The 144,179-nt window shown below is 40.9% G+C and overlaps 4 protein-coding genes across 8 annotated transcripts; 2 read left to right on the top strand and 2 right to left on the bottom strand.

The window, feature by feature from the left end:
- Positions 1 to 28,170: 28,170 nt before the first annotated feature.
- cth (cystathionase (cystathionine gamma-lyase)) lies at positions 28,171 to 39,324 on the bottom strand. The gene is made up of 12 exons (XM_086263397.1): positions 39,065 to 39,324; positions 37,602 to 37,683; positions 37,332 to 37,427; positions 37,083 to 37,192; positions 36,653 to 36,787; positions 36,457 to 36,514; positions 35,943 to 36,020; positions 35,562 to 35,714; positions 33,245 to 33,366; positions 32,134 to 32,186; positions 30,383 to 30,521; positions 28,171 to 29,117 (listed from the first exon to the last, which is right to left on the bottom strand). The coding sequence occupies exons 1-12, from the start codon at positions 39,248 to 39,250 to the stop codon at positions 29,103 to 29,105; spliced, it is 1,227 nt and encodes a 408-aa protein (XP_086119523.1). The 5' UTR covers positions 39,251 to 39,324; the 3' UTR covers positions 28,171 to 29,102.
- A 4,392-nt stretch (positions 39,325 to 43,716) lies between these two features.
- Positions 43,717 to 69,555, top strand: LOC147313670 (ankyrin repeat domain-containing protein 13C). 2 transcript variants are annotated; one of them, XM_086263394.1, is made up of 14 exons: positions 43,717 to 44,431; positions 46,057 to 46,098; positions 52,522 to 52,626; positions 57,272 to 57,357; positions 59,386 to 59,431; positions 60,315 to 60,381; positions 61,612 to 61,756; positions 62,188 to 62,319; positions 63,197 to 63,358; positions 64,367 to 64,417; positions 66,349 to 66,428; positions 66,615 to 66,713; positions 66,898 to 66,998; positions 67,115 to 69,555. In XM_086263394.1, the coding sequence occupies exons 1-14, from the start codon at positions 44,038 to 44,040 to the stop codon at positions 67,243 to 67,245; spliced, it is 1,641 nt and encodes a 546-aa protein (XP_086119520.1). In that variant the 5' UTR covers positions 43,717 to 44,037; the 3' UTR covers positions 67,246 to 69,555. The 2 variants fall into 2 exon arrangements, with proteins under 2 accessions (XP_086119520.1, XP_086119522.1); XM_086263396.1 differs by lacking the exon at positions 64,367 to 64,417 and having other exon boundaries at positions 43,719 to 44,431.
- Positions 69,556 to 70,682: 1,127 nt separating this feature from the next.
- Positions 70,683 to 78,164, bottom strand: LOC147313669 (uncharacterized). 4 transcript variants are annotated; one of them, XM_086263390.1, is made up of 12 exons: positions 77,782 to 78,164; positions 76,596 to 76,729; positions 73,858 to 73,967; positions 73,198 to 73,287; positions 73,054 to 73,100; positions 72,832 to 72,962; positions 72,583 to 72,664; positions 72,362 to 72,475; positions 72,058 to 72,147; positions 71,809 to 71,880; positions 71,548 to 71,725; positions 70,683 to 71,465 (listed from the first exon to the last, which is right to left on the bottom strand). In XM_086263390.1, exons 1-12 carry the CDS (start codon positions 77,901 to 77,903, stop codon positions 71,262 to 71,264), a joined length of 1,374 nt encoding a protein of 457 aa, XP_086119516.1. In that variant the 5' UTR covers positions 77,904 to 78,164; the 3' UTR covers positions 70,683 to 71,261. The 4 variants fall into 4 exon arrangements, with proteins under 4 accessions (XP_086119516.1, XP_086119518.1, XP_086119519.1 ...); XM_086263392.1 differs by having other exon boundaries at positions 73,858 to 75,034; positions 76,596 to 78,163; XM_086263393.1 differs by having other exon boundaries at positions 73,858 to 74,367; positions 76,596 to 78,163.
- A 442-nt stretch (positions 78,165 to 78,606) lies between these two features.
- xxylt1 (xyloside xylosyltransferase 1) lies at positions 78,607 to 105,899 on the top strand. Its single transcript, XM_086263389.1, has 5 exons — positions 78,607 to 79,031; positions 80,459 to 81,086; positions 87,454 to 87,601; positions 94,258 to 94,390; positions 103,252 to 105,899. The coding sequence occupies exons 2-5, from the start codon at positions 80,550 to 80,552 to the stop codon at positions 103,646 to 103,648; spliced, it is 1,215 nt and encodes a 404-aa protein (XP_086119515.1). The 5' UTR covers positions 78,607 to 79,031; positions 80,459 to 80,549; the 3' UTR covers positions 103,649 to 105,899.
- The last annotated feature ends 38,280 nt before the right edge of the window (positions 105,900 to 144,179 follow it).

Genomic DNA, 144,179 nt, shown 5'->3' with positions numbered 1-144,179 from the left:
ACATGTTTGTTACACTTACATGTTTCCAATTTCAAATGTTAACACAGATGTTCAGAGTAAATACAGATTGTAGTTTTTTAAATGATGATTTCATTTAGTTTGGGGAAACAGCTCCAACTTTACCTCATGTAGAAAAAGTCATTTCCTTCTAAACCTAATAAGTGGTTTTGTCATCTAGCAAGAACTGCAATCAAGCATTTGCAATAACTAATAAAAAAGCACTTGGGACAATTGTGTTGGTGACAGCTTTTGTTATAATATCAATAATATTCATATGAATATGGGATACTGTTACATGTTTGCACAGACTTTTGTGGAATATGGAGACACTCCTGGCATTATATGAGCAAAGTGAGACTCATTTTTTAGGGTTGGTGGAGATGAGTGTGAAGATCCAAACAATCCCTGTCAGTGATGGAGAAGCTTTGATGGAAATATTTGGTAAAAAGTTCACCAGCATGAAGGAAATGAAGTTTCAAACTTTCCTTAGGAGGAGCCCAGCACGCCTGCTTAAAGAAAAGTGAGTGTGGCGATGTGGATGCTTGCAGCGACTGCTGTATAGAGGCCATCCTGCTACACATGAAACACATCAGAGTCATAATTGTTATTTTAGTCACGTGTTTGTTTATTATCCTTATTGTTTTATCTGGGACTGTTTGCAGACATCTCAGAGAGAGGAGACACCAGCATCTGAACAGAGACTCAAACCAGCAACCTGCAGCTCCCTGCTTGGCTGCTCCAGTTTTCTCCTCACTCATGTTGCCCACCAGTGATTTCTAGCTGCCCACCCACACAGCAGGCTAGAATATGCGCTGAGCCTCAGCACCCAATACTTGGACATGTTTTCTTTATTAAATAATGAACCAGACCCCAAAAGTAAACAGCTGTTATTGCTAGGCAACGGGAGCAGCATTTGGTGATGCAGCACCTGACATTCCTGACCATGTGGGCGGAGCATGCATGAAATGGAATGTTCAGTAGAACTGTGCAACACAAGCACTTAGTTCCAGCATGTTTCATTGTATCCAGACACAGCTAGAGACACATCTACAGCAGCATCTCTGTGCAGGACAAACGACAGTTGACGAAGAAACATCAAAAACTTCACTTCACTCCTCTACAAAACGTTGGCTCCTTTGTTTAAAAGGCCAAAATGAATCAGGGGAGAACGAGAAGAGGATCGGCGAGTGCTTCACCTCACAATTCAGTACAGCTGATTAACCTGCAAGAAGAACTTCAAATGATACAGGCTGAAAATTTCAAATTAAAAGAAGAGGCAGAAAAATCAAGAGGAGAAGCTAAAGATTCACAGTTTGAAACTGAAGTAGTATTGCAGGAATTACTGCATGTGGGTCTCAAACTTAAAGGAGAGAAAATGGGAAAACAACAGGCAGAAAAGGAGAATGAAAAGATGAAGAAAGAACTGTTGGAAGCTCAAAAAGCATTGGAGGAAGAGAAAAGCACAGCACAAGAAGCCAAAAATAAATATCAAACTGCAAAGAAGGAGGCAGGAAATGTGATGCAGGAATTACAGGAGGTGCAGGAAGCTTTTGGAGAGGGAAAAAGGAAAATGCAGTTGGCAACTCAAGAAGCTGCAAATGTAACAGCTGAAGCTGAAACACTAAGAAAGGAATTACTGCATGTAAAGCAACAACTTGAAGAGGAGAAAAGACGTAAAGATGAGGCAGAAAATGAGATTGAAAATTTGAAGAAAGAATTGTTGGAAGCTCAAAAAGTGTTGGAGGAAGAGAAAATGAAAATAGAGGAAGCAAAGAAAGAAATGGAAGATACAAAGAGTCACACTGAAAACATGAAGAAGGAACTGATGAAAGTGCAAGAAGAACTTGCAGAAGAGAAAATTGAGGTGAAGGTATTGAAGAAAGAAATGACGGTGACCAAGAAAGGCTGCAAAGACGCACTGAAAGAAATGCGAAAGCACAAAAAGGAAGCTAAAGAGCTCCTCAAACACAAAGGGAAACTGGCCAAACAGCAGCTGAAAGAAAAATTTAAAGATGCCGAGGAGCAGCTCAACAAAACCTTAAACGAACTGAAGGCAAAAGAAAAAGAAAAGCAAGCTGAGGACAGGAGGGGATTCTGGAGCAGACTGCTGAGAAAGAACTGACCCAGCAGCATCAATAGTTTCTTCCCCCTCTCTCCACCTTTCTTTCACCCCATCCTTCTTCTTGGGACGTTTGTTTGTTTTTTAAAAACTGAAATACACAAATAAAATTGCCATAACTTGACCTCATGTTGCCTGCTTCTTTTCTTGTGTGTCTGTGGATGTAAAACAGTAACACACTTTCTGCTCTGTGTCTTTAATTGTAAATAAATGCAATATGTTTTCATTTTAAAATGCAGTGCAAAAAACTTCTGCTCTGAATCTTTTTTTTAGCAAAAAGCTTTTTTTTGCCTGTTGTGGAAGTTTTCCATTTAAATAAAGCCTGCAGACGAGCGGTGAGCGGTAGCTAACATTCTTTAATCAAACACACAAAGAACAGACAACCAAGCTTGATGAAGTCCCTGCATGACCGCGGGACAGACGGTCAGCAGAGTCTGAGCCCAGCATGGCTCTCAGTTAAATATCTCCAGGAACAAAAGGCAGTACACAGCTGTTTCACACCTTAAGGTTCACACTCCCTTGCTGCCTCCCAGAGTCCTCAAAGAGACAAAAGACTCTTCCTGTGGAGTTTTCTGCTTCCCCCAACTTCCTTACTACACCCCCACCATTTGTCTTACTGTATGAGTGTGAGACATGTTAAAATCCAGTGGCACCAAGATATCATACAATAAAATAATGTGATTAATACATAAGTAAAAGAAATTCCTATACATGCCCCTTCCTGATTTCTTATGTTTTAACATGTTTGTTACACTTACATGTTTCCAATTTCAAATGTTAACACAGATGTTCAGAGTAAATACAGATTGTAGTTTTTTAAATGATGATTTCATTTAGTTTGGGGAAACAGCTCCAACTTTACCTCATGTAGAAAAAGTCATTTCCTTCTAAACCTAATAAGTGGTTTTGTCATCTAGCAAGAACTGCAATCAAGCATTTGCAATAACTAATAAAAAAAGCACTTGGGACAATTGTGTTGGTGACAGCTTTTGTTATAATATCAATAATATTCATATGAATATGGGATACTGTTACATGTTTGCACAGACTTTTGTGGAATATGGAGACACTCCTGGCATTATATGAGCAAAGTGAGACTCATTTTTTAGGGTTGGTGGAGATGAGTGTGAAGATCCAAACAATCCCTGTCAGTGATGGAGAAGCTTTGATGGAAATATTTGGTAAAAAGTTCACCAGCATGAAGGAAATGAAGTTTCAAACTTTCCTTAGGAGGAGCCCAGCACGCCTGCTTAAAGAAAAGTGAGTGTGGCGATGTGGATGCTTGCAGCGACTGCTGTATAGAGGCCATCCTGCTACACATGAAACACATCAGAGTCATAATTGTTATTTTAGTCACGTGTTTGTTTATTATCCTTATTGTTTTATCTGGGACTGTTTGCAGACATCTCAGAGAGAGGAGACACCAGCATCTGAACAGAGACTCAAACCAGCAACCTGCAGCTCCCTGCTTGGCTGCTCCAGTTTTCTCCTCACTCATGTTGCCCACCAGTGATTTCTAGCTGCCCACCCACACAGCAGGCTAGAATATGCGCTGAGCCTCAGCACCCAATACTTGGACATGTTTTCTTTATTAAATAATGAACCAGACCCCAAAAGTAAACAGCTGTTATTGCTAGGCAACGGGAGCAGCATTTGGTGATGCAGCACCTGACATTCCTGACCATGTGGGCGGAGCATGCATGAAATGGAATGTTTAGTAGAACTGTGCAACACAAGCACTTAGTTCCAGCATGTTTCATTGTATCCAGACACAGCTAGAGACACATCTACAGCAGCATCTCTGTGCAGGACAAACGACAGTTGACGAAGAAACATCAAAAACTTCACTTCACTCCTCTACAAAACGTTGGCTCCTTTGTTTAAAAGGCCAAAATGAATCAGGGGAGAACGAGAAGAGGATCGGCGAGTGCTTCACCTCACAATTCAGTACAGCTGATTAACCTGCAAGAAGAACTTCAAATGATACAGGCTGAAAATATCAAATTAAAAGAAGAGGCAGAAAAATCAAGAGGAGAAGCTAAAGATTCACAGTTTGAAACTGAAGTAGTATTGCAGGAATTACTGCATGTGGGTCTCAAACTTAAAGGAGAGAAAATGGGAAAACAACAGGCAGAAAAGGAGAAAGAAAAGATGAAGAAAGAACTGTTGGAAGCTCAAAAAGCATTGGAGGAAGAGAAAAGCACAGCACAAGAAGCCAAAAATAAATATCAAACTGCAAAGAAGGAGGCAGGAAATGTGATGCAGGAATTACAGGAGGTGCAGGAAGCTTTTGGAGAGGGAAAAAAGAAAATGCAGTTGGCAACTCAAGAAGCTGCAAATGTAACGGCTGAAGCTGAAACACTAAGAAAGGAGTTACTGCATGTAAAGCGACAACTTGAAGAGGAGAAAAGACGTAAAGATGAGGCAGAAAATGAGATTGAAAATTTGAAGAAAGAATTGTTGGAAGCTCAAAAAGTGTTGGAGGAAGAGAAAATGAAAATACAGGAAGCAAAGAAAGAAATGGAAGATACAAAGAGTCACACTGAAAACATGAAGAAGGAACTGATGAAAGTGCAAGAAGAACTTGCAGAAGAGAAAATTGAGGTGAAGGTATTGAAGAAAGAAATGACGGTGACCAAGAAAGACTGCAAAGACGCACTGAAAGAAATGCGAAAGCACAAAAAGGAAGCTAAAGAGCTCCTCAAACACAAAGGGAAACTGGCCAAACAGCAGCTGAAAGAAAAATTTAAAGATGCCGAGGAGCAGCTCAACAAGACCTTAAACGAACTGAAGGCAAAAGAAAAAGAAAAGCAAGCCGAGGACGGGAGGGGATTCTGGAGCAGACTGCTGAGAAAGAACTGACCCAGCAGCATCTCAATAGTTTCTTCCCCCTCTCTCCACCTTTCTTTCACCCCATCCTTCTTCTTGGGACGTTTGTTTGTTTTTTAAAAACTGAAATGCACAAATAAAATTGCCATAACTTGACCTCATGTTGCCTGCTTCTTTTCTTGTGTGTCTGTGGATGTAAAACAGTAACACACCTCCTGCTCTGTGTCTTTAATTGTAAATAAATGCAATATGTTTTCATTTTAAAATGCAGTGCCAAAAACTTCTGCTCTGAATCTTTTTTTTTAGCAAAAAGCTTTTTTTTGCCTGTTGTTGAAGTTTTCCATTTAAATAAAGCCTGCAGACGAGCGGTGAGCGGTAGCTAACATTCTTTGATCAAACACACAAAGAACAGACAACCAAGCTTGATGAAGTCCCTGCATGACCGCGGGACAGACGGTCAGCAGAGTCTGAGCCCAGCATGGCTCTCAGTTAAATATCTCCAGGAACAAAAGGCAGTACACAGCTGTTTCACACCTTAAAGATCTTAAGTTGAATGTTAATATCTATGTGCGAACGTATTTGAGGGAATTTTCTCAGATGTTTTATCATCAGCAGTTACAGTGCTGTGAAAAACTATTTGCCCTCTATCTGATTTCATTTTTGCATACTTTTGTGTTTGTGCCAACTGACAATAGATAGTGACTTAATGTATTTAAATGAACATCTTTGAACTTTCCATAATGCAAATTTTTATTTATGTTGTGACAAAGTACTTTACAAAATTTATTACAGTTCACGCTAAGGGAAAGATCCAGGAAAAACCAAATATGTCAATTCACGTGACAGTAATTTTGAAGCTGGCATTGAAACAGCTGATCGTTTTCTGTGAATTAATTACTCACAAACTAATTTTTTAAATTAGTCATGAGATCTAGTGTTCATAAAAACATATTGGCATGAACAACATGAAAGAATGGATCCACCCTGCCTCGTTCACACTGTGGGATATTTTCTTGGCGCACGTTGGGCCCTTTAGTGGCAACTGAGCATATAAACACTGCATCCTCCCTGAGCATTGCTGCTGTCCATCCCTTTATGACTCTGATGTACCCATCTTCTGATGGCTGCTTCCAGCATAATAACACACTATGTGAAAAAGTCATCTCTAACTGATTTCTAGAGCATGACAGTGAGTTCCCTGTTCTGAAATGGACTCCAGAGTCACCAGATATTAAAGCCGCAACTTTGTGATGTGCTTCACATCTTGTATCTATTTTGTATCATTTTGTATCTTCACATTTTGTATCTGCAACCGACAAATCTGCAGCAACTACGTGACGCAGTACCAAGTCAGTACTAACACAGCGTACCAAATAAAGTGACCATGAGTGTATAGCTGTGGTATTGTGGGAAAACTCAACAGGTCATTTATAACCCTGTGGCTTTGCAAACATCTAACATCACATTTAACAGACAGTTTAAAGATTCATTTGCTTATCTGTAAATATGAGAATTATTTAGCAGCACAAAAAACATTAATATGCATAAAAGCTTAACAACATGTTAGGCCCCAGGGTAAAGTCAGACTTTATTCAAATACCCACACAGGAAATCCTTTAAACAGAAGCTGTAAACTCAAAGGGGTCTGGTGTGTTTACAATACTCTAGAAGCTGCACATCATAGTGATTTTATTCAGGATTCGTAAGGTATAAATGTGACTGGAAGTCCAAACCAAACACTGCAGCTCTTAAACCAGACTCGTGGCATCTTTTAAGTGTCATTACGTTGCCACTCTTCAAATGATGAAGGAGCCTGACATGAGTAATGCTCATCTGTGTAACGCAATGTAAAAAGAGCCGTTGAATGGGACGTGGCAGGTCATTTTGTTCTTCTCAGATGTTTGCAGCAGTAATTGAAGACCGGGAATTTCTCACACGTTCAGAATGACCGCAGGCCAGGGATGAAAATTGGAAAAACAGTAACCATGAAGTTACAAGATCAGAGGCAGAAATATTACTCTGAACAAGAATATTTTCTGATATCCTGTTTTTTGTGAGAGGTTTTACTGTTTGTTTAAGTTTAAGCTTTTTGTCCTGGTTGAACTGTTGTAGTAGTTACTGCTGGTAACGTTTAACACGACTGGTCACAGAATTAATGTTCATTCCCTGCAATGTTCATTAAGGCCCATACGTTTTCGGACAGTGACACACTTTTGTAGTTTACCATGCTGGATTTTAACTCAATTGTTCAAGATTTGACTGAAGTTCATTAAAAGTATGTATAAAGTATCAAGTAAAAGTCGTGGACATCATGTTTGTTCGCTTGGATGCTCTGTCAGGGCTTCACTGCAGTCAGCTTCAGCTGCTGCATGTTTGTGGGTCTCTCTATTTGATAACTAAAAAGCTTGCTGTATTAGACTGTGATCAGGTGATTGAGGTGGCCATTGAAGAATATTGCATTTCTTTCTCTTAAGAAGTATTCGTTTTGCAGTAAGCTTTGGGCCATTAGCGATTCCCGCTGTGACAGGCTGAGCAGAGAGCATATTGCTTCATAATTGATCCTGCTATTTCTATCAGCAGTCACATCATCAATAAACAGTAGCAGCCCAGTTCCACTGAGCCATACATGCCCATGTCCTAAGGTAGCCTGCTTCATGTTTAAAATATGTTGTCATACGCTTGAGTTCATGAAGTGTGCCTTTCCTTTTTGTATGACTCTCATCGTTCTTTCAAGTTAATCTTGTTTTAATCTGGCTGAAAATATTATTTGATACACTCTTTTCTTTTTCAGACGACTCTTTCAGATGTTTTTACGTCAAAATCTAATCTGGCCTTCTTGTTCTTGAGAGTAACCAGTGGTCTGAACTTTGCTTTTAAACCCTCTGCATTTACACTCAGGAAGACGTCTCTTGAAATCCATAAATCCTCGAGAGTGTTCTTGACTTGGTTAGAAGTTGTTTTTCCTAACCATGGAAATAATACCGTCATCATCCACTTCCACCATAATAAAAAGTGAAAGTCTGCTCTTAAATCATATCATGATTGTTTGACTTGAAATCCACTAAGGTGGTATCCAAGTGTCATTGTACAATAACTGTTTACTTTGAGTGTTACATTCACTGACAACAATATTGTCTGTGACTTCTTATTAAACCCTTTTAATGTAAAGCTGTAGCAGCAGAAAATGCTTGGTTTGCATTGACAAGTGCATCATTTTTATTACTACTTTCATCACTGGGTTAAAGTCTCAGTCTATGTTATGCTGTCTGACAGCAGACTGTGTCTTTATTTATTTATATAAATATCTTTGAATTTTCCACTATAATGCATATTTGTGTTTCATGGATGTGAAATATCTGCAGCTTACAGCAAAGCCCCTGTCAGTCTGAGATGCAGCAGGCATTTGCTTTGTTTTTGCATCAAACATCCATCTGTCCTTATCCCAGCTACATGTTTTAGATCATCAAATAAAAAATTTTATTAGACAAAAAACAGAGTAAATACAAAATTCACTTTCTAAATGATGCTTTTGTTGTCTTTGTCTACATCTCAGCTTTATCACACCATTTATCATGTCATCACTGGTCTGGTCCAATCACCTTCTCCCGGCCTTCTCCAGGCCAATCAGCATTCATGACACGTACTTTTAATCTCACTGTGCATCTGTCATTCTCTATGCAGACGCCTGCGTGCAACCCACCTCCTCCCCATCACTGCTTCTCTTCACTAAGGCTCCATTCAAGCCACCTTCGTCTCTGGGGGGGTCCTGCTATAATGCCTTTCACAGCTGGGGTTCTGTTCCACTGAGACGGTCCTAACAGTCAAAAACCTATATCGAAATTCTGTTCATCAGTAAATCATGTTCATTCTTTCCAATGATCTCTGCTTTTGTCTAATGGTCTAAAACATCTAAGCTTGACAAATAGGCAAAAAAATAAATCAGGAAGAAGGCAAATTCTTTTTCATTGTATTTTATATAGAATAGGCAAACCTCTGGAAAGTTAATCTGAAGTGCCTTAAAATGCCTTGTTTCTATGGCCGACATGAGGTGACTCCTCGGGCTGTAAAAATAGCCCATTATTAAACGCTTAGAGATCGATCAGAGAGCTCACTTGATCTATGACCTCAGTATTCATTTTCCTAATGACTTTATGATTTTATTTGCTAATTTCAAGTCTCATTTAATACAAAATAGTGTTCATTTTGTTAATGATGGTCCTAGTTTATGTAAATAGGTAATTAAACAAAGTATGATGAGTCTTTTCTTCTCCTCACGTCAGGTTTTGCAAACCAAAATGGTGATGAGTGTCCCCAGCCCTCTTATAACTTCCAATACAATTTCAAGTTCTGTGATATTCGCAGAAATAGTCACATGAATCAGCCATAGTTGTATGCATCGCCAAATGAGTTGGGGGAATACAGGGTAGCGGTGAATAACTTTGTGCAGTGGTGTGGGAGGAACCATCTGCAGCTGAATATATTAAAAACCAAAGAGATGGTGCTAGATTTCCCACAAAAGGCCCCTTTCTCAGCCAGTCTTCTCAAGGGGGTTGAGACTCACGTCCTCTAAGTACCTATGGCTCCTACTCAACCACAAAATGAACACCAATCTTCGCTACTGGAAGTGGTTTTCTGCACAAAGCTGCTACAGAGTTCGGTTGGTGGTTGCTAGCAGGATTCTCTATGCAGTGGTACCAACAAGAAGAACATATACTGGCTGAATAGAATAATCAGGTTGTTGGGCTGAAGATGGACCCTGTGGAGGTCAGAGCGAGAGCAGAGAGCACGGTTCAGGTTTAAGTCAGTCATAGGGGTTACTTTCCACCCTCGGCACTCTGACTTCACAGAGAGAGAGTATATACAGCAACAGCCTGCTGTCTCAGAGCTGCTGCACAGATAGACTGAGAAAGTCTTTTGCCCCCTGGTGATTAGACTGCACAGAAACTCTGGAGGAGAGGGACGAAGCAGGGGGCGGAGGAAGTGAATGACCCGATGGACTTTAAGGATGGGATGGACAGTAATGAGTTTGTGAGCAGCTGACCACCACTGATGGATATTATAAAGTTTTATTAAATGAGTTGCTCTGTCCGTCTTTTACACACTATGTAATGTGCACCTGTAATTTTTTGTCAGTTTTAACGTGGCCAGACACATTAAAATTATTTTATCTACAAAAGTGAAAACAAAAAGGGAGACCAAGTGGCTTAAGAGACAAATATAAATCTTAGTGTTCCATATTTGGACTCTGAAGCGTTAGAATGCTTTAATGCAATGAGAAGTCTGGCTTAATGCACCCTGTGTTTTATGATCTACAGCACAAAAATGTTTATTTTGTCCCCTAACAAAGTAAATCGAAAAGCAGAACATGCTGGTAATTTATCTTACCCACATAGTGTAATGGAAAAAGCTGTGGTAAGCTCTCCTCTCTGCTCCACTTCTGCATGGTCTAGGAGTCTAAGCGGCACTGTCACAGGCAGTGAATTGATGCTGTCAAAGACTATGAGGAATGCAAATTCAGCATTAATGGTCTGTGTCTTCCATCTTTGTAAAACAGTCCTTTTTCAACATTATGCCCACAGAGCAAAGAGCTCCTTGCAGTACAGAAATTAATCAAGATCTTAAGCGTCACAAGGTTAATGTGGAAAAGACATCACATAAAACATTTGTCACGCAAGTCTTCATCCTCTAAACTGCGTTGTTTTGTATGCAGACACCGACGATGTGACAACATATCGGCTTTCATACTCACTTAGCAATTTTTGATCCTATTTCGAGCAAGTTCATCAAACCATGATGTGGAGCTTTTACTAAATAACAAGCTGAAACTACATCAGTCCAGCCATTAAAGTCATTATCAGCCACAACAGCAGTGTGTCTGTGTGTGCATATGTGTGTCATGGAAATCACCTCTAATGTCTGTATCAGGACCAGTCGACCAACATAGCCACAAAACTGTACAGTTGTGTAATAACAGTCGAAATGAAGATCAATATGCAGGCTGTAGAAGAGTTTCGTTTCTACTGATTTCAAGCTGGGCCGGGAGGCAGTACGTAGGAGTTGACCCAAATGCAGACACAAGTCGGACAGTGATAAGTTTTTAACAAACAGATATGCAAGATAACAAGACCTGTGAACATAGCAGGAGCTCTGACATGAAGGCACTGAAACAGAGTGAGATTAGATGCTGAGTGGGCAGAGCAATTACTGTGGAAAAGGTGAATACTGAGGAGAGTGGGGGGCTGTCGAGAGGGTAGGAGGGTGAGCATCCGAGAGGAGTGTGATCGACTGAGGTTTCAACCTTATGTTTCCAGGAATCCAAGAGTGACAGGCAGGTGAGAGCAGTGAGAAGCTTAGTTTCCGAGAGGCAGGTTGTGGAGCAACGCAGTGAATTTTGCTAAAGTGACCAGTGTTCAGAGTCTTGAGCTGCAGGTGAGTAAACGGCGTCGTGACTAAAACTGGAAGCACAAGGAAATCAAGGCAAGTACAGAGCATAGACATAAGTCTGGTTAGCACCAGAGGTAGCTGACGAACTGACGGAGAGTGATTTACTGCATCGGCCTTGAGTATTGCCTCACTCATTGCTGTCAATGGATGGTAGGTGAGCAGAAAAGGTGAGGAACTAAGGCTCCGCCCACAAGGTGGACATACAGGATGACAGTGGAAAAACACCAGACTCCAGATGATGCCAGTTGATGGCTTCTGTGACCTTTGTGACTAAAACATGTCATGGTTTCTCTTTTTACCTCTTTCCCTCATAATGACGACCTCTACCTTTAATAATGAGTTTTGACACCTTAGTATATATCAACAAAGATGTGGTTTGATGACCATTGGAATACTTTCCAGGCTTTTCAAGGGTAGACGTATAGGCAGAGACCACTCTCACTAACATCTGATTCAAACCCAGTCACTTTGTTCCATAAGCAGGGCTGAAATGTGACAGAAACCACTCAGTTCAGAAAAGAGCATCAAGGGTCACTTCTAGTACGCGTACGAGTTCTCAGGCATCAAACTGAACAGCACTTCAGCTCTGTCTGTTTGGTAAAGCACCCCATAACTGAAATTTTCCCTGTAAGTCCAAGTGCTCGACTTTATGTTCCTGACTCTTCACACCTGCTTCCTTTCTCCAACTCTCTGCTTGAAGTTGGGATTTAAGATTTGGGTTGCAAGCTGTGAAAAGGAAGGTTTCATAGTAGAACAACCTGGTACAGCACAACATCAGCACACCTTTCATTACTTTTTTGCACTATTTATTAGTGACAACTAATGGCAAAAACTTTATTGCTATATTTTATGTTCATATTTTATGCAAATCATTGTGTAGATTATTGGAAAGTCAGGAACTCTCATTTGTGTTCATTAAACATCAAAATGACCATAAATTATGACATCGCCAGGGGCTGCAGTTTAATTTGTTCTTATTTTGCTAAAACTCTATGAGTTTGGCAGTATTTGCTTTAGTATCAACACCCACAGTGACACCATACCCACCTCCACCTGTTCCACTGCAAAACGCAGTTGGTGGATTAATAATTTCTCCTCCGTTATTGGTTTTTCATTCAGGCTATTAACTCCTTTTTTTTTTTTTTTGCAACTGTACAGTTTAATCAAATGTTTGAGGCTGGAAGATGCTCCACATTTTGTCAAAGCCTTTTTTTTCTTGTTTTTATTTTTTCTAGCATTTGATTCAGTTTTATTCTCTTTGATGTTTTTGGTTTTTGACCCTTGTCCACTCCAACATCAAGCGTTTCAGCTCTCTTGAACATAAATCGTGTTGATGTCTTTCGTTTATGCACGCACATTTTTATGGACCAATAACCCATCAAAGGAGAGTTTGGAGGACATGAGGCCACAATAAATCTGCATCGGCCAGTGGAAGTGTGACAGGCCTGAGTGTGCGACGGCTGGTTTGTGTCTGGTCTTATCTTGTACTGCACTCATCTGCAAACACATGTTTAATTTCAGTACCAAAGCAGATTGCATCTTTTAATGCAAATGTTACTCAGATCCATTTTGTGTTAAAGTGCGACTAATTTTGAAAATCACCAGTGAAGAAAATCAACTCACTCGACTAAACGTCGGGTTTCAGACTAAAAACAGGAGGAGACTCTTGTTTTGAAAGCCAATCATTCCTTCCATGATTTAGGATTTTGGATGCTCAGAATAAGCGCTTCTCAAAAAGGGGGATTATATATACACTCAACAAAAATATAAACGCAACACCTTTGTTACTGCTCCCATTCCCCATGGGATGGACGTAGAGACCTAAAATTCATTCCAGATACACAATATAACCATCCCTCCCAAACAGTGGTCACAAATCAGTCCAAATATGTGGTAGTGGGCACATCTGCTATATTGAGATAATCCATCCCACCTCACAGGTGTGCCACATCAGGATGCTGATCTGACATCATGAGTAGTGCACAGGTGTACCTCAGACTGCCCACAACAAAAGGCCACCCTGGAATGTGCAGTTTTTTGCGCTATTGGGGGTCTGGGGACCCAGAACCGGTCAGTATCTGGTGTGACCACCATTTGCCTCATGCAGTGCAACACATCGTCGCATGGAGTCTATCAGATTGTCAATTGTGGCCTGTGGAATGTTGGTCCACTCCACTTCAATGGCTGTGCGAGGTTGTTGGATATTCGTGGGAACTGGTACACGCTGTCGTATACGCCGGTCAAGCACATCCCGAACATGCTCAATGGGTGACATGTCCGGTGAGTATGCTGGCCATGCAAGAACTGGGACATTCTCAGCTGCCATCTGCCCTGAACAATGTGAACCATGATTCATCCGTTAAGCACACACCTCTCCAACGTGCCAGACGCCATCGAATGTGAGCATTTGCCCACACAAGTCTGTTACGGCGACGAGCTGGAGTCAGGTCAAGACCCCGATGAGGACGACGGGCATGCAGTTGAGCGTCCCTGAGACGGTTTCTGACAGTTTGTGCAGAAATTGTTTGGTTGTGCAAACCAATTGTTCCAGCAGCTGTCTGGGTGGCTGGTCTCAGACGATCTTGGAGGTGAACCTGCTGGATGTGGAGGTCCTGGGCTGGTGTGGTTACACGAGGTCTGCGGTTGTGAGGCCGGTTGGATGTGCTGCCATATTCTCTGAAACGCCTGTGGAGACGGCTTATGGTTGAGAAATGAACATTCAATGCACGGGCGACAGATCTGGTTGACATTCCTGCTGTCAGCATGCCAATTGCACGCTCCCTCATTGCTTGTGGCATCTGTGGCATTTTGCTGTGAGACAAAACTGCACATTCCAGGGTGGCCTTTTGTTGTGGGCAGTCTGAGGTACACCTGTGCACTACTCATGATGTCAGATCAGCATCCTGATGTGGCACACCTGTGAGGTGGGATGGATTATCTCAATATAGCAGATGTGCCCACTACCACACATTTGGACTGATTTGTGACCACTGTTTGGGAGGGATGGTTATATTGTGTATCTGGAATGAATTTTCGGTCTCTATGTCCATCCCATGGGGAATGGGAGCAGTAACAAAGGTGTTGCGTTTATATTTTTGTTGAGTGTATAATAGTAGCAGTAATTTCTAAACAGCTGATGCATAAATACTCAAATTAAAGCTGTTCTTTCCAAAAAAAAAAGTGTCAATGTCCAAAATGACCCATCCATCAATCCCAGTTACCACAGGGCATGAGGGAGGGTACACCCTGGACAGGTTACCAGTCTGTAGCATCCAAAATGACACATATATGCAAAAATAAACAGGGTTTATCTTTTGGACTATGCTGCTTGTCGATGAAATTGTGATCTGTAGTGAAAACAGGAAGCAGGTGGGGAAAAAAACTGGAAAAGTGAAAGAAGTGCTGCAGGGGGAGAAGAATGAAGTCAGTAAAAAGCAACAGGGAATACATGTGTGAATGAGAGAGTTACAGGTGTAACAGTGAAGCTGTAAGGAGAAGGTGTGTTGAAGCTAGATAAGTTTAAATACCTGGGGTCAACCAAAGCAACAGACAAAGCACAAGAAGAGTGTGCAGACAGGGTCGAGTCTCAGGGGTGATCTGTGACAACATCCCTCTCAAGTCAGTTCTTTTATAAATGATCAGCACACTGTTCCTGAAATATGACTGGTTATTTTAGATTGCATTTATATTGACTTTTTGTGTTTATTTACAGAATGATTTATTTGATGTTTGTGTTTGTTTGGTGTTCTGTGTCTCATTCTCTCTTAATTGCCCTCTTGGAGATAAACACAGTGTTGTTGTTTTTTATTTAAATATTCATTGTTTTGTCTCTAGGTTTTCAAATCATTAAATTTCATGTGGGGTCCCAGCTGTTTTGGAAACAGTTTTGTATCTGTTTGTAAATGTGTAACATTTACTCTCATTTTCAATATTCAGTCTACTGCATCAGATGTTTAAAAGCAGTCATCTCGACTTGTCACAGCAGAAGAATCACAGTTGTTCCTTTAAACATCAACAACTACAGCAATTAAAGTCATTTTTGTCATAGTGCTTCATCTACTGTGACAAGACAACATGTCTGCTGTGAGAAAGGTCTGTGGCTCCTGCTAAATTTAAAAAAAAAAGTCTGTTCTGTGTTTGCAGAAAAGTCCACATCAGCGAAATGTCACGAAAGAACGATGCTATTAGACCTGCCCTTTTCATCCTGAAGGCTTGAATGTCAATGTGGGCTTTGGCCTAGCCTAAAATTTTAATACACATATATTTTTAAAATCATGAAGCAGAAAAAAATCAATCTTCAACTTTCCTGTGAGCTGACAGTCTGCCTCAGTAGATAGAAAAGCACACTGACACGAGTGCAAGTTTGTATTTGCAGATTTAATGTGGTATGGTACACAGGGGTTAAGAATGGGTACCAAGATACAATAAAAATCTGCATAAATATGTATATTGCTCTTTGGTGCACTCCACTGCAGAGAAGAAAACTATTATTTCAAACAATATTCCTCCATTAAGTGCTTTGAATTTCCCACTTGTTCACTTGTAGAGTGACTGAAGGACATAGTCTATGATTAACATATTTTTCCTACTCAAAAAGCCATCCCCTGGCCTTTAGAACTCTTTACAGACCCACTTTACTGCATTTACCATATTTATCCAAGATTCTTCCAGGAACACTGAACTGCAGTATTAACATGGTTATTGATAGATTTTCCAAAGGTCATGGCAAATGTGAGGCTGCTGTTTATAAATAATAATATCATACAGAAACAACTGGATTAGCATATGCGTTCCTATGATAATGAGTGTATTATTATCCAACTGTTAACATCTGGAGGTTTGACAGGTTTTTAAATTCATTATGACATTTTTCATATAATAATGAAAGTCTTCAGCATCAAGATACTGACCACCAAACTGCTGTTAATACGGTTGGTGGAAAAGAAGACCAGAGAACCTACAGGTAGTGCTGGAAATGGTGCTGAGGTTGGGATAATCTGACAATGCTGTGTAAGTGAAAACCTGGATCTAATGCACTGACCTACACTTCCTTGCTGGCTGACCAGAACATTATGTCATGACACAAAAACAGAAAATCTACAATAAAGTTTACAAAAAAGTAATGTGCAAAAGTCTTGAACCCTCTCTTATATCTTTTATAATTTGTTTCCACGGAGCCCAATGCCAGGAATCATTTCTAAAGTGCTTTTGAGCAATAGCTCTTCAGGCTTTCTGGAGTTGTTTGTTCCTTTGTTTGTTTGTTAAGCCACTTAACCCTGACCTATGAATCATTCAAGCATAAAAAAGACCAGGAACTCAAGCAGTAAACTAATGTTCCTTCTACACATAAGTACTGTGTTGTTAGCAGCCTGTCACAAAAACATATAATGTGGTTCTTTTTTTAAAAAAAACTAAATCTATGAAAAATGCCAAATATGACACATTTTGACAGGCATAAAACAATATTTTTACTCCAAGTGCCATCAGCCAAGAACATTGATATAGAAAGCTGACAAATTGCTTATAAAATTGGAGGAAACTGGATAAGTGGATAGCAGAAAAAGATGTTGCAGGCCTAAGAAAACAAAACTACCTACAGCAAGTGAACAATATCTGAGAAACAGGAAGAAAAAAAACAGTGAAGAGCTGACACAGGACCTGATCAATGCACCTGGTGCAAGCGTAAGTAAAGCAAAGCAAATAAGTCAAATTTATTTTTTAAGTGATTCTCACAGACAAACAGTCACAAAGTGCTGCACACACACACACACACACACTGAAAGAGTGAAATAAATAAGAACATTAAGGGCCACAACAGCCTATTAAAAAGACACAGTAAGACATATAAAAACTAAAATATGTTTAGTTTAAAAAATAAATAAACAATTCAATAAAAATTCTCATCAGAAACCCAGTTGGGACCAAAATGTTTTAACTGCTTTTTAAAGAATCCACAGAGTCAACTAAACACAGTGGACTATCCCACAGTCTCTGTGACTCATACTGAAGTTCAGTATACTTCAGTATGAGTCACAGCTCATATGCATCACTTTTATTTTATAATGTGCTTCATAATTAGGTCACATTAGGTCACATACCTAATTATACCTAATTTGTCATTTTTAGAAAAGTCTCAAGAGCATTTTCAGGATTTGGTTAGACTTGGACTCACAAATCATTCTGACGGTCTTATCAATCAATATTGACACAGCCACGATAAATCAGTATTTCTAAACCCTGGTCTTGCCATCGACTCCCAGACTCCCTCATAAGTCATGCTTGAGATTTCGATGCGTATGCTGTATGAGCTAGTGACAAACAAACCTCTGAATCTGTTTTGTGTCCTTAACTTATCGACGCTTCACCAAAAGAGTGCAACAGTTCCTGTTCAGTTCAGACTGAAAAGAGAGTCTGCCACTGTTTGGCATCATCAGTGTTGAGTTGGGTCACTGGGAGAATTTATTTTGTGCGCACTCTGTGACTTAAACTGCCTGAGGTTACATCTTCAGGTGCTCCATTATTAAAACACTGTTATCATCGACCTTTTGTGACAAACAGACTGAGATAAATGACAAAATCTTAGGTAACCAGCAGGTAACAACACACACGCAGAGATCGCATCCCCTGCAAGCCTTTCATCTGCAGCTCCAGATGCTATAATGGGCTCCCTCAGGAAGATATCCACCACTTTGCTTGTGGCAAAAAGTGGTACAAATCACGTCTTTAGGGATTTTATTATTTGTACATTAAAGCTCAGCATCAGGAACCTTTTCCTCTTCACAACACCATCACCCAAGGACTGAATGTTCCCCTTGAGTGCCTGAGTGTACAAGAGAAAAATCCTTTCATGATCGGGAACATCATGTGTACAAGCCTCATCCCAAGACAAATGGAAATGAAGCCACACGTGGCTCTGACGGCTCTGACAGGCATCTGACAGCTGCTCTTTGGTAACATTAGTAGTAAAAAGTAAATCAGGAAGTCTTGTGTACAGTGAATAATTAAACAACACAATGGTTTATTTTGTTCTGTTCCATTCAATTCAATCCAGTTTTATTTATGTAGTAGCAGTTCACAGTTACTGTGATTTCATTTCTTTTGTAAGGTAAAGAAAACGCCAACAATCAGAAGATCCCCAACTGGGACGCAGTGAGAGTAGAAAGAAAGAACTCCTTTTAAACTGGAAGAAGGCAAAGAAAGCGAAGGTTCATGCCACAACTGCCTGCAATCCAGTGACCACATGAAGAGGAAAAATCACCACAGCCCCAGAAACTAAAACACTTGGTACAACTTAGAAAAGTAGTAAAAAAGATGTCTTATTTTTTTGCCTGTCCCGTTTGGTTCTTTAGCCATCAGAACTGTCTGAAGGTGGATCATCACGTCCTTGCCGTATTCGTCCATTTGATCGACCTTTGTTATTATTATTTATTTATTATATTTTATTTTCAGCTGTTACAGACAGGAAAAAAAATCTCCTGGATCACCTGTTGAGAGGAGAAAAAATAAAAAAAGAGACAACGAGCAAAAGAGAGAGCAACATAATAAACACAGCAACATTGCAATAATCTGTAACTAACAGTAAATACTAAATATTGAATGATATTGTGTAGCACGCAAGAATGACAGCACACAATGTGCTTTGAGGTAACAGCCAAGAAAGGTGTAGTTTGTGTCTGTGTGCACCTGTGTGGATGAGCTCGCTTGTATTCAAAAGGTTTCTCCATGTAACGATCTGCTAGAGGGAGTAAAAATTCTTAAGCCAATCCTAAGACTATCTAATTTATGAGGTACTGGACAAAGTACATTGGAAATAAAGTCATGACTGTCCAACAATATACGGAAAAACATTAAAGAGAGATGGGAGACTGATAAGAGGAAGAAGGACTGTTTTCTTGGCAAGCATTGGAGAAAGCAGCAAACTCCCTTTGTATTGATCTTGTAGATGAATCCATGTGGGCAGCCAAGCAGAGAGCGATGATGAGTGAGTGATTCTGCATTTCAGTGTGACTGTCACCCAAAACACCTGAACTGGTGGACATGAAGGTAAATGTCTCTGAGGCCTACAGCATAATGAGAGCAAATGTCTGTGTCAACTAATCCTATCTGACCTTTGTTGTTTTAAGGGACTTTGCATTTACTGTCATGTTTTTAAGATATCCATCTACAAATCAGATGTGTTAGAGACAGAAATGTCCTGGCTAAATCTGATTTTAAGGAAATATACAGTCGGTGTTATTTGTTATGTAAGTTTTGCTGTCGGTGCCCATTTCTGTATGTCTGAGCCAAGCAAACCTTGAATAACATGTGTTTTTATGGAAGGTATCGAGATGTGCAACGCTTTGCTGTCCCCATGAACTGTGGTAAACACAAAGGTGCTGGCTGGAACCAAAAATAGTTGTTGAGAGTGATTCTGTCGAAAGATTTTCTTTCAACGAATAAACTTTTGGCTAAAGTTCAAGGTAGAAAGAACGAATTAAATAAAAAAATATTAAAAGAAATTTTTCAGCATCTCACAATATAAAGCTGTCCAATATCTAATATTAAAATTTGTTTAATGATCTAAAAAATGTAAGCGTGACAGCAAAACAACAAAATAAGAAATTAGGAAGGGGACGAATACTTTTTCGTGGCTCGTTTAAAGCTGTAGTGAAGTGAGAATAAATCTGACAGGCAGGAGAAATAAGTGAGGTAAGACTCATCCTTGAGTAGAGAGACGGATGCACTTTATTCAAACTACTTTTTCTTTTTTACAAGATGATGAATTTCTAGCAGCACAGGCAAGGACTTCTGGGAAACCAATAAAACATCACATTGAACCAGATCCAGAGAAATAAGCTGTTCTGTTCACTCAAAAACAGAACACAACACACCGCTGAGAGTGAATAATTGATAGGATACCTCCTCATGACAAGGTCAGGAGAGGGGAGAACAACTCCCTCCATCTCAGCCCACCAATGCAACCGTCTCCTCCATGTTAACACTGACAACTTATTTCCTTGCTCGGGAATGACTCTATGGGAGTAACTATTCTGTGACGTGATGTGCTCCTGCTGAACCAGGTTCTCTTTGGAGAGAAAACACAAACATCAATATAATGACGGCTCCTTATGAAAACATATAAAGTCTCAATAACCAGCAGATGGAGGGTAATTATAAAAAACCAGGCAATTTCCTGCTTGATCTATTGCCGTGTAGATGACAAGTAGTCATGCTATGCTGATATAGATTTTAGCCTCAAGTGATGTAACCCCACTCACTGACCTTGCAAGGGTAACGCCTCAGTACCAAACCACAATGTGGTAGTTTATACAAACACCTTTAGTAGCAATAACTTTAAGTAGTTATTTTCAGCATAACTTGTCATCTCTCAAGTTAATGTGGAGAAATTTTGGCCCACACTCCTTTATAGCTTTGCTTCAGTTCATTGAATTTATGGATATTTGTTTATGCATCAGTCTCACTCTCAAGGTCCAGAGGGCCTTAAGAGGGCCAGCTCTGCTCTAGGATGCCCTCTGGATGCAGCGGATGTGGTGAGTGACAGGAGAATGGTAGCTAAGCTGTCATCCCTGTTGGACAACATCTCCACCCCATGCGGGAGACTCTGACAGCACTGAGCAGTCAGACTGCACAACAAAGACTTCACAACTGACCAAACACACACATCCACACATGTGCAATAGCAATAACACTAAGTGCAATACTCTTTTTCTGACAACGTTGTATTTTACTCAGTTGTATATAGTATTTTATTCTATTCTATTCTATTGTGTACAGTTGTGCACAGCATCTTATTCTTATCCTATTCCAGTGTTTTTCTAATTTTTGCTATGTAACTTTGCACTGTCCACTTTCTGCTGTAACAAAACAAATTTGCCATGTGTGGGACTAATAGAAGTTATCTTATCTTATCTACCAGAGCATTTGAGTCAGACTGAGGTTTGTAACATTTTGAGTCTTCTCTTTTTCAGCCATTCTCTTGCAGATTTGCTCCTGCTTGTTATCCTGCTGCATGACCCAGTTTGACTTCAGCAGAGGCCTTCACAGTCAGCTGCAAGAAGCCCGGGTCCTGTGGTTGTAAAACAAGCCCAAATCATCAGCCCTCCACCACCATGCTTACAGTTGGTATGAGGTGTTTACACCGGTCTGCTCTGTCAGGTTTTCACCAAACATGTAGTCGTGCATTGTAGCCAAATGTCTCCACTTTGGTCCTGTCTGTTCAAAGAACATTGCAAAGCTGTTTATGACATTCATTCATTTCATTCATTTATTTGTTCATTTTCAGGCACAACAAATACCTATATTGAACATAAAATGCACAAAACAAAAAACAAAAATTGCCTGAAAAAGGAGTGGGACGAAGAAAACTTATTAAATCCATCTGGACATGGACTGATATTTGCAGGCTATAATTTTTGCCGTAGGTTGGTTTTCTAAAATTCACAGTCCCCCGACTGTTGGGCAGTAGAATAATTTCTTCCCCTACATCCTTCTAACCTTTAGCTGAAGAGGTCATCCTCCTACCTTTTGCAAACTGATAAGCTGACATTTGCATTCTATTTACACAGAAAGTGGGCAGTTGTTGCAAAGGGGAGAAAGAAACCACAGTGTGAACTTGTAGCTTAACTATGATATATTTCTATTTCTGTAATTTGAGCAACTGAATGCAGTGCTATTAATACCTTCCAGTAATGACTGTATTTACTGATAAGATAAAGGTCATCACATCTCGCTGCTCAATGATGGCTCAATTTTCACTCCGGTTTTATGTCTGGCCTTTCAGCTGTGACATAAATGGAAGAGTCTTGTTCAGACGAACAAATGAAATTGCTTTCATGTTTTATTCCAGTGGTTATTTCAGTTAATGAAATGTCTACTTGAGATTGCCTCTCAAAGTGAAACATTTCCTACAAACAAAATGTTGTATAAAAAATTTATAAAATGTATTTTATACAACTTCACAGAGAAAATAAATATGTTCATAGACTTGTGATCCAGCAGGGCGATGATCCCATAAACAATTTAAGCTTGGTTTTTCAAATGAAGCAGGCTAATATTAAGCATCAAGAATGACCTTCACCCCAACCTCAACCTATTGAAAATTTCTGCACTGTGCTTAAATCCAGGTTTACGCCAGGAAATTAACCAATTTAGATATAACTCTACCTATTCTGACGGGAGTGGTCAAATATCCAGACAGACAGAAGCTTGGCTACCAAAAAGGTCTCGCTGAGTGGCAGTTTGCTGAGGGACATTATATTAGGGATATATTTATACTTTTAACTAAAATGCCAAATAAATACAAACTTATGCTCTCAGTTCTTCTTTTTTAAAGATGCATGTTTCCCAATTATTCCACGTGGAGTTCAAAGAAATCAAAAAATCCCAAACTCACTATGACATCCATGCCTACGATTGAGTGCAAACTTCTGAGCACAACTGCAAAATCCTTTCATTGATAAAATGAATTAGACTATGCATGCAATCTCAGCACATGCAAACAAAACTGCTTCTGATGAAAGAACAGTTCTTGTGTTTTTCTACACTGCATCCCTACATGTTCGTGTTGAACAGCTATCTGTATTTAGATAAAGGTTTGGGCTTTTGTGTAACAGCTATGCTTACATGTTTGTTAGTTTGTGTGTATTTAAATAAAAAGAAACAAAATGTATTTACTTTTTAATAAAACGATCAATAATATTGAAGTTGGTTGTTCCTATTTAGCTTTTACAATCCGCATGAGTGAGAAATGAAGAAAATCAGTTTCTTTTAAAGAAAGAAGGCAATATACTTTAATCTGTCTGCTGCCGGCTTCTGAAATTGTCTGAGCATAACTTTATGAAGTCTGTGAACAACAGACAGAAGTTTCAGCCAAATGATGCATGCATCAGCACTATTCTGTTGACTTCCTTTCAGAATCATTTCTGCCTGTTTTTACTCAGATTGACCAGACTGTACTGCTGGTTGATTGATCCGCATTGTTTTTTTTATTGTCTTTTTATTTATTTTTCCTTAGATCTTGGCTGCAACTGCCGTTGTTGGCATAACGCACAACAACAACAACAACAGTTGCTGCAGCTTCTGGTTTTGCCACAACAGCAACGTCATTGGCATTATTTAAAATCAATACAGGAGTAATTATATTCTTTGTCTGCCAAACATAGAGGCTGAGAAATAAATGGCAACAACAAACCCTTCAGACACGTAATTATTCCTTTTCAAAGACACTGTCAATATCGCTTCAGTTTATTCTTTTAGTTGTGTTAGACCTAAAAATAAATGTAACTAAAGTCATTGTTTGTGCTATTTTAAAATGGGGATATTTAAGCTTTCCCAGAATCTATGCAAACTCACTGCAAACAATCATTCTTGTTTTCAGTGCTGAAGACTGTGTGGAAATGATTCCAATGTCCTACCCAGCTTTACTTGCCTAGAATTTGTCTTGTGTGAGACTGTTTACAGTTTCTAGTGTGAAAAATGCCAGAGCTGACTGCAGTTGTTCTCCACTAGAGCTCTTGGCTGACATTGGAAACAGATGGAGCTTCAATCAACCACAAAGCAGTTTTTACCAGCAAGCTCATTTACGCAGAGTAATTCAAATGGGCAGCACGGCAGCACGGCACATGCATCATACAAACAAACTGGTTCAGTTCAGATTTACAGTATGTCTTAATGTTAGACCAGACAGAGACCAAACAGACTGGATTCTGGTTGGCCATGTGGTCTAGAAAGTTTTTAAAGTGCATGCCAAGTGAGCCTCATCATCATTATGCACACATTAATAGGGTGATAGGCAGGTCAAAAGGCATCTGGACGTCTGGCTTAAAGCTACTACTGTGTTTTGTCTCAGCAGCAGCCTGAGCAGAACAGTGACTTGGTTGCTTTAAACCCTTCTCTAACAGCATTTTAATGACCGTGCTAACGTGTAATTAAATTCTGCTTTTCAGTCAAATAAAGTCTAATTTGAAACCAGATGCTTTTTGACTAAACACATCAGACTTATTTTGGGCATGCTAGACATAAAATTTGTTAATGTTAAATTTGAACAAAGGGTCTTTCTGTAATTCTGGAGAGGTGGCAGGTTATATTTATGTTTTGTGCAGAGTTAGACAAGCTACAGTAAGAAGAATCTAACAACAGTTGGACTCTAAATGAGACATAGCCAAGATTTCTACAAAAGATGCTATGTTTTTTGTAATGTTTGCGTGAATGCATGTCATTCTTTCTGTCTGTAAACACGATAGCTTGAAGGTTTTGAACAAATTCTGATAAAATCTTGTATGAGTGTAAAACGGGATCATTTTAACAGTCCATTAAAATTTGGCTTTCAACAAAGAAAACAAATTGAATATATACAAAATATGACAATATTCCCTTACTGCTCAGAGAGTGAGCTGCCCTGGCGAAGGTTTGTGCTCTTGGAGTGCTTCTTCTTCTATCATAAGTTTGATGTTCCAGCGCCTCTAAAACTCATGACAGCACATCTTGTTTGTAACAATTCCAAAGTGTAAGATTAACCGTTTCCATTTATATGAAGGGTTTGTGTTGGTTTGTTTCCTGGCTAACAGTAGCATGTTCCTGACATCACTTTTGACTGACAAGAAACTGAAGATCACTACTCTCCATGCTGCTGTTCATTTAATGGTCCAAGTTTAAATGGCTCAAAGGCTACTGGTTACTGGAGGTGAAAAGAATCCATCAAAGATCAGAAAATACAGAATCTTTCTAAAGAAAAATAAACACACAGTTCTTGTGTCTTTCTGCTTCTATCATTTTTTGATACCTTTCCGTAATACGCCGCTGCCCACACTGAAACACACGTATGAGCAGTGTGTAGTCAATTTCTGGGAACTGGAGTTGATATTTCAAAACAGAGCAAGCTGACATCTGAACTCCAAGTATTTTACTCTCAGATTTGTGTACACGAAAGTACTGTTGGTCAGACATGATGAAGAGCAGAGACCCTCCAGTGAAGGCAAGTAAGTGGTGCAACAGATTGAAAGCACACAATGGAAGGGTCAGAGCAGTCGTTTTTACAGTGTTTACAGTGAAGACTTTGTCCACATTTTCAGTCCCGATTTGTTTAAAATGATGACAGCACATGCTATATTTAACAGGAAATCTAATCCATTAGTCATATTTGTTAAATAAACACCAAGAGCCACACACAGAAATGTGTCTTTCCACAGTAGTCCAGGGTTGTTATTGAAGGTTAAGGTGGATGTGATAAGCAGTGCCCCAAAAAAAGGCTCTGTCTAAATGAGGGGAAATGAAGCTGAAAACCTCAGATGTGTACTTACATTTTCCATTTTAACCGCTCACTGAGTGACAGATTCAAGCCAAGTCACGGATAAAAGGGCTCAGAGCTGAATTTAAAACACTTCAGTAGCCCTTCAATTTTGATCCAAAGCCTGTTTTCCTGTCCCGTTTCCATTTTAGCCCTGAGTTCACACGGGTACAGCTAATGGGACATGCCAGGTTAAACAAGTTCTGTGAGGCTTCTGTGTGAAGATGATTGTTAAGTTAAAGATTTCAGCAAATTTGAAATACTTTGGCAGATGATTGCTGCAGAATATTCTCTTACTCAAAACAAACCTTTACAGTGTGTAAAGCTTCACCACTAGATGTCTGTAGATTAGAATCAGAATCAGAATCAGAATACTTTATTCATCCCGAGGGAAATTAGGGTTACAGCAGGCAGCACGCTAATGGCGCATGCGCACTTACAAAGGAACCTTCTGACCAACTTTACACAAACATCACATTGGGCAGACATGTCAGAAAGGTAGGCTGATAGGAAAAAACAACGAAAATACACTACATGAGGTAAGAGGAGGAGAAAAAAAACTCCACTCAGACTGAGCTCCTAGTGGGAGAACAGTTTGATAACAGAAAAAACACCTCAGCACAAAAGCACATGATTATCAATACACCATAGAAACACAAGACAAGCAACAGGGGCGGGTAAAGGGTAAGAGAGAGCCGGCGTAGACAGCGCATCCGGTCCTGCAGTGCTGGTCCAGTTGACTGCTATCTTCCCCGGTAGGGCACAAGCATCGAAGGCGTTGGAAAGGGGGAAGAATAGCCGTAACACAGTCATGATCAGGGAACGACAGTGGGAGGCTATTCCAGGGAAGTAATGCACACAAGACAAGACAAGGCTAAGCAGGGAAGATAAGGGTGAGGAGGAGAGGAGAAAAGTGCGACCGCCTTCGCTGAGAGCTAAAGAAGACTGAGTTCCGTTTTCTTGTCCCTCTCAATTCAAGTTCATAATCATAGTTAAAGCTGCTACGGCACTAACGTGTTTTTGTTAGCCGAAAGAGATCAAAAACAGTAAATATACACATTGTTCCCCATAATGGCCGAGGCTGCTCAGCATGTTTCTGCTACTTTAGACAGAAGCTAGACAGACCCCACAGTTTATCCCTGTCTGTGGGCTGTTAGTCCACCGCTTACCTCAGCTGTCAGTGACAGTGAGAAGCATCCACATTTATTTAGTCTGGTATAAAACTATGGTAAACGACTTCTCCTCTGAACAATGACAGCAATACTGCAGTGAGTTGTTGAGGATATGCTGAACTTTGCCTGTCAGTAAGGCTGCTGTTTGTGTTGCTGTTTGTGAAACACTGCTACTCTGACAGTGAATCAACTCTCATATGATGTGAGAATAATCAACTGTTAATCAGAGGGAAAGTGTTAGCTGGCAACATTAGCTAGAATAATGTTCGTTTAGACCAGCGGCCATGGACCGTTTGGTACCGGGCCGCGAGAGTTGAGGCTCACGTGTGAAATTCATGGTTTTCAGGATTTTTATCGATTTTTAGTGTTTTGTTGTTTGTTTTTAATCGTTTTTATCGTTAACTCTGTTTCCCTGGGTCTTCTCCCGTGTGTTATGAATAATTCTTCTTCTTTTTTTGGTACCGGTACTGATTTATTATGTTGTATTTATCCACGACACCTTAAAGGCAGGCCTGTAAAAATATTGTCGCACATAAACACGGTCCGTGGCGCAAAAAAGGTTGGGGACCGCAGGTTTAGACAGCTCTTGTGAGCTACCCAAAGACGGAAGAGACGTGTGTCTTACCTGCTGATAATAATTAGCTGTGACTATATTGACAAGAAATAAGCATGTTTATTTTATGCAAACTTTTTTCACACATTAGAGCCCTGACTTCAGTTCAGGAGATGACTCTTGAGGTGAGGAGGAAGAGCGTGACATTTTATTAAGAGGCAGCATTACTTTCTTCACATTTTTGTTTCTGTGGTGAGGGGGACTTAATCTCTGACGATAAAGCACAGGTACGATGCTTCATATCTCAAGTCTGAAGGTGCAGGCATGAAGTGAAATGTCCCTCCACCGCAGGCGGCCGCCTACGTATGTGGCCAGTCTCTAGCCACATACGTAAAACACAGTTGGAAAGGAGAGGTGCTTCCACCCACTGCTTTCAAATATGGTGGTTTCCACAAACCACTTCCCTATTCCTCTGTATTTTTAATGGATACATTATAGGTTCATCAGAAAGCAACAATTTGTTGGAAGATATAAACACACACACTAAATCTTTGTATCCTGATGAACATGATACATTTTTCTCCATTTAATAATTACATAAAATTACTGACTGCAGGTGTGGGTACTGATCAGTCTTTTGCAGAAGATCTGACACCTTAAGTTGGGAATTGCCCCACCGTGCACCCCCACCCCACTGCTGATGCTGAACTCACAACAAGACTTGTGCTTGTACAGCACGATGGTTGAGAGGAAGTGAGACGGGCACAGATTTGCACTTGGACTGATTTTAATGGATTTTTTCGATTACAGTAAATGATGAGCTGTGATGTGGGAGTACAGTGGGTTGCACAAATGGCGTGTGTGTTGTCACACAGATAAAACCCAAAGGAGTTCTGACATGTCTCAACCTCTTGTTTAAAAACATAAAAAGCTCTTTATCAAGCATAATTCTCAGAGATGTTCCTGTAAAAACATTCAGCCGTTTCTACACAGACCTCAACTGGAGTCACTGCTGGGAACGTCTTCACTTGTGTATACCAGACCCTCCCACGTTTACTAGCAAATATCTGGAGCTCCTCCTCTCTTAGTAACAGTTCATTTATATCAAAGTTTTGGCCAAACAAAAAGGACATGCAGCATTTTTTGTTCACCTTCTAGTTTGAGTAAAACAATTGTTCTGCATGGGAAAAAGAAATCTCTGTCCAAAACTGTGAGAGCCACTATCACTTCTAACATTTGGTCAGTAGGTGGCAGCTGAGCCTCAGATTGCAGATGATCGTGTGGAGTCTTTACCTTGCCACCTAAAGTGCCCTGAGGTAGATGACTTACGTTGTGAATTGGAAGTGCATATAAAGTAATCTAAAAATCTGCACATTGATACCATGAATCAACCTGAAGACACAGTTTCATAGCCAGGTTATTCAGAAATGTCTGTTTGACATTGTTCCAGCAGTAACTCGTGCTTCATCAATTTTAACTGAGCAGGACTTTGCCTGATTAAAGCCTTCGAAAAATCCTAATTATAACAAAGCACAGAACAAACATGAAAACAAAGTAAAACCAGCCTAAAAGTCAGCCTCCCCAAGAACAAGCTTCCCTGACAGGCGAATGTCACTGAGCTGAGGTCCCACATGTTGGAAACTCGGGTCTTTCATCCCAAATTTGACTCCTCCACCCTCAAGGATGCCATCTGAAGACATTTCACTTCTTTGGATGCTATTAAAGAGAACAGAAGATAGAGGGGGGAATTAAAATAATTTAATAAATACATAAATAAAATGTACAATCCACATCCAGCTTCTCTTTTTTTCCCCTAAGAATAAAAAGGTCACTCTCTGATGAGCTTAGACGGGATACCAAAATGACTGCGATAAAGACAAGACCAGATTAGATTAATATAGGCCAAAGACAAAACCAGTCACTAATCCAAACCCAGGATCTTACAGAAATATCACCATAAACTACATCACTAACTGACCAACTGATGTCCACAGCCAACTTTTCCTGATAAAACTCAACTGGAAATGAACCCGTCTACCCCCATCTGACCTGCCATCCTATCCAATTAAATGTTTCACAAATCAGAGGTGCCTTTTCCTGGGACCACAGACAGTCATTAGAGAGATTTGTCTCCATTTAATATCCATTTTCTTCAGATGGGCAGCAGAAGGACGCAGCAGCATTATCTGAATGCTGAGGACAGGAGGTACAGAGTGCCATGTAGGGTACAGCTAAACGAGGTCGTAACAAGATTTTAGGAAATTCAAATGCACTGCTGATGACAGCGTAGTTAGAGGATGGGAATTAGCGGTGAATCATCCCAAACCAGTGCGCTAGAGCTCGGAGTTTTAATGCAGCAGAATCATGGCCAATTTGGGTGACCGTAAATCAGAACGAGTTGTTGGTGTTTAGTTTTGCATCCATTCATAAAATACACCAGAACTCACATCCCTAAACTATCCACGCCAACCAGAACAACGATGAATCAGAGAAAAGCACATTTAATAAACTCTTTGCCACCGTGCCAGGCCAGAGACAGTCAGAGAGGTGGACGAAAACGTCAGACGTCGACACCGGCTGCCAGAGGACGAGATGCGATAAAGATGCAGATGCAGATGTCTGGACACAGTCTGCCAAGTCTGAAAGCGATGCACTACAGTGCTGCACTGCAGTGAGACAGCTTAAAACTGAGTAATGAACTTGAAAATGAATTCTGGGAACACGACAATGTTTCTGCTGAACCAACAAAGAAGTTAAAAATAACATTTGCACTGTATATACTGAGAAACAGCAAATATCCATTTGAGGAGAGGGTATCCAAAAGAGGTTTTTGGTAGAAAAAAGTGAACATTTTATTCACTAAAGCACTAGCTTGACCAACAGGTAAAGTTAACCTTCTCAGGAAGTCAACTCAAGTCTCCCGTAAACTTGATGCCACCACAACACAGAAAGAAAACAAAAACTTAATGTCTGATACTTACAGCAGCAGCCAGTGCCTGATCCAGGTCTTCGATGATGTTGGCTTCGTCTTCCAGGCCAACGGAGAGCCGGATCAGGTTGTCGCTGATGCCCAGCACATTCCTCTCATTTTCTGGCACTGATGCATGGGTCATAATCGCCCTGAACGGTATGATAGAGAAGGATTACACATGAGCAGAAAAACATGCTGAGATTCTAATGGAGAGCATAGACAGTGACTTTATAATGGACATAAAGTGTTGCAATTACACTCAACAAAAATATAAACGCAACACCTTTGTTACTGCTCCCATTCCCCATGGGATGGACGTAGAGACCTAAAATTCATTCCAGATACACAATATAACCATCCCTCCCAAACAGTGGTCACAAATCAGTCCAAATGTGTGGTAGTGGGCACATCTGCTATATTGAGATAATCCATCCCACCTCACAGGTGTGCCACATCAGGATGCTGATCTGACATCATGAGTAGTGCACAGGTGTACCTCAGACTGCCCACAACAAAAGGCCACCCTGGAATGTGCAGTTTTGTCTCACAGCAAAATGCCACAGATGCCACAAGCAATGAGGGAGCGTGCAATTGGCATGCTGACAGCAGGAATGTCAACCAGATCTGTCGCCCGTGCATTGAATGTTCATTTCTCAACCATAAGCCGTCTCCACAGGCGTTTCAGAGAATATGGCAGCACATCCAACCGGCCTCACAACCGCAGACCTCGTGTAACCACACCAGCCCAGGACCTCCACATCCAGCAGGTTCACCTCCAAGATCGTCTGAGACCAGCCACCCAGACAGCTGCTGGAACAATTGGTTTGCACAACCAAACAATTTTTGCACAAACTGTCAGAAACCGTCTCAGGGACGCTCAACTGCATGCCCGTCGTCCTCATCGGGGTCTTGACCTGACTCCAGCTCGTCGCCGTAACAGACTTGTGTGGGCAAATGCTCACATTCGATGGCGTCTGGCACGTTGGAGAGGTGTGCGCTTCACGGATGAATCATGGTTCACATTGTTCAGGGCAGATGGCAGCTGAGAATGTCCCAGTTCTTGCATGGCCAGCATACTCACCGGACATGTCACCCATTGAGCATGTTCGGGATGTGCTTGACCGGCGTATACGACAGCGCGTACCAGTTCCCACGAATATCCAACAACCTCGCACAGCCATTGAAGTGGAGTGGACCAACATTCCACAGGCCACAATTGACAATCTGATAGACTCCATGCGACGATGTGTTGCACTGCATGAGGCAAATGGTGGTCACACCAGATACTGACCGGTTCTGGGTCCCCAGACCCCCAATAGCGCAAAAAACTGCACATTCCAGGGTGGCCTTTTGTTGTGGGCAGTCTGAGGTACACCTGTGCACTACTCATGATGTCAGATCAGCATCCTGATGTGGCACACCTGTGAGGTGGGATGGATTATCTCAATATAGCAGATGTGCCCACTACCACACATTTGGACTGATTTGTGACCACTGTTTGGGAGGGATGGTTATATTGTGTATCTGGAATGAATTTTAGGTCTCTACGTCCATCCCATGGGGAATGGGAGCAGTAACAAAGGTGTTGCGTTTATATTTTTGTTGAGTGTAGTTTGAGGGAGTCTGATAGGGCTCATCTATTGGTCTCTGCTGCCCCCTTGTGGTGGTCTGTGTTAAACTGCAGCAAGCTTACAGTAAACCATTTACAGAAGAGTGTACTTTTAACACTACCAAGAATAAAAACACTACAGTGACACTTACGGGTGTTCTGCCAAACTTTCGTACCCACCGAGGCTTTCTGCAATCGCAAACATCTGAAATAAGACCACAAAGGACATGAAGATGAAGTGAAGCACGGCGTGTAATGTGTACAGGCGAGCACAAAAGTTTCAAGGGAATTACAAAAAAATGAAAAAGACAATTAGTAACCCACAACGGAAACAAGCCAAAGCAGCACTCTTCACTGTTATTTGTGGTCTGGATCATTTTCAGACATTAACAGCGAGCTTACATAGGCCTTTCATACACACAGTGAAGTCCACAATCTGTTCTCCTTGGATCATGCTGCTTCACAATGGTCCACTTGTAACAAATACTATAATAAAACTGGTCAAATTAACATGAAAACAATGTTTTTCCAGTGTGAAAAAAAATGTGATGAATTTGGCAGCAAGTATAAACTGATGTCACATGTTAATTATGGCTATTATAATGTAGCGAAATATTATCAACTTGGAAAGTTTGTAATGTGTCTTGTAGAAAAACAGCGTTTGAAAATGTCACTGTGTCTGTGTGCGTGTGTGTCCGGTCAGTGAAGGCATCTGATCCTGATACAGACTCTATGCAGTCCTATGAAAAACTAAGTACACCCCATGACTCATTAGTTATAGAACCTTTAGAAGCAACAACTTGAAGTAATCATCTTGTGCAAAATAATCGTTTGCACACAAAATTGCAGTTGGATTTATGAAACAGTCGCACTGGCCTATTTTGTTCTTACCACAGCGCGTATGTTCATCGTTCATGACCAACAGTCTTGTTTAATCTTCATACAATTTGCAACCTATCTGCACACTACCCCGTCCACATTTCTCTATATAAGGAAGTAGGTTTACCTCTAGGTGCAGCTGAGAAAGCTGTGAAAGGCAAGAAATAAGAAGAAAGTGAAAATATAGTGTCTGAGGTCCAAACAGGAAGCCAGAAGGGATAGTAGCTCGACTAAACCATTTCTTTGTAATCCCTACAAACACAGTAAGGGTGCATTTAGTTTTTCACAGCACTACATCTCATAGTTTTCCTAAAGCCCAGCAACCTGCTTATTAAATGCAAAATCAAACAGGCCAGAATAAATAAAAACTTTGAGCCAAATTACTTTGAGGTTATTGAGGAAGGTAGTAGCATGCTCAAGTTTCCCTTTAATGTTGAAGGCAATCATCCCTGGACACCCAGTACACTGTCTCTTCATCACTTCGTACTGGGGGTGAGACGGCAGGCCTGTGTCAAAAGAGGGAAGACATATCTCAAAATTTCAAATTTAATTTTAAAGAAAAAGTTGGTAACGTACAACTTAATTTAAATAAGAAAACTGACTAAATTATATTTTATAGGCAAAAGCTGTAAATAATTGGCAAAAACAGCACAATAAGATGAAAGTTAGTTATCTACCCATGAACACCAAAGTAAGTTGGAGGGAAAATGCTGATTAATCAGTTTGCTTAGTTAAAAATTAGCACAGAGGAGGGGCAAAAAATTTTATGAATGAGACACATTCAGTTGGCTACTTTCAATAGAAAATTATGTATTTATTAGAGACGGCACGATGCCACTTTTTTATGTCCGATACGATATCATAAATTTGGATATCTGCCGATACCGATATGAATCCGATATAGTGTGTTTTTCAATAAAACTGTCTTTTTAATATCTTGCTGCTTTTTGTATAAGTTCATACTCAAGTTAAAAAAAACAAAAACAAAAAAAACTAAAGCTATTCTGTTATACCTGTATGCAAAAAATACACTGCACCCAAAATATTTCATATTTCAGCAATACTGATCAATCTAATAAACTTAAACCTGCTCCATCCTCCCTATTCTGGTATTTTAAAGAGTAAGCAACCTAACTAATAGGGCTCTAAAACTCCCAGCAAAAAAAAAAAAAAAAATTTAAAAAATTTAAAAAAAAAAATAGGGACCCACCCCCCACCTCATGATGCTTAATTGACGTAATCAACTTTAATTTGATGCAGTGTGAAAAAAATGCACAGAAATAAAAAAAATTTCAAGAATAATTAAATAGATTCAACATCTTTCTTCAACAGAACTGCAGACTGCACAGATGGTACCTTCCCAAAGGAAAAAGTACTACAGCTTACTAGGGTATATTAGACTTAATAGTTATACTATTAGACTTCTATACATTTTACATCAGATTAAAACTTTGGGTGTAAGATTTGGATAATTATTTATTAAAAGCTAGACATTTAAAATGAGAATAAGAAAGAAAAGTATGTCTTTGTGCCCCCTTTTCCCTGTTCTTGCCCTATCGGCCCCCCTGGCTAAACTTTGCTAGATCCGCCCCTGCACAGTTACCAGCCGTCAGCTACGTAGAAAAAGATCCTGGTGTAGAAAGTAATATTAAATAAGTTCTAACAACAGCTGATCAAGCTTAAACGTGCTGCTGTTGTTCAGCCGCTGGTTTCCTCTTTCTGGTGCAAAGTGGGCCAAAAACAAACAAGAGAGATGGACTTGCGACAGAAAAGCTGATCAGCTGATCATTGATCAGTTTCATGATTGAAGTAGCAGCAGGAGAGGGAGGAAGAGAGAGAGAAGAGGCCATCGCTCCATAAATCGGTTGTTAAGCTTAACGCGGGAATGCTTTACAAACATTCAGAGATGAACTTACACACTTGCTTTACTTCTCTCTGGGATCACTTCCTCGGAGATGAAATGCTGGATTGCTAGCGAGGCTACAAATACACACAGCCGCTCTATCACGTGACCACATTGCTGCGACGCGCTACGGTTATGAGCAGAGTTACGCCATGTCGCAAGTTTTGAGGTGCTTTTTTTGATATTTAATGGATCGATGACATTTTTTATTTCTCTCCGATATCCGATCCAGTAATTTACGTCAGTATCAGACCGATACCGATACGTAATATCAGATCGGTCCATCTCTAGTATTTATTTATTTACTTATTATGTAGAAATAGAGGGCAACACAAGGCAGGGAGTGCGTTTTTCTAGAAAACAAAAAAAAAGAAAAAAAAGAAGCGTGCCACGGGTCACCGCTCAGCAACGTGAACTCAAGTGACCGACAGTGACAATGGTTTAAAGAACAATGGTTCTTTGGATCAATGTTGTCGACTAAATAACTGGCAAACAAAGCATAAAGAGATGAAACCAGGAAAGGTCAGACTTTTATAGTTTAACTGTAAGACCACCAGAGTTGTGAAAAAAAAGACAGTGTTTCAATGGGGAAGGTCACCATTGGTCAGTGTGACCTCAAATGACCTAAAAAGACAATGTACAACAAACTGTGCAACTTGGGTTTTGCAGGCTCCTCCAAATAAGCTTAAAGCTAAATCAGCAAGAGTTTCCTTGTAAAGATTGAGATTGGAGATAATGACAGGCATGTTTTGACAAGTCTGTGGTATGTGTGATTTTAAAATGTTTACAGCAAATCACCTGGGTAGAGGACGCGCTCCACCCTCGGATCAGCCTCCAGAAACTTGGCAACAGCCAGGGTGTTCTTAAAGTGCCGCTCCATCCTCAGGTGAAGGGTCTTCAATCCACGGTTACACAGGAAACAGTCAAAAGGAGACGGCACACTACCCAGTGCTGACGCAGAGGCGGGATCACATGAAGAAAAGGAAAATCCAAAGAGGTTACAAACAAAGCCTCCCAAAATCCAGATCAACAAATACTTTCCTACTGAAGAGAATTTAAACTGGTCAGAACTTGAGCCTCCAAATACAATGTGTGGCATGGAGGCATATAAAGAGGTTTATTGTACATTTCCATAAAAAAATTTAAAAAACACTTGATGCACTCTTTGTATTTAATCACCATTTTGCAGGAACTTCAGTCGCTCGTACAGATCCTCCCTGTTCATGGAGACGAGTCCCATCACCACATCGCTGTGGCCTGCCAAACAGATTATACAACAATAAAGAGAAGTCCAAAACACAGAGTTTATACTGGAGTTGACTTTGTTGCTCTTCTGTGTTTGAGCTTGTGCGTCTTTGCTATGTGATGATGGTGGGGCAAAACTAACTGGGTGAGCATCAAATTCAAACACCTTGACAAAAGTTCTAACTTCACTGGTGATCCCTGCATGTGTTTCTCTGTTTTAATCGTAGAGACAGGCAACGTGAGCATTTTAGCAATGCTTTACAATTATTATTCATTTAAGCTTAAGATCTTATTTCACCCATTTCAGACTTACTTTGGTACATTTTGGAGACATTTTAGGACTAAAGTAATTAATCCCTTCTAGCGTGCAACAGATCATGTGACTAAGCTCACAAAATGTTTGCATCGACTTCTAATGCAAATGTTAGGTTAGTAAAATCGAACCTACCATTCATGTATTTGGTGGCTGAGTACATGCAGATATCAGCTCCCAAAGCCAAGGGGCGCTAAAGGTGCACAAGAGAAACAAGAGTAAATCATTTCCTGAATTATTCCAGGATGAACTGGAATTTGATTGCAGGAGGTTATCGAACTGTTGTTACACAATCAACAGCGCACAAAATGCACCGTGGGTCAAGTTTCACCTGGAAATAGGCCGACATGAAGGTGTTGTCCACGACCACCACTATGTCTTTGTTGTGCTCGTGGACCAAGTCGGAGCAGGCCTTGATGTCCACCACCTTCATCATGGGGTTGGTGGGTGTTTCAATCCACACCAGCTACGTGAGCAAAGAGATGACGTATAAGTCAAACCAAACATGGGGGCGGAGGGAGGGGTGGGTGTAACTTCCAGAAGAGAAATCACTCGAACTGCTGATTCACAATGACCGTTTCAGTTAGCTTAAAGACACGCCCTATTAAGCAACATACTAGTCAAACCAGACACTGGTACAACAGCATGTGTTTATTTTGCAGATAAAATGGAAACATCTCCTAAAAGGTGCACCCAAACACAAACAAACAAACAACACATGTTCTGAAATCTTCTGAAGTGTAATTTTTGCTTTGACATACCTTAGTATTTGGCTTCAAGGCAGCCTTGAGCAATTGTGGTTTTGTGCAGTCAGCAAAAGACACATCCAGGCCGACTTCAGCTGCGATTCTTTGAAAGTAGCGGTTTGTGCCTTGTGATTAAAAAAAAAAGAATCTCTGTTAGTATCACTAAACCACATAACGCATACATAATCTAGGAAACAAGATAACGTCTCATAGCTCACAGAGTTTGTTTTACACATTTGGCCAAGTTGCAAAGTGGTTTCTCACCTCCGTACACGTCATCCATGCTGACGATTCCATCGCCTGCCTTGAGCATGTGAGTGACCGTCACTGTGGCCGCCAGTCCTGAAGCGAGAGCAAGGCCTGCAGAGGAAAAGGTGTGAGAAGTTGTCCAGAGCAGGAATTATTTTCATCATCGTGTCAGAGAAGCCTAAAATTGGAAGGCTCTGTCATTTTTGAAGCGTTAAACATTTAGTAAAACGATGTTAAAACATGTTGTTTAAATTCACTGCTGTGAAATACGGTTGGCTGACGTACAGTACTTTGCTCCGTCCAGTGCAGCTACGGCTTTTTCAAGGCAGTTCCTGGTAGGGTTTCCACTCCGGCTATACTCGAACCCCTACATCAACACAAGATTTTTACATTTCATCACCACGGTCAGCATTTATAATACTTGCTTGCACCTGTTCAGACAGTAAGGGGATGCAGTTATTTAGTGATCAGTGATGACTTGGTATGTGGCACTTTTGTTAAGTTTAAGTATTAAAAAACCCCACAGAAGTAGATATTTATTATTATTAATGTTATTATAAAATACTTTGTGTTGGATTATATATATGTTGCAGGTACATACAAGCTGTTGCTTCTGCCTACACCCTTTTTGTCTAAAACATAGTCGGGTTTTTCCTTCTTTTTCCTTGATTTTGAAAAATACGGCTTGCTTTGAAAAGATCAGAAAGATGTAAATGAAATAAAAAAATACGTTTTTAATTTTTGGAGAAAAAAAATTACCACTTCTAATGGAGGTTAAGTGGTTTGTGTGAAGAAAGCTGACCTGAGTGCAAAAACTCAAAAAAAAAAAAAAAGTTTAACTGGTAATGCATTACAAATGAGGAGTATGCAAAGTACCCATGAAGGTGATGTCCAGGTGAAAATAAGTCCAATTCATCAGCCCTCTGCGACTGTTGATATGAGGTGTTTGTATTGATATGCTTGTGTGTGCATTATTAAATTATAACATCCCCACTTTGGTGTCGTGTTCATTGTTCAAAAAGTTTTGTGGATTCTTTAAATGCCTAAGCTGTGCTGCCATGACCTTTTTACAGAGAAGAGGTTTTCTCCTGGCAGCCCTTGCAAATAAGAAAAAAAAAAAAGTTTAACTGGTAATGCATTACATATGAGGAGTCTTATAACTGTGAAACATTAAGCAATGAAAACTGACACTAGTGAACTCTGCCCTCAAGAATTTCTTTCCTGTGTAATGTCCTGCCTCTTTTTGTCAGTGTAGTGCTAGAAATCTGTCATCTGTAAGCCAATCAATGCCAGAAGCAATGAGAAGGGAAAAAACGACTTTAACAATCTGAAACATGGAGAGATAATGATGTTAAAGCGGAAACAAAACAATATTTATCTAACACAGACTCCCAGTAATGGATGGCCATGAACTGGTTATCACACGCAGGAAGGAATTACAATACAAGTCAAGCTTCATCTTTCGACTGAGGGTAGTTTCTTATTTAACAGAGTGCGCAGTCAGTCGCATGCAGTGGGTTAAAAACACTTGAATTCACAGATTTTACGTTAACTTTACTTACCTAAAGAGACATTCTTATTCATGCTAAAAATAATACAAGACACGCCTCCATACAGAGCTAAAACATAATAATAGTATAAGAATAACCTAAAAATATACAAACACTTAGAAACCATCGGGCTTCGTATCGTCCATAACACTGGAACGAGTCTGATCCTAACCTGGCCTAAAGTAACGGGATACTTACAGCGTGCTTTCCTGGAGAGTACTGCTTGAACGTGGTAGAAAGGGAAATCGGCGGCACTACAGCCATAGATTTCCATTGCTCCGGCTCCTGACCGACGTGTATGGCATCTGTTGCAAAGGATTTATAAGCCGTGCGGAAACCGGCGAATAAATCGCTTTGTTCTTCTTTTTTGTCCGCGTTACTCATGGCAGTGCGCTCCAAAAATGACTGCTGCGGGCTGAAGATGAGTACACATTACCCGTGCCCAGTAATGGTAAAAGACATTTAATGGAGCCGTGCGCTGCGCTTGTCTCTCGGAGCCAATCAGCGCTCGACACAAACCGCGATGTGGCGCTGATTTGCTGGGGGTTAGTGGGCGTCCAGCCCACGTGGCCATGCACGTTGTTTACGCTGTTCGTCGTGATGCAACGTTTCCTGCTTTTTAAGTCAGGGTCCGCGTCTCTTTTTCCAACACGGTGCCTACGTTTTTTAACACGAATGTGCTACTGCACGTTGTTTCCTTCTGGGTTTATAATTCAGGTATTTACCCAAAGACAGTGATTTATGTTGTTTTGTAACGCAACAGAGTCAGTTTACAATAACACTGACTTGGGGGGGGGATACTCGATTTTTCAGCAGCCGCAATAAAAGTTCTTGTGTTGGTGGCACAATTCACAGAATCTGGTGCATTTTTTTATCCAATCATATTATTATTATCGCTATTTTGTTTTCTTCTTTAAAAACATTTTTGTGTCTGAAGCTGTGTTTCCAGGAGTGAACCACAGGGGGAGGAAGTGCTCTGTAATGACTTTGAACGAGAACAGTCCGCTTTGCTTTATTGTGTGCAGTTTTCTTCAGTTTGTTGAGCAAATTCACACAAGCGCGTGGAGTTAGTGTGATCTCAAAGTGAAAACAACATCAGATAAATATAGGAACATTTCTGGCTATTTGTTTTTTCTGTCATGGAAACAACAAATTGAATCTTTCTATCAGAACTACATTATCTTTGTTGGTGTAGTCACAACATTTTGGTGTCAGTGAGACAGTGGTAACACGATAGAGGTGGTTTTGATGCAGATTTAAGTATTTGTTGTTGTTTTTCATGAATACGTTTATGTATAGTAATGATTTAGCACGTAGACAGTGGGTGTGCTCTGGTATGGAACGATCTGTGGAAAATCAGAGGACTCCGTGCAGTCCTGTGATTTAGTAGCATAAAGAAGAACCTTTTGCAGCAGTAACTTGAAGTAATCGTTTTCCGTGTGACTTTATCAGTCTCTCACATTGTTGTGGAGGAATTTTGTTCCACTCCTCTTTACAGTGTTGCTTCACTTCATTGAGTTCTGTGTGCACTTGTTTGTGCACAGTTCCTGATACAGTATTTAGTCAGCTTGAGGTCTGACTTTGGGCCCTTGAACCACCTTGATTCTTTTTTTTTTCCTGCTATTCGGCTGTAGATTTTCTGCTGTGCTTGGGATTGTGAGGGACTCATATTTGACTCTAGAATACTTTGGTTTACAAAGAAGTTCATGGTCGATGCAATGAATGCAAATTACCCATGAAGGTGAAAATAAGTCCAATTCATCAGCCCTCTGCGACTGTTGATATGAGGTGTTTGTCCTGATATGCTTGTGTGTGCATTATTAAATTATAACATCCCCACTTTGGTGTCGTGTTCATTGTTCAAAAAGTTTTGTGGATTCTTTAAATGTCTAAGCTGTGCTGCCATGACCTTTTTACAGAGAAGAGGTTTTCTCCTGGCAGCCCTTGCAAATACGAAAACCAACAGGCTCAACTGCAACAACCCCCCCCCCCCCCCCCCCCCCCCCCAATTAAATAAATAAATAAATAAATAAATAAATAATGGGAGCTGTGTGTTTCAGACAGTGTTAATGGAGCGTGTTGTTTTGTACATGTTTCAAGGATTTAGGTCTGTGGTTGAAGTGCACAGCCAGTGTTGCATGCTGACAAACTATCAACTGTTACCACCTGTGCCTATTAGGGATTAGGTCCCGGTAGTGTTTTGTGGATGGCTGCGCCCACATGTGCATTAGAACTGCTGAGGAAAGCCTTGTGCTAAAATGCATTTGTATTTTTCTTATTATCTAGTAATATTAAAGATTTTACACATGAAATTGTGAGTGCTGTAGTTCTTATTCATGAGTTAATACTTCCAAACAAGTTATATTTGTTCAGCCTTCTTCTAATTGTACTGTCACGAACTTAAACATTGAATTTGTTAACCGAAGTCTGCAGAATCTGAAGAGTAGGTTTTGGGCTTTTGGCAGTTTCTCTGAGCATTGCACAGTCTGAACTGGAAATCCACTCTTGGAAAGACTGTTGCATTGTTTTAACACAAACTGTGAAAACTTCTGCTTTTACACTTCCAGATAATCAGTAAATCAAGTCCATTTGATTAGTATCTGGCTGCTACTTACTCGCATAATTCCTGTGGAAGCAGAAAGGGTGTATTTAGTTTGAATGCACAGTCACATGAAACCTCACATGACTGTGACTACTGTAAACAAGATCTCACCTTTGTTTTAGGAAACTGTGGACATTTCATGGTTTTGCAGGTATCCAAACAAATCAAGCTGCCGCTGCTATGGCCTTTTCTTGGCAAAGTACTCACTACAGTTTGAACAGAAATTCTGTGAATAAGGGCTTAGAGACCGTCATTTTTTTTATTTTTTTTTTGCTTTTGTCTAAGTATGTTTATGACTATTTATGAAACGGAATCTGTCATATTTCTTGTATTTTAAATACCTTTCTTTTTTCCTGAAGCACTGAGTCCATCATTGTCAGAAAGAATTAATGTTCATACTTCACTCAGGCTTTTGGTCATACACTTCATTTTAAATGATAACATGAAATAGATTATAAACTAATTACTAATTAGTGGTGATAAAGAAATGCATTCACTGAGGTATCTGGGTGCAATTTTAAATACATGTTTATTTCTGTTCTTCTTAGTATAGATCTTCCACTATAGATTCATTTGAGAGTTAATATTCCTTTTTATTTATTCGAGCTATTCAATGCGGATGATCCACAGAGAGTATGATACACATAAGATTTCCATCTCCAGCTCTAAACTTTTAAAGTTTTAAAGCTGAGGTCTGTGGCTGAAATTAACACTTCCATATAAAAACATTCAGCTGATGTACTATGTGGTCATTAAAATGTAGAACTTTTATTGTCATCGATGTACATTGATGTATTTTGTAGTATGACCTTAAAAAAATTAAAGTACCTTAGCATTTTACTGAATAAAATATTTATTTATTATATTAATATTTATTTTATGTTGAATTTATTATTCAGTATATATTGCAGATCACGTGGGCAGATTACACACTGGTAAAAGACCTTAATAAAATGCAGAAGACACAGTAATACAGTATAAAAATTTAAAATCCAATAATGAGTGCAATAGGCTTCTTTTTTATGAATAACAAGCATGCTTGTAACTCTTGTAACTCTACAAATAAACAGTGCAGTGTTAAATAAAAATAACAGTTCCACAGTGTTAAATTATTACTTTACAAAATGTCCTTCATCCAAGTTTTTGTTTTCTGCAAAAACAAAAGAGAACAATATTTTAGAAAGATTTAGCATAAAGAGGTGGTAAGTACACTGTACTGTACACACAGCTTTTATGAAAATAAAAGACAAGCCCCTATGAGCAGACAGTTTTTGTTACATACATAAAAAATATATATAATTATTGTTGGGATAAACGAGAATAGACTGCGTTAGGTGCGGGGGGGTTGCTGGCTGTTTCCCATGTGTCATGTAAGTTTTAAAAAATCATAGGAAGTGTAACTCCCTTGTTGACATATTTTTGAATGCAGTGCTTTCATGCACAGTACATAATAAAAATAAAATATGTTTAGATTTTAAATAAGTTGCGACCTCCAGTTCGTCAGAATTAACAGCCTGGAAAAAGTAAAATTAAATTAAAAATCATTAAAAAAAAATTAAAGAGGAGCGAGGAAAGACTTTTCACGAGAGAATTAATTGTAGTTTTTGGGGGATTTTTTTTCTTTTTTTGAGGAATTTGGTTACTCGCGAGCAATCTGAACGCTTTCAGTTACAAGGCCAAAGCTAATGGGTAGTTGATGTGTGTGGGAGTTGGATTTCGGTGTTCGTGTAGCTATATTAGAGGTCATTTTAGATTAAAAATGTAAAATATCAAATCACTTTTATTGTCACATCACATGTGCAGGTACACTGGTACAGTACATGTGAGTGAAATTCTTGTGTGCGAGCTTCACAAGCAACAGAGGTGTGCAAAGTACAATAACATAAGAACAAGCAAATATAAGAATGGCTAAATCTGAGAATTATATGAATAAATATATGTACAATATAAGAGTGTATGCATATTACTGAATGTGTATACTAAATATGTATGTCTACGTGTGTATATATGTGTGTGTGTGTGTGTGTATACATATTTTACAAATTAAATAGAGTAAAAATAAAAAAAATATATAAAATATACAGAGGTTGGCTCTTATATGGCTCTTAAATTTGGACTCAACTCAAATACATGAGTAAAATAATAGAAAACGTGTTTATTTTACACTACTGTAGGCTGTGTTTTGATAAAATAGGAGCGGCTTCAGTGAGTGGCCGGTAATAACCTTTCGCAAACTCTCGCGATAATACGAGCCGGAAGATATCAGCCGAAGCGTTCGTACTAGTCAACTGGAGCCGCTTATGTTGTACTGCAGCCGTCGACAGTTTGGGGCGGTAGGAGGAGAGTGGACTGTTTGTTTTCATAAGAGACCGGCAGGAGGGGGGTGCTACTTTTTCGTCCTCGAGCAAACTGTGGTTTTTGTGTGTCCGTGGGAGAAGTAAGTGTTTTCATGTTGTGCAGTTTCCAGTGTTTGCGCGAAGACTTCCAACTGGCGAATCGCATCAGTTCGCCCGGAGGGTCATCGTCAGCGACGACACCCTCTGCTCCGTCAGCGTCGACCGTTTAGAAAATGACCGGAGAGAAGGTCCGCTCCCTGCGCAAGGACCACAGGCCGAGCAAAGACGAGGACTTACTGGAGCCCGACGAAGAGGCTGCGACCGGGACGTTTACAGCCTCCAGGACGAACAACAAGAGCAGAGCGAGTAAAATCTTCAGCAACCACAAGTTAATCAAGTCTTCATCCACACAACAACAACAACAACAGCAGCAGCAGAACCAACAGTCGCAGATTAATGCTAACACCAACACACTGTCAACATCCGATGTTATCGATGACAACAACAAAAACCCCATTATCCGAACTGGGCAGGACTTTCCGGTGCACGAATGTGTATTTAAGGGAGATGTCCGACGACTGTCTTCGCTCATACGGACGCAGAATATCGCCCAGAAAGACGTCCATGGTGAGTTTAACAACTGCTCATCTCAGCTGCCTTTAAAAAGCCCACAATGAACTGCCAATTTCAAGGTCCAGTGAAGCTTAGTTTTAGCTAATAGGCCATCATTCTCCGGCAGCATTAGATGTAGGCGAGGTTTCTTGTTGCCAAGGCCCAGATAACTGATGTCCAAATTGAGGAGCAGTTTAATGTCAATACCCTGTAATTTCTTCAAATTCACTTCTTTCAAGCCTGCATAAGGAAAGGTCCCAGCGGCCTTTCAGTCCACATTTCAAATTTATCACATATTCCTTGTGACATGAGTCATCTTTAAACACTGGATGATAAGTTGGTTCAGGGCCCTATGGCTAACGCATCAAGGCGTGTTGTGCGAAACTTCGGGATTCCCAGACTTGACTGCAATTCATCTGCAAGGCAAAGTCTGTTCAGATAACGCCACATTTTCCAAATCAACGCATTCTTAACTGACAGATCTACAGCGAAGGGTTGTTCCGGTTCGCATGTAAAGAAAAAAGGATGGGCTGTGCTTACTGTCAGCTCTGGAATGTGTTCTGTCCTCAAAACACTGACATGCTGTAATGAAACAACGTAGCAGAAGGGGAGGGCATTTACTCTGGTGATGCTGAAGAATCTGAACTTGTTAAGCCTTTTTGCCTTCTCGGTTGATGGTTACCTGGGCTCAGTATCTTGAATTCGTGGCTTTATTCCCATAAATTTTTAGCTTCTAGTGGATATAAGTTGAAGCTGGACCATCAAATCACTGAAGTAAGGCAGGCTTTGTTTGATATGTTTATTAACACTATTATATTTCATCCATTCACTTTGCTGTTTTGTTATGATTTTTTTTCCAGAAAACTTGTTGCTTAAAGAAATACCTTTTTAAACAATTGTTTTCCACTTGCTTGTGGGAGGGAGGAAATAGTCCCAGTGAATCCAGACAATACTTTCGTAACACTGCGTTGTTGACGAGTTAAAATGCAGCTTGTTTACAGATTAAACGTCATTTACGTCAGCTGATTTTGGATTGGTGCTTTAAAAAATATCAGTGGTTTATTTGAAACTGTCAACAGTGGTGGCTGTAAGTGAACTCAGACCTCATATACACAGAAAAAAATCTTTCTGTTGTTCATCACAGCGTCCCTTGTGATTTTTAGCTGAACCCCAGCTTTGGCACATTTCCCCATATTTACCCCACGTTGTTTTTGGATGCGTGCCTACCTCCGTCTTCCTCTGTAAGGGAGAGCCTGAAGGAGCTGGTCCTACAGTTTGGCCAGATAGTAGGTAGAGGCTTTTGCACACCTGCCACAAATATCATTTCTCTCTTGAATGATTACCATGTAACACATACATTGTGTCTGTTAGCAGGCCATGTGCCTGCCTCTGAAATGTAGCTTGCTTTGTGGTGCAGTTGGGTAGTAATCAGTGGTATTGCCATCATGGTAGGAGAAGGCACAGTGAGCACAGACTTACCATATCATTTGGAGTTTAGCAAAGGCTGCCTCCCAGATTAAACATCTAATTCACTCCAGCTGTGACAGCCCTAAAGGCAAAATGCTCTTCGAAGTCTCTCGCTTGTTTTTGTTATTCTTAAATGCAGTACACAAATTCTGTTTTTTTTCCCCTTTCTTCAGGAAACACACCGCTGCATCTTGCTGTCATGATGGGACATAAAGGTGAGTAGTGTTGAAACATTCACCTCCACGTGCTTTATTTTGGTTTCTCTCCTTGTCTCCGTCTCTGTGGCTTTTTAAACACGCCTCTCTGTAGGCCCGTGCATCTTTTGTTTGTGTGTGTTTCAGTTTATTTCCCTCCCTTTGTGTGTGCATTTGCCAGGCTAAGCACCACCAGACATTTGTCACAGATCACCACATAGATCCCAGAAGGCAAGATGCTCATGCATGAATAAAGAGGTTGTGTTAATGGATTTTCTCCTGGTCAAAATCACGATGGAACAAGAGACCTTTCCTTCTTTATCTGTTAAGAGCGGGTTTTCTTTTCTCCCCAACTTTATAGATTCACAAAGGATTATCAGATCATATTTAATCAGTGAGTACTGGATAATGATGATAGTGCAAGAATTAGGCCCCTCTCAGTAGTTAAAGTCTCATTCTGATTGATGTAACACTGCTGGCTCGAAAGACTTTAACTTTGAAGCTGGCACAGGAGGTAATTAGTTGAGATAAGCGATGTAATTTTCAGTGCCTATAATATTTGCTTAGTCTGTTATTTTTAGTTACCTGCCAGTGTCTCTCACCAAAGAGGTTACTTTGGTTTTGTGATCAGTTCGAATTGGCTTGTGAAAAAGAGGTGAACGTGTTTCAGAGGCTACAACAATGTGTATTTTCTCAGAATGTTGAACATATAACAAATTGCACATTAATGAGATCTGGGCGTCTTAGAATAACTGTGAGTTAAGAGTATATAATGAATATGTCATGATGTATCAAGGCAATGTAGGAATCTTACATGAGTTTGTTTTTAGAATGAATTGCTCTGGCTGGACTGAAAGCATCCACATAAAACATTAAAACGCTGTCCCTTCAAGACTCAATGCCTGCATTTTAATATGACAAGGAAACATCAGAACATGCTTCTGAAAAATTAATTTAGCCTTTTTTGCAGTCAGCTCCTGATCAACCATTCAGGCATAGGGTTACCCGTGCTGCACATTGTCATTTGTGGTGTTTGTCACTGAAGCACGGGTTTCGATTGATTTCACATTCGCACAGCTCAATTTCTGTCAGTGTGATGGCTCTGCCACTACCTACTGGTAATTCAGATAGCAGAGTACCGAAGTGTTGTCGTGGACGGGATGCCATGGAATTGATTTTGCTAATGAGGTTGCCTGTCTCTTGCCTGAGCTGCTGCCTGGTCCTCTAGGGATGCTCAGGCCAGACGGGCTGAAGGCTACAGCATGAGATCACAGCCTGGGTGTGGCTGGCCTGTTGGGATGCAGAGGACAAGGCTCTCTTTGTTTCTGGCTTTTCTGCATATATGTCCGCCATTGTGGTAATGACAGTTGTGCATATCAGCAGTCTACTGTCTGATCGTTTGCATGACTGGAATAGTTGCACAGGTGAAATATCTAACGTAAAAGACGAAGAAAATCCAAAGCAGAGCATAATGCAGTCCTGAAAGCTGATGTCATTGTCAGAGGAGTAAGACAGTTTGTCTGGATTCTGCTTCCTGTCATGTGCCTGGAAAGAAAACTCTTTCTTTTTTGTTTCTTTCTTTTTTTGTTTCATTTGTCTAATGGGTGTGAATGAAAGATAAAATGGTGAGATTCTAAAAATGGCTTTGAAAGATACAGTTCCAGTGAGTGTTTGACATTAGTGGGCCACCCTGGCTGGAAAAAAATACTCTAAAGTGGCACACACATGCTCATTTTAAGATTTTGATTAAAATAGTGCATTTGAGTCAAACAGGAAAAGAAAATTTCCTGTTTGACTCAAATCCACAATTGCAAATGTTGCTGAGTATGTAAATAATGGTTAAAAAAAAAAAAAGCCAGATCAACATTTAAAATGTACTCAGACTTAGTCAAAACTGTAGGGTGAAGGTAGGGAGCTTTAACAGCAATCGGATCCTGTCGACAGAAGCCCCATCTGCAGCCAGTGCACAGCAAGTAGCATTAGATAAGTGCTTTACATCACCATCCTGTTCCCTCACTCATGAGTTGAATGCGACTCAAGCAGGACGTCTGTGCAGCAGATGCACGTGCAATCAGCCCAGCAGCCCACAAGGAGTTTTCCTTTATCAGTGCTCACACAAGTGCATATTAGATCGAACAAGACAGCAAACGGTGGCTAATAACAAGCAGCCTAAATGTCATTTTATCCAGTTAGCTAACTTTGTTTATATTTAAAACACTAAATACACACACAGCAATACATTATAGCCATTTTGTATAGAAGCTATGCTGCCCAAATTGGGACAAGTGATCCCAAATTTGTCATGATTTGATCATGGTTATCTAAAATTCAATTTCATTTTATTTATATAGCGCCAAATTACCGCAGCAGTAACCTCAAGATGCTCTTATATTCCAAGGTAGAGACTGTAATACACAGAAAACAACCTCTTTTGAGCAAGTACTTGGCAACAGTGGGAAGAAGAAACGGGAAGAACCCTCCAGCAGAACCAGTAGGTTGGGAGTGATGGGAGGAAGGCAGGACAAAAACACACTGTGGAATAGATCCAGTGGAAGAGATTCACAATAACTAAGGATGAAATGCAAAATGGTGTGCGTAAGCTCGTAGTGAGTGAAGAAGAAACAGTCATCATGGAAAGCCCACAGCACCCTAGGCCTATTGCAGCATAACTAAGGGAGGATTCAGGGTCAACTGATCCAGTCCTAACTCTATGCTTTATCAAAAAAGGAAAGTTTTAAGCCTAATCTTATACCAAATATCAAATATCATACCAAATATTCTTGGACAAGATACTAACTCCGATGCATTAATCGGAGTGTGAATATTTGTGAATGTTAGAAAGCACTTGCATAGAAAAAGCATAGAAAAAAAGTGCTTGTATGAGTGGATGAATGAGGTAAGTTGCATAAAGCGCTTTGTGTGCTCAGTGTTTACCATTTGAGAGGGGCCTGCTTTTAAATATCCTAGGAACCACCAACCAAATAAACTGGCAGTCTTTGACCAAAGTGGATGATTGGGTGGGTATGGTGCTGTGAGGTTTTTAAGATAGGATGGGGCCTGATTATTCAAGACCTTGTATCTTGTGAGAAGGATTTTAAATTTGATTCTGGATTTAAGAGGGAGCCTATGAAGAGAAGTATGGGTCAAATATTCTCTCTCTTTCTAGTCTGCTGCAGCATTTTGGATCAATTGCAGGCTTTTCGGAGAGTTTCTGGACACTGATAAAAATGAATTCGGAAGTGAAAATTCTTGAATGATGGACAGAAAACAAAGCATAACTGATTTATTTGAGTAATTTAGTTAAACTACTTCTGATAACTAAATACTAATCAAAACATTATTGTATTAAAATTTAATTTGTTAGGAATCTTGTGGAAAAATCTGATGTTCAGGTCACAGAATTATCAGGTAAGATACTTTTGGAGAGAGCCAAAGGAAATAAAAAAGGGGTGGGTGTGTCTGTCTGTGTCCTTGACTCTGTAGTGACCAGTGAAAGATAAAACAGTATCTGTTTGTCTCCACCTGAGCACCATGTCCATGATAATGTGTAAATCAATATTACTTTGTTACGATAAGAAAACAGAACTCTCGGCTGTTCCAAAAGTTTGACTTGTTACTCATTCCTGAGAGAAATGCAAGTCTTTGATATCTCTGAAAGCGCCTCTGTGGATGTAGCTGCCATGTTGCTGTGTGTGTCTTTCTGAGAAAATGTTTGATGGTTGATTATGAAACTGTCCTTGAAACTAAATGGTGGCGTGCCACACACAGGCACATGCCACCTTCATCCTGACCTGCTTTTAAACCGATCCTCATTTGCTGCTGTTTGAAGCCATTTCATGTACAGCCATGGCTCAATATCATAGCTCAGTCTTTACTTAACTGTTGGTAACAACTTGAATGCGTCACAAATGCTATTATTTCACCAATAAGAGCAAACAGGAGACAAGTGCTTGAAACGGGAATTACAAATGTTTGCCTGGATGTTCAAGTTTAAACAAACACTTTAGTCAGTGGAATAGCCACGTGTCTTTGCTGTTAGTCACATTTGATACAAAAAGCCTTCATTATCTCAACATGATGTAGCTACAATTGTGCTGTGATGTCCCGCTTACCTCACAGGTAATGGAAATGTATCAGAGTCGATCTTCGAATAGCAACTGTTTGTAATTTTTATCTTAAAGTGTGAGGCGATTAACTTAGTTTCTGCATTTAATTCACATCATAAACAACTGACATAGAACTCAAGTGTTGTGTGCCTTTAAAACAAAAGTGTATCCATGATGCCACACTATACGCTTGCATCTGAAACACAAAACTCAGACCAGAAGCTTGAAGGTGTGGGGCTCAGGACACACGGCCTGGCTGTTCTCCTCGTGGTTATATAATGCATGTCTGCTAAATGTTGTCGTTATCATTACACAATCGTTGGATTTAGCAGAGGGATATATAGGTCAGAGCCTTGAGGAAATGCAAAGCTTACATCAGAAAGCATGCTCTTGTCCGTTTGTTTGCCTGTGTTGCCTCCATATCAACTTCTGTTATCAGCGACTGAGTCCCGGAGCTGGGTGACAGTTTGAACTAACATGTAAAGACTGGGCTTTGCTGTAATGTTGCATTATTCATTCACTTTTCAGCTATCTTCCTGTTACCAATGCAGCTATTTTAATTCATTCAAGCATGCGATATGAACAGTATTAGTCAATCTTTTTGAAGTGGTCAGCTTTTGGACAGCGTTCGGCATCAAGCAGAAATTTACCAAGAAAATCCATTAAAGCCAGTAATGAGCCAAGTCTTTGAAACTCTGCATCACTGGTGTGACCATAATGACTTCCCAGCGCCGCGTCTCTGTTCATCTCGATTTTCTTTGCCATGCTCCCATCTTGATGTCTGCTGTACTATACACAACTGGTGTTACTGTTAATTGCTTATGAGGAGAATGTAGCCTAACTGTTTGAACTGGTTGATGTCACATCTTGCCCTTTTTATTTCTGTAACTACACTCCTGGGAGAGACGTGCTTCTCTTTGTTGTGTGGTTAATGCGTCTAATAAGGAAGAGTTTCAGATTGTATTGCCCTCCGTCATTAAGACTTTGTGTTACCCTCTTTCTCATTAATGAAACATGGGGAGTATGTAAATCAAATTCAAATTTTATTTGTCACGTACACAGTCATACAATGTATATGGTGCATGTGGTTTTGTGATGTATTTGATAGCTGTTATTATCTATGCAAAAAAACAAGTCAGGAGGATTTGAATGAGTTCACGTGATACACCCATGACTAAAAAGACCGGTCGAGCAAATGTAACTTCTGGCTCCAACAAGCAAAGGCCCCACATATGCACTCAGCAGCGGACCATTAGCACTTAGCCCCTGCTTAGCATTTGTAGGACTGACTTTTCGGGCCAGTGCTGGGACAGAGCTGTACAGATGCCAACATTATAATGAGTGATGTCACAACAAAACTGACAGCTGAGCCGGAACAACAGGCTTCAGTTGTGGCTGGCTGTAGTTTGTTGACACGCTGCCCGGAGAGCAGAGGGATTTTATGCTGCACTTACTGCTGATCTCACCATAGAAAAGAGACGAAGCTCTTTGGCTGTTTTCCAGGTGTTAGAATTCAAGCACCGCTCGGAGGGTGACTACATAGTACCAAGGGATGTCTTTTCCTTTAGCTCAAAATTTAGTTCGTTAATTTAAAGCAATGCAGGACAAAAAAAAAAGAAAAAGGAAAGATTCCAAGTCTTGCATAAGTGTAGGTCCCATATGGCTTTTTGGTTAAAGTTCTATACACAAACTAGCCCTCTGGACACCCTGGATACATTGTGAGAAATGTGCTCTATGTAACCGATGACACCTGTACTGCAGAGTAGTCAGTTTGAAGTAAACACATCAGATAAAACTTGCAGAGCAGGAGAAGTAAAGCTGTTTAACTTTGCATCTCATTTTTGTTCGGTTCCTCTGTGGTTTGAAAATCGAACACATGACTAGAGCTGGACGCAGGGTTTTTCTTCTGTGTATTAAGCAGTCACCATAAAAAATATCAATGTAGTTTTTTTTTTTTTTAAGTTTTTATTGTTTTGTTTTCAGCATATATTGTTTTATGTGTTTGCTTCATATTAATAGGATGTAAAATGAAGATACATAAAAAAACATACCCCAAAGCACCTTTTACTTCTGTGGATTTTTATTATTAGTTACTGGAACATTAATTTCCTAATATCTATGACTATGAAGTTTGGGTGCTGTCACATTTTCAGACTATTTCTGGTCAGGAAATCATCCTTCAGCCCGTTGTCAAGTCAAGATGCCAAACTGAAATCTATTAGGTCTGTGGTACTGCTAGTGAGTCGTGTGTTAGGCACATTCCTGGTGGCTTTTTGGGTTTTCAGTTTGTCCTTCTGTTTGTCTTTTGGTGTTTAGTGATTAACTGTCCTCCTTGCAGAGTGTGCCCATCTGCTGCTGGCCCACAATGCACCAGTGAAGGTGAAGAACGCTCAGGGATGGAGCCCCCTCGCCGAGGCCATTAGCTACGGAGACCGACAGATGAGTAAGTATCTCTGACTCGCTGAGTAGCTGGCTTTGCTCAATAAAACACTCACGCAGAGGTTTGAAACTGATGTTGGTCAGTGAACTCGTTTACTAAAGCGAGGCATCAGGCTTGCACCAGTGGGAGAAGGCAAGAGAGAGAAGTTTTCATCAACAGATACAAATCAACAAACGGCTCTGCACATTCTTCCACGCGGCCGCCTCGCAGTGAGGCCACCACACCGGCCTGGCTCTTTTGTCCCTCAGAGGGGGGCATTCCTCAAGGCCCTCTGGCTTTTGTATTCCAGTGAAAAGCAATTCATTAGATATTTCCCTCAGTCCTGATAGGCTGATTATGCTCAAGCCCATATCACACGTGTTTTTGTCCCACGTTTCATAATGGCCCAAAAGTTTGTTTTGAAACAGTGAGAATGTTTTGTATTATTTCACTGTCACGAGTACCTGTGGCACTGTACAAAAAGTCACGTTAGATTTTTTGTAATGACTGAGGGAGAATGGATTGAATGACAGCTGTTACAGTTTTGCTAGTAGTGCTCAGCTAGTGAGAATTTCACCTGCAATCTATTTAGAGCTTTTGATGACAGAAACAGGAAGGCTTGAGGTTTGTTCACTGTGGTGGGGTCTGTAGCTGTGGTGAATGCATTAAAAGTATTTTACAACCCTTCACTACTGCTACAGAACTACCAGGTTAGGTGTTGATTGGCCCACTTCATTCTCAGCTATTGGAACATCTCAAGTACAGCATTCGGATTTTACATATAAGTTAATAAGTTCCAGTTAAAAAATGACTTTGCTAACCTAGTACATGTTGATACATGAATGAAAGAGCTTGCTCTTTCATTCATGTATCCACACAGCCACTTCGCACCAATGTTACGTCATAAACGGAAGCAGCTTTAAGTTCCTCCATCGACTGCTTCCTCTAATGAACTGACTCAAAGTATGTCTGTTGACTGAAACCTCTAATGAACTCTAATGACATTTCATCTTACAGCTGGCAGGTTTCTTGTGCAGGTGACCATGCAGGTACATGTTGCAGTAAGGTTTTAAAGAAAGGTGTAGCTCTCTATTCTCTGCTCAACATTCATTTCCCCCGTATGTTGTTGCGACACAGTGCGTTTGTTACCCGGGTGTGTGGCTTTCCGTTTGAACGAGGAGACAAAATGTGGCTCAGAAATAGTTTTTGTCATGTGTTTGGTTCAGAAAGAGCTATTTCAGTCCTCGCTCGCCTCTGCCACACAGCTGTGTTGTCAGCTTCAGGGACTTGTTCAAAGAGAGTTTCAGTCATATTACTGTATGTGAGGCAGGGAGCTGCTTTTTCATGTGGGTGTCAGGCAGTAATGGTCTCACTAGCCTGAATAAACAACCAGACTTGGCAAGAAAAGTTTAAGTTGAAGAAGTTTGGCTTAAGAAGATCCTTTTCTCTTTCTGTGTCTTTGTAATAAGCTTGAGTTTAGATTTTTCTCACATGTTTTCTTCCTGTATTCAAAATTTATAGAGCTATTAGGAGTCACTTATAAATATCCACGATTAAGGCATTAGAATAGATTAGAATTAGAATAACTCATGATTCATCAAGTCATACATACACAAGATCACTTCATAATAGAATTAGTGCCAACAATCAGCAGCATTCATACATACAGAATAGAAATGCATCACAGCGTCTTATTTTTCTGTATACTAATTGCTTTTGGCTGAAATAATCCCTGACTATTAAATCACCCTGAGGGCACAAGTTCAACATCAAATAATCACTAACTGGCTTTCTTGTAGATAGAATCATCGTTATCCATAAAATTCATCTTCTTATCAGTATATGTTGCAGTATATGCTATTAATGTTATGGTGTTATATGTTATAGTGCATGTGTGAATCAAAACAAGGCAGCATTCAGTAACAAATGAGGAGATTTATATTACTCCTCCAACCTGTGCAGAAGAGTCAGGGTTAGAATTCCTGTAAAAGTAAAGGCACCAACAACACTATCACCAGCATATTTGAACATTTTCAGTTGGATAATTTTTATTTCTGAATATTATTATCTTGATTGACTGACTGAATGATATTTTACATTTTGCTTTTTCGGGTGATATGTGTGGCATTAGAAGGAAGAAAAGTTGTTTTTTGTTTTTTTATTAAGGCCATAGCAAAGCAAACGAATTCTTAAATGTTATTTTCTTATTTATTAATTATAAGCTGCCATAGTTTTATTTTAGCTTGTAACTAGTGAATTTTTCTACATTTATTTGCAAACAAAGGTTTGTTTATAGCCTCACTGTAACCTCACTGACAAATTAATGTAGAGCAAAATTATTGTGCATATAAAAATATGACAGCACAGGCTGCAGGGATAAAGAACAACGGAATTCTGTTTCAGCTTGTAATTATTTGTTATGTCTAAAAATTACATTTTCCTGATATGATTCAGAGCGTTTAAATGAAACTAAATTGAATCAAGCTCCCTGCATGTGATATGTCATCTTCAGTTAACTCGGCCGTTTGAGTTAGCTTGCAAAATTTGTCGACCTCGGTGAGTTTTCGCATCCATTTAATATTCTGGCCTGTGTCATTTTGAACTTTTCCCACATTCTTGGAGACCTGCCAGCAGCAGCCCTCCACCTGCGTATCTTGTTAAATAGTTGCCCTTTGTGGTAATGTAAAAGCAAGTTTTTTGTCTTGACTCTGTCTCTTTTTATTAGTGTGGAGGTGAAACTGCTGAGATCACTCGACTAATTAGTGCCAGCAAAGTGCCCCGATCAGTATCTCGGTGAATTAGTGCCAGCGTGGAGAGTCAGTTGGGTTTAGTGTTGAAACGGCCCGCATTGGTTTCTCAGTCTGTGTTGGCTGGGTGGTCTGTGACCAGATGGTGAGATTTTACTCCCTTCCTTGTCCTGCTGCGAGGCGGTGAGGATCAGGAGGAGCCCCATCCAGAGCTTGTCTACACTCATTAGGCAGCCAGGCCACAAAGACACCCTCATCCTGTAGTTGTGTCTGTGCTGGCTGGCGCATGTGCGTTCCTGTGCTCTCATTTGGCCTAGTTTTACCGTTGAGTCCTCTGCCCCTCTGTGCTGCTGCACGGGGAGCACCAGTTAGACAATATGAACAACATGTTTGTGTATGTTGACTCGCCACGTGGACATGCAGGAGGGCACAGGAGATGGTCAGGCTGATGACTATGCCATATGGGCACTGCTGCTTTTAGTCCTATTAAAATGTAGGACGGGCGGGTTCTCAGTGGCCAAACATATCCCCCCCTTTTTTTTTTTTTCATAACTGCTTCCATGACTTAATCACTGGAATAGTTGTTGTCATTTATTCCCTTCATGGCTTCGTCAAAAGCACCACAGTTATGTTAGTGAGCAACTGATGCTCCCACTCCCTAATAAGCATCACATAACATCTAAATAGTTGTTGTAAATTTGCGTGGAACCGTTTTCTTTTGCACAAGTCTCCTGCAGCCAGTGCTGCAGAACGCTTGTTAATGTGACCCATCATGGCTAAAAGCCCCCTGTGAGCATTCCTCTCCCCTAGTTCGTTAAGGAGGTTAAAGGAGTTGCTCATTAACAGGCAGCTCTGTATCTGCCATTGCTGCTCCCTTTGAACTTCCTGGAACGGTTTGATCCCTGCAGGCTATGCATCAGGGTTGGTTGGATGATGCTGGGAGTGCCCCATTTGGCTCCAGGAAGCTGGTAAATCTCAGTAAAAATTGCTGTAGCCTGTAGCACTTTTTTTTTCATTGTTGACATGATTCGCTTAGAGAAACCGTTAAGTACACAGTATTTCCTGTACGTTTAAAAACGTCTTGCCCTAAACTTTAACCTTACCAATATTGCAGGTCTGCCCTTTGCTGTGCAGCATAAAAACAGATGGTATGATATTTTTGGGCATGAAAGAAGCACAGTATCTGTCATTCTGATCACCACCTGTAATTTTAAATAAAACTGACGATGTTCTGCAAGGCACTCAGATTGTGGGAAATCTTGAAAGATGCCCATATGGAAGTGAAGCCCAGCACCCTTAATTTTAGAAATGTTCAAGTAATCATGATTAACCTCCTAGGACCTGGCGTCCACATATGTGGACATCACATTTTGGGTTATTTAGACCAAAATACTCAATTTTGCTCTACAAGGGCCTGATATCCACTTATGAGGACATTATACTGCTACTGTTACTCAAAATTTTAAACGAATATGCTCATATGTGGCTCTTATTTTTCTTAAAAACAAAAATAAATAAAAAAAAAAAATCTGGCAATTTTTCGTTTTTACATTCATCGGGCCCCAATGTGACCAAATTTCAAAGAGAAATTAAAAATGCTGCTGTGGAAGAGTTCGGGTTAAGGACAGCCTGTCTTTCAGGGAGTGTGGAGAAAATGGTCAGATTTGCCAAAACATAGTTGTTAAACTTTTTTTTTTTTTTTTTTTTTTAAACATGGTTGATCAACTCACAGTAGAATATTTATTAAGTTTAGCAGTGGGATCGGATCCAGTAAAACAGGGTTATAAAAAATATTCATGGCAAAAAGTAATGTGCCATCCAATAACCTTAAATTAAACTTTGATATGTTTTTGTATAGAAAAAGCTGGTGTGTCACTTTTTTTCTTTTCTGTTTTTCTGCTCATCTTTCCGTGCGCTCTCAGTCACAGCGCTGCTGAGGAAGCTGAAGCAGCAGTCCAGGGAGAGCGTGGAGGACAAGAGGCCCAAACTGCTGAAAGCCCTCAAAGAGGTAACGTAGTCCTAAAGTCCTGCTAGAAGCCACTTTTGCCACTCTGCACCCAACTTTGGCAGCCTCTTTTTGTTTTGTTTTGTTTTTTGTTTTTTGGCCGCTATTTTGAAGCCTCTGCCCTGAACGAACTGAGTTGGAGCCGTAACTTTATTTTAAATACTCAATGGACTATTAAAAAAATACATTTGCTCAAATTAAGTTTTAAAAAGTCTTTTTACCTTCAAGTTATACTTCTACAGCTTCATAATGGCTAATTCCAGAGTGCTGACACCATCGATGACTCTCACCGGAGCACTAATGTCATGCTAATTAATTCAGTAAACCAATAAAACCAGCCCTTTTTTTTTTTTTTTTTAATTGTAACAAATAGATATGCCTGCCACTACACAGATGAAATTGCAGTGAGTCTCTGCTTTGCATTTGTGTCGGTTAAACCACAGGATTTTTCGAGTACCATTTCTCTCTTTTATAATGTCTCTGATAGTCCTTGCTGCTCCTGACCCTTTGATGGGATATCTTGTTTTATGGTCATCAGATCTTTTTACCTGTCAGAGTGCTCTCATTCAATTCTGTCCTGTTTCTTTTCCTTTCACTGGGATCTATTCTGCAAGCACAGCCTTAGCACATGTCAGGGGTAGACATTTGTTCAAACACAAGTAAGAGAAACAAGACACTGCAGACCGACTCAGAGAGTATTAGAAAACGTGCGCACGGGTGAATGCCTCTGAGAAGACACACACACCGAGTGCAGGCTCGGTTGCTTTATTTATAGTGAAAGTAAGTTACATAGTACTTCCTCTTTTAACAGAAAGGGGAGAGGTCAGGCATTATCTCAGCTTATCTGACCTTGCACACATACACTGAAAATAACAATGCAGAAGTATATCATGCTTATCTGACATCACTAGGGATGGGTATCGTTTAGGTTTTATCCGATACCGGTGCCAAATCGGTACTTTTGAAACGGTGCCGGTTCTCAAACGATGCTCAAACCGGTGCTTAAAGAATGGAGAACACAAAATTGGTCCAAAAACCTCTCATGGTCAGCTGTTTTTTGTAAAAAGATAACAATGTTAGCCTTTTCTGCAGCTATGGGGCGTATATGGTATCACTCTTGGCTGGAAGCAGTGCTTAAACAATGGAAAAAACACAAACTTTGTCCAAAACCTCTCATGTTTAACTGTTTTCCACTTTTTCTTTGGTCATTTTAGCCTTTTTGGCCAGGGTGAAGGGAGTATCTGCCATCAAACAAGAGGTCAGCTGTGCAGTAATGCTGAGGAAATCAAGAACATGACACGAGCAAATAAAACTCTGCGTTTTATCGTGTTTAAAGAGGTTATACCACTTCACCTGACCTTCCTCCCTCACTGTAAAAGTTTTAAAGTCTCAAGTACTTGACAGACCTTGAAGGCTGTATTTTCCCTGAAATGATGAGACCGGCGATTTTCTTGTGTCATCATCTCTCTGAGATTATAAAGCTCTGGGAAGTGATGATCCTCGGCCAGCCTGACATCATTGCTGACGTGTGGATTGAGACCACCGATCGTAGCGGTGATCCAAGCCTTACAAGATAATTAGACTGTACTGAGGTGGGGTTTGCTATGTAAAGAAGCAGAGGCTCAGTTATACTTTCATGTAAAGTGAAACGCTGGCGTGCTACTTTTATAATCTCATTAAATAAAACCAAATATGGTGTCCAAGTCTGTGGTTTAATTTATTTTTCTGTTGCATAGAGCTCGCTATGTCACTATTGTTACAGTGGGTGAATTGTTCTGTCATTATCAAAACCATTGTCCTCGTGGTGTAACTCAGTAGGAGTACTATTTATTTTTGAGTATTCTTAATAATTTATTTATTTTCAATCTGGTGGCTGTGAGGCACAGAGAGGGTAGGGAAGTTGGAGAGTGTTGAGAGACAGACTCTGACATTGTGGGTTTCCGGCCTTTTCATCAGATCTGTGGAATAATAATCAGCAGTAGAAACACGTAGCCTCACTCCTTATTGATTTTTCTTTATCTGTGTTCACAGCTCGGAGACTTTTACTTGGAGCTTCACTGGGACTTCCAAAGTTGGGGTGAGTCAAGTTTCTCTGTCTGCTCTCCTTTGACAGTTTCTCAGATTTGATCCACTGTGGAAATGAATCACATGTCATTGTTCTGAAAAACGAACACTAAGGAATCTCAGGGAGAAGAACAGACTTAGTGTTCAGGTGGTTACGGATGGATTACCGTGTATCATGAGGGACGTTGAGTGACGTCAAGCTGAAAATGACAGTGCCTGTTTGAAATGAGCCAATACGCCTTCCTTTAAAATGGATGTCTCACCTTTAATGATCTAATACATCAGGTAAAACATAACAGCGGACCTCACAGATGGAGCACGGTGTGTGGCGATAGACGAAATGCCTTCACTAGAGCTCAAGCATCAGCATTAGCTTAGCTTGCAGACCAAACCCAGGACTGTAGGCCTGGGCTGATTTCTGTGTACTCAGTGTGTCTTTGTGAATTATTGACAAGGTGAATAGGGTTATGTAATACACACGTGATGGTAACAAAATGTAAAATGGTTACATAAGGATATATTTTTGCCAGTTGAGATGGTGTAATAGTGAAAGTTATATTTTTAAGGTTTGTGTGCTCGGAGAACAACACAGACTTGTATCAGATGCACATCTTGCTTATTGACTGGTCTTTATTTTCTGTTGTTGTTTTTGTTAATGCGCAACTATTCTTCTGTACTTTGGAGCAGCAAGTAGAGTATCATGCCTTCAGTTACTTAATACGATAGGGACTGTGAGTTATTAAATATTTAGCTGTTGAACTACTTCTGGTATGTGGCACTCTAGTTTCCAGGTTTATATGCCACCAAAGCTTTGAAATCTGCAGTTTTTTTTCCTCAAATGTGCTTTCTAAATTTAGACGTTTTACACACCCTTACTGTATCTTTTCATGTTGCAGTGCCTTTGCTCTCCAGAATCCTGCCTTCAGATGCCTGCAAGATCTACAAACAAGGCATCAACATCAGGCAAGTCCTGTCAACAAATGTTCATTTAAATAGCATTCTGACATTTCAAAACTCAGTCACTTCTCAAGCTGCCTGTTAAAGTAAACCAGAAGATGTAAGCCCTGCCATATTAAACATTTCCCAGAGAAAGCCTGCTCTTCGTGCACTTTGTTGCTGGTTTATTTGTAACTGCTGCTGTACACAGCATCCACTCGTCTTTCTTTTCTCTACTTCCAGTTTCTCAGTTTTGTTAACTAGAGTGTGAAATCAGCGCCTGCAGTATGAGCAGTACGAGGAAGCCGAACAGCGATCCCTCTGTGCGCACAACTCTTCCTTCTGTTTCGCTTTAAATCACAGTCTCATAGATGAAGCTACTGTACAGTCTACTGTGCTGAGTAGCTCACTTACAAAGAGCATCAGCAGAAATTCATCACACCCTGACACATGCTGACACAGTCTCAACAGTGAATCTACAGTAGGAATATATGCCGCTGTGCTCCAGCGCCTTTCAGGCAAAAATCCAACGCTATGCAGGCTTTGAGGGCTGGCTTCCACATTTACAGCATATGCACATAGATTTTCATACATATATGACAAATCCTGCCACCCCTTTATCACGCACGTAAACCTATGCCTCTATGTTTGGGTTTATATCAGCACAGTCTATTTGAGGATTGAATTGAGTTTGTAAAAGTGTGTGTGCGCGCGCGTGTGTGTGTGCATCTTCACTCTTCCTTATGAGGTAACCTTGATGTGGAGCTTGTCATTATTCTGTGAAACCGCTCCTGGCTGTCTAATTTGGTATTCAAAATGCCCTCTTATTATGCCAGAGTTGTAGGGAGAAAAAGGGAGAGCGAGAGACGGAGCGGGTGAAAGGAAAAAAACTGTCACAGCAAGTTCATTTACATACCAGCTCCACGGTGTGTCAGGCCTATCATACCTACCCGTAGCACCTACCGCTTTGTGTGCATTCTTCTCAAGCAGATCACTTATTCTCTTTGCCGTCACGCTTTATTTCAGGACTACCCACTCTGACAACACAAAGAAAATTTTGAAAAGTGCTGTTGGACTCCCGTGGCAGTGATTACCATACACATTGTCTCCGACCTTTCAAAAGTGTAACATCGAGCACAGTTTTGTCTTCGCTCACAGTTTTGACACGGTTGTGCTGCTGGCCTGAAAAGTTAACTTGAGCTCACAATAATTCTGACTTTTGTCTCCTCTGTGTATGTTCACGATGTGTTTATGCAGACTGGATACAACCCTGATAGACTTCACTGACATGAAATGCCAGCGGGGTGACCTCAGTTTCATCTTTAACGGCAATGCTATTCCCTCAGAGTCTTTTGTTGTGCTGGATAATGAACAGAAAGTCTACCAGCGGATACACCATGAGGTGTGTGAAACCCTTGGGGCCCTTTAATTTGTGATGTCTGTTAAGAACAAAGCAGCATATTTAAAGTTTTGTCATTGACTTGAAAAATGCAGGTTTGTGATTCTACAGTGAAGACAACTAAATCTAAAGTTGTTTAGTTGTGTTTAAGTAAATTATATAACAGTGTCCCTACATATTTTGGTATTTCTTATGTCTAGCAGGAATATTTGACCTGATGACAGCACTAGACCAAAGGTCAGGGCATCTAAATGTTAACAGATGTAACCCTCTGGGAAACTACAACAGTTCAACATCTTGTGTAAACACTTCAGAAAGAGTTGGAGGAACCGACTGACATCATTGTTTCCAACACTAGGATGTGGCTGTTCAGTGTTCACTATGCATGATGCATAATGATGTGCTATATTTATTTATTTATTGTACACTTTAAGGAGTCGGAGATGGAAACAGAAGAAGAAGTGGATATTCTGATGAGCAGCGACGTGTACTCCGCCACACTGTCCACCAAATCCATCACGTTCTCTAGGGCGCAGACTGGTTGGCTGTTCAGGGAAGACAAGACGGTGGGTGTCATTTGTCAGCTTTTAGAAACTCTGCTCTAACTGTGGACCTTCAGGGACTTTTAAAAGTTTAAGACATAACGACTGTAGTCAACTTTTGAACCCAGTTCTTGTACTTTATAACTCAGTTGACTGGGATAGCTGGTGAAATTAAACTTTACTTATGGTTTCACAGATATATCAGTGTGTAACGTGACATTGATTGCAATATCTCATTTTTAGGTTGTTGTGTTTTTTTGTTTTGTTTTTGACTGTTTTCTTTAAAAAAACCGGACCTGAAAAGAACATCAGCAGCCTTTAGACCGGATCTGAAGCCTGATCGATATGAGATTTTAATACCATGTATTTGATGATCATCAGATATATGGACGGATACCAAAACCTTTTTTTTTCTTCCAGACACATGAAACATAAACAGATTTTGCTAATGTTGTTAAGTGTGTGTATTTATGAGTCCTTACTATAATAATAAGACGATGGCCTTGTTTTGCCGACGGGGAAATTTGAGCGTTCGGTGGTAAACTATTCAGTGTTAATTCATAACAAAGGTGTTTTTCTTCTTTAGCTTCATCGTTTTTATTTATTGGCAATTTCAAATTCCAGTGCCAACATATCATATTTCCTGTTGTAACCCCCACACCAGGAAGGAAAGGCAGTAAATACATCAGAGAGGCAGTGATGACCCCAGGAAGGGAGCTCAGGTGACAGGATTGGGGTTCAAAACAACACAGACAAATCTGGCAGTGTGGAGTTAGTGACTGAAATATGACAGTATTGCTTTTTGCCCTCTCAATCCTTTGTCCTTTTGACTTCTGTTTGAAAGGGAAATTGGTCAGTCTGTGGCAGGGGGGAACTTATCTAACTGTTTATTAATCTCCAGGAGCGCGTGGGAAACTTTCTGGCCGATTTCTACTCTGTGAACGGCCTGGTGCTCGAGTCCAGGAAGAGGAGAGAGCATCTGAGCGAGGAGGACATCTTGAGGAACAAAGCCATCATGGAGAGTCTGAGCAAAGGAGGGAACCTCATAGAGCAGAACTTTGAGGTGAGCATCACTGACATGAATAAAGATTTATGTGTCTTTGTTTGATAACTTCACAAACCAAAAAAACAAAAACAGTCTTCCTGTGGCTATGCCTATTTTATGTGCAGTTGAAGTCCTGTTTTGAAGCTTTAACTTTAGCATTATAGCATCACATGTCAATTCTTTAGAGCCAACCTTCAGCATATTTAGACGAGAGGTTGGATTGATAAGTTATGAGCTATGGCCAAAAAGCTGCTTAGCTATCTGCATCCATATTATTAGGCACAGAGTTATGGAGTGCTATGCAACATTCCAGTTCAAGTTTATTTATATTGCAGCAGCACACAATAACAGTCATCAAATGAACTAGTGTCCTGCTGGACAGACTGTAAAGTTAACCGCACATCAAGCCAAAACACACAAGCACTACAATCATAGTCGGGAGGTCCAGTTCAGTGACTTGAATTTGGAGACATGAAGTCTAGCAGACAGCTACCAGCTGCAGCTGCCTGTAACGGCATCCAGGCGTCCTTCAAAGTGGTCGTGCTCCCAATAATTCAAACTTTAGGTCCTGATAAGATTTAAATAGGTGAGTTAAGTACATTTTAACAAAGACCTCTCGCTTATGAAAAGGGAAGTGGAGACCAAAGGTTTGTGGTAGTAAACTGAAGTTAGCTGCTTAACATCTGAATCTGTGAAGGGTGACTCTGTTTGGGCCAGGAAATGCAGTTTTTATCACTAAACGTTTGTCACCATACTTCTTTTAACCTTTTTTATTTCTACAGGGAGATACAGTGCTGCAGGTTTGATGGGCACTGAAATGTACTTAATTTACATTTCTCTAGTTCATTTTCCCACAGGTTCTCATTCAGCAGTGAAGTTAAAGTCGTTAAATTTGTGTTACAGTTTTTTTTCTTTAACTTGGGTCAGTTTGTTCTAACATGAATCCTCGAGTGCACCTGTGTATCAAGTGCACCTGTACACCTCCAGCACTTTGTCGATAAACATTGTCTTTACTTATACCTGCAGCGTAACCACCAGTCCAATCCTGAAACTGTCCTGTCCCGCTGGAACATTGGGGTAGGACACAAGCCTCTCAGACAAAATAAACCTCACAGTACTCCTCACCCCCGTGTCCATACAAAGATAAATCCTACAGAAACGGACCCTGTCGAGCCACTTTGTATGGTTTATTGAAAAATTCCTGACTGGATCCCCACTAATGTTCCTTTTGATGTTTTTATTTGTTTGAAGACAGAATGAACAAATGCCCCTGAGCCACTCTGCATGGATTCAAATTCTACCACTGCCCCCCAGTGGTGAAAGCTACTAAGCTGTTCATCGCTCACCCACCATCCCCTCACTATAGTATGTTCGAGAGGAAGCCGTAAACACAACCACTCTGTGAACATAAAGCCTCTCGACACACAATGGACGCTCACGGCTTTTTGTTCTGTTTTTGACCGTCCTGTGTTCTGTGTTGGGCTTTGTTTCATCAAAGTGTTCTCTGTTGTCTGTCAGAACTTTGTGCTGATGTGAATTGGTGCCTGCTCTTGTTTAAAGTGGGGGGGAAAACAGTTTGAAGGGATATCATTTTTTGTTTTAGTTTTGATGTGAAAATAGTCTCGCCTCCACACCTGTGGAAAATGATACATGGGAAGTGGATGAGATAAGCAGCTGCTGTGACGCAACGGTGTTTACTACAGCAGGAGAGAACAAGTCAGTCTGTGGACGCAGGCAGAGCGTGGGAGGCTTTGGAATAGAGCTGGACACTATTGATCGCACGGATGAAAGCTAACCCCCCCCTCCCGGTGCCGTGGAATGATGGGGGAGCAGGTCCGGCATGCCAGCAGATCAAGGTCTCCACAGCCTGTGTGTACTCTGTCCTCATCACAACAATGTGCCAGGCCTGGTACACAGTGTGAGAGAGGACATAATAAGGCTGCACACCTTATGTCAGCCATCTCTTGGCACAGAGGTGTCTCGTCATCCAGAACCTGTTTTCAGATTCTTCTGCCCTAGTTGTCGTACTCAACCACAGCTTACAAAACAGAGATCGGCTGGTTTAATAGTGATTTTAAAAAAAATCTGAACTCTGGCAGAGCAGGGAGCTAATATTTAGGAATAGCAGACTGTCAAAGCACCTCGTAGTTCAGAGTCATCCAGAACAGATCGTCCAATCTTAATATGAACTGACACCGAAGAAGAACATTAAATCAAGAAGGCCAAGCGCCAAACGTTTTCCAATTTTTTGTTTTTAAAAAAAACATTATTTCTTTTGAAGAAAGTTGTCTTTGATCCTTCGTTGCTCGTGGGGAGAGTCACTCACTTCAGCTGATAAAAATGATCTGGTGAATGAATCTGATACGGCAGCGTTACAGCTGAATTTCAACAAAGCTTAACATTTGAAGGCTGTTTACTGTGCAGCTCCTGTTTATTCAGTTAAGATCACTGGTTCACACAGTTGTTATCAACCATGAACAATAACATAGAATCTAATTTCAAGGCCGGCACAACAGCATCAACAGCTCTCCTTCTCCTCCTTCTTCTTCTCTGTGACCGTTTGTGACGCTCACCCGCTGAATTAACTAAAGATTTAACATCACTGAATCAGGACTTTCTAGATTAAGTTTGGTTGATTCCCGCTTTTAGTAATTACTGATTTAGCTTTAATACTATGCTAACATTTAGCTTATTATATAAAGTTACTTTGCTGTTGTTGGATGGCTGTTAATTATGTCAGCATAAAAGTATACTGCTTAGTGATGCGCTGGGGCCCTCTAGTGGCATGTGCCGTGTATGTCATTGCTCTGCGGGGAAAAATTAAAGGTGTGTAGGTAAACACTAATGTTGATATAAAAGTAATGACAAAAAACATCTGTATGTCACAACTTAGATCAGTTTTAACATTTTTTTTGTTAGTTTCACTCACTGTTTTTAAGTGTGACCTTTCAGTATTTTACACTTTAGCCTAACCATGACCTTTTTTTAATCTCTTTTCTGACTTTTAGCCAGCAAGAAGGCAATCTCTAACCCCCCCGTCACCCAACACTATATCCTGGGAAGAATACATCACGGCTGACAATGGAAAGTAGGTGTCTGAAGTGTTTGGGAATAAATAAAGCAGGAATCTCTACGTGTGCCAAATGCAATATTCACATAGGTTGATGTTTTAGTTACTGGAAGAACACTGGTAGTTTTCCATGTCTGCATTAATGAGCTGTGAGCTCTTCCTGACTGAACTGCCTTCATCGTGGGATAAAATTTTCTGTCTCAGAGCTCCTCATCTAGGAAGAGAGCTGGTGTGCAAGGAGAGCAAGAAAAACTTCAAAGCCACAATAGCCATGAGTCAAGACTTCCCTCTGAGCATCGAATCGTAAGTCTTCATTTAAGCTGCCCTCCAGATGGTTATTAAAAAGCAGGCAGCATCATTTTCTATTGGTATTTTCAGGCTTGTTTAGTGGGGATAAAGGGGGAAATTATTCATTCATTGAGACCTAAATGCTTTAGTAAAATAGACTTTGTTTTTGTTTGTTGATTTGGGTTCTCGTGTCCCTCAGGTTACTGAATGTTCTGGAAGTGATTGCACCCTTCAAGCACTTTAATAAACTCAGGGAGTTTGTTCAGATGAAGCTCCCCCCTGGCTTTCCCGTCAAGCTCGGTAAGCAGAGTTTTATATGGTGTTGCAAACAGTAGTCTGCTGATTGATGTTCATGACTTTTTCGTGTGATGTGTTCTTCATGTCATCCATATAATTGTGCTCTCGGCTCCCCGCAGACATCCCCGTGTTTCCTACGATCACGGCCACGGTGACGTTTCAGGAGTTTCGCTACGATGAGTTTGATGAATCCATTTTTAGCATTCCCAATGATTATAAAGAAGACCCTAGCCGCTTCCCCGACCTTTAACCTCACACACTGGACACTGAACCGCAAACAAGCAACGAGGCAACATTATGCTACAGAGGGTACTTTTTGAATTTAAGAAACAAAACAAAAAACATGAGGAATAAAAACTGTGTTTTGCGACTACCCCTCGCCCGCCCCGACTCTGAATACAGACGGCGACCAGACAGCCTAACACACCTAAATTTAAATCGGAGGTAGCGGGTTGTTCGACATCTCCTCGTGTCGCAGGTTTGAACTTTACCTTTTAGATTTGATTCGATGCAGCGTCCGAGGCAGGAAGCGCAGGTGACTGTGAGAATCTCATCAGTGAAGGGGCATTGGAGTTAATATGAGAAACAACACAGCAGGTGAATTTTCTGTATATTCAGTACGAGTACGAAAAACAGCAGCTCAGCTGATGCTTTGTATTTAAGTATGTAAGTAATGTTCATAAAGGGACTGTTTTAAACTGATGTGTAGTTAAAGCACTGAGTGACTGTGAGAGACGCTGGAGAGGAATTCCACTTGAAATTGATTTTGAGATCAATTTTTCACTTTTCAAAACACTCGTGAAAAATCATCAGCCTTTTTTTAAAAAATATTTTATGATCTTACATTTATTAAATTACATATCATAATTTATGTCCTAATCTATGTTACAGGCCTGTGTAAGAACTCTATTAAAGAACACACTAGACTATTCCTATTTAATGATTAAGGATGAAATGTAAATGTCCAAAGGGGTCGAATTATTACTAAAAAAGTGTTACTTAAAAAAAAAAAAAAAAAGGATTATAACGGCCATGTTAAGTAAACAAGAAAGTGAAAGGTCTGTTATTTTAATTTGGATGTAAGTTTGAAATGCCAAGAATAAGCTTGACATTTGACTCAACGATATTCTTGGGATGTGAGGTTAATTTAATTAGTTTTTTCTTAAGGTGGCCTTTATAATCCTTTGAGAAGTTTGTTTTGTATAAAGCTGAGTACTTTTTGTAGATAAAAGTCCTTAAAAAAAATCAGTTTTCCGTAGAATTCCACTTTAACTGTGCACATTTTTAACGTGTGCGTGTGTGTGTGTGTGTGTGTGTGTGTGTGTGTGCGTGCGTGCGTGTGTGTGTGTGTGTGTGCGTGCGCGCGTGCGTGTGTGTGTGTGTGTGTGTGAGCGATGATTTTTACTGGCACAGAGTCAGTGAATATTTGAGGCACTATTTGGATCCACTACACCTACTCGCCTTCCAGCTGACTTCTTAGACTCATGTTGTGAAGCTGAATCTTTAAACCTGCATTTGAAATATTAACTTTTAATGGCGGCAGTGGTAGCGATGCTGCAGATTTTAATGGTACTGCGAAGTCTGAGCGACAGGGCAGTGTAAGTTAGGCTAACCCAGCCTTTTGTTTTTTACTTCATCAGATTGTTTTGTTGTTCTTTTTTTTTAACTGTGTAACCAACCGCACAGTTGTGCTAAAAGAGGAACTCTGGGGATTGTACAGTGAGCAGGTGTCTGGGAATCAGTAAGTACAGCATTCATGCCCCTTTTTTTTCTTACACTTAACAAAAATCAGGCATTTCCACCGCACACTATAGAAATACATGTTCAGTTATTGATTTGTCTTTTACTTTCTTTTTTTATTCCTACGTGTTTATGGGTTTCAGACATCCTCTGCAAAAAGAAGAGTTGTGTAATGTTTTTTATTTTTATGCATCATGTGACATAATTTGAGACTGTTGGTTTGTAAATGGTGGGAGTTGCTTTTTTTGTACATACTTATGTTGCTTTAACAAGAAAAAAAAAGAATCTCTTAATTGTTTTGTTGGATTTTTTTCTTTCTACTCCCTGGAGATGTGTGGAACCAATAACCTGTCAGCTGTGTGAAGAAGCTCAATATCAGTCTGTAGGAAGGAAGGAAGGAAGGGTTTAACTCTAAGGAGTCTTCGTAGGTGCTGCTATGGTTCATGAGCTCTTAATGTTGATACAGACAGCTTTCTGTGGGATGTTGCTATTGTACTGGTGGCTCAGAGTTGTTCAGCATCCTAATCATTGAAACACCGTGCTTACATATGCATATTTAGTATGATAACCAAATGCAGTTTGACTTTTCACATTCCATAGTACAGGCAGGCGCAGCTAGTGGAAGTGTGCCTCTTCACTGACATAATGCTTTACATTTATTTGATGCTCCTTCCCGAATTCAGCTGATTGGATTTGACATGTTTTCTGTAGGAAATGATTCATCCATGTCTAAATGTCAGTTGTACAGCAAAAACTGTTGTATAAGTCTGCGACACTATTTTCATATAAAATGTACCGAAATAAAAAGCCACATATCTAATGTTTGCACTCTTGTGTTTTTTCTAACTTGGTCATATTAAAACATGCGTGGCACGGATACGACACCTCATCTGGGTATCCTTTTATTCTGAGCTCGTTCTGGGGCATCCTACACTTCCTCTTCTTTTTTTCTTTTTTAACCTTTGTGGGTTTATAAGTCTTTATTTTGCGTTTTACTGGACAATGGGACAAGACATGGTTGTCAAATAGTCAATATTTCAGTTTTTGTTCAACTAAAACGGAGCTGCGATAGAAAGTTTGGTTTATAGCTTGACTGGGCAGAAAAGAGAATCCGCAGCAGCCTTTCAGAATATTTTTGTTCACGTGGTTTCTGAAACAAAGCAGAAAAAAAAAAGAGAAAAAGTTGATATATAAAGTAAAACATGACGACCTGTCCTGTACCCTTAATGGTGAGTGTTGACACCTCAGTACATATCGATAAAGATGTGGTTTGATGACCATTGGAACAGTTACCAGGTTTTTCCAAGGGTAGCTGCATAGGCAGAGACCATCCTCACTCATTTCTGATGCACATTCAGTTATTTTGTTCTATACGCAGCCTAAAACAGTCAGACACCCACCAGTTCAGGGGAAAAAAGCTTCAAGGGTTACTCTTTGTTTCAAGAGTTTAAGAATTAAATTACTTTTGACAAACAAGCACTTGCACCTGAGGTGGGAGGGGCTTATAAAGAATATGTGCAGGAGGAAGGCTTTATCTACAAATATAAATTGTGGCACCCCCACCCTCTGTACAGTTCTAACTACTGCAAAGTAAGTGGTTGAGAGAAATAAAATATATTTATTTATTACTGGCTGGCTCATGACTTCTCCACACCACTGCATGCATGCCTCTAATTTAGTACTTTTCTTTCACACACACACACACACACAATGCACTGAGCTGTTTAATTCTCAGGCAAAGTCTCTGTACATGGCAACAGTAAGCATGTATAGTTTATCCCTCAGGTTTCAGTGGAAAGAAACTCCATGAATGTAGAGATTAGGACTGAACCATAACGTGACAACACCTGAGTGAAGGTTAACAGTTGCCAGGCACCCAGAACATAACCACAGAATAAATCCCATCGTAGCAATTATTTTTCAAAATAAGGACCCTTGTGGTGCAACTTGACAGTTTACCCCAATTTTATTTGTGTCCTTTGGAAATTCTATTGCAGACAACATATTTCATTGTCACAACACATTTCAATCTACAATGTACAATAATAAAGGGTTGTAAATAGGTCAGTAGAGATGAAACAGCTGGGTGTGTTACACAGTTAAAGCAAAACGGTTCGTTTGGAAAAAATAAAACGGTGAGTGGCAAACAACGAGCAGTGTGAATGAGGACAAAGTCCTGACCAGTAAAATATTTACAGATGCTGCGTTTTTAGAGGAAAACGCTGCGTATTCTACTGTCAGAAAGACAAACAAACTCCAATGACAAAATCTTTAAAAAGTACAGCAATGACAATTTAAAACCAGGTTTCATGTTCTTCATATTTTAGTAATTGTTTCTTATATCTTTACAAAAGTTCTGCCTCCCCCTCCCCTCCGTACACCCCACTGCCCACCCTCCTTTGCAGTGTTTCTACAGTTAAGACAAAATCTGTTTAACTTGGAGCGATCAGGCACAGACATATCGTGGCCTATATTAAAAATATAAAAAGGACAGTGAAAAGACGATGCTATCTGGTTTGGACGTTTTTAGTCGCTCATCTCCATGTCTTCCTGGTGGTGATCATCTCCATTCAGTTTGGACTTTTTGGGGATTTGACCCTCAGATCTCTCCATCTCCTCCTGGCTTTTCGGGGACGAGATTGAGTCAGAGTCGCTCTTCCTCTCGTCCTCCTCCTCCTCTCCTTTTTCGCTGTCATAACCCTGCTCCTCCTCATCGTAGTCCCGAGTCACCTGTGCCGCATTTAATCACGTTAATGACGAGCAGAGTAATGCATCCAGCCACCTGTCTCTAAACAGTGCCTGCTCTACATACCTTAACATCTCCTTTCTCGCTGTCGGACTTGCGGTCCCGATCTCGTTCTTTGTCTTTGCTCTTTTTTTTCTTACTGTTGGAGCGTTCGCGTTCGTCTCTGCTGCGGTCCCTGTCCTCCCTTCTGTCTCGGTCCCTTTCCTTCTCACGGTCCTTGTCCTTCTTTTTTTCTTTCTTGTGGCTGTAAAGAGAACAAAAATATTTTTAAACTGTGGCACTCAAAATTAAATAAACTTCATTGTACATCAGATGGAGAAAGCTCACCGTCTGGGGGACGGAGACCTGGAGACCCTTCTCTTAGGGGAGCGAGAAGCACTGCGACTTCGCCTGTGTCTCCTGAGACACACAAAGGAGTAAAAATAAGTAACATTCATAAAAACATCCTCATCATTTATTCAGGACTTACTTGATTTTCTGCTGTCTATAGAAGAGTTAGAGCTTCTGGTCTTTCACACTGTAAATTGGCTCACCTGCACTTCATCATATTATCACACCGTATTCAAGACTACTCACCGATTAATGCTCCGAGACCTCCTGGCGCTGCTGTAGCTTTTGGGGGGAGTCTTGGATCTTTTCTTGGACTTCTCCTCCTTCCTCCTGTCTCTGTACGAGATGAAAGCAAACAAAAACATTACCAAACATTTTCATGCCTGAAAAGTCTCAAAACCTGGAGCTGCCCACTGCCAACGTTAAAAACTAAAGCTCAAAAATATTTTTGACAAATTTCAATTTTGAAATGATCAACCTCTGGTCTCCAAGCACACTTTGAATGAAATGAAACACAGGAGCCATTTTGCTCCTCAGGATAACAGCTGACCTAGATCTACTGCGACGGCTTCGATCCCGGGAGTAGGACCTCCTCTTCCGTGGGCTCTTGGACCTCCTCCTGCTCCTTGAATGAGACCTACGCCGAGATCTGCTCTTCGAACGTCTGCTCAAAATAAGCAGCAGCACATTTACAAACAATTAATATTCAAAAATATACTAATTATGAAACTAAAAAGGCTTCACCCGACATTGCCGTAGACGCATCTTTACCTGTGTCTTGAACGAGATCTGGTTCGTCTACGCCGTGAACGCGAACGGGAGCGGGAATGTTTGCGCTTGTCATCTTTCTTACCTGCAACAGTAAAGACAAAGTTATACATGTATTATACATTTACTTACTGCTCTCTAAACATCAATAAACAGGTAAACTGAGAAGTAATTTCCGATAACACGTAATCTATATGAAGCAAGTATTTCTGGTACAGTTATATTTGAAGCGTGCTTTGAAACCGCGCTCACTTCCTGGTTCAATAGCTGCAGAAATAAGAGACTGGGCCTCTCGGACTCTCTTCATGGCCTCTTCAATCTCCTTATTCGATGCATCAGCCTTCAGCCCTGGACTCAAGTTCAATCCAGCTGCAAGGTTCAATCTGCAAATGGCATCAATTATTTAGACACTGCTCAAATAAATATGTATGCTGACTGGACTGCACAACCCGTCTGTGTCTGCACTTTTCTTACTTGGGATCCATGGATTGCATGAGCTTCAGGAAATCTGCGGAAAGAGCCTGGAAAGAAAGGAAGACAAGGATATTACTATGATTTTAAGAACTAAGAACTTTTTTCTTGAACTTAAACGGCGCTATGAAGGTAACTGATCCTCACCTGGGGGTTCATGTTCGGTCCGGGCATTCCCATAGCAGCCATCTGCTCAATGCTAGGAGCTCCAAGACCGCCAAATGGTGTCGCTCCCATCTGAAATGTGGAGCATAGACACTAGAATATATTGTAGAGGTAAAAAGCATAGCACGCTTTATTTATGTAACGTTTTGGAGGGGGGATTTTTTTTTTAATAGGATACTTTCAGATGTACTGTTTTTGTTATTTTCAGATAATTGTGCTTTAGAAAGAAGAGGGGTGCTTGCAAATGGGCCTAAGGCTTTGTGATGGATCAGAGAAAAGTGTGTTCAGCAGGCTCCAAGCACCTGCTAGTCAAAATCTGTGGTCCAGTAGCTAAATCTGATCAAATAGTAGCATTGCTAACTCTGAACCACCAGCAGCTTGCTTAGTTTGAATGAATTACTGTGCTTTTAGACATAAATGTTACCAAATATCCCCACCAAGACGAAAAAAAGACTGCTGTGTGTTTGTTTATTGCAATAAGGGAGATTCATGCCCTTTTCCAAGTTAAATTTTGATTGACGGCTGCAGAGAAGGTAGGAGCAGTTTTAGAAAATCATCAACATCTAAAATATCTTTTTCCCCTGATCAAATAACAGTTAAATATTATTGTATGATATGTTATGTGAAAATGTAAAAACTCACAGATGCCAGAGGATTCGGTGTCGGAAGAAGGCCTCCACCGGGCATCATTCCTGCCACAGCATTGGCTGGAGCCAACAGCGACATAGCTTTAGATTCATCGGGAATGACTCCTGGAGGAAAAACCAAGAACATCTCAGTACATCTTCAAAGACGACGTCGACAACACTCAGACAAGACTTGCAGACAAGCCACCTCAGTCTAACTACACTGTAGTAAAAGAATGAAAAACAAAAATCCACTTTTTTGTCTTGTCTGTAAATCTTGATCCCTGACTTTTGTTGTTGTTGTTGTTGCTGTTTTGCTTTGTTGTGAATATGATTGTAGGATTAGCAGCTATAAGTTTCAAAGTCACAATACACACTGTGGTCAACACTGCCAAGATTTTATCACCTGTACTTGTTTTTTAAGTCATGAACCAAACGTAAGCAAGCACAGCCAGTTGTCCCGTGGGATGTGCTCTCAACTTTCATTAGATGTTTTATGAACAAGCGACTCGCGCCGGCTGCTTCGCTATAAAGCACACAAAAACATTGAGATACAGAAAACAAAGTTCATGATTTGGGTGTAGACACAAGGGTACATTTCAACATCACTTACCATTACCAATACAAAAAACAGAAAAGGCTTACTCATTTGACCTTTTCTAGCCTTTTTCTGGTGGGTTCTCTCTCTTTTTGTTTTTTTTATACAACCCCACCACAAAAAACACTTAACAACCAGGTAAAGTACTGCTAATCAAATACAGTACTGACAGGTTTTAGCCAACAGTATGTCACAAAAAATATAGTAAATAAACAATAATCTACACTGAACAATTACAGGCTATTGGCAGCAAAGGTAGTGATAAGAAAAATATTCCCAAAGCTGAAGAGAACCAAACGGTAAAAATGACAGAAAAAAAAATCTCATGAGATGATCATCCATGGCTGTGCAATCTGAAAACAGGCTATTTTTTAATCTGACATGTTTCTTTACATTATGAAGGGAGGAGAGAGGGAGGGAGGGAGAGAGGGAGAGAGAGAGAGAGAGAGAGAGGGGGGAGACATGCACCCACGCACACCCACGCACACAACAGAAAGGACACTTGAGAAACAGGATAAGGCTGCAGAAGACAAAACTGTTGGTGGCATTTTCAGCGGGGCCTGGTAAATAGGGCTGGCTGAACCAGGAAAAAGAACTGTAAAACACAACAACAAAAGAAACACCACTGTTAAACTTGAGATTCACTCAACTCGTTCAGAGTCATGTTTGGAGAGGGTCAATTAAAAAAATTAAGTTAATAAAAATGCATTTTTACGGCAACATCAAGAGGCTTAAAACCATAATTATCTCTTGTGTTAGTGAAAGTTTTGGAATGCAAATTTACAGTAATACAGTAATTTATAGTAATAACAGTAATACAAGGCTTTGGAAAATAAAGCAAGTAAATGCCGAGGGCAGTTTCTGTGCTTATTATGACCAAAAGCCAAATCAGAATTAACTGCCACAACACCCGCTGGCCAAAACTCAGATGATGGCAAACACCTTCAAAAATCTAGTCTAGCATGCACAGCTGATTAGTTCTTCTATTTGGCATGCTTTGTGCTGGTGTAGGGATGTCCCGAACATTTTCTCTTCTTTTATTGGTTTAAAGTCTGATTAGTGTTAACAAAAGGAAACAGACCCAAATTTTGATCCAGTATTCATATTTTCCCTCTAATGTAGCTGTGTGATACGTTTCCAGCTAAAGAAATTTACATTAAAAAAAAGAAAAAAAAAGTCAGTTCAGTTTGGAGACTTGTGTGCGTGTTTGAAGGGGATGGATTCAACATCCACACAGGTGTTTTCTCTTATTAGGCTGCTCAGACCAGTTTTCAGGAGCTTCACCCTGACTCTTTTCCTGGTTTTCTTGCACCTACTGGACTAGAGTTTGCGATCCAACCATCACAGCCCAACCCAAGCCGATCCTAAAAACATGATCAAATCAACCAATAACCGAAACACCTATGTGTATGTGCAGAGCATTTACTGCTATGTCACTGTGGATCTGATGGCTTTCACAGTATCTAAGACAACATTAAAACACATTGCTGCCGAATTTCAATTCGCAGAAGGTTAAAATATAAACAGAGGATCAGAAATGGTTCCGATATGTTTGGATTGCCTTGACACTATTCTACTTGCTCGGGGTATCCCTTGTTTGGTGAATGCCTACTACATGACACACATTGTATCTGAGAATATAAAAAATCCTTTCAACATGTGAGGACATTAGAGTTCCCTGCACCCTCCCAAATCCCCTAATTTGATTAAGCAGTTGTGAGGCTATTTTTTTCTTTTTTCAAAAAAGATGCCTTGAACAGAGAGAAAAAAAAGTTAATATTTTACTGCAGAACAAGAGAGAGAAGGGGCTTGCGATTGGTGCCATTATTTTTTCTAATCTCCTGATGGCATCAGAGGACCACTTTCAGCCAGCAAGGAAGGGGCTCTCTGCAAATGACTTGTCCACTATGAAAACCACAACACAAATAACAGAGAGAGAAGTTTACAGCTAGATTGTAAGACACAGACACAAATGTACATTTCCCTTTTACATACCTAGAAATGCCAAGCACTGAAAAGCTTAGCTGCTTTCTCATGGCAGTAGGAAAAACAGAAACCTCAATGTCTCTAGTGTTTGCAAGTCTAACAAATACACCTACGCATTATGACGTACGTTCAGAGATGACCACAGCCAAAGGAATAAAACAGATACCCACCTTCAGCGAAAGGGACCACGATCAAGGCTCTGTCCACGAAGACTGTGTTCGTCAGGTGTTGGGAAACTCCCACGGACTCAGCCTCAAGGAATTTTACAAAACAGACACGTGAAGTCACAGGCAAGGGAGAGTCACTGGAAGAAAATACAGATAGGTTGTGCAAAGAATACAAACAAGGGGAGACAACATGCCTTCTTCATACTCAGTCTGTGTCCACAGGGACAAGAAAGCACAGGAGTGACTCTTGTTCCCTGCATCCTCTGCATAGTACAACACAGTATCATCCAGAGGTGACACACAACCTTTTTCTTCAGCCATTTCTGATCCTGTTGCACTCCTTAGCACCACAGTATGAGGATAAAACTCAATACTGGTATAAAACTGGCGGCGATCAAACTTTCAAACAGTTACTAAATTGTTACAACTACATCTACCCGGAAAATCACCACCTTGATTATTTCATACCTGTCCAGTAGCCACGTGTAATTCAACAGAGAAAACACAACACAGAGAGAATTAAGGTAAGAAAACACTGTGCAGTGTGTACTGTAGCTCATTATTGTCCACTGTGGATCTAAACAAAGCATGCACCTAAGGAAATATTCCAATTTAGCTCAACCAGGCGTGTAACCAAATGTCCCACTGCTCATTAAGAGTCATAATTAGTTGTTCTTTTGCACTGTCGCTGGTTTAGGATGCTAATCAACAGCTCATTTTATACGAAAAGCTGCCACATAAGTCCCACTTGAAATCAAAATAATTAGGAGCAACTCTGGTGATTATTAAAATTAAGCCATTCATGCTTATTTCTCCCGTGTATATTTTTATGACTTTGTTTTCTGACGGAGAGATTACAGATAACTCGATAAACAGGATGTATAGCTGCCTACCGTGTATGTGTTAGATAACCGACTTACACAAACGATTACCAATTTTTTGATAGCTTAATCGACAAATGTGATAATCGGCAGATGCGTATGGATGAAGAATTGAAGTATTGTTAAATACATGCATATCTAATTTGAAAGAAGCAAGCGTTGCCACGTTCAATAAAGACGCGGGAGCATTAGCACTACCGTGCAGCGAGGCCTGCTCGATGCTGTAGGCCTCAGCAAGAGCCCCGCGTGAGCCGCCATAGATAGTGGAGGAGAGGATAATTTACCAGTTCATAATTCACAATACTCACTCGGGCGGGAACAGTTTGAGCTCCTCTATGGTTCCGAGGAATCCAAACAGAGTCCTCATTTGTTCGGACGTCGTACTCGGTGAAACGTTTGTCACCTGGATTACGTGCGTGTTGGAATTCATTTTCGCGAGTGCTATAGTCGAGCTAGCTATATGCTAGCAGCGTCCCCGAATCTTAAACAGAAAAGACAAAAACCGTAAACGTTCACAACTACAAAAACATCAGGCGACCACAAAAGCTAGCATCTTCCCCAAAGATAGATGGTGGCTGTTTTTTTTTGTTTTGTTTTTGGGTTTTTTTTTTCCTCCGGACAGCCCTACAATAGTGAGCACAGAACAACAATGCCACTGCCCAAACTGTCGTGAGGTTGCTTTGGATACTTCAGGTACTGTTTGTAGAATCGTACTTAAGAATTTTTCCTCCATATACAGTCGTCACAGGGTCAAAAATATATGCCGTACGTTTGATCTTTTCAAGAGATGGAGTAAAATTATATTGATCATAGTGGACTGCACTGTGTTACTAATAAAATCCTGGCACTTTGGTTTTGAAGGTGGAATCTAAGGTAGTGCACACAAATGTATTGATGCCTATCTCGAAATTAAACATTTTGAGGTAATTCTCAAAGTCTGTTGTGCTTTAATGTGATATATAAATAAACTTGACTAATGTTCTGTAAAATAAACGAAATAGTGTTTCATAAAGCTGAAACGAGAAATGCACTGGAGAGTAAATAGCTCTATTTTTTCCTACACCACATAAAGGCAACACGAGTCGGAATACGGCTGAAACCAGGTGGGTGTGTTTAAGGTTGTGTCACATGATTCTGTTGCTAGGCTGTTAGCTGGTGGCTTCTCCATCTGATGTTAGTGCAGTCTATTACCTCCTTACCCTAAACTATGCTATTATACACAAATCGTTTTCAGGCGACAGCGATTTGCGCATATACAGCGAAAATTTTAACAAGCAAACCCTGATTAATTCTCTTGATGTGTGTGCTGAAAAATCATCGCTGTAGTGGCTACTCAACGACCCACATCTAGGCACGTTGCTGGCTAGCTTAGCACCCGTTTTAGGCGGGATGTCAACAGGTTTCCGTAGTGTTAGTCTTAGTTTTATCTTTCAAAACGTGAGGAGGCAATTTAGTAAATGAGACAGAAGCTGCCACTTAAACCGAGGAGATCTCAGGACAGCTTACTCCCTGGATAAGCTGATATGGTTGAACCACAGAGATCAAGAACATGAGACAGGCAAGTGGATGCACTTCTGTGTTTTATTTTGTATCATTGGAGTTAGAGTTGGTGTTTACATTGAATATAATCACTGTTTGCCCAACAACAATATTTAATTTGATTTATTTTCTTTATGTAATGCACTGATCCAAAGAATAACATGTTAAAATCAAGACACTCGCATAGATGAGCACAGAATTACTAGCCCCTATATGAAAGATTTTGCCTTTTTAAGTATTTCCTAAGTGCTGTTAAACAGGACAAGGAATGTTTAGCAGATTTTCCAAGCACCCTAGTTTTATTTGGGATGTCTACATGATCTTACTTTAACAAACAACTACCGGGGTCAAAATTAATAGCTCCTTTGATGATAATAGTCTTTTTTTTGGTGGTAATAGTGTGTTGTAGTTTTCAACAATCGCAGCCTATTCTTCTCTTTGGTGAGTTTCTAGATTTTGATGGTCTTTTGGCATGGACTTTGGTCTTCAGTTCAACCCACAGGCTTTGTGCAGACCAGCCTGTAATGTTTACTTCGGTGCTCTAGTTTCTTCTCACCTGACACGCTTCTACTATGCATAATCTTTCTTCGGGTTATTCTTAGTACACTTCAGTCTGTCTTAAGGATATCTGTTCATCCGAAGTCAAGTTTTTCTTAATCTTCAACCATGCAGTCCAATTCCTTTGCAGGGTTCTGCTGATTTTCTTCTTTGAGAATACAATTCCCAACTTGGCTAAGTCATTCACTCGTGCCTTGGCAGTTGTTCTGGGGTCTTTAGACACATCTCTCACTTGTTCTCTTTCCAGAGTCTTTGAAACCTTTCACAGGCTGCCAGGCTTGTTCTGTACTCTGTGACTCTCTTTGAATTTTTTGATGCAACTTCTCACTTTTCTGTTTCTTCGCAGTTGAAAACACTGTGATAACTTTGTGTATCCATCTCCTGCTTTGTGGGCATAAACAATTCTTTTTCTAAATTATAAACTGATTTTGTTTGTTTTTGGCGTGATGCTTTCTCAACTGACAGCACTGTTGTGTCACATTGAAAGACAAGCCTCAGTTTGAGCATTACAAAGTTAAAGCACAGCAGTGGTTTGTGGTATGGTCAGTTTTTCAGGGGGCTAATATTATTGAAATATAATAATGCCGCCCAACACCGACTCTACTCTGGATCTTGCTGCATATCCCAGGATTGGAATAGCAGTGCTCAAGCGTCTTGAGGCGACTGTTGTTGTGATTTGGTGCTATATAATTAAAAATTAAATTAAAATGAAAAACATTCAAAGATGAATTTATAAGACCATGGAAATAAGATCTTTTAATGGCTTAGCCAGAATAGATCATCAATCTTAATGCTTCACTTAGATTTGGCTGATAGGTGATATTTAGTTTCATGGTCCACGCCAAAGCTTAAAACTAAAGCAGATGTTTGTTTTTGTTACTCTTGCAGGAGAATGTGGAAAATCTATGAAATCAAAGATCATGAAATGCTGAAAATCTTCCCACTCACGCTCCCGTTCTCATGACGCCAGCAGGGAGTTATGGGCTTCTTAAGGGTAGTAGCCAGAATCATGGGTAGGATCAGTACATTCAGGTCCTATCAGCTGGTGCTTCTCCTGGCTGCTGCACTCGCTGTTGTAGCTTTTTACTACTTTGGCTCAGAGAGACAGAATTTCTCCAGCACCACAAAGAGGATCAAGCAGACCCAGGCCAGTCACAACACCAACAGAAACGATGCAGACCTCACCGTGGACACCAGGCTCTCGCACCCGGACGAGCCAAAGGAGCAAGGATGGGAAGAGCGAGGTGTAGAAGAAGACGGCGACGCTTTGACGTCCAGGAAAGCGGACAGTGAGGCTGGTTACCAACATTACCACGTGCTAATGATGTTCACCAAAGTGGACAAGAGCCGGAGCTTGCAGGATAAATTCCGAGTGGCCATGCTGTCCATGGTAAAACACGGACACTTCTTGGAAGGAGAGGTGTTGGTTCTCCACTTTGTGAGTGACCAGGCCAGCCAAGAACTGGGCAAGAGGATGCTGCTGGAGCTTTTCCTTGACACAACGTTTAAATACGAGGTATTTCTCGACACTCACTCCAGTAAATGCCGTTAACTTATTTATTAGTGTTTCTGACCAAGTATCTATTTATTTTGACATATTAGTTTGTTAATAACAAAACAAAGGAGTAAGTGATTTATGCAGTTAAACACTTGACAGACTGTGTTCAGCTTGATTTATATTTCTAAGATATCTCTATTTCTAATGGGGAGGGGAAAATATGTTTATGTAAATTCTTCTTGTGGGTAGCAGATCCTATTTTTAGAGCCCAAAATGCTCATGATCCACACACACTTTCTGGGATGGTATTTATATTTTTGCACTGAATGAGTGAGAAGGGTTTTTTTTTTTTTTTTTTAAAGGGAGCTTCTGATAGAAATGTCTAACTTTTGTAACACCTTGACTAATCACTAAATAGAACTGGTGCGCTTCCTGTGAAGCTACTTGACCTTTTAATCAAAAATCCTTCCGTTTAAGAAACACATTGGCTGTACTTGCTATTTACAGTTGAAACACAGGGGGGCAGTGTTTTCCTGCCAAGCTGATGCCTCACACATGGGAATATCCCTCCCTTATTGTGTTCTTCCTGCCAAAAAACAGGATTATTTCCCCCCTCTTGTGCTCTTTCTGTTACATGCATATTTTACCCACTTTCTCCTGTTTTGTATTTCTCACAGAGCACACCATCATAAACTGGCTTACAAACTACAATCTCCCTTTTCAGATCTTCCTCGACAGGCAGGGCCTCCTTTCTCAGGAATGTCTCATCTTATAAAACCTCTGCTGTGGATGTTCCACTGCTCTTTTATCTTAGGCTGATCGCATTCCTGCTGGGATTGGTCAGGGATCTGCTCGGCTTGGGATCTTGGCAGTTTAGTGGCTGCAGGCTGGATCGGATCCCGTTCAAATGATTCTTTTGCAATCAGACCGTACTCAGACTTTTCTAGTGGACAAGTTTTACTATGCAGAGCTAAGTCCTCAGAGGACTGCTGCATGGATATTAGAAAAATGTTGTGTCAAAAACCCATTTTTGGTTATATTTGCTTAAAGCATTAGCAGGGACTTGGTCAGACAAGAGTTCCTCTGTGTTGGTGCGGAAATGCTAAACCTGACTTGTGGGTATTTTCTTTTCCTTTTGCATTTACTATTTCTGTCACAGTTCTATGTCCTTCTTACTGTACAGATCCAGTTTTGTGCAAAAGTCTTGAGCCACCACTCATATCTTTATATTTGGGTAGGAAAATGGGTGCACGGATTCATTGAAACATGTGCAAACACACATGGAAGTACAGCATAGAAGGGGAAAAACAATTCTAATGAGCTTCAAAGTCAGTATTTGTTCGATCTTCAAAGCAGCCTGAAATCACTTGGGTGAGTTGTCTGCCCATTTCTGTAAGTAGACTTCAGGCTTCTAAAGGACATTCAGAGTTCTTCTTTGTTCTGCTCCCTGTCAAAATGACCCCGCACTGCTTCAGTAATGTTAAGGTCTGTGCTCTGCGGAGGCCAATCGATGACTGATGTGTTTTTCTCTCCATGTTTGCTTTTATTACATTAGCAGTGTGTTGGGGATCGTTGTCACGCTGAAAACTAAAGTTGCCAATCTGAGACTTCACAGATGATTTTGAATGGTGGAGCAAAGTCTGACTGCACTTTTCTGCATTCACGATTCCATCACTTTTTGACAAGATCCCCAAAACCTTCGCTTGAAATGCAGCTCCACTGTTGTACCTCTCTCCTGACCTCCTGGTTTTCAGTCCAGTTCTTGTGTAATTTGACGTATTTCAGCCTTTTCCTCCTGTTCCTTTCATTACAGCCACCCTTCCACTGAGACTGTTTGTGATCAGGCTTTAGTAAACAGTAGATGGATCGACTAAGCACCAGATCCATCTCTCAGGTCCTGTTTCAGGTCTTTTCTGCTTTGTTTTTTTCCCTTTTAGACATGACTTTCAGATACTGTTCATCTGCTGTGCACAGATTTTCAGGCCAGCCACCTCTTCCCCAAATCTGCAATTATCTCAAACATCTCTGGCTTGCCACGTATGCTTCATGCTCCTCTCTCCCCTGGTTTCCTCTCAGTATGCTCTCACGTGAAGACGTTTCTGTACTTTCTGTACTGCAGTGCCCTCTCACCTTTAGTCTGATGTAAACACATCTTGACAGTGCTTTATGTTGTTGTTGTTGTTGTTTTTTTAATCCAAGCTACACGCTCCATACATTCAAAGTCGTTTTTTTTTTCTCATCAGTCTCATAATATCATTCCAGACCAGCAATTTAAAAAAACAAAAAAAAACCAAAACGTTTCTAGATCATGAATCATAAAACTGCCTTCTGCCGTCACCGCCACGAGTACAGCCGCTGTCTCTCCTGCTTAGAGACAGCGGCAGAAACGTATACCAGCAGTTTAGATGGGACAGAGACTCCTCGGGGTCTGACAAGGGCAGTGTTGACATCCTTGTCTGCTCATCTTGAGGCTCATTCCTGTTAATGATTTAACTTTAAGGAGCACGAGGATTAGATGAGTATGTATTTTAGGCTACATTGCTTCCCAGCAGCAGCACATTAAATGGCCCACTTGACATTTGCAGCAGAGAGACTGCAGAGTCACGCTGCCTAGAGGTTACGCACTTTACTCCCTAACCATATTTCATGGAACTCACTTGAGCAGTGTCTCATGCAGTGCTAACAGCTCACGGGAATTAAGCAGTGTTGTGATATAATTCCTGGGTTAATATCTGCGTCCTAATGGCAGTGTTTTTGTGTCAGAGCCATTGTACAATGTGTTAGTATTCTGCAGCTGATAAGAGGACATAAAAGGCAATAACAAGTCGCTCAGGAGGATCTAGGAAACACAAGATCAACTCATAACATGGATTTAATAAAACTCAAGAAGGCTTTTTGAGGTCACTGATTTCTATTTATCCTGTAAAGTTCAGGTTCAAGGACGAGGTTAATGTCTCATATTCCTGAAGTTAATGTCATACTGACAGAGACTTTTGTGTCCACATTATTAAATCCACTTTGTAAGCATCCATCCTCCATGTTTATGTTACATATGTTCATCATTTCTCTAGCTTTTCATTCAAAAACATGTTATTGCTCATTAAGTAAGCGCAAAGTCCGAATCTTTTCAAGCTCTGTGCTCTCTGAAGGGAGCGCTGCTCAAGTCAGGCCACAGAAGTCAAAAAAGGAACTTTTGCTCAGTCCTGGCACGCCTTCAAAAGCAACACGGCGGCTGCCAAACATGTCCAGCCTTTCAAGTTCACTGCTAATATTACTCGATCAACTGATATTTTAAAACATCAGAGCTCGAATGATGTGCTCGAGTTTCTCTGCTTGGTTTTTGTCGGTCAAACAAAAGTGAAAACTCTCTGGCTTTCCATTTATGTGCCACAGGTAAGATTTTATGAGTCCGAGTGTCAGAATAAACATACACAACAGTGTGAAGTTTTGGGGCTTTGAAAGTTGGAACTGGGTGTGTTGCAAAAATAACTACTGTTCATTAAACCAGGACACAGTATTTTAGTACTTTCACATAAGCCTGCACTGGGAATTGATAAGGTTTCCCTGTACCAATATAGATTACCTGGGACGTTTTATGACCTTTTTTTCTTTCCTTTTCTTCACAAATCCACCTGAACAATACATTTAACCCCTTAACTCTTTACCTCCTGAAAGCCTCTCGGCCTTCTAAGGCTACGTCCACACTAGCCCGGATAGATTTGAAAACGCTCCGCGTCCACACTGTTTTCAGTCGTTTTCAGAGTTGTGCGTTCACATTGACAGTGAGGTATTGTGGCAACACCACTAACCTCGTCAAACACCTCAGAGTAAATCATATCACAGAATATGATGAGCTTATGTGGAGGCGAACCGAAGAGGAGTGGACAGGGACAGGTGCTGATAGGGCGAGACAGACGTCTCTCACAGAGTCCTTTAGTGCTGCAGGCAGGCAACATGCTCAAATAGTGCACAACTTCAGGTTTTTTATCTCTATAGGATTATTCTGCATCATTAAGCTATAAGAGCAAGTAATGTAATCATTATGATGCCATATTATTATATTATTATTACAATTACATAATGCAGTTTATATATTGTATTATTAAATACAATGAAACATTAAGTGTTTGTACAGAGTATCGGTATCGGATCAGTATCATCGATACCACCCTGGATTTTACTTGGTATCGGATCGAAAAGGAAATCAGTGGTATTGCACATCACTAATGTGTGAAACGCAAGAAGATTCGACCTGCCTCATTTCTGTCTGCCGCTTATTTACTTTCCGGCTCTTTGAAGCGTCGCGGCAGAATGTCGAGGAAAAGCAGCGAGTTTTTAAAATGGACTAACAATGAGGTGGAGTTGTTGCTGCGAGTAACACGAAAGTACAAAGTTGCAAAAGCGAGTGAGAATTAAAGAATTTGAAGAAAAGCTATCTGGAGCACGTACAGACTGATATTAATCTTTAATAGGGCTAAACAACTGCTGTATAACGCCCTCTGCTATCTTAGTTTAATTGGTCACATGACTGCATCATGTTTTAGAAAGTCTGCGTTTTTGCTGTCCACACTGCAACGTGAAAGCACCGTTTCCAAATGTATGCGTTTTCAAGAGCGTTTTCAAAACGCTGCGTTTTCCATCAGCCAAAACACCGTCTCAGTGTGGACGGGAGGCCAAAACGGAGAGAAAACCCAGAAACTATACTAATGGACTAAAACTACGTCTTTGATGTATGCTGTGGTGTCAGAGCTCGTCTTTAAGGGTACTGGGGAGGTCATCAAATATCGTCTGTATGTTGAAAACAGTTAAACCTTTAATTCCTTTAGTGGGAAAAACACCATACAGCTCCTTTAATCTGTGACCTCAGTGAATGCTGATAGATTTAAGGTCTCAGTCAATGCTTTCATGTTGTATTCAATGTAATTGTAACTGTAAATTATGATGGGGGAGGCTTTAGGGCAGGGCTACCTTAGGATGTATTATTTATTTGCTCAGTCCTATCCTTGTTTTGCTCTGTTCAGCTTTAAAACGGCAAGTTATCGACAGATGAAATGTTCTGCCTGAAGCTTTAAGATTTCAGTTTTATTTATATCGTCAGCTCACAACAACAGTCGCCTCAAGGCTTTTTATATTGTAGGGTGAAGAGACTACAATATTAGAGAGAATAGAAAACGCCAACAATCAGGGGAGACTCTGAGCAAGCAATTGGCAACAATAGGAAGGAAAAACTCCCTTTTAACAGGAAGAAACCTCTAACGGGACATCATGGGAGAGAGCTGAAATTGCTAATTGAATCATTTAATCATTAATCATGATAAAATGCAAAAGTATAAACACAAAGAGAGAGAAAAGAGGTGAGTAAAGAAGCACTCAGTAGCTCGTTGGAAGTCCCCTAGCTTCCTAAGCCTGTTGCAGTATAACTAAGGGATGGTTCAGGGTCACCTGATGCAGTCTTAACTATATCTGCTATCAAAGAGGATCATTTTAAGTCTAATCTTGTAAGAGAGTGTTGTTTCCTAAATCCAAACTGGGAGCCTGTTTCATTTTTTTTTAAAGAGAGAAAAAAAGGACCTGATATCTGAAGTCTCTGCTTACTATTCTACTTTAAAAACCTCTATGCACGTCGTCTAACCCTGCAGTGCACAAGTCCCGGTAATTGCAACGGGTTAAGACTTCTTTTCGCCACACTGACACGTGTCTGGCCTTAACAGAAAGTAGCCCAGCCCAAATCGACTTACTTATTTTTCCTCCTGCAAGAACACTTTAATGATAATCACTACTTAGTGTATTTTTTTAAAATCCTCTTGCCCTAATCTGTAGAGATATCTACTGTACAAGATGTTGTGGGATTTGAAGCTTGCAGAGGCAGCATGAAGGGAAACTTGGGCATAAGAAGGCAGCACCTAATGGAATTTGGGTCGTGGACTGGTGCAGCTGTTTGCAGCCATCGTCTGAACTGAAATCACCAAAACGGAAAGATTTCAGCAGAACTTCCATAGTGGAGTCAGCGTTACTTCATTGGGTCATTCTAATAGGCAGGTTCTTCATTACTTTACTTCACATTAGCTCAAGTCCAGATCTTCTGCTTAGAAAATATCCCATGCACCCCTGATCCTTATCACAGTGCGTAGCTCAGCATTGCTCACTGCTTCAAGTATTTGTCATAATTTAGTCCAAATAGCTTAGTGTGCTGTAAATGGATTTCAGTATGACATAAACATTTGAGTAGACAGTTACCGACACGGTAAGCGGGGGAAGTTAAAGGTGATGAGCTCACTAAACCTGTCCAATGCAGACAGTGGCCTCAAGCTGCACCAGTTGTTGAAAACGATATTATTTTCCCAGCTTTCTTTCACGACTCAATTTTGTTCATATTTTCCTGCAGGTGGTGTTTCATGACGTCGTGGCTCTGACTCAGAAGCTCTTCCCTATTGTGGAAGCCATGCAGAAGCATTTCAGCGCTGGCTCCGGAGCCTATTACAGCGACGCCATCTTCTTTCTGTCCGTAGCTATGCATCACATCATGCCTGAAAGTAAGACGTGGAACATTTTATCCCATTTAGTCCCTTTAGTTCTTATCCTATCTGACAGCAACCGTCGCCTCAGTTATTACTTTGTTCCTTTGCTTGAGGAGAGAAATGTACATAACAGATCATGTTTCACATATAGAGCCGCAAGCTGTTGTTGACGGGTGACGATATGTCAGAAAAGTCTGCGTTAGTTCTCTGGCGTACCGAGCTTTAAATAAACTCAGTCACTCACTTCTTTAATTTGCTGGTGCGCAGCTGGAAAAAAGCAGGTTGGGCAGGTATCTCACATGCACGTGGCATGCTGCAGAGGCCCTGGGGAGTGAGGAAGGAAGGATGTGCTCTGTCATTACTGTCCATACCGGTGCCTCCTGTGTGGGTGCTGACTGTGGGCAGAGATCTCTTCTGTTGTGCACTGTTGTGGATCACTTCAATGGATGTGCAGCATGGGGCATGCAGTAGAGATCAACAATAGAGAACAGCTTACATTTTTCAAATGTTTTCAACGTTACTCCGTATTCCAGTTTAAATTTATCCTAACATGAACAAGAGGGATGAAGCTGAAGCGTGTTCAGCTTGATGGTTGGTGATGGCAGTTGTTCAGGTGAAAGCTTGAAGAGATGAGCCTTTAAGTAATTTTAAGAGACGTTGTTCATCCAACTGTCTAATTGTTAGACTGCTCAAACTTTAAAGCGAATAATTCAAATAACAAATAAAATCTCGCTGGAGATCGTGTCCTTAAAGCGCTTATTGATCAACCATGTGTTGCACGTCTGCTCTGTGTGCCCACGTGGTCACACATTTCTATTTAAAGAATGCTTTTATCTAGAAAGGGCATAATGTGGTAGTTTTGGGACAGGTGGGGGTGAGAGTATGTGATGCACAAAGCTACAGCAGGGTTGTTTTCTAGGCACCAGTCTTTGATGTAACTGTTTCTCTCATCACTGCGTGAGATAAGCAGCAGACAAAGAAGCTTCTGATTAGTGGCACAAGTGTGAAGGATGGACGTTTTGTCAGATTTGTTGCTGTTTTCAAAAGAGAATTCATGGAGGAAATTGTCAGCACTGTTACGCTTTCCTGTACACAGTCTGAATATGAAAATGTTTCATCAGCGCATATGAGAAATGCAAAATGTATTTGAGGTCCTTATGTTAATTTTTATTAATTGAGGTACAGGTTACGCCACACTGATGCTACAGTAGAGTAGCATAACATAAAGAATTCATGAGGACATCAAAACCATGTAAGTGTAGCATGCAGGTCATTAAATGTCTTGAAAACAGATCTATGTATTCTCTGTCCTTTGAGAATAGGCGAGAAATAAAATTGCACAATGGAAAGCTGTTAATTAATGACAAGGTTCCTAAACACTTGTTCTGTTTAGGGGAAAGGTGTTACGTGCTTTTGTGTCCCCTCGAGAGGTAAACGTGCTGCTACTTGAGTCTCTGCTGCGACCTCGTCTTTTGTTTTCCACACAGGGTTAAAGTGACACTGTTAATGTGCGAACCGCTTTGAAAAAGTGACAAAGATGATAACTGAATCCCAGGAAGAAGCAGCGGTTTTGTTGAAAACTGTGATTTTGAGTCACCTCTCATTTGCTTATATTTTGCTTCCAAGATGCCAGATGTCATTTTTTTCAAGTGGTCTTGAGAGATGGTTTTCCAGTTTTTCTTTGTTTTAGGCAGCAGCCTATTGCAAGAACACATCTTTTCCTCCCCATTTCTTTAGTTGAATCTATAACAATTGAAAACGATAACACAGTTTGACAGGCTTAAACTGGTATTTTTGCACCAACAAGGTAACTCCCAACGAGCTCTCAGCCAAAAACCTGGCACATCTCAGCGTGTTGTACAATGTGTCCTTAAAAAATTTGAGGAAACTGGACAAGGGGAGAATAAAAGAAGCGGCAAGCCCGAAAAACGACCTACACCAGATGAACAGTATCTGAAAGTCATGTCATTAAGAAACATGTAAAAATCTAGCAAAGACCTGACACAGGGTCACACATATCGATGACAGTTTTAGTAGGGTTAAGGTTGTGTCTGTATACCTACCTGCCAGTGAAATCACACATTTTAATGTGTGCAGGTTTTCTGATTTGTAATAATGCTGCTCAGTTTCAGTGAATTGTTTGGTGTCTTGAAGGCGTCTTAATTGAACCCAGGTGGAGCCTAGCTGGTTGTATTATCACACTGAACAACACCAGAAACTCTGTGTTCAAGTAACTGACTTGAGTATCCTCAGCACGGGTTAAGGTTTGAGTTCATCAATCTAGCTAACATGTTAACCTTATTAGCGTCATACTGGCAGAGAGTAACTTTCAGGAATTTGTTTCAAGTCTACAGTTTTGCCGTTTGCAAGCCTAAAATACTGTCACTTAGACTTAATGAAGTTTGTGAACGCAGTACAGCTGCTTTCTGTTGTCCTGTTTTTCCATTTTATTTTTATTGTTTGTGACTGTAGGACCTCGTTGTTTGGAGTAAACCGTTTATATTGAATCAGGAAACGTACTTTTGGTGGCATTTTCTAGTGAATCTTGGTAAAAGCAGAAAACTGCGTCTCATACGAATAGACTAACATCAAGGCTATTATTACAGCTTAATGAGGTTGACCCACTTTCTTACTTTAAAAATAAATAAATATATATCATGTTAGGTAACAATGTCTCTGTTGTTTTGTTGCTGTGCCTGAGTTTGACCAGATCTGACCAGAGCCTCAGGCAGGCTCTAAGCCACACTAATGACATTATTCCTGCAGTAAATAAGTGAAAGCAGCACCCACACACCTGGCCCAGATTGACCTCAACTCACATATTTTCCACATAACAATATTTTTTTGTTTAACTGTTTGGGGGGGAAAAGAGTTTTGTATTTTGATCATACGGGGATGGATTCTTTTCAAAAGATTATTTATGTAGAGAAAATTAAATTGAAATAAACAAACAATGTAGAAGTTTCCTACTATTTTTATATGAGTGCGTTTAATTTATGTTTCATATCTTAGACATAAAGATACCGTTAAAGATGCCTTCAGTCTGTTTGGAGATTAGTACATACAAGTTTAAGAAATTAATTAATTTAATAATTAAGAGAGGTTTTCAACAAAAATACAACAAATCTCGTCCTCATCTCTAAATCAAACTAAGCAAATGCACATAAAAGTTTCATTGAAGTTTTGACTTATGTGTACACTGACCGCTTTCAAACGTGAAGTACCCTATTTTTGGGGCTATAAGGCGAACTTAAAATCCTGTAATTTTCTCCAAAATCGACAGTGTGCCTTATGTATGAATTCTGGTTGTGCTTACTGACGTCGAATCGATTTTATGTGGTACACAGCGTTAAAAAATCTGTCAAAAATGTTTTGGTACGACTTTGGTGAGCTATGAAGCCGCATGGCTTAGAGGATTACGGCTACAGTAGTCAGGAGCCTCGCAGAGTCATCTGGGTCCTAAACTCCGTCACTTCAGGTCCCAAAGTCAAATCAACACTGCAGCATCACTGAGAATTAAAAACTGTCTAAATTCTTTCATCTTTAATAAAATGATCAGCGTTGCTGCTTTACCAGGTGTAACAATTAAGTTTAACATCCAGGCATCCATGAAAACAGAATTTATTAAATGTAACTGCGTTAGAAGTTAGCAGGAAGTTAGCTCGCTAGTTTCCACCTAAACATGATATAGCATGTTCTGACTGAGAGATTTCTGAAACAGTTCAAACGTACAGCTCTGCTATCATTTCCAACATAAATGAAGACAGGAAACTAAACAGCAGTGACGTTTGTAGGGTTACTGAAGTTGGGCTAGCTGGTATATAATGATGTGCTCCTCATACATGCCAACTCTCCTGATTTTTCCGGGAGAATCCCGAATTTCAGTGCCCCTCACGAAAATCTCCCGGAGCCACCATTCTCCCAAAATTTCTCCTGGTTTTCCACCCGGACAACAAAAATGAAAAACCATATCCCAGTATTCATAGCGCGGCCTAGCCAAGTCCAGTCTCCAACAATGGCGGCAGCTACTTAGTTTTAATATTACTCTTATTTCTCTTTCTGGGTCGCAAAAAAACTTTTAACATATTTTCAGGCGAGAATGTAGCTGTGTAAACTTCAAATATCTGAGCATTAATGAATCAATGGTACAGAAGTGGAGGAAGCAAGAAGAATGAGATGAGTAAAGTTTGATCTGTTTCTTTATTTCCCAAGAGCTGCCTTTGGGACCAACATGGACTTAATCCATGTTGGTTGGATAAACCATACATTTAGGTTTAGATGTAGAGGGGGAAAAAGACGATGTCAAGTTTATTTGTGTAGCACATTTAAACACATCAGATGTTGACCTAAGTGAGAACAACAATCACTATGACCATTAGGGGAGGAAAAAAGGAATTACAAATCAGCACAAGAACATAGTTTGTTTAATTAAAAGAAGGATGAAAGCATAATTATAAATAATTAAAGATAATAATAGGGCTGGGCCATATCATACCGTTCACGGTAATACCGGTATAATGTTGGGCAACGATAAGAAAATGAAATATCGCGATAGAATATGGGTAAAACGCACATGCGCAGTGCCTTTGTTTTCATACGCACATGGCGGAAAAAGCACGGCGGCAACGGAGAATGTGGAGGGCGAAAGCGGCTCGTTGAATGAAACAGATGAACCAGAACTGGTTTGTAAAAATGCTGCAGCTTCACTGGTGTGGAACTGGTTTAACTTTCATCCGTCAGATACACAACAAAGCACTATTTTTGGTAGCGCATGCTAGCGGGCCGTCGTTATTACCGTGTTGTTTGGAAAATACGGGGCATTTAAAATCAATCCTTTGATTTTTCTGGAAATCGACAGTGCCCCTTATAATTCCGTGTGCCTTATGTATGAATTCTGGTTGTGTTTACTGACCTCGAAACGATTTTATGTACACGGCGCTCGAGAATCTGTCAAATGTTTTAGTGCGACTTTGCTAAGCTACGAAGTCGCACCGCTTGATGGATTGTCGGAGCATTATGGCTATCGTAGGCGGAGCCTCGCGGAGTGATACGTACTGTGCTTCAACATAATATTACTGTATTGTGTGTGTATAAGCTCTTTTTAAGTTTTGTGGATATTATACATGGTTATGCTGAGGATATGTCGGCCAGTTTCCACTGGAAATGCCTTTTGGTTAAACTGTCAGCGAGGAATTTGCATTTGCACTGTAAAATGTTTATATAACTTTAATGCACATAAAGAACAGCTGCTTGTTTAAGTGAAAATACATTGATGTTTTTTTGGGGGGGCGGGGGTTTGCACTAATAAAGTTGTGAAGTTGTAAAGTATTTTGTCTAGTGTCAATTATGTCGTCAGTCATATCGTTATCGCAAATTTTCAAATGTATATCGTGATAAATATTTTTGGTCATATCGCCCTGCTCTAGATAATAATATACGATAATAATATAAAGACGTACAGCAATGTAGGAGCTGCAACAGGGTTCTTTGTGTTATCATTACTCAAAAATGCAAAAAGATAAATGTTGATTTGAAAACATGCAGCTCCGCTTTCACCTTTAGAGGACTTTGTGTTGAGTTATTGGTCCAACATCAAACCCACCACATTACGATGTTGTAAGAACTGAAGGCCCTCTTCCTGTTACACTCATGCTCGTTAAGCCATGTTAGTACAAACAAACAGCGCTGACCACGCAGAGATTACGCTTCCTAGCCCCTCTGTGTTGCCACAGCACATTCGGGCATTGTGATGTGCAGCTTCCTTGTTTGGAGAGCACAGAAAACAGGTTGCTGCCGCACTGCTGAGCCATCGTCTTTTCACGTCACTTGTTTTAACAGACAGAAGCACTTAAATATGTTTATGTGTGACCTAGCTGAGTTTTTCTAGTGACTTAAGCAACATTAAATAAATAAGGTCACTGTCTTTCATTGTACGACCGCATTAGTAAGACTGAGGAGACATTTAATCACCAGACATTTAAAAACGAGAATGATGTTCTGAAGTGTCCTGGATCTCAGAAAGTCGCCACATCTTTTCAGTCCATCGGCTTTAGATGTTGTTAACTCGACAGCCTGTAGGTGTTCATTGTTGACTTTACATCCGAAGTTGACACAAGTTTTCATCAGTTCATAATAACGTTGTGAGCACAGTGCCTCATTCCTTAGCATTTCCCATCCTTTCATCACTATGCCAACCAGAATAATATAGGAAGCTGAAACAATGAACTGATGAGGGCTCGAATATCCTGGTTACTGTTATTACAGGTTCTTTCCCAGACCACAAGATGCAGTGTTAAGCATTTACTCTGCATGCTACGCCACTGTGTTCACGTTTCGTCATATTCCTCTCCACATTTTCTTCTCGTGCATGTTTCTCATTTCTAGGTCAGTGCTAACATTGCACAGAGAGAGGCCAAACGAGCCACCTCGGAGCAAAACCTCTGTCAGTGTCTGCTCTTATTTCCTCTAACTCGGTATTCCTGGAAGGGCCAGTTCTCTCACTAAATGTTGTTATCCAAGCTGAATGATGTGCTAGTGGTCACGGAAATGGATCCTTCAGGGAGATTTTACTCAGAAGTACATTTTCTTGGGATCATTTTTAAAATAGACAATCTATTTCCATTATCTGTTCAACTTAGTCTCTGCATTTATCCTCTGTGTTTCCATTTCAGGTCTGACGCGCATAGTGCAGCTTGACTTGGACCTGAAGTACAGGACCAACATCAGGGACCTTTTTCAGGAGTTTCACCGGTTTCCTCCAGGAGCAGTTATAGGGATCACCAGAGAGATGCAGCCAGTATACAGGTAAGCAGTGCAGACCTACAGAGCACCTACTAGGGAAATCTGAACCTGCCAGTCGTTGGAAGCTTCAGACTGACACCAGTCTGCTGCATCTTGACATGCACATGAATAAAAGTGAGGCTCTCTGCTTTTAACTTCGGCGCTCTTGCTTTCAAGTGTTCGCTCAATACGTCAGTATAATTTCCGGCTCAGGCTAGATCAAAGGCTACCATCTGTCATGAGGAGAGACTCGACTGCTGGGCTTTGACTTTTGGCGAGAAAGCATCCTCACTTTGTTTTTAAATTGTGCCAAAGTAAAATTCAGGTGTCAGTCTGACAAAAACAAATTACACCCTCTTTCAATTCAAAGGTTTTGTATGTCTGGATGTAATAAAGAAATTCATCTGTTCCTAGCAGGTCTAAAAATGTGATAACTACAGCCTCAGATTAACAGTGGCACACAGCATATACTATATTGTGTCAGTATGTATTTAACAAAGAGCATATAAGAAGGTCATAAACGGCTAAGTGCACTTGATTAATTGAGAAGTTTTGTCAGTTTTCTGGTCTGGAGCGTTCAGGTGTGTCTTTAACACAGTGCCAGTGAGGAAAGACGTCAGCAGTGATGTTAGAGAAGCAATTGTTGCTGCTCATCAATCTGGGAAGGGTCATAAGGCCAGTTCCAAACAATTCGTCCATTATTCTACAGCGAGAATGACTATTCTCAAGTGCAAAGCATTTAACACTCCTTCCCAGGAGTGGACGTGCCAGCAAATTCACCCCGAGGTGAGACCACGATGCTCATGAAACTGCAAAAATCCCAGAGCTGCATCTCAGACTCTACAGGCCTCATTCAACATGTTAGATTAGTGTGGCTTGTTTGGATGGGTTGCAAAAGGAAAGCTTCTTCTTGCTAAAATGGGGCGACCGTGGCTCAGGGGCTTGGGAAGCACATCTGTAACCGGAAGGTCGCCGGTTCGATAGTGGCATTGCAAAGCGTTTTGGGTGCCTTGAAAAGCGCTATATAAATCCAATCCATTATTATTATTATTATTATTATTATTATTATTATTATTATTATTATTATTATTATTATTATTATTATAAAAACAACACGGCAGCACGGCGTAGGTTTGCAAAGCTGCATCTAAATGGACCACAAGACATCTGGAATAATGTCGTTTGGATAGATGAGAGTGTGAGAGGTCCCGGGTTCGAATCCCGGGCCGCACGGCTGTGACAAAAACCCAGAGGTGCATAGGAATGTTCCAAACTATTTTATTATTTTTTTATTTCATGTTAAGTTGAACCTGGCTGAAATAGTGTGTTGGGACCAAAAGAGAGCAGCGCATAAACAAATGCAGGTAAACCTCAATGAACTGAAAGGGCACCGTCAAGAGGAGTGGACCAAAACTCTTCAACAATAATGTGAGACACTGATAAAGTCATACAGAAAGCAACGAGACCCCAAACTTCCTCAGTTGTCGGAGGTGGTACAGGCGCTGCCTAGCCTTTTCGGACTGGACCTGAATGTGGGCAGACCATGTCAGATCTGAGGAGATGTGGACACATATGGATACATATCAATGTCTGTTTTATATGTGTTTTGGTCACCAGTACCACTTTCGACTGATAGTGTGACATTAACATGATTTAATCCACTGGCCTGACAAAAAGTAAGGGAAAGGGAGAGAAATAGAAAGTAGAGAGAGAAGACAGGAAGCAGGAAGTTCATCTTCATCTGCTAATTCTTCTGTCAAATGAAGTATAAAGTCCCTGAAGGTGACAAGCAACCCTTGAATTGATCGGGATCGTGCATACATACGTTTGTAAGTGGTGTAAGTGTACATACCACATTTTTAATGAAATATTAATAACCGGTTGAAACGCTGTACAAATCTCAGTCGCTCTTGTTGACCCCAGATGGATTTCAGCCTTTTTGCGCCTCACATGCATGCTCACAGTTGGTGTCTCTCACAGTTGCTAAGTGAGAAGGAACATCAGAGGTCTGGTGTCCAGACTGATTCACAGGAACCTAAACGCTGTGTGTCTTTCTCAGATACAAGCACAAATGAAAAAGTTGCAATGCAGCCTGTAACAGGAAATTAAGCAGCCTTTCTGATTGTAGTTTCAGGATTTTCATGCGAAATGAAACGCTGGGATTGTGAAATATCGACATGAGGCGAAATTCCTGCAGAATCTGAAATTAATTTGAATTTGATTTATGAAACTGCATCCTTTTCAGGGTTTTGGAAAAAGACATCTCTGTTATGTGTTTGGCAGCTATGGAAGAAATTAACTTCATTTACTGGAGACAAACACAGTTTAAGGGGAAATGCTTTGAGGGGAAATGAGGCTCTCATATCTGCAGAGACTCATATTTCACCTCTGTCGTGCCAGCATCATCCTAATGCGCTTAACTTATTTGCATCGTTTCCAAGTAGTGTTGCTAGTTTATTATTTTCATATTGTCATCTGGACTTGAAACTTGAACCTCGAGCACTTGTTGCATATCTGGTATTTATTAAGGGTGTATTGGACTTTACCTCAGCTGAACCAATCAGACCGGCTACCCAGGTCTTAACTATACCTCGATTTAAAGGTTCACGTTAATAGATTTGTTTCTAGAAGCATGTTTCACCATTCAGCAAGGCTTGGTACTAATATGTCATTTATCTTTTCTCCAACTATGAAGAAAAGACAAATTCCCCAACACTGAAATCTGAAAACTAAACCCACTGATTGACAGTCCAATGAGATACACAAGAAACAGCAGGTGAACTGAAGATAAATAACACAGTTCATAAATAATTGTTGTCACTTCACAGCGAAGATTCAGAAAACGATTTAAAAAACAAATACAAGAAAAAAATCTTTGTGGAGAAGGAAAAAGAAGCGTTTTTCACTGGGAATAAAACAATCAGTCAAACCAGCAGGGGTCCTTTTGAAAGCACCCGTATACAGAAATTCAAATGGAAATTTTTGGAGAGTTTTTACAGTGAAAAGGGCTCCACATGTGGTAACAGGCCTTTACTACGTTAGTCAAATGGTTTAGAGGTCTGGCGGACTGTCCCTAAATACTCTGTCCGATCTAAAATCTGGTTTGTTGTAAAGTTTATGAGATGATGTCAGTGTTACAAGCTGTGTTGTCAAACCTGCTGATAGAGGAATGTCCTAGATTGTGACTTTACACTTGCTCCGATTTATAAGTCAGATTTATAACTGGCTTAAAATGAGATTCTGCAAGTGGCATAACTATGAGGTCAGACTTAGAAGGCCAAGTTATGACAACTATGGTGAAAATGTTGTTTTGAGTCTCTCATGCCAGAATAATAATTGAGGATTTGGCAGGAACCACGATGAGTCACCTGTTAAGAAGTGCTCTCGTCCTGCAATTCATATTTATCTCCTGTCTCTCTCTCAGAACTGCCAGGAGTAAACAAACTGTTCATCACTCACACTCAGAATCCAGCAACACGCCAGTTTGATTCATACAGTACAAAACTCTGAGTGCCCTCGTTAGGCAGTGGAAATTTATTAAATCCTCTTGGACATGAGGATCCAGCGCTCCGATGTGGCGCTCCAGATTTAATCTCTTTCCTCCCGTCATCCTCGGCTCTGCAAACATGTTTTTAAAACACTGCCTTAAATGCTCATTATATTTTATTAACATACAAAGGCGTTAAAATAAGCAGATGTGGTAACAGATGTCTGGTCAGGTTCTCAGTCTTTTCAGCATTCCTTTATTGGCTTTCTTACCGTTGCATTTCTGAACTTTATGAATGAAAGGCTCATAGGTGCATCTATTCGAAACCTTGGATGAGTTTGAATCTCAGTGACCTCGACCTCAAGGTCAGAGTAAGTTTTCTGAAACTGTTGTGAATGCAATAACTTGAGAACAAACCAACATAGTAAGTGTGTCTGCTGGGAGGGTGATGGGTAGCTGCATTGCCATACTTATGAGGGGTTGCCAGTATTTAACGTACTCACTGGTGTCTGCACCCACAGAAGTGAAACTGAGCTGCACGCTAATAAATCTTAAAAATGGTTACTTTTAGTGGAACATATGAAGGAGAGAAGCCTTCAGTGTATACACAGTGATAGGAAAACCTGACAAATGCATGGATACATTGACGAAATACCAGCTGTTGCATAGCCTAATGAGCAAGCAAGCCTATAATTACTTTGTTTCAGAAAGGTACAAGCTTTGTGCTAATCACTGCTGCTGCTGCTGCACTACTGCATATTACTATCAAACTGACCAATCACAGTTGTTGAGGTCTGTGTTTCTGCAAAGGGTAATTATATTTCTGTGAAGATTCACATCAAGCTCTGTACACTGATTTAGTCATTGTGTGTGTGTGTGTGTGTGTGTGTGTGTGTGTGTGTGTGTGTGTGTGTGTGTGTGTGTGTGTGTGTGTGTTTACACACAGGTAAACAAGGGCCCCTGATTTTCAGGCTCTTTGTTCCTCAGCTGATTTTTTTTCCCAGTTTTCTCCAAGATAATAAAACAAACACACCAGGTCCGTTTAGACTACTTCACTGTTTTCCACTCCAGTGCAGCATCAAAACAGGACGTCACTGTGTGTGTGCTTGTGTGTTTGTGTCGATGTCTGTGTGTGTGAGATAGTGAGACTCAATGAGCCAAGTCCAGGTGGGAAGTTTCATGCAGGAGCAGCTGCTATACTGGTACAAACACGGGCAGGTGGTTTCCTGTGGGCTCTTGAAGATTGTGTGCTAATAAAACAATTAATCAAAAAGTGTTTAATTTTAGAAAGAAGCCAAATAAGGATAACAAGTCACAGGTTTGCTTTCTTTGCACTATTTTTAAACCCTTCACTAAGGTGGCTGTAGACAGGAGGTAGAGCAGGTCACCTACTGATCGGAAGGTTGGTGGTTCGGTTCCTGGCTCCTCCAGTCTGCATGTCAAGTATCCTTGGGCAAGATACTAACCCCAACTTGCTCTCCGATGCATCCATCGGAGTATGAATGTCGTTAGAAAGCACTAAGTGTAGATAAAGTGCTTGTGAGAATGGGTGTGATTTGGTGAATGAGGCATGTTGTATAGAGCGCTTTGAGTGCTCCGTGAGAGTAGAAAAGCGCTATATAAGAATCAGTCCATTTACCAATTTTTTCCAGCAATTTCTCAGGCTTTTCTTTAGACATGGCTTACACATCGTACACAGAGTGCTTGTGTATGATAAAGTACAGGAAATCTTGTCAACGTGAAGTTACAGATTAAGATTTCAAGTGCACGTGGTATTGAAGGCGACAAGTGTGATATTAATATCGTCTTCTCTGCAATGCCTGTGCATTAATCTTATCACTAACCCCTAATAACTCACGCCAACCAAAGTTAAATTCCTCTGTAGCGAATGCGTTTCTACGGCCACATTTATATGTTGTTTGTAATGCTTTGTTTGCTCTCAGGATTTGATTGATGCTTGCTTGTCATGTGTGTTGGAGAAGTGCCATCAGTGGAAAAGCAGTGTTTGTGTGTGCATGCTAATCAGTAAATCTGGTGTCTCTGTTCTTCCCAGTGGTTTACCAACACTGGGAATCCCCACTAATGTCCTCCTGTGGGCCTGGACAGGCTTATTCAGCAGCAGAATACCAAGAAATCGTATATCAACTTAAGTTTTTCCACATTAAGCTCAGTGTCTGTCTCTGCACTGACATGTGACTCACTCACTCTTGCAGTTTGTGGGGGTTAAAAGCACATTCCCCGAGCTGCAATTGATTTATCTCCTCTTTCCTTTTTAAAGGAAATTTGAAAGTGTTGACAGCGGTTAGCTTTTGCGTCACTGAAATTCTGGAGGATATTGCTGAAGCCACTGGCTGAGATCAATAGAAAATACAGAGATTCAAGTTTTTATTGTTTTTCTTTCTCTTTTTTTGTTTCGAGGATTTGTTTTTGTTCCAATTGCAGCGACAGGTCAGGACCAGTGTAATGTCAGGATGCATGATCCAAATTAAATAAGTAGCACTGACTCTGCACCCCAAAAGAAAGAAGCCTTTTATTTAATTACATTTAACCCAGACTGAGTGAACATTGGAGAAGCCTATCCGTTATCTGTTTGTCATCTCTGCATGCTGTCCTGTTAATTGGCCTCTAGCTAATGGACTTGATAATATTTAAATTTTTGAGACTTGCTATTAGCGAGGCAGAGTGCACGTCCTCTTTTCCTGTGCCGAGCAGAGAGAGGGCTCTCAGCTCACACTGCGTTTTGGTGCTAATGGACCGAGCATTATGCAGGAGAATACATCCTCCCACCAGCCACACTGAGAGCACATCCTGCCCCTGAAAAGTTCATTATTGGAAGAAATGCCCCGTGCCTCTTCCCTTGCAGCTGTCGTCGTAATGTTTTAAAACCCCGGAGACATGCTTACATAAGTGTCACAGCCACGGGCGCACACAATGAGCAGCGAGGGAATTGCTCTCTTTAAGCTTTGTGTTTTGAGGCTCCATTGTGTGATGCATCCCACATGTTTCCCCTTTTTGCTGTAAGATGATACCGAATGCTTAATATGAAATAATGACTAATGTAGCACGGACACTGAAACACTTTGTCATTGATCTTAATAAAATTAGATTTTGCATCTGGCGGTCAGCATCATCATCAAGAACAGCGAGTCTACCATGATGCCTTCATTCAGTCAACAGAATTGCCAAACGTTGTTTAACATGACGGTGTTAAATGACTTTAATCATGCTTTTTAATGACTCTATTCTAAAATTAAGCTCTTTATCATCTCTTCTATTAAAGCGTCTCTTTTGCATCCATCCTGGAATTTTAATGTGTTTTTGTGTATCCCAACTACAGACGAAAAGGGCCGGACTTTTCATTTGCACAGCCCAGACTCCCTTCTGTCGGTTAGCACATTTTTTGCAGTTATCAGAAACCAGGCTGTTTCATATTCTGAAGAAGCAGAAGCATGCATTTGGAGGGGATGGCAGCACAGACTGCCCTTGTCACCAGCTACTGCTTTTCATTCTTTCACAAGTGAGAGAGACACTTGATTTGAAAGGTTGGCAGTGAAAATTCAAGGCAGGAGAGGACGGAGGTGTGAAGAGTATGAGCCCTAATCTGAGCTAGTGAGCTTATTTGCTCACTTTGAGTGAATGTGGTGTGAGTGTGCTGGTACAAAGCCAGAGAAAGTCTTTGTGTCACAGCATGGAGAGCCATTCTCTATTATTTGCTCAGTTTTCTAACCTTCTCCAAACGTAGAGCGGAACGTTTCATTAGAGTTTAAAGGGCTTTTCTTGGGAATATGCCTTGCCAGTGCCCGGTTAGACTCCATTAACATTGCGTATCATAGATTCTAAAAGGTGCTTGGATGCTTAAAAATATTCCTCAGAGATTTTTTTTTTCTCCCACGTTGACATGATTGCATCGCACAGTTGCTGCAGATTGGTTGGCTACACGTCCATGATGCGAATTTCCTGTTCCCCCACATCCCAAAGGTACCCTGCTGGACTGAGATCTGGTGACTGTAGAGGTCATTTGAGTGCAGTGAACTCACTGTCACGTTCAAGAAACCAGTTTGAGATGTTTTGTGACATGTGGCACGTTATTCTGCTGGAAGCAGCCATCAAAAGATGCGTACGCCGCCACCACCGAATCGTTAACACTACGCAGAATGGATCTATGCTTTCATGGTGTTTGCCAGCTTCTGACCCTGCTGTCTACCCTCAGTTTCTTGTTCTTCGCTGACAGCTAAGAACAGGGAAATTTTGACTAATATTAGCTTCACATAAACTCTGGAATGCATTTTTGTCCAAAAAAAGGACTGTGTCCTGTTGCCTTATTTGTCATGTCTGTAACTAGTAAGATAGAAGTCATACATTACTGGCCATCATGATGCTGAAGAAAATGCAATTTATTGTTCTTAATGTATTTTACTCAGTGCTTACTTACTTACTTACTTACTTACTTACTTACTCCCTCAGAGCAGCAAAACAGAAAAGTAAATGTTCCCTGACTTCACCATGTTTACTCTGGATGCATCTCAGTGCACGTACATCGTGCAGTGCACGTAGACACAGTGAATGTCTTTAAAATGATAAATACTCCACAGGGGCCCCAAGTCCCCAGTCACTAACCACCACACTCTATAAAACTGTGAGGATAAGCTACAGCTGCCAAATATAGGTCAGCAATAATACGAAAGTGTGACTCAGAATCTCCTGCTCCCACAAGATTTGATCAAACTGCACACACACAGAGAAAGACAAATGCATACTGTGTGTGATTTTTATTTATTCTTTTTCATTTTTTTGCCGCTCACATGCATTTATTTATCCAAAAAGTCAGCAGAGCAGAAATTAAATGAGTGGTTAATTTTGTTTTCTGTTTCTGCGTTACTATTTCATCTACTGTAGCTTTCCTCCTCTGTGGCCCAAACTAAGAATAAGCTGTATCTGTGTGTACGTGTGCACAAGCAAGCAAGTAAGAGCACATTTCCATTCATCCTCGTCTTCAGTTGGCACGAAACATCTTCGCACCAGCTGTCAGTACACAGAAGGAGCATTTTGTACTTTCTTGAAGCAAACACTTCATCCCCACCCCCACTCCCTAAAAATAAAAATGGTACAAGCAGCAGCATAAAAATCCTGATCTCCCTAAATTTGATAGGGATGCCTAAACCACAGCAATAGTTTTCCTGACAAATGCATGAGGGAAAGAAACAAAAGGTCATGACTACTTATGTTTCTTCTTCAAATGAAGTCATCAGTTTATTCATCAGTCTGAAAAAAGGCAACTTTCCCTTACCTCCAACCCTTCATATTCAACCTAGTGTTTTGACTGTTACACACATTTTGCCCAAATGCACTTCGACATGCAGACCCATCCTTATTCTGGCACCTCTTCTTTTTTCCTCAGGCACACTTTCTGGCAGTACCGGAAGGAGAACCCTCAGACCAGAGTCGGGGAACCTCCTCCTGACGGCCTCCCGGGCTTCAACAGCGGTGTGATGTTGTTGGACCTAGGTGCTATGAGGTCCTCGGCTCTTTACAATAAGCTGTTGGAGCCCAGCAATGTGGCCAAACTAGCAGACCAGTATCGCTTTAGAGGCCACCTGGGTGATCAAGACTTCTTTACCATGATCGGAATGGAGCATCCTGAACTGTTTTACTCCTTGGCGTGTGGCTGGAACCGGCAGCTGTGCACCTGGTGGAGGGATCACGGATACGGAGACATATTTCAGTTGTATTATCGCTGCGATGGACCTGTCTATATCTATCATGGGAACTGTAACACCCCTATACCAGACGACTGAGGTTTACACTGGCTTGATACTACAACTGTTTTCATTTTATGGCAGTTCCCTTTTGTGACCGCAGTCAGATATCTTGCCCCCTGCTGGCCAAGGGGACCCCACCCCCCAACAAGATGTGGTGTTTGTGGAAGTTGTTTTAGCACAGGTCGCCATTATGAGTGAAAACAGCTCTGCATTACAGTCGTACAGAGTAGTGTATTAACAGGAGGTTGTTTTTTCCGGTACTACACACATGACATTATGATGTAATGTATACAGGTCCATGTGGGATTTGAGCCCGTCACTGCAGAAGGATTTTACTGCTCTTTCATGTTCCGCAAACGCATAAACTTGTTTGCTAGTTTGGATGTGACTTAGACCCCAGCCACACAGGCGTACAGACTGGTGTGTGGCAACCAGCGGTCGTGAGGGAGCTGTGAAGGAGTTGTGAGTGGTTGCTTGAAAAATAATTGCTAAAGCACGAGTCACACAGGCTGGGAACCTTTGGGAAAACTGTATTCCTCTCCTGGTTGGCAAAAACCTTGGAATTGCTTTGGCTGGTAGCATATTGGCCTGAGCTGCAGTGACAACATGAAAGGTGCGCCACACTTTTCCAGATTTTACTGCAGCTCTGCTAGTAGTTAGCGAGTGTTTGCAGACAGCATCATGTAAGTACGGGCAACTGTGGAAATCTGCGAGCAACCAAAGCAATCACTGTGAGGTTTTTGGTGCGTTTCCTTCTATGAAACAGAGCTCACGCAGCAAGAGCCAGCCACTTCCAGGAGTCAGCTGCCAACTCGTTGGGGAATATATGTTTCCCTAGCAACTGCATCCAATGTGGCAGACAGCTCTTGAGCAGTGCAATAATGATGTCACAGGAGAAGCATCTTTTATTTCTGTGGAGAGAAAAAATTGCAGTGTTGACGTTTGATTTAGGTTTATTGTTTATATATTTACAGTTTCAGTTTATGTGTTTAACAAACTTAAAAACAAGAGCATCAAGTACACCAAGTAGTGTACAGTATTTAACGCAGTAACTCCCAAATCACTAACTGATGTTGAAATATTAATGCAGTGAAGCAAATGCGTAGACCGACCTCGGCTCGCTTCATTCTCCGACACGTCGAGTTTTCAGTGTCCCAAGTTCAGCCTACATCACACCGTAGCAGGTGAGGGCTAATCTCTGTCAATTACTTGTATTTTTTCTTTCTTGCAACCAGAGGGATCGCTCTTCGTGGACTTTGTGGGTCAGCCACAGCTCTTTTCAAACACGTCTTTACAGGTAGAAAAGCAGAAGTGAGTGGGTGGGGGGAGACAGCAGAGAGCTGGCCACAGGGATTGGAGAGATAACGATTAACAATGACGACACTGAAGGCTGTTGTTTGTGCCCCGTGTTTGCAGTGTAGCCGAGGCCAAACAGACCCACTTCATTCAGACACGTTTCTGAAGGAGCGTTGCGGCCAAAAGCGTGACTGCGGATGCTGACCCACTTTTCAGTTTTCTTGCTGTGCTCAATGAAGTCCTGCTCAGATTCAAAGAAATGTCAACACTCGATATTAATCAGAAACTTAATGTAGCACTGAAGCACGCTGCCGAGGAGAAAACGAACCGTGGGATAAGACTATAAAAAGAATGTCTTCAGTTCTCAACACCTTATAGCTTTTTCTGTTTTACTACTAACAGAGCCAGTGGCTTTACTGGTTACATGATGATTACATTAGTTTTACTGGGATTGCCACTATCAGTGTACATCACTATCAGTTTCAGTGCATTACAGTGTTTAAAATGACATAAAATGGTTGATATTGATAATCTATCAGAAAGCATGTACAATTTTTTAAAGTACAGTCATGTACCAGAAAGGATGGATTATTAAAGGGAAGGATGAAACCATACGTTCCAGCTTGGTCTTATGGACCTCTGCCAACAGCTGTACTGTAAGTGTCATACAATACATCCATGTGATGGTTTGTGTGTGATCTAAAAACTTGTATATCAGTTTCTTGTTGGTACTCTGCTAACACATACAAACCTATTTGTGTCATCATCTAAAAAAATGTTATATGTGTATCGTCTAGAGATTCACTCACACAATTTCTGATTCCAGGTTATTTTTGTTTGTTTGTTGCCAATTCTGATTTTCTTTCTAAGAACTACACCTGACAGATTATAGAAAAATAAAGTTTTCTTTAATGCACCAATTACAGTTTGGAGTTACAGGACATGTTACTGAAACAATTGAAAATAAAATGCTTTATTGATATAAACAGAACTAATGTCAGTTTCTTAGATCATTTTGCATATAAATTTACCAACAGTGATCCTTTTTTATTTTTCACTCAACTCCACAACTTTCCTGTCACTGCTTTGGTCCTTTGCTCATACCGAGGCTCACACCAAGCTTGTGGCTAGCTCTGAGCTCTGGCTAGCTTTAGCTTTAGCCACGTTCCCTTCTTTTAATAATAATAATAATGGATACTTTATTGATCCCCATGGGGAAATTACTTGTTTTTCCTCTGCATTTGACCCATTCACTCAGTGAAGCAGTGGGCAGCCCACTAAGCAGGCGCCCGGGGAGCAGTGTGTAGGGACGGTACCTTGCTCAGGGTAGCCGTTAAGTGGATTCGAACCGCCGACCTTCCGATCATGGGGCGACCACTTTACCTACTGAGTTATCCCTGCCCCAACAATGATGTGAACAATAAACAATAAATGGTGATGTGAACGCTTTCATGGTTCTCCCCCTACCTATTTGCTTTAGTGTCTTTACTCACAGTGGAGAGCCTCCACAGTAACGACATATTAACACGTGTCTGCGAGTGTGCAAGCGACTGTTTGTCTGCACTGCTGTCCATGTGCTGAATATGCATGAAACAGACGGGGTCACTGGTCAGTTGATCGGTATTGTCGAGTGCTTATTCCTGTGTTACGTGCATCCATTGCCATGTCAGTTGTTTCTGTTGTCCTTCAAACACTCAGACTTTGTATAAAGCGTTTTAGCTCGTTTGGCTAAATGACCAATGCACTTATGCAATTGTGAGGCATCCATCATCTGTCTGTCCCTGTTTGTGAGCCTCTTTGACATCTCGTTGGCTTTTAATTAGTCATTAGTTTGTGCAGATGCAGTCAAGCAGTGACAACAAAACTTAGACAAGCAACTACACCCTGGTTAATCTGACTGAGATCATGGAGAGTGTGAATAATCTGGTGTGTATGGCATTGATGTACTAACACTATACTTACCAAAGTAACAGCTGTCTGTATTTTACACTTTAATAACCCCTCAGCAGATGATGCTAATGTCTAAAGATCAAATTTGTCTTGACGGAACCAAATGAGAAAGCTTTACATGCCCTTTTCATTTAATAAAGTCTTCCTGTGACAGCAGCAGAGTTATCAAATCTTTAAAATGTTGTTACATTGTGTGTTTCTCTTTCCTAAATAAAATGTCTTGCTGTTATTAAAATTCTTTGTCCTTATTGTTTGTGTGTGCGTGGGAGGTAAAGCTGCCAACACTTCAGTAAAAGAGGATGCGTTTACTTACGTAAAGTATAAAAATGCATACAGATCAACCTCGCTTATGTTATAACACCAGTCCATGTCTGTGCTCTTGTTTATCTGCTGCAAGCCAGGCCTGACCCATTTCTCTCACTCAAATTTGCCATCACACCCAGTTAAAGCTCCATAAGCAGAACATTTGCAAGAATGTAATGATGTTATCTTTATCATCAGTGACAGCCTTCATTCACTTGTCCTTGTAAACATCTGCAATCGTTTGAATGGTGTTTTCTTGTACAGCAGGGTGCAGCGTATTGTGGCCTGTTCCTGTTGTGTTAATGTGACAATCAGCGAGGAGATGACAGGCTCGTTTCTTTTCTGCTTTTCATAGAGTTTAATCATGACAGCAGAGATCGCAGCGATCAAATTCAAAACCTACATTTAATTGAGAAAAGTAGAAAAAAAATCAGCATAGCTTACTCTGAAACAATATCTGCTCTCTTTCAGTTTGCTGTAGGCAACAGGTTCAGGTACACCATTTTAGTTTTTTGCTTTTCAAGCAGCCAGATGTTTTCAGTTGTAGCTGTCCATGCTACATGCGCTAATACACCTCTGTTTCACCTTTTCTGGGATGGTAACAAGATAGATTTTCTCATTTTGATTAAAACCACAGGACCAGTTTTCCTTGACACCTGTATCCAGCTCGAGCACAAAGAAGGACGCGGTGTTTGTGGACCTTCAGTGTTTCTTATCTGTTGTTTTTATCTGCGCTTGATTTTTTTCCCTAAGCCTGCCGCTCACCTCTCGTCAGATGGGGAGCAGACAGCCGTCCCCCTTGAGCACTCATTTCGCCTCTTCTTCAGTCAATGTTCCACCAGCACTTGATAGGCATAATTAAAAATTCAGGCAAACGCACGTGTGTAATTAAAATTGAACACTTAAACTGCTGGCTTATGGTGACAGCTGCTGTGGTAGAAAGAGAAAAGTAATTGAAATTCAGCAGACTTTGCTGACAGTCTGTCCAATTTGAACATTCAGACCATATCGAATCAAAGATATATTGCCTTTGCTCCTTCTGAAATACATTCAGCTGACAGAAGCTCCACGTAACCCGTGTGCAAATATGTGTACATGGAGTGTTTTCACTTTAACCTGTGTGTGATTGTTTGTGTGTATGAGAGTGTAGACAGCACAACACACCAATTGGAAAAACAAATGTAGGCCAGTACCTTCCTGAGAGCTCCTCCACCTTGTCTCTCCGTCAGCTATTTTCTCTCTAGTATCTCTCCCACCCATAGACCGGGCAGGCTGCCCACTAAAAAGTTGAATAAGCGGCCTTCATCCATCTGTACAGTTTGTTCTGCACTCATTGTTGCTTTACTCAGACTCCATAAATGTCTTTAGAACTCAATATGCACGATAAAAAAAAATTTATTTTTAGTTTTTATTCTTTTTCCTGAAACTAAAGGGAAAACACACCAGCCAGCCTGGAAGAGCATTGTATTGAAATAGATACAAAGTTGCATTATGTACATGCTGTGTATGTGTGCAATATTTAACTATTGGGGACTTTAGCACAACATTTAAAACCATCCTTGCTGCAAACTGATGAGCAAACTGACAGACCTGGGACTGCCTCACTCCATCTGCCTCTGGATAAAAACCTGATCACTCCCAGAGGGTGAGAGACGGCCACTACATCTCCTCACCTCTCAGTCTCAGCTCTGACTCCCCCACAGGGCTCTGTGAGGATCCCCCTACTCTTCACCCTCCCTACTTCCCATTGCATACTCGCCCAGTCCAGCAGCAGCAGCATCAAACTTGTGGATTACACCACCGTACTGGGGCTCATCTCTGGGGTGGATGAGTAACTGTCTGGTTGGTGTAAAAGGATTACAACTTGATCCTTAACACCACCGACACCAATGAGCTGATGATTAACAGGAGGAAGGAAATTGGAATTCGGTCCATTTTCATCAGTGGGGAATGTGTGGAAAGGGTGTCAGGCTTCTGGATCTGCGATGTGCACATCAAAGGGGACCTGACCTGGAGCACAGACAGAAAGCAGGCACAGCAGAGGCTTCACTTCCTGAGGATCTCCAGGAAGAACCAACACATCTAAAAACTACTTGTGTCCTTTTACCATAGAGAGCATATTGACATACTGAAACGGTGTGTGGTTTAGCAGCTGCACAGTGGCAGAGTGGAAAATGCTGCAGATAGTCATCACCACTTCCCAGAAGACCATCAGATGCCCTCTCTCCTCTCTGCAGGAACTTTGCAGTCCCCGCTGCCTCAAAACAGCCCAGAGCATCCAACCCCAGACACCTGTTTGAACAGCTGCCCTCAGGCAAGGACAAAGAGATTTAAAAAATACTTTATCCAAAAGAAACAACTTCATTTACACTGCTCGAGCTGTGCAACTTTTTAACACAATGAATTATTTTATTGTTTCAGCTTAAATGTCTTTTATGTGTGATATAATGTGACACTTACATGTATATTTTATGGCCTTTTTTTAAAATGCATTTACTTTTAATGGGGTTGGATGAATCAGACGTTTGCACTGATTTCACTGTACATGTGAAATGACAATAAAGATGTAATTATGACACTTAACCTGTCAAATGTTCTGCTATGTCTAAAAACCAAGTTAAAATTCACTGCAAGCCAACAAGTCCAGATTATAAGACAATGTAGTGATGTTGAAAAAAGGTTTTTTTTCAATAGCATCTATCGCTTCATATTCAAAGCACAATCATGGTGAATACCTGTGTTCTAATTCATTTCACGTGTGGTTCAACAGCAGTTTGATGCACTGATGCTGTGTACGAGTGCCCACAACAGCACGTGTCTAACCTTGACATAGTCAGTCAATATGCATTAAAGTGTTTCATTCAGAGGACAGAGAAAAACAATTCAACAATTTCTAACAATAGTCAGTCCCAAGGTGAGTGTAATCAATGACAAACATTAAGTGCAGCTGTCACGTGCACATGAATCCTATGGCTTTATCCAATTTGTCACCAAACACAGGCTTACTATTTTACACTGAACTAAGCCTAAAAGGCTTTAATACCAGTGACCTAATTTGTCAGCTTTAAACAAAGTAACCTAGATCAGCACCAACATTAAATGTGTTCGTCTGGATATGTTTTATAAAGTTTAGGGTAGGTAGGTATTCCTGACAAACACACCAACAGTCAAATACCACCAGCTGGAAAATAAAAATATTGGGTGGAGTATCAGGAAACAGATTAAAGCTTCAGACAAGAACAATAGTGATAAAGGACAATGATCTGTATGCAAATGTTCGGGTCTTCTTTCCTGTCCTCCTTTCCCTCTCTATCCATTACTATTTTTCATCATGCTCCTATCTTGGCACCCAAGTTTTTGCATATGCATAGCAGTACACAAATTAACATGCACTCACACACGGCACCGCCATCTGTGGCTTTTGGAGATTGCCTTGTTTTCAGCCTCTCAGTGTCACAACAGCTGTAACTTCTAAACAAGAGGGAAGATTATGATGACAGCAGAGGATCATTTCATGAATCACAAGCGATGAAACATCAGTGCAAATGGCACGACCTGAAATTGGGCCACGGACTGTCAGCGCTGTTGACTGAGGCTGACTAGATTAGCCAAGCAACAGGTTTGAACTGTGCAGTTTTATAAAGTTTTATGCAGTAAGGTGATGAGCTATTATTCTACGTGACACTCACTGATGGAATAGATTTCCCAGGGGGGAAAAGAAGGAGATAACGCCACGCAGAGACAGAGAAAGATGTGAGACAGGAGTTATTTCAAAACTTGTTAGACTGGAAATTTTAAGCATTCCTGTAATGCCCTTGTTCATTTTTCCCCTTTTGTTTCATCATCCTTTATTTACCCAGGTGAAAAGTCTCATTGGGCTCAAACAGATACTGGATGCAAAGCCTACACGATGTGTTGCTGTTTTTTTATATTGTGAAACATCCTGCAAAACAACTTCAAGTATACTACATTTATTGTGTTCAAAGGTTGCATGAAAATACCAGGTAGTTTTAGTGCAGGCCACACTGGTTTAATAAGTTTACAGTGATTAACTGGTGCAGAGGGACTGTGTTGTTCATGATCCAGGTTGAGTTGGGTGGTGGTGTTGCTTAGATTCACTCACTGAATTCTCACATGCACGATAGCTTGTGTAACATTAGCTTACATCACGTTGAATTCAGTTGGATAAATCCACAAACAGTGAATCCAGAGCAGCAGCAGCACACAAAATCTACTAACTTATTTTTAAGTGATTCTTTTCCCCACATAGTGCCACTAGAACTGATCTTAGGGCTGAATCTCACTAGCTGAGGACATTCGATAGAATTAGAAATTTGAAATAAAGTTTGTATTCGATTGTATTAACAATAATTCAATATTATCTTTAAATGGCAGGTTATATTTGTACAGAAATACCTGGTAGAAGACACTATTTTTATACTATGAGTATGTTTCAGAGTTCACTTTCTGCTGGAGATCTGTTCCTGTTAAAAGTGAGTTCCTTCTTCCTGCTGTCACCATTGGGCCACTTGTAGGGGATTACCTGTTTGTTGCAGTTTTCTCTCTAACGTTGTTCATTCTTTACCTCACAAAATTAAGTTCTTTGAAGTAACCGTTGAACTGAATACTGAGGAGAACAGCAAACACACACAAATATGTGTGTGTGTCTTTTTATATACACTGTATTGGCAAAAGCATTAACTGAATTCAGGTGTTCCAATCACTTCCAAGGCTGCAGGTGTATAAAATCAAGCACCCAGTCATGTGTAGAGTGGGTTGCTCTCGGGAGCTCAGTGAATTCCATTGTGGTACTGTGACATGATATCAAGTGGATTGTGCCAAGTGTAAAGTTTGGTGAAGGGGGGATTATGGTGTGGAGTTGAGTTTCAGGTGCTGGGCTCAGCCCCTTAATTCCAGTGAAAGGAACTCTTAATGCTTCAGCATACCAAGACACTTTGGATGATTTCATGTTCCCAACTTTGTGGGAACAGTTTTAGGATGGCCTCTTCCTGCTCCAACATGACTGCACACCAGCACACAAAGCAAGGTCCATAAAGACATAGATGAGCAAGTCTGGTGTAGAAGAACTTGACTGGCCTGCACAGAGTTCTGATTTCAACCTGACAGAAAACCTTTGGGATGAATTTGAGTGGAGGTTATAAGCCAGTGTCTGAAGAATGGTCCAAAATTCTCATAAACACTCCTAAACCTTGTGGAAAGCCTTCCCAGAAGAGTTGAAGCTGTTGGGCCAACATCATATTAAACCAAGTTCATATGCATGTGAAGGCAGACATGCAAACTTTGGCAATATAGATTTATATAATAATAAAGTTTCTTTACTTTTCTTAGATATTTATGTTGAGTTTCATGTGAATGATTGAGTGGGAATGGGACTGATTCATTGGAGAGGTGCGTCACCAACCACGGGGAATATGGCATCTCACAATGGACAGACAGTGGGATACTTCAACCGGCTGTCTCAAGAGCTACACCTAGACACATTACAGCCATTAATACACGAGATATGGAATTACAATGCCTTCTGGAAGGATACAAACTGTGAACACTGGCCGGGAGGCTGACCCATATAATATATGACTCTGTCTAGCTGAAATTAGGTCTCTGTGTTGCCCTACTTCTCCACAGGGAGACGTGTCCACACTGACTTCTAATCTTGTATTTAACTGCAGAATCTGATTTACAGTCTGAGGTGACTCACGACTCTATCATGTTGAGATAACTGAACTTATCTTCAATGCACTGGATTCACTTAATGTCCAGTTTCTTGAACTAACTCAACAGACTGTTGGAATATTTTCTTATAAACTCATCCTTCTTAAGCATTTCTGTCCAAACAAAAAGTTATTAGACACGAAGTGCAGCAGCACTACATTAAACCAGGTATGATTCTTTCATGGAAATGACTACGTGGGTTCAGGAACACTCCAGAAATCACTGTGTATGAACACAGGTCATCAGGTCATCCACAAATGCAAGTTAAAATGCATGAATGAAAAGTAGGGGGCATCATCCAGGAACACTTTCAAAGTGGAAAACTATTCTGTGCTCGGTCGAATCAAAAATGTAATTCTTTTTGGAAAACATGGACAGTTCATCATCTGGACTAAAGAGCAGAGGGACCATCTAGCTTGTTATCATCACACAGTTCAAAAGCCTCCTCTATCTTTGCTGGTATGGGAGTGCATTAGAGCTCCAGATGATTTCACCCAGAAAAACTGCATCGGAGATCACCTGCTGCTTAAAAAAACATTTGATTTATGATTCTGAAGTGCTGGCTAAATGCAGAATTTCCACAGACACAACCAGTTATTTATGTTAGCACCGTGAATGCATCGCACAGATGAAAATAGAGGGTCTATAGGAACCTTGGTGTATCATTATTTTCTTATTACTCTATGCCAGTGGAAAAGAATGACAGGCCGCAGCACACACACTAACTTTTGATGGTAATATTTATAATTTTATCCATCAGACTTAATTACTCATTGCTGAAGGTGACAGACGCTGTTCTGGTGCATTTTAATCTATGCTGCATAGCTGTTTGTACAGACAGTCAGAGCTGTTTGACTGAAAAGGCATCAAAAGGTAAACTTGACCAATAAAGGATGGTACTGGGCAAGTTCCTTGAAAATGGTAAATATATTAATTTTGTAGTTACTCATTTACATGGTCGCCTAAGAAGACCTTTCAAAAGATCTCTGGTTTGGTCCCAGCAGGAGACACAAATCCCTTTGGAGTTGTGTCAGGAATGGCATCCAGCATAAAAAAATCTCCCAAAATCAAACACGCAGCGCAACCTGCTGTGGTAACCCCTTGTGAATAAGGGAACAGCCAAAAGTAGTTTTCTTTCTTTAGGAATTACTCACAGTTACTCACCTAACAAGGGAAAGATCTTTGGTTTTACTTCAAGAGGAGATCAAATCCCTTGGGGGTTGCATCAGCAAATGTGAAATCTGCCTCGGAGTGCTTTGAAATCGCACGGAGTGAGCTGCTGCAGTAACACCTTGTGAATATGTAGCACACATCTTGCGATTAACACACAAAACATAAAACAAGATACTATGATGGGCAGATCAGCAGTTTGCAATTAGTTCATGTGACTAAATGTCCAATTTTAAACCCTCATACGTCTCATTATAAAATGTAATTTCATTACACTAATAAAATAATGTGTTACTGCCTGACACTGATAATGAAGAATACAGTAAAGTCCTGTCCACACACATTCAGGCTTCGGCGTCAGTGGCTCATTCATTGTGGCTGGTTACATTTAATTACATGCAGTACAGCATGGCCAGTGTCACTAATGCTAATAACACACTCAGCGCCTTTACCACCCCACCCTTCAGCTTCTGTGCTGGGCTCTCACGTGCCTGATTTAACTAAGATTTAATGTTCCTAAGTGTGGTCATTTGTTTCTCAGGTTAACTGATTTCTCAGTCATGTTGAGATTCATCACAAGCTTTTTTTTCTTTTAAATCACTTAAACTGGGCTTAACATTTGCTACTGCCCTCACCTCCGTGAACTGCAGTGATTCTAGCTGTTGCAAGGTGTGGCTGCCTGATTCACTGTACTGTCAGAAAAAGCTTGTTTAAAATTAAAAATTATATTCTAATTGTATTGTTGGGAAAATAAACGAAATTCATGTTTTTATACCCAAATTTGAGTCGGCACACTAAACTTCTCTGGTGATAAAATAATATTAAACCACTAAAACAATTTTTTTCTGTTTGAGAATCCAAGTAAAAATAGTAACTTGGCATCAAAAATAAGAATAATGTATTTTACTATTTTTTCAGCAAAACAGTAAATTTATAAATTCACAGAAACGTAATATGATATCATTATATTTTGATTCAGTTCAATTCAATTTTATTTATATGGTGCCATTCGTCACCTTACAATGTGCCACATTTCCTACAGTGATAGAGAGAAAACCCCTGCAGCCCCTGTGAGCAAACACTTGGCGACAGTAGGAAAAAAACTCCCTTTTAACAGGAAGAAACCTGCAGCAGATCCAGGCTCTGTTAATGTTTTGTGTTTTTTGGTTCTTTGATTTTGTTTTTTTCATTATGTTCTAGTTTTCTTTGTCTAAAGGGTTTAAGGTATGTCATAAGTTTAGGTTCTCTAACTGGTTTATGTTCGGTTGTTTAATCCTTGCCGTTAATAATTATGTTTACCTCCCTCAGTGTCTAGCCTTGTCTTGTGTTTTGTGAATCTTCTCTCTGTTTTATTCCTCCCGTCCTTAGTGTTAAGCTTGCGCGTCTTGAGTTCAGGCTGTGTGTTTCCTGGTTCCTGTCTTATTTTGATAGTCCCAGTCCTGTGTGCAGTGTGTCTGGTTTTGTTTCTCTTGTCTCTTTGCCTCTGATTTGTCCCAGCTGTGTTTCCCTTCTGTCTCCCATTCCCTGATTGCTCCCTCTGTGTATTTAAGCCCTGTGTTTTTCTTGGTCTGTGTCATGATCTCCCTCATTTCTCACTGTCTGCCTGCTTAGTTTGTTTGTATTTTTAGTTTAGCCAGTTTTCTGTTTTGCCATCCAGCAATGAAACTGTGTTTGAGTTCACCGTCTCACCTCCATGAATCTGCATTTTTGGGTCCACCATTCCTGCCTGCACACAGTACTTGACAGGGAGGGGCAGTCATCTGCTGCTACTGGTTGTGGGGAAGAAGACAGGACACAGGAAGCATTTCAGCATTAACAATCGTGATTAAAGTGCTTGTAGATACTGGTGGATTTTAGTGCTGTCAGCGTTAATCTCGTTATAAAGAGATTAAAATGACATTAACATTAGCACATTAACGCAGCAAATCTCTGTTAACGTTAACGGGTTGACGCCATCCAATACCACGCATGGGGCGATCCGCGTTAACTTGCTAACAGAGATTTGCCGCGTTAATGCAGTTATGGCGTTAACCCTCTCAGGCTCAAATTAAGTTTTTGTTGCTAATGCACAAAAGAATACCTGCAGTGGTACTTCTGAGTAAAAAAATCTCATAAAATATGTATGTGGGGTAATCAGGTTGTTAGCTTTTACTTGTTGCAAATCTGCAACGCCTGCCTTGAGAGGGTTAACGTCATTTTAACGAGATTAACTCAGACAGCACTCGTGGATTTACTGTTAAAAAATACATAAAACTTAGTTTATTAATGATCATTTCTCTTAATTTATGACTGCCATATCAGTAGTGTTGCACTGGGTGGTGATCTAATTTGTTAAGCACTGTACTTTAGTATACTGTCATTTTTTAAGAAACGATCAACTGGAGAACGTGAGAGATTTGTGGTGATTAAAAAACATTTTCTCAGAAGACCCATTTCTTCTGTTTGTTCTGTCGTCATGATTACTCTGACTAAACAGAAAATGAATCTCCCATTAGTTTTACGATTCAAAACGTAATTACTTTAATTGTAAAATTTTTAAAAAGACCATTTATGACCTTTTGGCTCCAGCAAGGCATCAGAACACGAATGACCCACATGTTGAAACACCTTAGAAAACTGACCAACAGGGGTGACGAAGCCTGAGACAAGACCACAGAGAGCAAACACTGCATCCAGCTCTCTTTGAAAGAACAAGATAATTCTCTTATGGTTATATATCAGGTTAATCCGCCTTGTGTGTGTGTGTACTGAGAACTGCCACCTCCATAGTTTGAGCTCCTCAGGTAATTCAAAGCTTTATGTATTAGTTACATGACAGAAAATGTTGACCCCATTCTGCGACATACGTTGGTAACAGGCTTCTGGTGAGATCATAGGACGGAATTTCCGGGAGTATTTTGGGATAGCAGGGTAAAATTGGGCAGTCGGTCAGTGCTTAAAGACAGTCGCAGAACAACCTTGGTGTGCACGTAATGACTGAATAATACTGTGACTGCATAGCATTCTTAGTCACATATATAATGGAATCACTGAATTCATGCACGTACGCTCTGGCACACTTAATTACACAAGCTAGCTGAAAGGTCATGACTATGAAGCTCTTATATGTTGATGTCATTTGTCAGGCTTGATATAAAAGACAAAAACATGCCTCACACTGTAAGTAGGTCAGTGTGCTACAGAACATGCAACAGGCTAGCAGTGGAGAAGCTCCAGCAGTGATTAACAGCCAATCACTGCATGTATTAGAAAACTGGTATTGGGTCATCATTAGAAGACCATCTGTGGGGAGTTCATCACAGATCTGCTGGGCTGTTTTAATTTTATTTAAGGTCCCAGTATGCTACTGCGTAAGAAGCAAGCAGTGATTAGTCAACGTGCAGCAGCTGTGTTAATCAGCCCTCCCTGACACAGCTTCCCAAACCTTTCTGCTCCACCTGTTTTTCTGCGACTGAGCAGAAACAATCACCAGACACTGCTGTCATCGCTGTCATCGCTGTCATCGCCTCGCTTTAATGAGCTGTCTGGATCGTGTCCTGGTAAAGACGTGATTATTAACAAACCAATAAATCAATTATTGACTGAGCTAGACGGCTGATAGAAACACTCAACTTTGCGTAACTATGACAAACAGTTACGCTGTAACTTCCCTATAAGTGTGGTCTCTATTGTTTGGAACATCATTATAAGCCACCACAGGGCCATATGCTCAAAGGCTCTGCCCTGATTCCTTGGCCCAGATGGCTAGCGTCCACTGGCTCTGTCTCTGCCAAGGCAGTGTTGGTGACTCACTGGCATTTAGGGAGTCAAACCTTCTGAGGTGATAAACACGCTGTTGTTGGACTGACATCACTGACATGGAAGCATCTTAATCACAGGTTTCATATATGTGGAATGGAAGATATGAAAATGGAGTTTTGTCATGGTGTGATTTCGACTAAGTCTGAGGGTTTTCTAAAGGATTAAGAGACGTTTCTTAGAGAAACGCTTTCATTACATTTTATTATATTACTGATTCTGACACACTATCCAAAAATAACTCCAATAAGCAATGGCTTAAGTTTCACATATAAAACAGGGGCATGTACAAAATACATTAATCTTAGTTGGTGTTTTATATAAGCGAGCAGTGAGAGTATGTTGTAGGTCACAGCTTCATCTACCATAGAAATAGTAAATGTTAACGTATGGGCTGCTGAATGATCTCACATGTCGACAAATCATCTATTTTATATTCACAACCACAAAACTCACATTCATTAACCATATGAAGTCATTCATTAATGCTAACAGCAGGACTCGGAAGCTTTGGGGTGAGAAATTTCTGAGAAATTTCTCAGCAGGCATCCTTTGAAGCCCATAGTCAATTGTTATTCATCACATAGAAAGTCAGCAGCTCTGAGCTTCTAAGAGCCAGGAGGGCAGTTGCTGGAGGCTTGGGTTATGTGCAAACTTTAATCTAATGTCCACAAGTACAAATAAGGATCCTGTTTAGAATCATATATTAACACTTAAGAACAATTGTTGTAACATTGTTTCCAGCCAACAGAACGAATACGAGGAATAAATCTGTGTCTGCGAATCTATATTTATGCTGGCACGAAGAGCTCTTTGTTTACTGACATAGCCAAAGATTTATCAAAGGGGTTTCATGTAGGCTCAGTGAGAGGGGCTCTATGGCAGCTGTAACAGGTGGAGTTTTAGAGATTTGTAACATGAAGGATGTCCAGGGGACACACAGTGTTACAGGTATGAATAAATAACCCCAAAAGGAACTAGAAGCCTGATATTAAGTGATGAAGTGCAGGCGTGGCAGCCAGAGATCTCGCTGGTACCAGTGAATAGACACACCCCTGAGATTTCTATTCAAATGCAGAGAAACCTGTTCAAACCCACACATTTGGCAAGACAGGAAGAGAGAAGAAAAGAGAGAAGGCGGGGAGTTGGAATTGAAGACGTGGGGAACGTGACTAAATGTCAAATGAACATTTCTAAATGTCACAGTTAAAATGATAAAGATTAAAAATGTAAAACGTTTGTTTGGCTAAATGGATGGATGGATGGATGTGACTTAAAAACCAGCAAGCTTGAAAAATCCTAAAATGCTCCATAGATTGGGCAGCACGGTGGCACGGTGGTTAGCACTGTTGCCGCACAGCAAGAAGGTCCTGAGTTCAATTCCACCATCAGGCCGGGGTCTTTCTGTGTGGAGTTTGCATGTTCTCCCCGTGTTTGCGTGGGTTCTCTCCGGGTACTCCGGCTTCCTCCCACCGTCCAAAGACATGCAGCTTGTGGGGATAGGTTAATTGGATAATCCAAATTGCCACTAGGTGTGAATGTGTTAGTGAGTGTGAATGGTTGTCTGTCCCTATGTGTTGGCCCTGCGACAGACTGGCGACCTGTCCAGGGTGTACCCCACCTTTCGCCCTATGACAGCTGGGATAGGCTCCAGCGCCCCCGCGACCCTGAAAAGGATAAGCGGAAGCGAATGGATGGATGGATGGATTGGGAACTGGAGACCTTTGGATGTATTTTTCTTTTTCGTCTTGTCAGCTATTCTGTTTTTTCCTTGCTGCTTAATTTCTGCGACAGACTGATGAGTAAGTATTAGTTTCATCTCCAGTGAACTTAATAATATGCCATTAGTATAGTAGTATAGTGGGCAGCAAAGGAAAACTCACTGGCAAATCAAGATGTTTCAGCACAATAAAATATATTGGCAAGCTCCTCCTGGCATGCTTCTGCAACCTTCTACATCAAATCTGTGCCTTCTGCATGAATTCAACATCCTGGAATCGGTTTCCACATTCATCTGCGCACAACAGCATTACACCTGCTGAGATGTTTTGATCAGTTATATCTGCCGGTTTACCCGCATTAATCGTGCTTTGCTTCTTTGTTTTCTTTATGTATGTAAGTTTTAGAATAGAATAGAATAGAATTCACTTTATTGTCATTGCACATGTCACAGGTACAGGGCAACGAAATGCAGTTTGCATCCATCCAGAAGTGCTTTAGCCGTGATATAAATATATTACAATATATATTAGCCAATAATATAGATATGTAAGTATATTACAGAAATGGGTCTATTATGGTATGTTATAATGTACACGGTATGAAGTATGTTATGAATATTCTATAACTATAAGTATGTACAGGCTGTAGTGAGTACAAGCTATGAACAGGATATGTACAGGATATAAATATGAAAAACTACAGAAATCTGAGATATATAGTTATACAGAAATGTGAACTATGCAAGTTATAAACAGTTGTAGGATTAAAAATTATCGAATGTACAGAATGATTATTTACACAGAGCTATACAGTAGTGCAGTTAAGATAAGTGAGATATAATTCCTACAGAGGCTATATAAAGTGCTGGTGGTTGTGAGTGGTGGTTCAGTCCATGTTATTATTGTGTGTTTGAGGGTACAGTTGTCCATTGTGTGTGTGTGTGTGTGTGTGTAGGTGGTTGTGGGTGGTTGTGTGTGTGTGTATGTCCAGTCCATGAGTTTAACGTGGGTCAGATGTCAGGAGGCAGAGTTCAGGAGTCTGACAGCTGTGGGGAAGAAGCTGTTCCGGTACCTGGTGGTCTTAGTCCGGAGGCTCCTGTAGCGCCTCCCAGAGGGCAGGAGGGTGAAGAGTCCATCTGATGGGTGACTGGGGTCTTTGATGATTTTCCCAGCCCTTTTCAGACACCGCTTCCTGTAGATGTCCTTTATGGCAGGAAGTGGTGCTCCGGCAATGCGCTGGGCAGTTTTCACGACCCTCCGCAACGCCTTCCGGTCCGAGGCAGAGCAGTTCCCGTACCAGACTTTTATACAGTTGGTCAGGATGCTCTCGATGGTGCAGCGATAGAAGTTCACCAGGATGTCTGAGGACAGGTGGTTCTTCCTCAGAGTCCTCAAGAAGAAGAGGCGCTGGTGAGCCTTCTTGACCAGCTTGGAGCAGTTGGTCATCCAGGTGAGATCCTCGGAGATGTGGACTCCCAGGAACTTGAAGCTGCTCACACGCTCCACAGCCGTCCCCTTAATGTGGATGGGTGGATGTGGATCAGCATTCCTCCTGTAGTCCACGATGAGCTCCTTGGTCTTCTCGGTGTTAAGCAGCAGGTTGTTTGTGTCGCACCACTCAGCCAGACGATCCACCTCCTCCCTGTAGGCGGCCTCATCGTTGTCACTGATGAGGCCAATCACCGTGGTGTCATCTGCAAACTTAATGATGGTGTTGGAACCATCAGCAGGTCTGCAGTCGTGGGTGAAGAGGGAGTAGAGGAAAGGGCTCATCACACAGCCTTGTGGTACACCGGTGTTCATCGTGATTGTAGATGAGCAGCGGTTATCCAGCCGGACATGTTGGGGGCGGTTGGTCAGGAAGTCCAGTAACCATTTGCAGATGAGGGAACTGATGCCCAGGTCTGTCAGTTTCTTGATGAGTTGTGAGGGGTGGATTGTATTGAACGCTGAACTGAAGTCTATAAACAGCATTCTGGCGTAGGTGTTGTTGTTGTCCAGATGTGAGAGGACAGAGTGCAGTGCGATGGAGACTGCATCCTCTGTGCTCCTGTTCTGGCGGTATGCGAATTGGTGGGGGTCCAGGGTGGGGAGGAGACAGGATGTGAAGTGTGCTAGGACCAGGTGAGCACTTAGTGATGATGGGGGTGAGTGCTACTGGGCGGTAGTCATTGAGGCTAGATGGGTTGGAGTTTTTGCGTATCGGGACAATGGAGGTGGATTTGAAGCAGGCCGGTACCACAGCGTGGGCCAAGGACAGGTTGAATATGTCTGTCAGCACTCCTGCAAGCTCCCCAGAACACGCTCTGAGAACACGCCCGGAGATGCCATCAGGACCTGCAGCCTTGTGGACATTGATCCTGCTCAGCACCGCTCCTACATCGGTGGGGGAGAGAGTCAGAGGTTGGTGGTCTGGCGTCATGTCTGTTGTGGTTGTGGGGTTCCCTCGCTCAAAACGAGCATAAAAGTTGTTGAGCTCGTTGAGGAAGGAGACATCAGAGGATTTGGTGGTCCTGTAGTCTGTAATGGTCTGGAGTCCTTGCCACATGCGTCGGGGGTTGGAGTTGGAGAAGTGTTCTTCTACCTTCTTTTTGTAATGGTGTTTGGCTTTTTTGATGCCCTTCTTTAGATTAGCCCTGGCTGTACTGTAGGCGTGTGCATCTCCTGACCTAAAGGCGGTGTTGCGGGCCTTCAGGAGGAGACGAACATCCCGGTTCAGCCAAGGCTTCTGGTTGGGGTACATCGTGATCCGTTTCTGGGTGGTGACACTGTCTGTGGTTTTGGAGATGTAATCCAGTACAGATGAGGTGTACTGGTCCAGGTCTGTGTGGGTGAACCTATTCCAGTCTGTGTTTTTGAATCTGTCCTGGAGCACTGCGTCTGTCCCACCAGGAGACATGTTGGTGGAATCGTGGGAGGACTGTCTTTAAGTTGGTGTGGTTGAAGTCGCCAGCAACAATAAAAGCAGCCTCGGGGTGTTTATTCTGGTGTTTGTTAATGGCTGCAGAAAGTTCTTTCATGGCCAACCTAGCATTAGCGTCGGGGGGGATATACACCGCAGTGAGTATGATCGAAGTGAGTTCTCTGGGGAGATAATAAGGTCTGCATTTGGTCTGCATTTGACCATTAAATGTCAAATGCAATTTTCATCTACATGCTATGTTTTGTCAGAGTGTGGTTACACAATAATGTAGGTCATGTTACTCACTTAAGATTTGTATTTTCTTAAGAGAGTATTTTAATTTTAAACACCATTGCAATCTACGAGGAAAGAAAAATGGGATGAAAGACAAAGGCGAAGAGTGACATGAAAGCTGATGTAGACGGAGAGTGAAACAGTATGAAAAATAATAAAAAAGACAAGTGAGGGTATAACTAGGTGAGCAGCTGACTGATTAAATCTCTCAGGCTGAAGATAAGAAGATGCCAAATGAATGTCCGTTAGAGGAATACACTGACAGAACACACCAAGCTGTAAAAGCTACAGCATAATCACTCCTGGCATGCAGGGCGGTGTCCTGTTGACGGTGAGAAGTGTTGCCTTCCACCAGTTTGACCCAGAAAACACACGGATGCTCTTTCTATTGCAGACTACCTCCGCTCTTTGTCGTTTTAATTTCTTCTCTCAGAAGAGCCTGATGTTTAAAGAGAGGATGCAAATGCAAATCACTTCCCATGCTTTGTACGGTGCTTTAGAAAGCAGCGATGTGACGTGGAAAATACCAACGCAGCTTCAGATGTGTCATCAGTGATGCGTTCAGAACATTTTGTTCCACATCAAAGTAAAAGCTCTGAAATTAGGAGGAAGATATTTTTTTTAATTCATTGTAATTAACAAGGCTAACTGTTTGAGCTTAAGTAAGCCCAAAGCAGCTTCATTACAACTTGCTTGGACGCAGATAACCTTGCTGCGTATGATGGAAACGGCGCACATGCTGCCTGCAGTTTAAGGCAGCGGTGTTCCCTTGTGTTTGTGTGTGTGTAAGAAACGTGTGCGTGCATTAGTCTCAAACCCCAGCGTAAATGTAACCTGACATGCACGTGCTGCAGCACATTTTCCTTCACATTCCAGACACAGACTTGTTTTATACATAAAGTCATGTTCCAGCTGTGCTGTCCATCAACAGCTGTTACTTTCCTCCACAGATTTACCCCTAATGTGCGCTTCATGACGGCTCAGTAGCTCACTACTCTTAATTAATACCTGAGGTAAACTGTAGCAGAACAAGTTCCCAGAAGTTCCATTTTGCTCTTCATCACAGGGCAGAAACTTACTGTGATAAGCAGATTCATCCTTGCATCTTTTTCTGGTTTAAGACCCTGAAACACAATAATTTATTTAATTCAGTTTATTTGTCTGTCTGACTGCTTGTTAGCAGACTCGCGTCCACAGCTTTCAAGATATCATTTTCAAAATTTGTGTGATGATAGATACCAATAACAGGTCCATCTGATTTCATTTTGGTGAAAATCAGGTCAAGGTCACTCCAAATGTGAAAATCAGTAAAAACTTTATATTACCCACAATTTCTTATGGATCGTTTTCACAACAATACCCCAGGCCCAAGAAACCTTATCAAGTAATATGAAAGAACACGGAGAAAGCTGTAAAACACTCTTTTTATTTTTAGTATGATGATCTGCGACATCACAAAGAAGCCATAACAAGCTAGTGTCATAACATTTTGTTAAAAACAGGCTGACATCAGCATATTGTAAGTGTAGCCTTCGAAGGGAGTTGTCCTCTTTGAGTGATCTTGTTGTATGTTTAGCACGACTAACATAAAACCAGATATTTATTTTCCCATTCCCTTGTTTTTCTTTCCATCCTACCTTGTAGGCAGGGCCGTGCAGAGAGGTTTAAAGGGGCGGGTGCTCAAGCCCTTCTAGCCCCCCCCTCTGCACGTGCCTGCTTGTAGGTGCAAATGGGAAACAGGTTTAGTGATTTATTGAAATGTGGGAAACGGGAAACACCATCTTTATTCTTCAACACAGCCTGAACACTCTTAGCTAAACGGTTCTCCAGACTTTTTTTTTTGTAAACAGACAAGAAGTTTACAGTTTGCAAACCACATCTGTGTTGTGGGTTCAATAAAGGTTTATGATGCCACAGAGCTAATAAACATTGATGGTTTTATTCATTCATTTTAGACTTTCGGCATGGTTAACCTGTGAATGATCTGACAGTTTAATGTCCTGTTGGTCGACACTGGAAATTTGCAGCTATAGTAGTGCTAAATGCCTTCACCAGCCGATGGTGACAGGCCATATTTAGAGTTTTTTCACTGGTGATATGAGGTGTGCTGGGCGAAAAGCTGTCCAACATTAACTGTCCTGCTGCAAATATGTTGATGTCACGAGTAGTTAATACATTAGTAAGATGTTGTCTGTTGCTTTTGTAATAAAGACAATACCAGGTGTCAGTCATGCCTTTCTGAGTCTATTTTTATAGCCTGTGTTCAGTTCTAGGTTCATGCCGCTCTGTTTTTGTTCATCTGTCTTCTAAAGTCTTGCTTTTATGTGCGTGTATGGTGCTATTAGGGGATACCTTGTGATGAAAAAACATGCAGACTTTTTTGTTGTCTCTTTTTCACAGTGTGATGCTTCAAAACACTCAAACTATATTTCAGAGAGAGCAGTACAACCACCCGTGCCACCCCCATGGCAGTGCCACTTCCTCCGTCTGCCCCAGAGCAGCTGCCAGCTCAGCCCTGGCACAGTGCCCCATCCCAACACTCATCTCTGCTGTGACTTTGGCTCGAGTGACACCAGCCATGAAAACTCTGATTTACTATGCAGACATACACAAACAAATTTCCTCTGAGGCAAAAGATTTGTGTACACACCGTTTTGTTTTTAGTAATGAGATTTCTTGCTCTTTGTTGGCTACATACTGTGATTTAAATGCATTTGTATGCAGTGTGACAGTACTGGTTGAAATCTAGAAAGATGATATGTGAGAAATCTTAAACATCTTTGTCAGACACACCCCACAAACCTGTAACACAACTGCTTCAAAAACCCATAAATGTAATACACACACACACACACGCACACACGCCTCAGTAGCACTACATGACAGAATATTATCTTCATCTATTTATGGCTCTGTCTGTCTGTCTACCCATCTATGTCTGTAATAATTCACTCATATACTCCTGTATCACTGATAAATTGATATATATGAAGGCACTGTCACCGATCTGAGCTTGTTAGTTGTGCAGCACAGTGTATTCTGCTGTACACTGTGTTCTGTTCACACGGTGCGTAAAATAGGCCACAGACACCCTTCGGGCCACCTATCGGAGGCGCTGCTGTACCCTGATGGGAGCACTGTTGCTGTTCACGACACGGGACAATCTCTTTGTAGACGCACACTTTGACTGCACCATGTAATCAGCGTTTGACCGTTAGTGTGCAGTTAAAGAGCAGATTACCTGGACCACACACCCAGACTGGTGGTTCTAAGGTACTTTTAGTTTATACTGTCCTGCCCGTCACTAATTTATTAACATTAACTGTTGTTTCAGTCTGTTTACTTGCTGTTTGTTAAAGTGATGTAGGGCTTTGGATTGAGCAGATAACACTGATGATTTGAAATTGGCCAGCAAGCATGTATTATTGTATTATTTCACTAGGAGATGCACAGCATTTGCCCACAGTAAAACATCTGAAAATTTCAAAAATGGTCCCTACTTCATTTAAGTGTATGCACTTTGCTTTTTTCATGCTAGTTTTTGATTTCTACTTCTACTGAATTCTAGTCTAGTAAAGAAGTGTGTCTCTTTTCTTTGCTTACTTTTATATAGAAACCAAAGGGAAACACATCAGCATCAGTCACTTGTCACTCAGGACAGGGAGCCATGCTGTGACATCCTGTGAGCGTGACGCAGTCAACAAAGTAAAAACGCCTCCATCGTCACATGTGCTGAACACATGAAGGTGATGAGGAACAAAGGGGGAAAATAATCTTTTCATCCTTCCACCTGCATAATGATGGTGGAACAAAGGGCTTTCCTTCTTTTTTTCTGGAAGCTAATGGTCACTTTGCTGGTTTTTAATCTCCTGCCCTGTCTTCCCTTTGTAGTTTCTTTTAGTAGCACTTTTCATTACAGCTCAGTAATGATGTGGTAATACTGGGGAAATGATGTAGAAACTAGAAGGCAATAACATAGAAATAAGCATTAAGTATTACTACTTAAATAAAATCCAAGTAATATTTTGTATGAACAATGGTTTTAGCTGAGTAATATTACACTGAAATCTATGTTATCGGATAATAAGGGGTCTGGGAAATGTGGAAACAAATATATAACAATCAGTAATAGTTTAATAATGTGTTAGTATCAATACCTGTTAGCAATAACACATTAAAATCTGTCAATTAGACCAGCGGTCCTCAAACCCCCGGGCCATGGACCGGTTTGGTACCAGGCCGCGAGAGTTGAGGCTCAGATGTGAAATTTATGGTTTTCAGGGTTTTTATCAGTTTTTAGTGTTATTGTGTTATGAATAAATCTTCTTTTTTGGTGCCAGTACTACATTTATTTGTTGTATTTATCTGCAACACCTTAAAGGCCGATCAGTGAAAATATTGTCGGACATAAACCGGTCCATGGCGCAAAAAATGTTGATGACCGTTGAATTAGACATTTAATATACTGACTTTAAAGTGACTGTAACCTCATAATAAATAGGTTAGGATACTATTATCATGCAATTAATCTTATCGTATGTTCCAGGCATTCTCTTTTGAGCAAAGGTCACAGTGTAAATATTATGTTTAATGCTCTAGCCTATTAACTGGAAATAGCACAGGTTAAAAACATGGAGTAAAGAAGCAGTAAAATTAAAAGAATTTGAACTTCTTTTGTCCGTTTACAGGTGAAGTTTATATCTTCACAACTTTCCATTATTGATTATTTCCCTGCCGAGAACGGCTGACCCAATGCAGGTCTGCTAATTGCATGGTTACACAGTGTGATCTCTGGCCCATCCGGCGCCATACATAATTAAACAGAGCATTGATTTGCCATATAATGCACAATCGCATTCTTTCAATTGACTTTATCTCTTTTTCCTTTGCCTACTTCTGTCCTGTCTTTTGGCTCTCAAATGTTTTTGTTTGTCTCGTTCTTTTTTGTTGTCCTGTTTTGTTTCTGTGTCTTGTGCTCTACTATTTGAGGTTGCATCCCTTGTTTTTAACACACTGACATACATTTGTGAGTCTGTGACCTACATTTACGACTCCAGGCTTCCATCATTCACGATGAGCAGCCTCCCTCTCTTCTTCAGCGCTCTTCATTTCCCGCTCTGATCCTTTCGTCCCTAACACATGCTTTGCTGATATTCAGCCGTACTATTATTTTCATCATTGGCTCCCACATTGTTATGCTAATGTTGAGTGGAATAATTTCCATATGGTTTTCTTAGGCTTAAATGCTGGATATATATTTATTGTTACATATAACAGTCTGCTATTGTATTTCAACTAGTGATTAAGTGCAGCATCTTCAGCTACTGTCTCCATAAACATGTCCACCAAATTCAAGAAAGCTGTTAAAAATGAGTGAGCCAACCTGTCGACTACAGTAAGGCACAACTCCCCTTAAACCACGAATAAAAAGAGCAAGCGTGCATCAGTGAGCGTTAGAGGTCCTGGCAGCCCTATTTTTTCCATTTTGATGCAATCAGGATCGTCCTTTTGCTACGTAACTGCCCAGTTAAACAGCAGACGCAGGGGACGCAGGAGTAACGCAGGAGCTTTCATCACCGGTCGTGCTTCTGAACACCAGGCTAATGAATTCCCAACTGAAGCTTTCTATCCATTTTTTTAAAACTGAAAACATTTTTCTGCCTGTTTTTTATGAGCAACTGTGATTTTAGCATTATGCCACGACGCTTTCCTAGTATAAACTGTAATTTAAATTAATTTTGTTACTAAAAATATTGATGAAAGCACATTTATTTTCCTCTAATTACTCTGTTTTTATATCCTTTGCAAAAGCTACTTTAAAAAAAAAGGACCTGCAGTACTGTGTAGCATTTTATAGCTTAAAAGAAGATTGCAACTTTTGCCTCTTTAAAATAAATATATGTTTTAACCACTGCCTCCTGCTAACCTAAAATATAAAATAAATAATAGCTAAGTTTCCATAGAAAGCTCTAATCTCAGTTTCCCTTATTGTAACTTGTTTTTTTAGTTTTAAAGGATTTGAAGGTTGTGGTGTATGCCTGATTAACAGTTATGTCATTGTGCCTTCATGGCAACCTACCTGCACACTTTAATTACAGAGCGTGTAATCACAAGCACCCAGATTTAAATTTCTGTTAGGCTGAGATGAAAGGCTCTGTTGTTGTTGAGTTGTCCTTTTATGGTGCTTTGCGATATCTGTATCAGAACCTACAGCTTTGTGGTGGAAATGCCGTTTCAGAAATAGCATTCAGCCCCATAAACAGCAGGAGGGCAGCCTATAGGTTGGATGCCTGTTTCAGTCTGTTTAGCAACTGGTGTCAGAAGTACAGTACTTTGCAAAAGTCTTAATTCACTCCTTATTTCTTTGTATTTTGCTCCAAGGAGACTTCCCAAAGGAACTTTTTTTTCTTTAACATTTACCTCGAAGTATTTTCCTGTGGATCCATCAATTACTCAGCTGTCAAATCTTTGAATGGTTAAATTAAATGAAGAAGGAGCATGTCACTCTGACAACCCGGTAAAAATACTTCCTTCAGCACACGTGCTGAACACATGCAGTGATGTGATGGGAAACAAAGGGGGAAAATTATCTTTTCACGTGATGCTGAAAAGCAGATTCTGCTGTATGCCTCTTTCCGTCCTGTTTTCTGTGACCACATGATCACGTGGAGAGTCTTTGTGTCTCATCGCCTCTCCTCCCTGCTCTTTATAAGCATTCTCTTAATCACTTTCTCTCCTAGTTATCTCTTTTATTCCTTTTCTTATGATTAGCATTTATTTTCTCTTCTTAATCTCTACACATCTGTTCTCTTGCCTTTTTTTTGTTTCCCTCTATCACTGTCTTTTTCTGTATAATGCTGACTGAAGCCTCTCTGTGCAGCAGGTGATCAATCAGCCCCTTTCACCCTTCCCTCAAGGCACCAGGGTGCCACAGCAAGCGGCCATAACACGTGCCGGTGTCGTGCCTGCTCCCCCCACAGCCCTGATGCTTGCACTCACAGATGCACAAACCCTGTCTCTCTGGCTTAGCTGTCTGTGTGCCCTTGACAGTCTGTTTGTTGCTTGTTTGTGGGTGTTCACAAAGTATTTATCTTGTTCATGCAGCACATTTTCATTTTAATTGTAACCAGTTCCTTTCCGAGCATGCCGTTTTGAAAAAGTAGTGCAATATTTTCCTTGTTTTCAACTCAGTCAGCAGACTGTATATGTTCTCATTATGATATGACACTGCGTGAAAAAACATACTTAGTCAAAATAGCACTGAGCTGCTGAGAGGGAAACAATGATTCAAATATGCTTTCATTCACATTTTAAATTACAGTGTAGGTGCAGTTTGCATAGTTCTGTGATAATGTCACAGAAACAAGCTCCTCTGAATGCAAATGTGAAGTTCATGTGAAGTTCATGAAAATATAGTAGTGTTTATGAATCCTTAGCAACCGTTTCTGTGCAGCCAGCTTGACCAGGCACAATCTCACACGTGGCTGTTTGAGTACAGCATAATTAGTTTTTTTTCACACAGGCTTCATCCTCTACAGTCGTGCCCACACACTATTACAAAACAGCAGAGTGGAACTTTCCTGAAGCAGTTCAGTTCATGTTGCCCTTTGTCTGTTAATGCTGTTGGGAGTTTTTGTTCTTGTTTTCCCCACAGCACTCTCTCTGAAGTCCAGCTTCGTAGTCATTCTCAGCTGTATATGTAGAGCTACATGTGAATTTGACCAGCTGAGGAGTTCAGGAGGGTCTGTGTTATGGCCTTACACTTGACGTGATGTACTGCAGTGTTTGTGAGAATGCAAAACTATAAGAATGTAACTCCCTGGATGAAACCAGCTCTAGTGTGTTACAATATGCTTGTTTGTTTATTTGTTTATTTATAAGGAACCCCATTAGCTTCCACAACAGTGGTTGCTAGTCTTCCTGGGGCCCAAACCATCAAATACCACCAAATAAAATGTTACACCCTTGTGCGACCCAAACTGTTCGGCATGACATTTCCATGCTTCAGTGAGCCGAAATGTGAGCCAAATAGATGCTGTCAGAAGTCTTTTTATGTGTATGTACAAAAATACTAAAGCACATTTTCTTTTAGCAATACACTATTTGGTATCAGCCAACAACAGCATGCTATCATGGTAATTCTAAAGACAATGTTATCAAAAATATTAGATAGATTAATGAAAGAAAAATTGTTGGAGGAGTTTCAGGAAGCATCAGGTCAAACGTAGCCCGTTCACAACATACTGTAAATAAAAGATGGACATAGAGACACACAGTGGTTAGCAAGGTTGCATCACATCCTTGCTGTTTTGAAATGAGATGAGGCGAGTCCGGAGTGGACGTGACTGAGAAAGCGAGGGAAAGTAATCCTTAAAGTCTGGCACAAATGACCTCGAAGGGCATTCCAGCTCCTTCATTTAACCCTTTAAAACCGGTCAGAGCTGGCACGCTCCGTTTTGTGCAACTACATTTAAATCCCGGTAGCTCTGCAACCACGTGAGCTAGCGCAATAATTTTTTTTGCATATGAAACCGGAGGAGTTGGACTTACATCTTATGCCATCAGCTTGTCTTAGGTCACAGTTTCCTTTCACATATAGCTTTGCAAAAACTGCATAAAAAGCACTTAAAGCAACAAAAACACAATATTCCAGAAACACACTTTGCCGATCCAATCAGCTGTTCGTAACACTTCCTATGTTGGAATAGACGTCAGCGTGAACGATCGCCTGTCTGCCATCACCTGCCCGAAACCGGAAGTGACGTCATTTTCGCGGAAATGTATTTTTTTACCATGAGGGCCTCATGAGCCTACACTGGTGTTTTTAAAAGTTATGTTTGACTTTATGACTTTCTGTGTCGTTTCTGGGATGCTTAGGACTCATATTGCACTGCTGGAAATAGTTTATTTTGATGCATATGCTGCTTTTTTGCAAATTTGCACTATAATATTTATTTTTGTTTTTCCTGCAGTGTATAAAAATTGGTGTATTTCAAAAATAAAACTATGAAGACACTCAAAATAAATTTCCTTTGGTGGGAAACTATTTTGTGCAACTTTTTTGTATTTACAGTTTTGAGGGATAAGCCTGTTAAATTTCTCTAACTAGAAATATATGTTAGAAAAACAAAAATGATTTTCAATTTTTTTGTAGTTTATTGCACTTTTTTTGCAATTTATGTAATTACTATGCACTTAATGTATACATATTATTAGAATTTAGGCTGTAATGGTTGTATTGATGTATAGCAACTTGAAATGCTCCCAAAGATGGCACTGCAGCATGTAAAAAATATAATATAAGCTCTTGCGGACTTGGTTCTATGGTAGGTCTTAAAGGGTTAAGAAGTAATTAAATCTGAATGGTAGCTTAATACAAATTATTGTCAGGTGAGATTATTTTTCATGTCATGTGCCACAGGCTGGCTGCTCTTCCAGCTGATTCCACAAAGACGCAACTCACCACATGGTACCGCGTTCACACATTCTCTTTCTTTCTCATCCCTGTCATATTCATGCAGGCAGATGTCTGTAACACTGCTTTAGTGTTACTTCAGAGCTAGTCCTATGAAAGAAGAGCATAAACAGGATATTTTGTCAAACCCCTTAATAGACAGCTTCATAGACATCAGACAATTATATCTGATTATGATTTTACTGTTGAATTTGACTCCAAGTCCAAATAGTTCTGTAAATGTTGCTGTTGATTAAAAAAGGATTGAAGATGTCTTCATAGATAAGAGTATGGGCCAGTCTTTAGTATAGTGCAGACTTCTTAAATGCATTGCACTGAAAGCTCCAGATTAGCTGAAGGAAAGCTACACACAACCTGAAAAACAAAATCTATAAAAAAAAACAGAGAAAATCCACCCAGACACAGGCTGGTCAGTGGATTCAAACCCACAACTTTCTTGCTCTGAGGAAAAAGAACTAACCCGAGCACCACTGTGCTGCCCCATTTCTGTAAGCAGGTCCTAGCCAAGTTATTTTTGTATTTAGACTTGCTCTAGCAGAATAAAAAAATCTCTGCATATTTCACTGCACTGTTTCCAGCTGAGGTGCAACAATTCTCTTGTCACGTGAGTAAAAGTGTAATGAACTTCAGTACTTGGAAACACGTGAAGACCTTTTGCTACAATTTTCCTTCTTTGCTCAGTTTGGAAGTGAATGGGAGAATGGAAGGTGTCAAGAAATTGTATCATGACTTTGCTGTCATAGTTAGCTTTGCTGGTGTGGCGATGAATTTTGCACCACTTTATCACTTTCACTTCTCTACTGGGGTGATCTGTTCTCATAGCAGTGAGTGAGAGGAGTGTTTCTCCTGTCTGAGCAAGAGGCTAAAAATACGCTTGTGCAAACAAGCTGAGTATTTCTAAACCAGATGACATAATCTTCTGATGTAAACTTGGGCCCACTGACATAATTGGTCCAAGAAAATATATGTCAGTTCCTCCTTGATGAACATGTTTAACACAGCATCTTTCACTTGTGAATTTAACGTGTTTTTCCTGCTATTTTGAAAGTCTCCAAATGCTCCCCAAACGATTCATATCGCCCTTTATGGCACAATGTAAACAGAACTCTAAGGCTATGTCGGGATTATCGTGTGTCACTTCAGTTCATCCAGTCAAAAATTTCAAACATGCACACAATGCAAAAGCGTCTTAAAATGCTCGTACGCCATGCAAGGTACTTTTTAGCTGGTGAACCTCTGCTATATCTGCAGAATCTGCAGAATTGTTTATATCAATGAAGCAAAATCTGAGAAGATAACGAGGCAGACCTGATGCATGCATTCCTTGTATCAAAACTGTGCGCCCCATCAGTTATTGTGAAGCATCTTTTTAATGCCCATTTTATATTAAACAGTTATAATCTATTTAGAATGTAGTCTTGATTTATGAGCTTAAATAAGGGGACGAACGTGAATTCCTTATTTCTGCCTTTTTGTTAAAACTTTGCTCACTCTAGGAGATTTTCTTTCTTTCTTTGCTATTATGTATCAGTGAAACTTGAGAACCACATAAACAATGTATCAAACTATGATTCGTGAGTTTCCTGTAACACATGGATGAATAGGATTGGCATGACAAAAAGCAAAACAAAAAACAGTTCATGTCTCTCAGTTACTGTCTTTCTTGTACAGTACAACAAGAGGACAAAACAAAATAGTCACAGTGAGACTAAAAGAGAATAGGTTGATCTCAGGCCGACCTCAGTTTAAGTGCAGAGTCCTGGAATCCAGGATTACTGCAGGAGCTTTGCCAAAGATTTAATTTCAGCTCTTTAATGGAGGAGATAAAAGATAGGAGGGGGTGTAAGCAAAGGAGAGAGACACAAGGAAGGAAAGCAAAAGAAAGGGGCACCATATCTTTGCACATCTCCACAGACTGTTGAGCTGACACGGATCTCCGCAGCAAGACAGGAGGGAACACTTTGTACTTATTTTTCAGGTCAGTCAGCACTGAACACCATATGAATTAGCAACCCCCCTCCCCCCCTCTCTCTCTCTCTCATTTCAAAAAGGCTGAATGGAAAGCTCCACCTGCAACACCAACAGTGCTCCACATTCCTGCAGTAGTATTTCCTGCATTTTATGTGGACTCAACAGTTGCATAACTGTTTTTCATAACTGCTCCGGCATGTTTTGCACACTTCAGTTCAACTGGGCTCCCAGGGGTTATAATGGGAAGTATCAAAGTCATAGAAACATGAACTCCAAAATGAATATTAATAAATGCTAGCGATTTGCAAGCCCTTAATGTTCATTTTTCTTTACAGTTTGCCAGGTGGTTCGTTCAATCACTTGAACATATATAAACCGTATTTTCCGGACCATAAGGCGCACCGGATTATAAGGTGCATTAAGCGAAACCAAACAGTCAGATAAGTCAAACTTTACTCAAATCATTCTTCTTGCTTCCTCCACTTCCGCACCATTGATTCATTAATGTTGAATTCTCTCACAGCTGCTCTATTCCCATGTTGTTGCAGTATATTAATGACTAACCTCGTATTGTGGGAGGATTATCTCAGTTGTTCTCCTGACTGAAGTTTGGTCCGTTTACAGCATCCTGCCATGCAGATTGCATTTGTCCCTAACCATCAGGAACCCTCAGGTTAACTTTTATCGAGTGGAAAAAAGTTAGTGTTCATCCTCCAGCTTCACTGTGTTTATGTTATGCTAACATAGCTGTTAGCTAGCGATTACATAGCACATCATTATATACCAGCTAGCCCAACTTAAGTAACCCTACAAACGTCACTGCTGTTTAGTTTTCTGTCTTCATTTATGTTGAAAGTGATAGCAGAGCTGCACATTTGCATTTGTTCAGAAATCTCTCAGTCAGAACATGCTATATCATGTTTAGGTGGAAACTAGCGAGCTAACTTCCGCTAGCTTCTAACTCCGTTAAATTTAATAAATTCAGTTTTCATGGGTCCCTGGATGTTAAATGGGAGGCAGCTAAAGAATTTAGACCACTTTTAACTCTCAGTGATGGCACAATATCCCTTTGACTTTATGACCTGAAGCGGAATTTGGACCCAGATGACTCCACGAGGCTCCTGACTATGGTAGTAGTAATGGTCCGACAACCCATCAGGTGGTGCGGCTTCGTAGCTTACCAAAGTCGTACTAAAACATTTTTTGACATATTTTGTGCCGTGTACCACATAGATTGGTTCAAGGTCAGTAAACACAACCAGAATTCATACATAAGGCGGACTGTCAATTTTTGAGAAAATTAAAGGACTTTAAGTTCGCCTTATAGTGTGAAAAATACTTTTTTTTCCTTATATTTTCAGTTTCTGATTAAGTGTCTGAGTAAGAACCGCTAAAGTGGAACCATAAAAACAGCAAAAGAAGGAGTTTGCATAGTTATCTATGTTGTATTTTGTGTAGTTATTTATGGTTGTGTATTTGATTCTACTGGAAGTCTACGTCCTAACTTACAACATAACTGGAAATGACTCATAACTCCACACCGCAATCTTCCACACCATCCACGTCAGTGTTAGGTGAGTCAACTCAACGTGTAGTGACATGTCTTGGGAGGTGCAGGTTACGGCACGGGTTAAAAGATGTTTTCTGGTTACGTCATCTTTAATAGCTCGAATTTGACTAACAACAACTAGTGTATCACAAGAGTTTTGTGCTGGCTAAATGTCAAAAGTATTAAGATGAAAATCCAAATGACTTTTAAAAAAGTTACGTTTATTTTTACAGAACACGTTTCTTTGTTTCTTGGAAAGAATATTAAAGTAAATGACAGTCTTCTAATAACTGGTATGGGTCTCTTCAGTGTGTTAAGGTTTGTGTGTACTTGTTTATGCACAGCTCTCTCAAAGTCCTGCCACTGAATTTGCTGCTGTGCTTAGGATCATTTCCTGTTGTATGATCCAGTTTCAGCCAAGCTTTAACTGTCAGACAGATGGCGTTATTTCTGACTTTAGAATACTTTGGTATACAGAGAAGTTCATGGTCAGCTCACTAACTGCAAGATGCCAAGGTCGTGTGGCTGCAAAACAAACCCAAATCATCACCCCTTCACCACCATCCTAAACATGTGGTAATGCTGATATGCTGTGTTTGGTTCTTGACAAACATGAAACTGTGCATTATGGGCAAAAATCTCCACTTTGATGGCATTTTTCCTAAAGTCTTGTGGTTTGCTCAGATGCAGTTTGCAAACCTAAACCATGCTGCCATGTTTTTGTGTTTTTTTTTTTATAGTCAAGCAGCTTTCTCCTGGCAATTCATCCAAACAAACCATACATGTTTGGATGGAACAAAAGCTTGTTCCATGAGCTTTAATATTTAACAATGCGAACAATGCAAGGCCTGCAGAGTCTGAGATGTAGCTCTTGGGATTTTTGCTGTTTCTTTGAGCATTGCACAATCCGGTCTTGGGGTGAATTTGTGGTGATGTCCATCCTTTGTGTTCGCACACAACTGAAGGCTTCAGACCTGCGAAATGCAAAAACTTTTACTTTAATAAAAGGTGGTCACACCATAACACTGAGAATCAGTTAATCAAGTGCTTTTCATTAGCAGCAACTGGGTGCTAGATTCCTATGTAAATGTTTTTCACCTGACTATGACATGAAAATTCAGTCAAATAAAAAATGTCATATTTATTATTAAGAAAAGCCAATAAAGGTTTTTAAAAATAGCACATCAGTGAGTTTGCTTTTGCTTTTAACTCCAGTATATATACACAAGTAGAAGCCTCTGTGTCCTGTTGTAGCATTAAAGAAATATACATGGAATTGTACTTTTAATCGTATATTTTTGTGAGCTCTATATTATAAAACATGACTACTGAAGATCGTGTAAGAGTTCCAGTCAGTATACTGTGCCAAAGTTCTGTCCTGCTTGGGTGTGATCTCATTATGGCCTCATTGGCAGGCTGTTAATATACACAGTTTGCATGGGTGAATGTCAGGTCACAGCACTGAGTTAGAAAGGTTTCCTCATGCCTCTCTTTGTGGATGTTAATTGGTGCTCCAGTCAGCCGGGGGCAGCTCTCCGCCTGCTGTCCAATTGGGGAAAGTGGAATTTTGGCCAGACAAGACACGTTTGTCCCTCTCTTCCTCTGTCAGTCTTTCTCATAATTAACTTGCACTCAGTCGTTACTTCAAATAGACAATTTGGCATTAAAGTGATGAAGACGGAGAAGGACAGACTGTGTCGGAGAGCAGGACAGAGAAGAATGGTGAGGCTGCATTTTAAAATGTGATAATAAGTTGGCAGTGATGTTACAGTTCTGAATGTCTCTTCAGCTTCAATCATTTTTTTCTATTAAGCACTGATTTATTTCAATCTGAATAAGAAATGACTTGAATCTGTTTGGAGAAAAAGTAAAGATATTACATTTTTATTCATTTTGAACACTTTAAAAAATATTGTTAGTAGGGATGGGTATTGATAAGATTTTCACGATTCCGATTCCATTTTCGATTCTGTTTAATGATTCGATTCTTTATTGATTCTCTTATTGATTCTTTTTAAAAAAGGAGAACACTAAGGTTGATTAGCTTAGAACTTTGTTTTATATCTTCTCTTTGAACAAGATAGAAATTTAGGAGTAACATGGCCTTACAAACCCAACAGTGACATCTTAAGAGATCCAGCCTACGGCTCTTCAATGGGGTGTCACAGGGTCCCCAGGAAAAAAATTGTAAATGTAAAATAATAAAATAAATATTCTTCTGTAGCAATAACAAAGTATAACATAAATTATTCTGTAGCAATTACACAAGAATATCCAGTAATGTCCCTGCCTACAATTAAACACATTCACTTACCGAAAATCGGGGCATCTGCTGTGGCAAATGGGTGCAAGCCTTTGACCACAAACTTAGTCACTGCTCGGTGACGTTCGTCTATCCTGGCCTGAAAGGAGACACTACCGGCAGACTGGAGCGAGAACTGCCAGTCTGAGCCAGACTCTGTCTCTCTCATCATGGTCACCTAAATGCACAGTAATGGCAGGTTTTGTAATAAGGCAGATCGCACTAACATAATATGCACTGTTAGCTGATTATTTACCTGCCGCATTAACGGGAGAGGACGTGCAAACGTTACCGCTGCTGCTGGGTTGAGATTCACGAGTCGAGCGGAATTAAAAACATGACATTCATTTAAGGTCATAGCGTGTTTTGTGAGCAAATGCTTTTGCATATTCGTAGTGTTTCCTCCCTTAAATGAAATATCTACTTTTCAAGTATTGCAAGTTGCCCTTTTGTCATCCGTTCTCGTAAAGTATAACCAAACCTTTGAGCGTTTGAGCCGCCATGTTTCCTGCCAAGTAAATGACGCTCCGCAACGTGGTGACGTCATTCGGGGCGACTGGAATCGATAAAGGAATCGTTTGCAAAAATGGCAAACGATTCCAAGGAATTGAAACAGTGGGAACCGGTTCTCAACAACAACTACATCCGACACTATGCATTGTGCTTGGTGATGTAAGGCTTGGATGCGATGCCATCTTGGAGGGCTGTAGTGACTGACGCTACAGGAAAGTTGGTAACCTCTGCGCACTGTGCCTCAGCATGTTCATTGATTTTACATGGCCTCCCACTTCATGGCTGTCATTCCCACTTGCTTCCACTTATAGCACCACTAACAGCTGACAGTGGAATATTTAGAAGTGAGGAAATCTCATGACTGGGCTTTTTGCACATGGCATCTTATCACGGTAGCACACTAGAATTCACTGAGCTCTTGAGACCGACCAACAAGTTCACAAATGTTTGCATAAACAGTCTGGTTGTGTAGCTGCTTGACTTTATACACCTGAGGCCATGGAAGTAACTGGAGCACCGGAAGGTAAAAGTTAAAGGTATTTTTGGCAACATAGTTAATCTGCATACGTAAGAACAGCAAAATTTGTACAAAAGGTTTTTGCTACCCAAAATTTTATGCTTTGACTTGTTTGTGCTTCCAGTAGTAACTACGGGCCAATTATGTTTTAGCAGGCTTTAGTTACAAGCATATGTACACTTTGGGTTGAGAGCAGAGGACATATTGAATTTGGCTGAATTCAATCTCAGAACTATACAACAGCAGTCCCCAACCCCCGGGCCACAGACCGGTGCTGGTCCATGAGTCGTTTGGTACCGGGACGCGAGAATTGTGGCTCGGGTGTGAAGTGCATGGTTTTCAGGGTTTTTATCGTTATTTTTTTAATTGTTTTTTTTTTCATTAACTCGGTTTCCCTGGGTCTTTTCCCATATGCTATCAATAAATCTTTTTAAATACTGTTTTTATTTTGTTGTATTTACCTTCGACACCTTAAAGGCCGGTCTAAATACTGTTGGACATAAACCGATCCGTGGCACAAAAAAGGTTGGAGACCGCTGCTTTAAAATACAAGATACTTAAAATACTGTCATGGTCCTGGGTCGTGCGACCCAGTGTTTTGTGTTTTAGCCTATTTTGATGTTTATTCTTTGTTTAGGGTCACTAAGGCAGTCCAGCCATTTGTACATATTACCCGTGTATTAAGTCTCCCTTGCCCTTCGTGTGTTTATGTCTGCGTGTCTTATATTGTCAAGTTCATGCTGTCAGTTATGTCATCTCCCCTGTACTACGTCTCCCCGGTTCATGTGTCTTGTTTAATCTCCATGTTTCCTGTTTTACTTTGAAAGTCTGTATTCACGGTCAGTGTATTCAGTTTCACTCCTTCTGTCCTGTCGTTAAGTTCATGTGTGTCAGCTGTGTTCCCATGTGTGTCTCCACTTCCCCTGATCACCTCATGTGTGTATTTAAGCCTTCTGTTTTTTGCATGTCATTGTCAGGTCGTCTGTTTGCATCCCCATAGTGTTTCGTCATAGTTTACTCAGTGTTCATAGTTTGTCATCGCATTTTCACTGAGTTTCTTAGTCCTTTAGTTTTCTGAGTGTTCACAGTTTTCTTAGTTTTCATAGCTTCATGCTTTTTCGTGTGCCAACATCCAAATAAAGGATCGTCTTCTGTTCAGCCAGCAACTCCGCCTTTCAGCATCTGCTTTTGGGTCCTGTTTCCATTCACATCGGCGCACCCCGCCGTAACAGAACGACCTGACCAGTATGGACCCAGCGGATGTCTGCGAGGATTTTTTTGAGTTCAGCACTCAGGTGACCATTCTCCGCGGACAGTGGATTTGCTACTCCGCGTGCAGACAGGAGAATGAGAAGGAGTCAACCAGAGTCCAGCTAAAACAGATTTTGTCTGCATTTGTCTGACTTGCGAGCCTGAGACGGTTCGGGTCGGTTCGCTGAGACTCGCCGCAGCGGTACCACCTCTCAGCTCATCAGTTTCCACACCCTCGTCACAGTCTTGCCACACTCTTGCCACGGTCCAACGCGAGGAAGCGCTGGACACCATAGATTTGGACCACGACGAACGTCAGACTATACTCAGCGCTCTATTGGAGGAGGAGCTCCGGTGGAAGCCATGGCTCATTCCGGAGCACGAGCACTCCTTCCGGGGAACTCGACTGGCTCTCGGGGGTCCCCGGAGCTGCCAGGGACTTCCACCCATCGCTCCGCCGTCTCCCACTGTCAAGAGAAAGCGGCGTGCGCGCCACCGACGCGCCGCACTACAAACGGAGGTGAGTGACTCTGTTTTTGCCCCTCACGTCTCCGCTAAGGAGGGTTCTGTGATTAAGACTGTGTTGCCGGTTGAGGGGCCCGGCTGTAAACTAATGAGCCATGCCAAGCCAAGCTCTGAGACTGAAATTACTTCTGCCACAGCGTTCGGGGTTCATGTGACTGCAAGTGAGGCTGCTAGCAGCAGCCCTACTAGCATGACAGCCAATGTCAACTCACAAGGGAAGACCTCCACGGACTGTGTTAATTTAACTTCTCCATGTATAGACCCTATTGAGAACTGTTGTTCCATAGAGTTTATTAATGAAACTTCACCAGTGCACAATGCAAATCACGAACCCCCTGGCGCAGTGTCCAGAGACTGTAACATTGTGACTAGCCCTTGTTTAAATTTATCTGTTAAGAATCAAAGTTATGTGAGTATTTTTCAAGAAAAGCAGCTTAACAACTCAGAGTCTGAGATTCTGTCTGAATCGTGCTGTACTGTGCAAAGCACCAGGTTGAATAGAGCTGAGAGAGAAGCCAAAGAGAACTTGGATCTTGTCCATGATGCTGTTAAATCAAAGACTGACTCTGTTTTAGCTCCTGTAACTGTGTTGCGAGAAATTAATGTTCTCGATCCCATGGTTAATAAGTGTAACCCATCTTTACAAACTGTTTTTCTGAAGACCAGTAATGATCCTGCTCGGGATTTAAGATCTGTTAGTGATCCAGTAAACTGTGAATTCATTGTCAAGTCGGTGTCTTGTGCGTCTAAATATGCTCACCTAGAGATGGTCATGAATCGCACTAAAGGAGCAACGAATAACTCTGGCTGCATTTCTGATTCTTTAAGTGTTAAGCAAACTGTGTTGGCTGACATGACTTCTCCCATGAATGAAACGCAGTCAAAGCCATGTTATGAGTCAGAGAACACTGTGTTTAGCTCCACTGAGAAGACAACCACTGATAACGGAAGCTATGGTAATAACTTAATAAAACAAAGTACTGTTTCAGGTGTTGCTTCCGTTGCTGGACCTCATGGAGCCAACGTTCCTGAGGTGGAAACTCATGTCCTATGTACTGTAGGTTCCTGTGACGTGAAGGTTAAAAATAACAGGGTGTGTGACTCAACCGTGGAGACCAATAAAGAACTGCTAAGTGATGTTTCCACAGGCGGCACCCTGAACGTCATTCAGGTGGCCAGCTTGACACCCAGTCATTCTGAGAAATCTAGCACTATGACTGCTGATTCAAGGTCTGTAGACATTAATCCCACTCAGTTCATGGACACTTGTGGTAAAGAGGTGGGCACAGAGGACTGCCTTCCCCCCGCCCTCAACGAGTGTAAAATTGTGCCTCAGACTGTTTTTGTTCAGTCGCCAGCTCGGACTGCAGTTTTCCAGTCTCCAGTTCTGATATCCTCACGGTCCCCTCCTCAGCCACCACCTTCACCTGCTGAGAGCTCGGGGGAGCCATCTCAGCCGTCCGCAGCAGCCTTATCTGAGGACTCAAACAAACTCATTTCCCCCACTATAGGCTGTGTGTTGCTGCAACTTGAAAAGCAACCTGCCTCGTCAGCTGGAGGGCCCGAGGAGCCCGTCCAGCCTCCTGCCACGTCAGCTGGAGGGCCCGAGGAGCCCGTCCAGCCTCCTGCCACGTCAGCTGGAGGGCCCGAGGAGCCCGTCCAGCCTCCTGCCACGTCAGCTGGAGGGCCCGAGGAGCCCGTTCAGCCTCCCGTCTCCGCTGGAGGGTCCGAGGGGCCCGTTCAGCCGCCTGCCGCAGCTCCATCATCATCCTCGCCTGCCGCAGCTCCGTCATCATCCTCGCCTGCCGCAGCTCCGTCATCATCCTCGCCTGCCGCCTCGCCTGCCGCAGCCTCTGAGTCTTCAGCCTCGCCTGCCGCAGCCTCTGAGTCTTCAGCCTCGCCTGGTCCGGCTTCCGTGTCTTCAGCCTCGCCTGGTCCGGCTTCCGTGTCTTCATCTTCGCCTGGTCCGGCCTCATCGGAGTCGTCAGCCTCGTCCGGTCCGGCCTCATCGGAGTCTTCAGCCTCGTCTGGTCCTGTGTCCACCGGGCCTCGGCCAGTGCGCCTGACACTGCTCCGTCGCCGCTGCCTTCCGCGCAGCCGGCCCCCTGAACTGCTCCTTCGTCGCCTTCGTCGCCGCCGCTGCCTTCTGCGCGGCCGGCCTCCGGACCGGCTCTGTCGCCTGTGCCGCCCGCCTGGTCGGCCCCCCGACCGTGTGACCCGTGTACTCTTGTGCCTGTGGGCTCTGGGTCGGCCCCCTGAACTTTGTTTGGATTTTGGTCTTGTGCTCCTGTGTGTTCTGTTCATTTTGTTTCCTGTTCTGGTCCCTCCGTCCTGGTCCCCCGCCTCCCGCCCTGGGTGGGGTTTTTCTGTTTTTGTTTGGTTTCTCGGTTTTGGGCTGTCGGGAGCCAGCCCTTGAGGGGGGGGTATGTGTCATGGTCCTGGGTCGTGCGACCCAGTGTTTTGTGTTTTAGCCTATTTTGATGTTTATTCTTTGTTTAGGGTCACTAAGGCAGTCCAGCCATTTGTACATATTACCCGTGTATTAAGTCTCCCTTGCCCTTCGTGTGTTTATGTCTGCGTGTCTTATATTGTCAAGTTCATGCTGTCAGTTATGTCATCTCCCCTGTACTACGTCTCCCCGGTTCATGTGTCTTGTTTAATCTCCATGTTTCCTGTTTTACTTTGAAAGTCTGTATTCACGGTCAGTGTATTCAGTTTCACTCCTTCTGTCCTGTCGTTAAGTTCATGTGTGTCAGCTGTGTTCCCATGTGTGTCTCCACTTCCCCTGATCACCTCATGTGTGTATTTAAGCCTTCTGTTTTTTGCATGTCATTGTCAGGTCGTCTGTTTGCATCCCCATAGTGTTTCGTCATAGTTTACTCAGTGTTCATAGTTTGTCATCGCATTTTCACTGAGTTTCTTAGTCCTTTAGTTTTCTGAGTGTTCACAGTTTTCTTAGTTTTCATAGCTTCATGCTTTTTCGTGTGCCAACATCCAAATAAAGGATCGTCTTCTGTTCAGCCAGCAACTCCGCCTTTCAGCATCTGCTTTTGGGTCCTGTTTCCATTCACATCGGCGCACCCCGCCGTAACAAATACCATTTCAAATGCATCTGAATTCATACATAAAAGATAGTGGAAAAGAAACAAATACTTTGATAACCATGTCGTATTGAATACTCAAAAAATTATTAGTTGCCTTGGAACATAAGTCAACAGACTGCATCATGAGGTCCCAAACTGATAATAAATGCGTTATCTTCAGAGGACGTGATGTACGGTTAACTTCCTCAGTACA

The sequence above is a fragment of the Aulonocara sp. 'chitande type north' Nkhata Bay genome, linkage group LG15, assembly GCF_057382095.1.
Source record: "Aulonocara sp. 'chitande type north' Nkhata Bay isolate Kocher_YH1m ecotype deep benthic linkage group LG15, A_spYH_male_GT1.1, whole genome shotgun sequence".
NCBI lineage: Eukaryota > Metazoa > Chordata > Actinopteri > Cichliformes > Cichlidae > Aulonocara > Aulonocara sp. 'chitande type north' Nkhata Bay.
This window is presented reverse-complemented; position numbering and strand designations above follow the sequence as displayed.

What these genes read in the sequence shown, in the direction of transcription:
- cth (XM_086263397.1), bottom strand. Translation starts at nt 39,250, where the DNA reads ATGAGTAACGCGGACAAAAAAGAAGAACAAAGCGATTTATTCGCCGGT. An exon ending in TCATGTCGGCCTATTTCCAG is followed by an intron (nt 36,515 to 36,652) that starts GTGAAACTTGAC and finishes GTGCACCTTTAG; the next exon opens with CGCCCCTTGGCTTTGGGAGC. An exon ending in GAAAGTTTGGCAGAACACCC is followed by an intron (nt 30,522 to 32,133) that starts GTAAGTGTCACT and finishes CATACCGTTCAG; the next exon opens with GGCGATTATGACCCATGCAT.
- LOC147313670 (XM_086263394.1), top strand. Translation starts at nt 44,038, where the DNA reads ATGACCGGAGAGAAGGTCCGCTCCCTGCGCAAGGACCACAGGCCGAGC. An exon ending in AAACAAGGCATCAACATCAG is followed by an intron (nt 60,382 to 61,611) that starts GCAAGTCCTGTC and finishes GTGTTTATGCAG; the next exon opens with ACTGGATACAACCCTGATAG. An exon ending in ACCAGCGGATACACCATGAG is followed by an intron (nt 61,757 to 62,187) that starts GTGTGTGAAACC and finishes GTACACTTTAAG; the next exon opens with GAGTCGGAGATGGAAACAGA.
- LOC147313669 (XM_086263390.1), bottom strand. Translation starts at nt 77,903, where the DNA reads ATGAATTCCAACACGCACGTAATCCAGGTGACAAACGTTTCACCGAGT. An exon ending in CGTGGTCCCTTTCGCTGAAG is followed by an intron (nt 73,968 to 76,595) that starts GTGGGTATCTGT and finishes TTTTTCCTCCAG; the next exon opens with GAGTCATTCCCGATGAATCT. An exon ending in AGCCGTCGCAGTAGATCTAG is followed by an intron (nt 72,148 to 72,361) that starts GTCAGCTGTTAT and finishes CATCTCGTACAG; the next exon opens with AGACAGGAGGAAGGAGGAGA.
- xxylt1 (XM_086263389.1), top strand. Translation starts at nt 80,550, where the DNA reads ATGGGCTTCTTAAGGGTAGTAGCCAGAATCATGGGTAGGATCAGTACA. An exon ending in ACACAACGTTTAAATACGAG is followed by an intron (nt 81,087 to 87,453) that starts GTATTTCTCGAC and finishes ATTTTCCTGCAG; the next exon opens with GTGGTGTTTCATGACGTCGT. An exon ending in GCATCACATCATGCCTGAAA is followed by an intron (nt 87,602 to 94,257) that starts GTAAGACGTGGA and finishes TTTCCATTTCAG; the next exon opens with GTCTGACGCGCATAGTGCAG.